At 38.4% G+C, this 144,179-nt stretch overlaps 4 long non-coding RNA genes across 4 annotated transcripts; 1 reads left to right on the plus strand and 3 right to left on the minus strand.

Moving 5' to 3' along the window:
- Positions 1-12,607: 12,607 nt before the first annotated feature.
- On the minus strand, positions 12,608-84,296 carry LOC146442698 (uncharacterized). Its single transcript, XR_014849436.1, has 10 exons — positions 82,000-84,296; positions 80,103-80,246; positions 76,878-76,961; positions 53,702-53,839; positions 53,025-53,184; positions 45,675-45,804; positions 44,798-44,882; positions 37,028-37,242; positions 29,112-29,229; positions 12,608-13,168 (listed from the first exon to the last, which is right to left on the minus strand). It is a non-coding gene; the product is annotated as an uncharacterized LOC146442698 (long non-coding RNA).
- On the plus strand, positions 51,800-54,450 carry LOC146442699 (uncharacterized). The gene is made up of 3 exons (XR_014849437.1): positions 51,800-51,887; positions 52,389-52,484; positions 54,228-54,450. It is a non-coding gene; the product is annotated as an uncharacterized LOC146442699 (long non-coding RNA).
- A 2,116-nt stretch (positions 84,297-86,412) lies between the features above and the next one.
- LOC146442700 (uncharacterized) lies at positions 86,413-93,466 on the minus strand. The gene is made up of 3 exons (XR_014849400.1): positions 93,027-93,466; positions 89,620-89,694; positions 86,413-87,022 (listed from the first exon to the last, which is right to left on the minus strand). It is a non-coding gene; the product is annotated as an uncharacterized LOC146442700 (long non-coding RNA).
- Positions 93,467-94,192: 726 nt separating this feature from the next.
- Positions 94,193-97,661, minus strand: LOC146442701 (uncharacterized). The gene is made up of 3 exons (XR_014849401.1): positions 97,478-97,661; positions 94,429-94,536; positions 94,193-94,308 (listed from the first exon to the last, which is right to left on the minus strand). It is a non-coding gene; the product is annotated as an uncharacterized LOC146442701 (long non-coding RNA).
- Positions 97,662-144,179: the final 46,518 nt, after the last annotated feature.

Raw genomic sequence — 144,179 nt, forward strand, 5'->3', positions numbered from 1 at the left:
TTGTTTGAGCCAAATTTGTTTGTCCCTTGGAGAACAAAAATGACATTTAGAAACAAATACAAAAATGCCTTTGATGATTTAGAAGGATGAATGAGGAGACCTGGTTGGTTTTGGTTGTTTGTGTTTTTTTTAAAAACACTGGTCTTAGGGACATAATGCCTGGAATTCATTCATATTATGGCTCTTTACTGTAAAATTACAGTAAAATTACACATGCTCCTTTTCCAGGTTAAGGGTGGCCATCCACCTAGGTAAAGACTGTCCATGAATGTCTTTTGGCAGGGCAGATGACATATCATGACTCCAATCCCTTTTCTGTAAGTCCCTACATATTCCTAAGAACTTATTTGCTCACTCTCTTGATTTATGAGAAACATTTCTAGTTAAATGTGTAAGTCGGTAAACATTTTGTAAAAGAGTACACTCAATATTCAGAATTCATAAATGCCAGGAGAGGCTAAAAGACAAAATCCTGTATTCTTTAACCATCAAAAGTCCTCAGTATACTTGTAAGCCTCTCTGTAATCTTGAAAGGTCAACAGACTTGGGTTTTTTTCTGCATGAAGGGAATACAAATTCCCAGGGGTAGGTTTGACTGATTCTTGCCCACTGCCAGCAGTTTAAAACCACTGAAAATACAAATATGAATATCAAATTTGGGATATTCCTGTTAAATAAAAGTCTAAGTTCTTCATATCTACAATGTGAGCAGTACTTCTTATGAACTTTAAATGGTTACAGTAAGGACTTAAACCAAAAAACTTTGGCTCAGGATCCAAACTTTAAGTAACTCAAAAGAGAAAGTAATTCCAAATTGTATTTTGAGGATAATAGCTAACAAATTTACTAAGCTGTTTTATAGTCTTCGCACAAGATTTATAAAGATCATTTCAGTTGCAAATATAACACTGAAGATACTTTAGTAAACACAGAAAACTCCCAACAACTTAGAATGCAATAGAAATTGTTATATCTAATTGAGAGTAGAGGGGTGATTAAGAAGAATTGCACAGCATTGCTTTGGAAATGTTAAAATCCTTATTCTGCAAATATTAAGGAAAATTTATAAAACAAAAGCAACAGGAGGGACTTCAGGTTTTTGTTTAACGTACTAAAAGGGAGTACTTTGAGTTATTTTTGTACCAGTTTCAATTTTAAGTAAAAATCTGGTTTGATCAGATTTTATGCATTTGATGTTTCTATAGTTTTGCTGAGCATCCTTGCTTCTCTGTCATTCAGCAAACTTTGAACTTCATTTCTTATTTTAAACCTACTTAAATATATGTGTTTTGTTCTTAAATTCTGGTTCCACTTTGCTCTGTTAGTCTTTTATCTGTTCAGGATTGAATATCCCTATTGTGCAAGCAGTATTTATGTGCATCTGGTTGTTTCAGGTACATTGCAACAACAGATTATCCATGGAATAAAAAAAACCCCTTAATATAGATACTACTTAAAATATCATTGGGTATTGTTGATAGTTACATGCCTGGTTTCTATCGAGTTCTGTTGAAAAGAATGAATAGAAATCATATTTAACACTTGTTCACAACATAAGCCTGAAGACTATATGGTAAAAAATATCTGTTGTTTACAGCAGAGTGTTTGTCCTCAGTCTGAGTGCTGGTCTGATAAGGCAGGCTTAAATAATCACTTCCCCTCTCCTGGTTTTAATTAAAGTGACAGTAAGCAAACACTGACTAGAAATCGATCAGAATCAATGGCCCTATGGCCAACTGGCAGAGAAAAATCCAGTGCGTCAGTCAAGATCAGCCCGAACAGCCAGGCCTGGCACCACAAGGGAAAAATTTAGGTCTTGTAACACTCAAAAAAGGGGAAAAGCCCCTGATTCAGCATGGGAACAACTTGAACTAATAACAGAGAAAAAGAGAATCATAACCCTCCACCCTCCTGTTTTTATCTTAGAAGATTTCAAAAGAAGAATGAGTAACAAAATGTTTTGTTCTCCACTGTCTGATTTGCAGCTGTAGAGCCACTAGTGCAAGGCTGTGGGATTTGAGGTTTTTTCACTATAATCTGCTAAATAGAGCAGACATATAGTAGCACACAGTCAACTGTTTTGCTGCCTGGTCATTTAGCAAATACATTATTTTCCCTATATCTGTGTCCACAGTCTTGTCCTACCTCTGCACTTATGTATTCCTTTTCTCTAGTGAGTGTTTGAAAACCACAAGGCATTTAATAAGAAATAACTTAGAACTGTGTCATGCATCTCTCACATTTCTGTTTGACTGACATAAGCCTGGCCTCAGAAATGTTGAGGTGATTTTATCAGGGAGAGCCAAAGCTCTGCCATTTGGATCTTTCTTTGCTTCAGCCCCACGACTTTCCTCCCCCTACAGAACTACTTAAACATTTCTTCCCATCTCTTTCTCTGGCCAGACAGGAGGCAGCCTATCTATTCCTGAGGCAGAATATCATGTTTGTCTTAAAGATAAATGAAGGTATATTTAAAGTCTAATGATTGGATTTTACTCCTTATCAAGGTACTTTTATTTTTCCTAAAAAAAAGTTGGATTTTAATTTTCTTTTTAATGCTTTTAATGTTAAGGAAATTGCACTTCCAAGTAACTAGTTTATAATTTGTGATCAGGCATGATTCTGATAGTGAAGGAATTTCATTACAGGTACGGTAAAAAGAGGAGAATGCATATACATTTGCATGTCCATGTGCAGGTAAATAAATAGTAAACCACATTGATAACAGAGACCATTATAATTTGAATAAGATTATATTCTCTCTAGGAGAGATAAAGGGTAATGAAAGACAATTCAAAGCTAGTTTGTTATTACTTCATCAAATACCTCAGCCTCAAGCTGATAAAATTCCCTTGTATAGCTCCCATGAGACATTAACTGCAATGATGCTGCCAACCATTTGTAGTGATCTCTAAAAACATTAATATTACTATTTAAATGAGTTTGTGATGTAGTATAACAGAGGGTAAAGCTAGAGGTGAAACTGCTACATAAGCTTTCATAAAATGACTACCAGTGTGTTACTGGGCATGACAAAATGAATTATTTTCACAACAGACAGGTGCTCCAAAGAGACTTGAAAAGACTTATGCAGAAGACAAATTGGAAAGCATACTGTGAAGTAACTTTCAGTGTCCTCATCACCTTCAATGAAAGACAGAACTTTTGTTTTCCTTTCTTTTCAACCAAGTAAGGAGTATCAGACTCCAAACTGCTAGGGAGTATAACTCAAAGCTATTTGTTCTTTTCTTTCCTTAGCATTCTGCTTTTTTCCCCTCATCCTTAATTTTAAGGATGATTTCCTTTTGTGGCCTTACTGTTGCCCAGTTTTGGGCAAGTGATTGCCCTAAGTCTGAGGCTGGTGCAAGATTAAGCACATGTTGGTTGATTGCCATGTGGCTTTCTGTTCAAAGATGGAGAAGGGTCCGGTGTCATTCTGAGAGCACAAATCAGAAGAAGGCCATGCTTTTGCATTAAGGGCTTCAGAGGAAAAAGAGTTTAAACCCATTATATTATAGTGTTAACACACTTTTACTGTGTTAATCCCTCCCTAGAACCAGAAACAACCACTTTTCTGTGGAATTAAGCAGTTGGTAGGACTGTTGTCTTGCAAAACAACTTGTAAATCTGAAAAGCAATTAATTTACATTTTCTGAACTGAGGAAGAGATGGGAAAAATGAGACAAGGCAGTTGTTTGTCTTATTTAAGATCAAAATGCTTGTATACTTAAAAAAAAATCATGCTCCATTGCAGACTTATGTTAAAATCTTCTCATTGTGAGCCTGTTAGCTGAGACTTTCTTAGGGGGAGTATTTCATTAACACTTGGAAAGAAGAGGCACAGAAGCAAAAAGTACTGTTGTCACAGTGTGTCACTTGACAGGCTGTGAGGGAATTAAACAGTCCTCGGTAAAAGTTCAGTCCCTTCCAGAAATGCTCTGGAAAACCAATGTAATTTTGTTAAAATGTAAAATAGGCTGGGCTGAGACATTGCCCAAGGTATGCAAATCTCACACATCATGATTGGGTTTGGTATTTCTCTTAAAAAACAAATCAAATCAAAACAAAACAAATCAAAACAAAACAATAACCAAAAAACCCCACCTGAAACAGGGGTCAGAAGCTTCTTTTAAAATCGAAGCCCATCAGTTACAGCTCATACAGCACAACGACTACTCTCTTCCAGCATTAATAATCAGTTAATAATATAATAACCTCTTATCTACAAAGACTAATGTTGTGGCTGCTAATCGGTATTTAGCCATGAACTGGCCATGAACTTTGGCTAGGAAGCCCCTGGATATCTAAGTAAAAATGAGAATATTTTGACTTGAAATTTTATATAGTAGATCAGATTTGCTTTAAAATAATAACAGTTAATAATAAAAAAAAAAAACAAAAAAGAAATTATTCAGGCTTTTGCTAATTTAAAAAGAAATGAAGAAATTATTGACAAAGCTTATTGTTGTATTTGAGGATAAAGTTTTAAAGAACCTGTACTGTCTGGCTCACTAGCAAGTGTCTTTATTTCACTGTCTGAAATAAATTGCACATAATGCATGAGTGCTAGAAAACATTATTGAGTTTCATTCATACCTAGATGCAAGGCAATTTTTTCTCCCTTCTTCTGCTATCTGTGATACTTATGATTTGATAATATAAAATAATTCATTGTGCTTAAATTGCCTTTCAAACAATTTTTTTAATGTAATCAAGAGGCTTTTGCCAGAATAAGGTCAATGAGAATGTGAATTAATATGACTTGATTATTAATTGGTGGTATTCACACAATAGGTTATTTTCCCCACGAGAAGGGACATTAGAAATGTTCAAGATTATTTTGTGGATATGATTTTCAGTGTCCATTTTAGAGATTCTCTTTTGGAATAACACATAATGTTGAGTTTTTTTGTTTGTTTTTTCTTTTATTTTCTTTTTTTTTTGGAGATTTTTATTTTCTTAGAGGACAGAAAATGATTCTTATTTTTTAGCTATATAATATCTTTCTCATATCCAGAATTAATACAGTCCCTACGAGTACCTGGTAGTAGTGAAGTATTGGATTTTCTACTTCCAATTCCAATCTGTTCTTTGTCCTCTGATAATTAGCAAGTGATGAAGAATATTTCAAAATATCTAGCAAGTGTGTTATGATTTTACATTCAAAGCTGCCCCTTGTTCTGAGCTAAAAAATAATGAGGATAAGAGTGAAGCGCAGGCAACAACTTTCAGAAATATTTTTTTTCCAAAGTAGAGGTTACTTTAAGATACATAACCTTCATGGTGTTTTGTGTTTGTTTTCTGGTCGGTTTTATTTGTTTTTGAGGGGTTTTTTTGTTGTTATTGTTGTTTACACCCTCTCCTCAGCTAAAAGCAATTCCAACAAGCACCAATAAGCACTGGGCCAGTGAAACACATGCCCATCTCTTCAAGAACTGATATTTCAATCCCTGTCATACACACAGGCAAACTTAAGAACTTGCTTGTCAAGATTGTTGCTGTCAGCAGCTGAATGTTACCCTTCTGTTGGAGACATCTTGCATCAGGACTCAGGGCTGTTCTTTTGCAGCAGAGAGGTGACACTCTGCTCACTCTGCTACTGCTTTGCTTCCAGGCTGTTCAGATGAGGAATGACTGCTAAGTGACAGTGCTTTGCCATGCAATATGGTTAAAGATATGGGCCTGACCCACCCAAGGAACCTCCTGCTGCAGGAACCAAGAGGAGAAATAGACAGAAGAGCCCTGTGGGACACACCCCAAACTGCTGTGGAACCAGGCAGAATTTCAACCTGCCTGACTGCCTTCACATGTGCTTCTTACATAGACAAGAAGAATCTCTTCTGTGTAGTTCATCATTTCACTAATATTCACACTCAAGAGAATTATGTCCAACAGGACATAAGAGGAAGTCATATCCCCCCCAGGTCTGTCCTCACAGAAATGACAGGACTTTTGCTGATGAAATCATCAGCAAAATATTTCCTTCCGCCTTAGTGAACGCAGGATTGGGAACATGGTAATTATCACAATCCAGGAGACAAAAATTGACAGAAATATTTACCACAGAGTTGCCTTTGTAAAGATTAGACTAGAAACGAAAGATTAAAATACTGTAATTTCAGTCACAGAGACACAACTGGAAATCTATCAGATTTCTAGGCACGGTTTCTAATCGTCTGTGACTTACTAAAACCATTTTAAATGCATCTTTTTCAGACTATGCAGAAATACTTTGGCATCAGAGAAGATGTGCAGAGCAAATCACCTACTTTTGTGATGACAAAAGTCTCACAAAGCTAGAGTGAAACATGCAAAGCCACACTTAAGTCATCAAGAGTTTGTCTCGGTTTTCCTCTTCAGAAAATTATGATGCATATGGAGAAATGAAGCTTTTTCATTTTCTAGCAGAGGACCACCTCCTAGCACCTTTGGGACGGGCAAAAAGCAAAGTACTTGGGTGGCTCAGCAACAGGACGGAGGAGCAAGACTGAGATCAGCCTCAAATCCTGCCCGAACTGTAAAGCTTCTGAGTGTCTGAGGACAGTCCTTATGAGTCCCTCATCCCTTGAACCTCCCTCCAGAAGAGAAGTCAAGGATCTTGCCTACCTTTACTTTGGTCTCCTTCCCAATGGCACAGCTCCAGAGAGAGGAGCAGAGGTGACCAAGGCACTTTAATCAGGGCATTTATGGGACAAGGGCAGTGGCCCCTGTGTCAGTGATGGGCACCTATGCCAGCTAGGCTTTAAAAGAGGGGAAAAAAAAGAATGTGATACATACATGTGCCAGAGATTGTTTGGACATCTAAGTGCAGAACTGGCTTTGTGAATCCCAGCCCCACAGCAATTAACTCTGGGTTCTGCAGAGGCATCCAAGTTTTAGGAGACTAAATTTGGATTTCAGTGTTTCCTTTCACCAGCCTTTCTCCTGGTGCATCTGGGCAGTCATGGAGATACTAGTGCTACCAGAAGACTTCCACTACAAGAGGAAGGTAAGAGAGGTCTGTGCATCCCACTCCTAAAGATGGGACCCAGCAAGTAGGTTCTGTTACACATCTTGATCTTGACTGATGCTGCACCACAAATCTGTCACAGATGGTTTTAACAGAACTATAAATGGAAACTTCAAAAAATGCTTATGAATCTTATCCCCAGCTGGTGATGGGGCTTCCACAGTAAGAAACTGGTCTGCCAAATCAGCACAGATCCACATTTTCATTAAACAATTCAGATGTTCTCAATGTTCAGCTTTTTCTTTCACATGAATCTACAAAGCTCGATTGCAGACCCAACTCCCCAGACTTGGTGCAGATAAGGATCTAGCATCTCTTCTCTCCCTTGGAATCTTCACAGGGGTAATATAATGTGTTTTCCACAAGGTGGAAAAAAAGGTTAATGTATGTTTTAATGCCCTGAATAAGTAGCATTGCATTATTCTTTTGAAGAGTTTGTTCCCTGGGGAATAGCTTGGGTGAAGATTTTCCAGGCATATCCCAGACCTTAAAATCACAGCAGATATAATCAGTTTTTGAAATGCCCTTTATACCTGTCAAGCTAAATAAGATTACAGATTTGTCTGCTCACAAAAGTGTGATGTCATATAGTCCCATTTGCTGCAGTTCAAGTCATTATCTATCTTGTCTGAAACTGCAGCGTGCATGATCTGCAAGATCAATGTTGGGTTTGTTAGACAGGGAAAAACCAAAGACGACGGCTGCTGAATTCTCAAATGGAAAAGCAGAAGTCAGGATAAAACAGGATAAACAGGACTCTCCCTGGATATGTCAAAGTGAGACAGGTAATTTTCAAATCAGCAAGAGGCAACTACTCTAAGGCAAATACCAGGAAACACAACAGGAGAGGAGAGCACGGGAGGAGCTTAGTGTGCTTCGTTTGCAGGCTGATAAGCAAGATTAAAGCTGCAAGTGTGAGAGAAAAGTGCACACCACTTTTGCACAGACAACCACAGCTGCTTTTAACTCATCTCTCTCAACATCCCTGGGGGTACCAGGCTTCAGAGAACCACTTTCCTCCGTGCTACTCCCAACCAGCAGGAGACAGCTGACTGCTCTATAGCATCCTCACCAACCATCAGCAGAAAGCCCATAGCTTGGCCTGTGAAAGACAATTGGAAGGTCAAGCTTCAGGGTTAAGTGTGTGTAAGAACAAAACTGATTTCACCGCTCTAGTCCTGTTTAGATTAAGACACCACTTTTCCCTAGATCTGGTATTTACTGCCTTCTAATGATTACTCCTCCCAACAGAGTCAGAAGCACAAACACCGCAATTGCTCCTCTTCAATACAAAGTGATTTGGTTTAGCTATGATTCATCCTTCCCAGGTGTTCCTATATGTTCTTCTTCTCACCTTCCTCGATGTATCAGAGGTGAGATGACCAACTCAATGGCACACCAGTAAAAAACAGGACAAGGAAACAAGGAGAGGGAGGAGGTATAATGTTTTTAAGAGGGATCATGGTGTTATGGAAGAAATATTCTGCTTCTACAGATGTTTTTCTCTTTCTGCCACTAAGCACTTTACTATTTCTAACTTTGAAAGAAAAAAATCCAAGGATTTAGCCTGCAAGTTAAAAGCATAAAAAAACCCAAAACTATACTAAATATTTTAAAAAGAACGAATCCTTCACAGGAATGACTCTAGAATGTGTTGGGGATAGTGGCAAGGTGTTCATTAAGAATTTTGTCAGGTGCACATATTTTAGAATAGATGTTCTACTGATGTAAACACTTAAGTCAATGAAATTTCATGTTCATGAAATAAAGCTATAATTAATGAAAGCTCAAATCCAAATGTGCAATTGCAAGAGATAGCTTAAAAAAAAAAAAGCCTGGCAAAATGCAAGCCACCCCTGACTGTATGAGCAACAGGATTGCATTAAGTCACTCAGTCATGCTAATTCATCCAGTTTTAATACTAGCTCTTCATTAACACTCACACTTCATGTAATTATGCAAATACCTTTGAAGAAAAAAATGTTCTTTTCAAATCTGTTCTTTAGTTCTGGGGGAGGTGTAACAACATATGCTTTTCAGATACTGCGAGGTGATTCCACCACTAACAATGTGTTATTAACTAAAACTGAACAGCTTCCTCACATCAGTGTGGCCCAAACTTTTTGTATATCTGATTATGACTTTGGCCTAATGCAGGAGTTCACTCTCTCTTAAGGTGGGGGTTGCATCTGGTGAAATTCCTTCAATCCATGGTTATTCTATGATATCTCATGGCTTAGGAATACTCTGGTGTGTTTGAATCTTCCATTTAGGGAGCTGTATCGGTTTCCTGCTTGTAAATGTTCCTCTTTCTGCAGGCATGTTAGGGATGTGAAGTCAAATAACAAAAAAGAGCAGTGGTGTCATCTTCCTTTGGAGAAAGAGGAAAGTCTGATGTGCCACACTCCTCCCCCTCTGTGCACAGATGTGTTGTGTGCAAGAGAAGAAAGCTTTTGAGGGTTCTGAGCATGGCACACCAGGGATGAAGCAGTATTGTGTAATTTAAAGAAGAATATTGTTTCTCCATACATTTGGTTTAAGAGATTGTCAAATCAGAGACGTTTCAGTTCCAACTCTGAAAACCTCGGATCTGCAAAGATTTGCTGTCATTGTCTAGTGATGCTCAGGTCAGTGGTCAATGCACAACACAAGACATGCAAATGAGAGGGACAACATCAAGAGCCTTTGTGAGCCCAGGCTGCATCCATCCAAATTCTGGAGCTCCGAGTCTGCTCAAAGGTCAGGGTTCATGTCATCAGTGAGGAGAAGCAAAAGGAGACCTTAAGATCCTTTACTTCCAACTGGTTTTTGCTAAAACAGTCATAGTAACTTGCCCTATGGGAACCCCCTTTTGCAGCCCTCTTAGATCCAAATTTAGATCACAAATCATTAAGGGCCAGTGAACAAATCATGCACCTGTGGTTCCATTTCAACACAAAGTGTTGAAACTTTGGCAACCAAAGGTGTTCCCAGAGGTATGTTAAAGCATTGATTCTAAAAAGAAAGTATCTCTTCTGTTTGTAACTTGAGACTGGATTTGTCCATTGCTCAGAACATTCAAAATTGAACCTCAGGAGCAGCTCAACTAATTCTGATTAGCACAATAGGATCAGGTTCAAGTTTGACTTAATTTTTAAGGGTGGCTTGGTTGTGGGGAATTTTTTTTTCAGTAATAAGCAAGACAAGGACTGAAGCCTTGCCCACAGTGAAAGGGGAATAAATAATAATAATAATAATAATAATAATAATAATAATAATAATAAATTCTGCAGTGTTGTGAGGCTATCAAGTGGAGTGGAACTTCAAGATGGGATGCCTGAATAAAAGGTGCAGAAGTGTTAACCAGGCCATACAACTGAATATAAGATAGGACCAAACTCAGATAAAACAAAAACTGCATGAATCTGAGGAATCTTCTCCCAATGCTGCATCCAGCTCTGCATATATACATCTGACTGCCCAACTGCCAAATATGACAGAAATTTAAAATTATTTGCCCCTTGAGTTTGACTGATTACATTATTTAGCAAACATATTTTTCACCTTATAAGTCATTAAGGTGAACAACTGGTTCCACTTCGGTCACGTTATTTCAGCTTCTTTGACACCTTCATGCATAAAATACACACTGGCTCCTCCCCTCCCCCAGAAGGGCCAGTGTATAGCAGTAAATTCCAAAATAAATGAACAGATTATAATAAAGACAAGATTAACATGAAATTCTATATCTCTGGGCACGTGTACACATATACTTCATTGCTCCATGATCTCACGCCTCACAAAAAACAAACTGTTTAATTCTGATTTTTAAAGAGCAAAATCATTTGCTATATTGAAACAGCCCATTCATCACATAAAGCATTTGATTCTGTCACCTCAAGTACTTGTTAAATCACTTCCAGCTGCTACAATCAAGGGCTAGGTACTTCCAAGGTCTGACACTTTCTGAGCTCTATTACACCTTTAAGTATGATTCGTCAATCCAATTCTAGCCTTCATAATAATCAAGTGCCCACTCCACTTAACTTCAAGGCAACTGGGGAACCTGGAATTCTCCATATATGCCTGTGTCTGATTTTCAATCAGATCTCTTCAACGCAAGACTAAAAGCTCCTGAATACCAGCTAAGTACTAAAATGACATCATTTGCAACTTGCAGCAGTGTCATCAGTAGCACTTCCATTGTTAAGCTCCTGTTTTTCCCAGGTCCAAAGCAGTGTGTTTAGACTGAGGCTGAAATTAAATATACCGGGCAGAATGTAGCTGCAAGCATGCAGTGCTTGCCATTTAAACTCTCTGCTTGCACAGTTTTGTTATGTGAGTCTTAACTAAGCTGCTTCTTGTTGCTAAATTATGCTTTGTGGGCTACAAACGGGGCTATCACATGCAGTAAACACCGGAATGCAGAGGTTGGTAATAAAGTGTGACTCTGGCTGGTAGTAGATTGTAATATCAACCTCACAGCCGAAACATTAATCTGAGTAATTCCAAAGGAAGCATCATTATACTTAGGGATTTTTCCCACTTCTATTTCCTTCTTTTTTGGAAGATCACCTGGTTTTTCCTCTTCCTTCTCTGAAAGCATCAGGTGCTGTCCATCTCATGCGAGTCACACAGAGGCATTCTTGCACAACGATTCCTGAGACCCTGAAACTGTTGTTATGACAGGAGATACACACAGATTATCTGAATATCCCTGCACGCCTGATCAGCATCACCTGTATTTGCCTGCTTGTGCAAGCCTTCAATTCAATCTCTCTAACTGTGTCTTCTTTTACTTCCGGAGAAAAAAAGGAGATTTCTGTTACAATACCTTGTAGAAAACACCAAGAAAAGTGGGACAGGAACACAGTTTTCTACAGACACAGACTAAAGAATCCCACAGAACTTCAACTTCTTCTGACAGAAAAGAGAAAAATCCCACTCTAGGGAACACATGACATTTGGCCTTGCTTTCTCTAGTGCCAGCTAGCAAACTGCTGATATATTTATAATTTTCATAATGAAAAAAAATTCCCCAAATCCTCAAATACCCCTCCCAAGAGCAGCAGCACAGGGCAGACCTTGCATAGCTCCATTTTGTGTGGTTTTGTGTGCTGTGTTTGGGTTCTTTCCTCCAGTGAGGCACAAAGGGAAGTCTTGCCTTTTTCTTGTGGTTGACCCATTCCTCCAACACTTTCACGCATTAATTCTCTAGGGACTAATAAACCTCAAGTCCCCACTGCAGTCTTTTCATGGGAGGGACACTTGTGGGACTCTAACCGCTTTCTTGAAACTTCTAGGACAAAAGTGCTCACAAAACTGTTCCTCTGCCACATGGTTACAATTAGACAATGTACTCAATTGTTAGCAGGGTCAGGCAGACAAATGTGAATTTAAAAGCTTACATTTTTCAAAAGGTCAGCTTAAACAGGGTCAAGACATACCAGTTTGCAGAAGCACTTCTATTTGGCATAAAGGAGATTTTTTGTTTAGTGTGCCTTTTACACTGCTTAGAACACCCCTGAAAGTTTTCCCTGAAAGCAGTTTTTAACTCCACTTTTCAAAATATTTATATTTATCTCCTTGTGGTAAAATCTTCCCATTTTCACAATGCAATTATCTTAGGAATTTAATGGCTTTAATACTATTGGACAAACTTAATTAAACATCAGAACAGATTACCTGAAACATTTTCAAGAAAGACAACCTTTTCCTTTATTTAAAAAGAAGCATTCCTGTACTCCTAATGAATTAATACATTCCACATGCAAAGCTGAATATACAAAGTGAGTGCAGACCAGCTAAAACGCAAGGTGTCAAAGAACACTACCAATATTTTTTGAACTAAAAGCTTTCTGTGTTATGTGAGAAAAGCATCCAAAATACTCTTAAAAGGAAGGCACTTAAAATTAGTCGGGTGTTTTTTCCTGACAAATATCAATTAATACTCAGACCAATTCTGCTGCTGCTGGAAGAAGCTGCCACTGACTTCGGGAGGGGCAGAAGTGTCGCTTTAATCCTTTCAGACTGGAGCCAGAAATTCCAGATACAGTACTCCTCACGGTTAATGGGCACTCAAAAGCTGTTCACTGACAATAGAGAGAAGGAGAAGCCAGGGATATGGACACCATGAAGCATCAATGAGAAGAGCTAGACACAGATGCGTTGACTTCTGCCCTGAAAAAAAGAGGAAAACCAAAGCAATATAGCTTTTTCTACTCCAGTGAATGAATAAAGAGAAGATGACAGAAAGTCTTTTGGATGCTTATGAATGTCAAATACTTTTAAGCGGCTGCCTTTCCTTGTTGCTTAACATTAAAGAGTCATCTAAAAACACACTTAGGCTCAGTCTTTGGTTAGGGACATAAGGCTTAGGTGACTTATAACTTCAACATCGATTAGGTAAGAATGTTAAGGTTGGCTTTTCTTTTGAAACAGCCCCCCTTGCTAGTTTATGCATTATTTAGTACAGTTTTCCCACCATCTGTGTGTATTACTTAAACAGATTAAGAAATAGAATTGTAAATTAGTCCCACAAGAAATGCTTTCAAACTCAAGATCTGTTGTTTGCCTTTATTATTATTATTTTTCCTTCCTTAAAAGAAGTGTCTGTACTGAATATAATATATTTAGAAATACACTTCTCCATAAGCTTTTGCAAAGCAAGCATTACAGCATTTTGCTAGTGTATGAAAACAAAACAAACTAACAAGGAATGAAAGAACTAATCCTTCCTAACTTCAGATGTGCATTTTGCTTTCTAAGCGCCAGTAGTAAATGATCAGAAAAAGAAAATCATTATTGTTTCCCATTCTCCTCTTAAGAAATTTCCATCCTTTCATCCGTGCTAAAATGTAAATTAACTCTTTGAAGACTATTTGCAGACTGAGTGAGCAGGAATAGGTGCTTCCAATGAAAACAGGAGTGACCAAAGGCCACAAAGTCTGTAATTGTATCAAACAGCTGGACCAGCTGCTGGTGAAAGCTGGTTGGGTGGTTGAAATTCTAACACAGTGAGTGGGAAAACTCAGAAGGAAACCAAACAGCAGAGTTTGTAGCTTTAAGGAGTTAAAGCTTTCCTCTCTGTAACAGTGAACTGTGCTATTGCTAATCAGGGAAAGGAATTATTTTCAACTCCTTCCCCTGTGCCAAGAAGGCGTAATTCAGGTGCACCATTCAAATCTTTCTGTCACTGCCTTTTTTATTTATTTTTCCCCCTTACAAATTGCTCATCTGCATGACCAGATTATTTTTCTTTATCCACTCAGGCTCATCTCTGCACTGTATCAATAGCCTTATACTAAAATTAAATCCCAAATACTCATGTGCCATTCCTGGTGTCACATGTGAATTGTAAGACAACAGGGCACTGTTAGCAAGACTGTGTCCAACTGCCCAACACTATGAAGTCAAACTGCTTGTGGTGGGGAGGAAGAGGGAGTGAGAAAGCATTCTAGAGCGACCCTTCTTGAATGAGGAAAAATTCAACATTAAGAAAATAAAACCACAAGTTTGACTTTTTGATTGCTGGACAATGGGCATTGTTCATTCATTACAATAATTCTTTCCTGTGGTCAATATATACTTTAGACTCTGATATAAATCATATGAACTATATAACCTGTTGAAGAGAACAAACCCGCTAAGAGACAGTGGCAATATTCTGCCCTTCTGGGTAGAAAAAGAGGGATGCAGACCTACCTGTGCCATTACAGAGCTGTGGGACCTTGCACTAGCAACCCCCCTGGGACATTGCTTTCTGCCTTGGATCCTGTTCTGCAAAATCCAGTCAATTATACAGTTCTCTCCTCTGTTTTCACAGAGCCCTTTGAACTGTACTGCTGAAAAGCCACTGATGAGCAAGGTATTAGAGATCAAAACCAGACTAGAACTGCAAACACAGATCCAACATCCATGAAAGTTTTGATTGGGACCTCAATTTCAAGTTTTGCTTCTTTCTATTTGTTGCACTGGCTGAGGGTATAAACATCCTCACAAGAAGGCTCAGACATAAACGTGAACTTTCTGGATTCTGTCCTTATTTTGACTTTAAAGTGCATCTCAATGTCAGCCTCTTGCATATGGTACATCCTCATTGAAGTGCTTATTTTTTCATGTAATACCAAGCACTTCAAAGCACACCCCCCCGTTTCTTTACTGCTCATTGGCTTCAGCAGTGAACAGCAGCTAGGTTGGGAGTATTATATCTGACTTCTAATTCAATACAACATCAAAGGAACATATGTATATTTTAAAGAATTACAGCTAGAGCTGTGCAAAACTTGCCTTACAAGCCCCAAACCTTAGTAGTGTGTTTGTATCTTCACCTTTCTTTATATTATCTTTTTCATGCTCAGTGTTAGGATCACAGAAAAATTGTTGCTAGAACAAAACTCCAAGTATCCCAAATAAAACCAAGATACTTTAAAGGTTCAGATACTAAATGATGTCCTCACTGTTCACAGGCACAGGAGAGACTATCTTCTTTCAGCTAAGAAGGGATGCCAAATAATTGCACAAATAATACATTCTTGAAGTTTGTCATATGCTTGGTCTCCTTCCTTTTTACTCTGTCTGATCTGTATTCCCCCAAGTTTTCTAATTCTCTCCAAATCATTTGCATGACTACTCCGCCTCCCTGAAATAATGACACAAAAGAACTCTCCCCACCCTGAAAAAACATCACAAAAATCACTTGGGAAGGTTTTAAACATGCACTTGACATTCTGGAGTTTAGGGATGCAAGTGGATGTTTCTGCTGAAGTTGTTTACCCAAAGGCACTTTAGGTGCCCCCATTACTGGGTCACCATATTGTAGCTACAGCTCTCTCAATCTTTCATGTACTCATCTTCCTAATATCCCACGGGAAGAAAAGAAGTGCTATTATCTCTGGTTTATAATTAGGAAAATGAAGACAAGGGAAGCAAAATCATGGTTTCCAAAAGTCCTTCAGATCCTAAGTCACTTAACCCGCATTACAAGCAATATTGCGCTGTGCTCCAGGAAGAGTGTGGCTAAGCCAGCAGCCTTTTCTGTGCTGCTGCCTGGAGCACAGCAGTGTTCCTCTGGGAGCAGCCTACATGCTGCTTTTGGAGAAAGAATCATTACACATGTTTACTTGTCACTACGCTAAACCAGAGAGACCTTTATGAGAACTGCAGACTGTTTTCAGGCCTCGATTTGAGATGTTTGCAGAGTGTCACAGTGTCACTGTTTTCCTCGTAGCTCATGATCCTTGCACCTCTTTGGCTTCTTGCTTCAGATAAGCCCTGTTAAGTGATGCTCTTAGTTTGTAAATGTCATTTAGGTTCCCGCAACAGCAGCATTCCTGAAAATTTCACCTTTGCACAAGTTTTTTTGCAATGAGGGGTACCTGAAACTCCAGTAAACTGAAACCCTGTCCTAACTGAAGGACCATCCTCCGACAGACTACGTTCATGCCTAAGTGTACACATGTGTGCCCTGGCAGAGGTGTTTAATGTAACTGGATTCTTCTGCCCCTGCTTACAGCTCAAAAATTCAGAACGAAGTTAGAGACAAACAGAAATGGCTTGTTTGGTGTATTTTGAAGTACTGACCATAATTGGATATCAAAATTAAAATAATAAGCCTCCAGTGAGTTTTAGAATCATAGCATAGTTTGGTTTGGAAGGGACCTTAAAGCTCACCCAGTTCCAATCCACCTTCCACTACACCAGATTGCTGAGAGCCCTCTCCAGCCTGGCTTGGAACATTTCCAGGGATGCGACATCCACAGCTTCTCTGGGCAACCTGCGCCTTACCACCCTACCAGTAGAGTTTCATCCACTTATTTACACCAAGAAATCCATCAGGTTATTTAAACCAGTGAGAAACTTGAAGCTTTATTTTTTTCCCTTCTTTGCAATAAACAGGAAGGTACTATGATAAAAAAAAAATCTCAAGAAAAGCAATGTAACATAAAACATTTCCCTCCTGATAGTATTTTATAAATGACAAGGCATGAAATGATTGATCATACACTTTAATGACGGATAAGGACAATTGGCTGAAAGGTCAAAACTATTACGTAAATAGTAAAAAAAAAAAAAAAGACAAGACAGGATATTTTTCTCCAAGACACAGTAAGTTTGAAACGGCAAGAAACCTTCATGTCATAGCCGACATTTTCCATTTAAGCTTAAAGTTTCCATTTAAGCCAACAGTTTCCATTTAAGCTTAAAGAGCATTGTTCTGATATATCAGCAATTAGTTAAGCATTTTTGCATGTTCTTTGGCAAGCAAAATTTGAATAGGGTTAAGGTTGTTTGGATTACCTCCAATGCATATTTACATGGACAGATAACGATTAAGCAAGGTGGAACATTGTTAAACTAAAAGAGGAGAGATTTAGATTGGATGTTTCAATGAAATTCTTTACTGAGGGTGGTGAGCCCTGGCACAGGGTGCCCAGAGAAGCTGTCGATGCCCCTGGATCCCTGGAAGCGTCCAAGGCCAGGTTGGAAGGGGCCCTGAGCAGCCTGGGCTAGAGGAAGGTGTCTCTGCCCAAGGCAGGGGACTGGAATGGGATGACTTTTAAGGTGTCTCTCAAGCCAAGCCTCTCTGTGATAATATTCATTATCATAGTATGATATCCTTACTAATTTCTTCCCCTTAATTTATGTTTGCATCTACACAGACAAGAACAATTTAAAAAAAATCAAAAACATGAGTACAAGCCGAATGTATTCATATTTTAGGACTTGTGGAGCTCCCCAGATTTTAATATAGTTTTTCAAAGTCTGGATTTAACTCAGCCCAGAGGAGATTCCTGTGTAGGTATTGGCTACACTCAGTGACCATGACCCAATTCTCCTGGGAGTGATGCTATAGAGGAAGAGGATCTGTAGGAATTCTCAGTACCCTCTAATACAGCAAGACTGTTTTGTGAAGGCAGTTTCTCACCCTACCAACTATCATATTGATTTATTTCAATTTTCTAAAAGCAAAAGCATTTTTCATTTTTTTTATACATAGTATTTTGGTTGGTTTTTTTTCTTTTCTTTCTACTCTTCCTAAAGAAACCTCTGCAAACATCTCTCTCTTACACCAACAAATCACTGAATCTACTTAGCATATCCTGAAGAGGTGCAATTTTAATTTTTTTTCATATGTGACTTTTAGTGCTACTGCATTTGTCAACATTAGAGTAATTAGCTCAAGTTTCATCAACTAGCTGGTGCAATCTGTTCAGAAAGCAACTTGGAATGTTAAAAATCCTAATAAGCTTCTCCATCTTCACAGCTAAAGCCTGAGGGATTTGATTTCAGTTCTGTCTAAAATCAGAGGAGGTCTTTTAGGAGATAAATCAATGGCACTAAAAACCACAAACAAATAAATGGACTAATTAAGAATGATGCCATTAGGAAGAATTAATTTTTATGATATGTTACTTTTCAGCACACTTTAAAAAAAAAAAGTAGTATTCTACACAGGAAAAACTGAATTAAACTACATCTAGAGTGCCAAACCCACAAAAGCTTCTACCCTTCAGTAACCTCACACTTGTGAGTAAAAACAATTGAATACAAATATTTGAACCACAAATAAAAGGTGATGCAATATCTACTCCCAGTGAGACAGATACATCGAGTAGTTTGTATACTGCTCTTGGTTCTTGCTTTTCTTGGGGTTGTTTGTGTCCCAACATGTGTGCATTTGTATGTTTTAAGTACAGATAGAATCACTCAAGGCAGAAACAAGGCAAAACATGCTTTTCAAAGCAGAAAAAGCACTTATTGATAGGTGTTTGTCTCCACCAAAAGGCAGCATAAAAATGGAGCCTCTGGAAAACATCTTTAACAGCTCTCTAATCAAAACCATAATTTTTAAAACACCAAAGCAATCTGTCTCCCTTAGCAGGCTTTTACTAACACAGTTCAGAAGAAAAGAGGCTTGAAAAATGTTCCAGTAGAGAAGCTACTCAGTGAAACCACACTAACAGCACTGGATTATACAGCACAAATGGTGTTGGGATATAAATTAGGATTCACAAATGTATGCCTTGTGTGGATGGTGACTTCCCTGTGGCAGCTGTAAGGGAATATGAGTATGGGAAGAAGACAAGTACAAACACCAACTTGGTCATCTTCATTCAGCAAAGTCCTACAAAACATGTCAGAAAATTCATGGCTGGTACTGTGCAATAGAACTGCAAATATGCACTTACACTGTGGCTCAAATTTCCTTCTCTCCCTAGTCCACTGCACTCTCTGATAGATAGCAAACGCTACTTTCACACTGATAGAACCAGCAGACGAAAAGCAGAGCACTTTTCCTGAAACAGTGAAGAAATTGGAAAGAGCTATGGAAAAGGGCAGTAACAGATGCCATGAATATGAGTATTGTTCTTCAGCAGCAAAAGGAAGAAAAAAACCCCAACCTGATAATGGCATCCTCCCTATTTGATTACTTCATAAAAATACCTTCTTCCTAGAAGGTGCCTTCTCTGAGAGCTCAAATTATGCCGTAATACATTTATTAATTAGTAGTAATATACTAGAAATTACAACTTGCAGGGTTTTAGCTAGTACCAATTATTTCTCTAGCAGATAAAATTAAACATGCTTTTACAATCTGTTCCCTGACAATTTTCCTGGCTTTCCTTTTGTTTTGCCTCACACCAACAAAAATATAGGGCCATGTTTTGATCTTTAGGCAATACACCTGTGCACCCATTTCCTGCACACTGCTGGGCTCCAGAGCTGGGAAAGCAGGGAGCAGATGCTTCATTGCTTTAACACTGAGTGAATTCAGGAATAAATTCTGTGGCACATTTTGGTCCATGCCGTGTTTGCATGGAGCAGAGATACCATAAATCCAGTCCGCAGTGGTTATCTCATAAAGCCAAATCTGCGGCAGGCACTTCCCAAGCCCGGCGTAGGAATGCCAGGACCACGCTGCTCTGCAGGCTGCACAGTGGTAGCATCTCACAGGCAGGCAAACTACTCTGGAGCAGCTTTAAGGTTGCTCTGGGTTAGACTGGAACTTGGGTAATTGCCAGGGACTCTCAAACTCAGAGCAGGAGAAACAGCTTAAACTCTGTGTCTACCTGTGCTGTAGGTAAAGGAGTTGGTCCAGTGTTTCCAACATTGTTCCCTTCAAGCTGTACACAAGTGATGTAGTTTTGTCACTCCTTTGCTGCTGTCACACCAACTAGCAGACCCCATACATGGATGGGGACATAGCTGAAGTTCTGTTAAGGCAGCAGGAAGGATGGCAGGGGGCACTGATGTCTGTCAAGAGAGTTCTCAGGCACTTGGCTTATACTATTCCTATATCACATTACACTAACTGAAGCTTGGGGAGGGAAATTTTCCTTCTCAGATGATAATGTAGGTGCTGTAGGAAGGTAGTTTTGGTGGTTTTTGTGGTTTTATTATCATTAGGTTTTGTTTGTATTTTTAGCATGGTACAGAGCCTACTGTTATCCACTGAAATATTAATAATGACCTTTATCTTTCCTGCTTCAGTAACAAAATGGTGGCCTTTACCACATTTTTTTTCCAGCTGTTTTTCTGGCTAGTGCCCACATCTTGCTCATTCCTTTGGAAAGCATAAACCATAATCTGTGTCTCTCTGCCCTCCCTCCTTTCCACATAGTTTATGGTGATTCAACAATTTCTTCCCACTTTTTTGGTGATCAATTGAGCTTTGACCTCCAGTCCCAGGACTGGCACTTGTTACCCAGCCTGCTGTGACACCAAGAAAAATAATGGCAGCAAGCACATAGAAGTTGAGAGGGAGCAACCCTCATTAAGATCTGTTTGGGTTTTGCTGCTGCTTGGTTTTGCAGATCTACCTAAGTGTCTATAACTAGTTAAACATACACTCCTTATTACACACAGAGCATCAATAAATACATGGCAATTTTCTAAACTATATTTGTTGCCTAAGCTTCTTTAGCATGCATTTTTCAGTCTATTGCTGTGTTTTAATAAAAACTGCACTGTATATATTGTCGTCCTGCTCTGGCTATCTGGGTTTCCTTGCATATATGGCAGTTACACAAGTAACCTCTTTTTCCTCCAAGCTGGTAGGCACAAATGCTATTACAACCACTTCAGCGTAGAGCTCTGCAAGGCTGAATGCATTAAATACTCTCAATGCTCAAATTGAAATTTCCTTTTTTATTTCGGCCCTTTGTTATTGAATTCTGCCTATAATGGAGTACCTAGAGAGAAGATTTATAGGGTCCATAGTGCACAGCAGTTTAAGGATGGCCACAATCTGAGAAAAGAGCAATATCTAACAAAAAAAAAAAAAAAATTAAGATTAGTGTTCGACAGGGCAATCCAATCTCAGGAGTATGGTTATACCACCCTTTCTTGCCAGGATGTGGCAAACAGGCAATACTCAGTTGGTTCCAACTCAGGTCAGAATGTTGGCCAGATTTCAAAGTTGCTTCTAGGCCTATTTTCTCTATTAGCAAAAGGCTGTCTTAGATGGACACTTAGAGAATCTCCTCATGCAGTGAAAGTCTAATGTGATAAAAGGATGTGATACACCAGCTCTGATGTATCATCTTGGTGGTGGTACAGGACATGCAGAAATGCCAAATTGTATATGGAAGGAAGACTTTTCTGGTCAGCAACCCTTGATTTACAGGGACAGTGTGGAGACAGCAGTCATCATAGGAAAAATTGCTCTTATTTTTGCTTTTTTCAACAGCCAAACTAACTCCCTTGAAAAGAGGGCAGAGACTGAGGGGGCTTAAATTCCTTGCACACAGTTCAGCATGTCTGAGGATCTTAGGAGCAGAGCAGCACATAAACATACTCTACAGCAAAAAAAAAAGGTTGAATGCCAGGCTTAATATTCCTCTCTAATAGGGTATATTGTGACAATAACAATCTATTTGTAGACTTTTAAAGTAATACAGTGTGCTGTATTTCAAACAAGATTAAGTTGTTGACAAAACAAATCTTCCAACAGTTAAAGTGCTATGGTTTTTTAGATACCATATCATGTTGGGGAATTTTTCCCTTGAAAGCAAAAGCTTTTGCTTTTTGAATACCTCATCATCTATCAGAAGACAGCCAAGAACACTGGATATCCATCTGCTGTTAATTTCTTATTTCCACTGTAATAAGCTCATCATTCTAATAATAAAACTACTAGACAATAATTTAGCAGCAGTTACAAAGACCAATGGGTTTTCAGCTGTTAGTACAGGCAGAGGCTAAATCTGATATACAAGTAAGCAGCACAAGCAAACCGTACACATTTCTAAGCTGCTGATTAAAAAAAAAAAAAAGTCAGAAACCCTAAACAGACTCCTTTAAATTTGATTTTGCCAGGTAAGGCTACCCTTGATATACAAATGGATCTCACTGGGGTGAAAAGAACTAATTCAACAAAGTAGAATGTAGTGTGTTATCGGAAATATCTAGTAATTTTCTAGTTGAAGTGACTTGTAAAACAGAGAACAGCTGGCTTTTACATGTTGGGGTTTTTTTTGGTTTTTTTTTTTTTTTTTTTTTGCTTGCCTGCCTGGAAACAAAAACAAACAGAGGCTTTTCCTTGAAGTACTGTTTGACATCCTCACTCCAAAAGCAGAACTCTCCAAATTCCCAGAATGTTACCCCTTATTTATATTACTGCCCTGCATGCTATCTGTGGGCCTCCCAGATTCTAAGTGCTGCCAGAGTCTACCTTGCTCCCAGTATAAATCAGAGCAGCCTCAGAGAGCAGTTGCTTTCCAGGCTGCAATAAGAGGGGAAAGAAATCAATTCTTAGCTGTGCCATTGGCTCTGTGCCAGTGGAGGACACCCCATAGATATTTTCAATCAAAAACTTGCATCCTCATGGCAGCACAAAATGTCTACGGTAAAAAACAAATTGGGCCCTCTGCTTCCTCCCCTTTAGAGATACAGAAATGAATCCAAGCCTGTTTATCAGCTCCAAATATACTGCAACTTTGAAGAAAGTTTGGATCTATGGCTGTATTTTATAACATGAGCCCATTCTTACTCCTGACAGATCTCGCTGTGCCTGTGATTAGGAAAGGTTATGGCTGTGAATCATGGCTTGAGGAAATGTGTAGTACACCTGTGTACAAGAGTAAACTAAATTCAGTTTGCTATTTATCTACTGTATTTATCTCAGTTAAGTAAACTTCAAGTTTGTCAAGATTTCCTGCTGGAAATTCTCATGATAATACGGGTATAATTGCCTTTTTATTGCCACAGACATCTGCTACAGTTTTCAAACAAAGAAAATACTATGGGTTTTTTTTTCCCCTCCCCAGGCTTCCTCTGTAATAAGATCCTCTCTTATTTTTTGTGTGATAGATTACAAAGCCAACTGAGGGGCAGTAGAAGCCAACCAGCCAACCCTTTTACCTCCAGACCCTCTTACTCTCCATCAGGAGGACAATAAATAAGTTGAACAATGAAGACTGTAGTCCATTAAATGAGAAGTCTCAGGACTTAACTTTCGTAAGTTAAGCTTTTCCCCCAACTTTTCATTAAAAAGAATGTTTAAATAAACACATTGGAACATCTAGTGACTCAAAATGGTGTAATGTTCAGATGAATAATAATTAAAAATCTGGAAGCACACCACTTCTATTAACACTGCACAGAGAAAGAAAACTGAAGTCAAGTTTTCAAATATTCTGGGTTTTAATCAAATATATCCCGAATGATAAGAATCATTCTTATAGTCAGTTACCAGGGACAGCAAGATAAGTTAGACAGCTAGCTGGTAGCATAATTATGTTCCAATATAAAGATATAACCATTCTCTTTGCTTTGTTAATAGCTCTGGAAATTTGAACCAACTCAGTAATATCCAAAAAAGGTATTTGGCTGTCTGAAATTCAGCACACAGACCCCTGTGTAACGCTTACTTTGAATAAAGAGTTGACACCGTGTTTTGACATGACAAACCAGTTATAATTTTTCAAGGGACAGAAGTGGTTTTAAAATCAGAAGTGAATGTGTGTTTAAGTCACTTTTCAATGCTGTCCTTATGAGTGGCATGACTGTTCTAAAGTCACTGCAGCCTCATCAGAGATGCAACCTTTGGGCCATTTCACCAAATTATGAACTGAAATCCAGGGGGTGGCCACAGGTCTCTGATAGAGCTGCAAAAATTTCCACTTAAACAAATTTTAAAAATTAAAAATGCTTTAAAAAATTATGAATCACAACAGCTCTGAGTGGACCCTGCTATGCATTTCCACTTTGCTTTTTCCATTTGCTTGAAGAAGAGAACAGGTATCCGCACAACCATGAACTCATCAGAAACAGGGACCTTAGCTTTGCAGAGGTTGTGAGGATATGGTGCTAGGAAAGAAGCAAAATCCATCAGCATGGAGAGCCTGGTTCTTGTATATTGTCCTGTACTCCCATGGGCCTCTTCCCCTCAAAGTGAAGGATTATTGCTACCCTTCATATTTAGGAAATTCTTAGTAAAATGGGAGAAAATAAGCTGCAAAACTTAAAAAAACCAGAACAAAACAATACAGAAAACCCCCCAAAAAACCAACAAACCACACTAAGGTAATTAAAAACCACAGATTTGGACACATGCCTGACAGCTTGGCTATCCCTTTTGACAGCACTCATCTTAATCAATTCCTTATAAACAACCTTATCAATCATTGTTTCCCTCTGCTGTTCCCTTCTTCCCCCAATAGCAAAATTTAACATAATTTTCTTTATACGGACTCAAGCTCTTTTTAGTAACATGAAATATTACAGGACTGGATTGAGGGTGGTTGCATAATTTCTAGCCCAGTGAAGTCCTGAACTAGGGGTGGAATTACTAATATCACTGAAATTCTCCTATTCCTAATAATAATGAATTGAAAATGACTGCTTGCCTTATCTCTGTAAGTAATGGGATCACATTAAGACAAGTGCACTGAAGATAAATATTGGATATAAACTCCTGACAGGAAGACATCTTAGAATGAAAGATGGGAAGAAGTTCTTTTCCTTGAATTATATTGATTAGAAAAGGGGAAAAAAGAGCAGGAGTTGTAACACTAGAGAAAGCACTGCACTGGCCAAAAGCACAAGGGGAATGGTGAACAGGGAAAGAACACGATAACCTATATAACATACACTATAAGCCTGGTGCAACTGAAAATATGCATGGGCCTAAAATCTTGTGTGATCCTCAATAGTGCAGTTTTATTGAAATTTGTGGCAGGGAAAAAAAAATCAGGAAACAAAAAACATCAGGCCAAATATTTGTTAACAATTGATCCAGACTGTCTTAATTAATGGTTGAATTTGAACTGTCATGAACAGGCTCACTGATATGAACTTTAAATATTCTTGTAGAGTTCATCTATAGTTTCTGATAGTGGAATTCTCTGAATTAAAGGAAAAAGGGCATAGATGGGTTTATTTATTTCTACACAGAGCCCAACAATTGCAAAAGAAAGTCCATTGCTTGTACGAACATGGCAGTTAAATTTTTTTAACTTCCACCTTAGAAATGGAGGGTGGAGCATCCCTGCCATCTTTTGTGGTGGTGACCTTGATCAGGATCTGCTTCTACAAACAAACAAACATTTTCCAACACAATCAAAAAATGCTAATCTCTGCTTTCAATAAGATACCATGTAGCCACGTAGCAAGGCCAGTATGGATATCCAGGAATTAATTTGTGGCTATCTCCTTATGTCTGCCAGGGCTCTGCTGCAGGGGTGGCTTCCTGAACCAGGAGAGCACCAAGCCAAATTTATGGAAGTTGCATGGCTGCATCAGCATGAGGGAATTTCACTGTTGGGCTGCATTTCTGTGTTAATGACTAATGACAGCTCCCAGTGACTGCGGCCAGCCTCTCTTGCTCATCTTTTTGAAAAAACAATAAATTGTCTTAGTGTCTCACAGTGTTTTGCATAGCTACCTGCTCTCAATAAATAAAACTCCAGAGGGTCTTTGTGATTTTTCTAGTGCTTGAGCAGCCATCTGACAACTGGGGAAGTGGGAGCTGGCTGCTGCTGAGGCCAGGATTCTCACAGCAGCACCAGGGGTTCGGAAAATTACAAGGCAGTAATGACCAAAGCTTCCAGCTCTCCCAGGCTGAGCAAGGCTAAGCCTAGCTTTCCAAGTATGTTTACATTGAAAATAGGCACCTCACTGTGCTGACCCTGCAGGGCACAGCAATTTTCAGAACATCTCAGAGCAAAGGAGCTCTCAAATCTGGTTTTAACAAAGTCAACAGTCAAGCAAGTTCGTGCCTCAAACCTGGTAACGTCTGGGCTTCAACTTCAGGGTAAACTTGCCCTACCGTGGTCAGAAAGGAGAACCCAGCTGCCTAACCTTTGGGTGGGTGAGGCAAGCAACCCTTAAACTATGCCTGTTATTTATCCTTGAACTTCTGAAGTGCTGAGCTCATTTTGGCTTCCCCTTAAGTCAGCAAGACCCCCTAAGGATGCCATGCCTTCCTGGAGAGCACAGTGGCTGTCCAGGTGTGAAAGTAAAGATACTGGGGGAATGTTTGTAGGTATCCATATTTCATACCCTTCAAATCACCTGGTCCCACACCCCAAGGACCTGTCCTGCTGTGAAACCTCTGGTGGACCTCACCTCTGCCAGTGAAAACTTTCAATGCTTGACACCTCTTATCAGACACCAGTTGATAAGAGCCTGTAATAATGATCTTTTTATTCCTTTTTCCTAGGAACTAATTCAGGATTACTGAATATAGGTTTATTCCAGACTCACAAATAAATGCCTGCCAGTCTTTAGCTACTACAATATTGCTATCACCAATCAGTGGTGTCACAGGTAAATAGATAGCGTAAATGTGTGTATATATTCCATTTCTATCTTCCTGCATTATCAATAAGAACATTGCCAATATTATCTGTGAGAGCAAACCTGTATCAAGGGTTATTCACACAGTAATCACTGTAAAACAATGCAACAAATCTAGATTTCTAAATAGACCCTGGTCAGAATAATGCCAGTGAAAGAACATCCAGATGACACAGCTCTGCCCATTACCTACAGATAAAATATCCTCTTTGGCAGGGGAGATGTTTACAACTGCCCTAATCAGAAGCTTCTCACACATTTTTATCCCACCCTGCACCTTCTGTTGTAAATCAGGCTTTAAAAAGCAGATAGCAGCACTATGATCTTATGTCAAAGTGAGATATGTTCATTTAATGGGCCTTTAAATTGTTTGTTTTAGAAAATACACATACCACAGCCAAAACAATAACTCCCCACCATGTTTTTTAACTTGCTCTGTGTTTATGCAATTAAAAAATAAAAAAGAAAGAAAAGGACAAGAATCAACTTTAAAAAAAATAACCTTTAAAAAAAATAACCTTTGTCTGCATTTTTCCAAACCACTCCTTTCTGGTTTCTTTGTAGACAGCTTGTGGCTGCAATCAGGTTTTGAAATACACCCTCTTCAACAATTCAAGAAAAATAAAAAACTGCTGATTGTATGACTCTGAGCTGAATGGTCACTCTGTTTCACTGAGGAGGATTAGTGCAGCTTTGAGGTGCAAAAGAAAATTAGATGCCATAGAGCACACATATCTGTTAATGCTGTGATTCTAGAACACACCTGGGAGACTTAGGCACTTGAGGTTTGCATTTCACTTCTTTCTGGGCTTCTTTGAGAAACTCGGCTGTTTTGTTTTTAATAATTACTTGACACGTTGTTTAAAACACAACAAATTATCTTGCTCAACAAGTGTATGTCTTGAACCCTTTACAGATCTCATTAAATATAGTTTATTATGTACATGTATAATTTCTCAGAGGTCTTTTTCCGTCTTATCGTGTAGACTGCTGCAAATATCAAAGAGTCCAACTAGCTTTTGTTTTCCTTATCAAGTGACAACTGAATGGAAAATAGGTTTTCAGCTTTTCAACAGGTTTGCATATTTTTCTTCTGTTAGGTCCACTTTGCAGGTCTCTAACATGTGAAAGCTTTAAATACTTTTTTTCCTAATGGCAGAACAACTTGTTTTGGGTTTTAATTCAATGCATAGATGTGGATGCATCTAAGCAAATTTGATCCAGCAACAAGTTATTTCAGGTCACAGAAACACTGAGCATGGGGCTAGAAATAACAGCTGGTTCTGACGGTCTACTGTACCTCCTAGCTTTCCTTAAATGATACAAAATTGTACTCTGATTAATTTAATAAACTGGGCCAATTATAGAAAGTTCCAGAAGACCTTGGAGAGCCAGAAATTCCCTAAAACTAACAGCAGGTGATGCTATTTATACTTTGTTTTTATAAATTACAAAATTATTTAAAAAATAACCGGGTCTTGAGTGATAATAAACTGTTCAAACATCTACTGAATGGAAGAAGTAAATACCTCGCCCTCCCTGATCCATAATTAAGGTTTCTGCTTTCAAAAGCTTGGGAAGGTTGAAGTAGTAAACCAAACCCAGACTGGAAAGGTAAGAAATTACAGAGAGCCTAAGCTTTCTTTACTTGTAGCCCCAAAAGCACACAAATTGGATAGAATTTTTATTTGGCACAAGGGAAGAACTACAGAGAAGGACTCTGAGCACAACAGGATTAGTAGCAGTCTTTTAAAGAGTACCAGAAGGAAACAGAAAGCTTTCAAGGAGAGGAAGAAGATATTTACTGGAAAGAAAGGTATGTTCATAGCTGTCAATAGGGATTAAGTGAGAACAACCAGAGTCCTACAGACTGCAAAGTAATGAAAATAACTAGTAAATAATTCTTTACTCATATGAAACCAAAAGGAAAAGCTACTGCTATGTAAAGGAGAAGAAGCAGAAACTGAAAAAAAAAAAAAGTAGGGACTTTTCATGAGATAAACTTTGTTTTTCAATAAGAGTAATTGTCAAACCTGGTGTCAAAGGTGGTATATATAAAAACTGGTGACAACACCAGTTGTCAAACCTGGTGTCAAAGGTGGTATATATAAAAAACAAACAAAAAAATGGTAAGCTTATATAGAGCCAAAGCAAGAAAAAACCAAATGAGCTAGATGGACTCATGTTAAAACACCAGCTAATGCCTGACCTAAGTATTATGTGAAAAACAAGGACAGAACTAACAAATTATTTCTTGACACTTTAAAAAATATCTAAGCTCAGGCAGCATGATAGACCATTAGCAACTCTAGCATCACACCTGCATTTAAAGACTGGGGAAGAAGTGAGCAACTCTTTTCCCTCTGTGCATCACCTGACCTGACTAGCACAGAAAGCTTCAGGAAAGAAATCTGCAGTAGAAAACGTTGACAAGAGAACTGCAAAATAAGAAAATAGTGACATAAGTAGAGAGCAAGATAAAATGCAACACAGATTTGCTAAAGGTAGGAGTTGACAAACTTGACATACTCCTTTGATACAATTTGCTAGACAAGGGCAACACAGCAAATCTAATCTATTTGGTATTGAGAAAAGCACTGGATTTTGTGTTACACATGGCAGTTCTAGCTAAAAGGGAGGGGATGTGGATTAGAATTGCATAGTTAGTAGCTATAAAGATAGTCCTACACAGGTACAAGAGTCAGAAGGCTGGCAGGGCTAAGTGCCAAACCAGAGGGATGTCTGAAAACACTTTCTCAAGGGCTGTTCCTGCAACAACATATAATGTGTCAATACCCTGACACACAATAAAGAGGCCTGCTTAAAATCACCAAGAATCATGTATTTCAGAAAATATTGTCAATGTACAGGAGAATCCAAATCCTGCATCTGCATTAGAGTTTTCATTTGGAGCAGTCACTCTCCCTGTAAGCAAGCATTTGAACAGTCAGTCCCATTGTTAGTGGGGTCTTTGCCACTCAGACCAGGCTAAGGCTAGAAGGAGTTTCTCTCTGCTTTCACTGTCCAACAGCTTGGAACACAGGGGCCCTCAGCACAATGAGACAGACACAGATTTGATGGGTGAAACAGCCTGTGCTATTTGCTGATGCAGATGTAACACTGGTATCCTGGAGGACTTCAGTCACAGAAGAGATATGTAATGTACACAGTTCCAGTCACACATCTAAGATTAAGAAAAGACCCTTCATATTTGAAAATGCCAGAGGGGAAAAGAGGTTACTGCTTCATCAGAAGATGATTTTGAAACAGAAATATAATACATTAGGTGTGCCTGTGAGGAGAGGGAACACCAGAGCAGACTAGCCCAGAGTAACCCACACTTGCACCTCAGCTTGCCAGAATTTATCTCCCATGTTTGGTCTACCACATCCTCTGTTTCAGAGTTTCTCTGTCCCACTGCAACTCTCAGCCCCCTGTTCTAAGCAGGACTGAATGAACAAGTGAATCGCAGTTCAGTTCCTGGCAGGATGCAGCCAGCAGCCCCAATCTGACAGGGACCTCTTGGCAGAGGGAGGAGAGGGGCACTGACACGGCTCGGGCACAGTGCTGGCTGCTCCAACCCCCGGGGCAGATGCCAGAGGTGCAGAATGCTCTCCTCCTCCCACTGACCACCCGTGTGCAGAGTTTGGCAGCTCTACTTCACACCCAGGGGAAATGACCCAAGGCTGCTAAGGAGCATGGCACAGATGTGGGCTGCTCCTTGCTTTGAAAAAGTCACTTTGAAAAAGGGAATTCATACAGAGCCAATATTACAAACTATTCAAATTTATCTGGTACATTTTTGCTTTTTTACGAATACTTGAAAGATATTTAAGAAGGAATAATTTTGATTCGTCAGTCTCAGTGAAAAATTTGTCAGTGTGGAAACTTCTGAAATCCTCTCTGAATCATGGAATATTAACCTACTTAAGCTACATGATGCTCAAAAGCTATGGTGACATGGAAAATCCAGAGGGAGCTAGATCAATCGGAAATTAAGACTTCCAGATGCCATTTTATAAATTAATGATTTGGTTTCCCATTTGTACAAGTGCTGATGTAAACAACAATTCTCAGAAACCTCCTAGCATAGAAAAAAAACAAAAGGCCTGGCAGCATATTTTAGTGTTACAGTAGTTCAATAAGTGCGTTTATTGCAGCTCCTTAGGGGTTTGGGAAATATGTATCATAGACAAAAATATGTTTTATGGGCCAAATCCTGCTCTCAAACTTCATTAGAGGCTTTAAACTGGCATAATGGAAAACGAATATGCTTCCTCTGAGATCTCTGAATCTCTTTTGAAACAATGACAAAAATAGGAACCAAAAATATTTACCATCTGGAAGGCACATATAGTCTACAAAAGAGAAGTGATACAAAGTAGCCATATACTCATTAGAATTGTTTACCTCTTCTAGATATAAAAAGCCATCCACCCAAGTTTTCTTCTTTTGATACACTCTCCCAGAAGTTAAAACTGTGTTTGACAATGATCAAATGAGTGGTGACCCTTATTTTTTTTCTGAAATCTCACCTAACTGATTTGAGCGATCTTTATTCAAAAGGAAAGACCTGTTTGTTCAACTTGTACTTGAAATAAATAATTTGGTTGTTTGGGAGTTCATTCGAAGGAAAGGCATAGACACCACCCACCTGAACTTTGGTTGTCCTGTGCTGTCACTCACTCCTTACGTGCTGAAGTGTGTACATCCAGGTATTTGATCTGCCCTGCTGTATTGCTGCAAAGGAACTGAGCTGGCTGGAAAAGCCCTTTAAAATAAGATAAAAAGAAATAGTTTAAAAAAAAAATCAGAGGAATTAAGGCATTCCCAACTCTTGTGTGAGCACTGCAGGATCAGCCAGTTGAAGTGTCAAAGAAAGTTCACTGATAAAACATTTTTTTAATGTCCATGTGCCATCTAAATAAAAGATTTGGATTGAAGTTCTACAAACAATCTCTTCCTCTTGAAAGTCTTCCTCCTTTAGTGCTACCTGAGAACTAAGGGCCTACGTAGCAAACTCCAGCTTCCAAAGGGGGAGTGAGGTATACCAAAGAATATTTTTTTTTGCTTTTCTGATAAAATGCCAGTATAACAATATTGTGGGAGCATTCTGTTACTCCCTGTGATTACAGTCAAACCAAGCAGTCTAGAAAACACAGTGCTCTTTGAAAGACATACTGTTGTTTCAATTACTTATCACAATCATTCAAACAGCTTTAAAAGTACATGCTTCATTTTGCTTAATATGGTTAAGACCACAGTGAAGGGGGAAAAAAAGTATCCTGGTTTCCCAGGAAAAATAATTGCCAAAGCTGAAGGGTCAGTGTCTTTCCCTCCAGGCTTGCAACAAATCAAAAGCATTGCTTGAGACATGACTATGAATAACGAGAGAAATAATTAGGAAATGACTAAGAAACAATTTTGTCTACCAGATTCGAGTTATAAACCAATTACCAAAAGAAGTAATCTGTTCCTGCACCCTAAAATTGAGCTGTCTGTTCACTATTTTGAATAAATTAGGGCAATTTCAGAGAGAAGGAACGTGTTGCCATTTGCACAACAGAAGCTCAAACATGGCCATAGTGAATTCTGGTAAATGTGAGCCAACCCTCCTTCTTGTCCCAGGGTAGAGACATAGTGGAATGAAAACTCTGCTTTTTTTCTACACCGTTTGAGACAAAGTATCTGGTGGGAAGGAACTTTTATGCTCTCTCTGAGGAAGGAGAGGAAATGGGAGACTGTGTCTAGGAAGGTAAGAAACAGCCCAATTCTACTGAATGGCCATCTTATGTTTAGGATAACTATTTCCATTGCAGATTAAACTACTGCTGCTTGCAGGTCCTCTGAAGACAAATGGTTTCTCCACTAAGCTCAATTTCACAGACACTGCTTAACAGAGCATTACACAGAGACTGATACAAAATCAAGCAATCTGGAGAAAAGAAATTCAGTAAAACAGACACCATACTGACTAGAAGATCCACAGCGCTGCACACACTTTTACTTGGGGGCACCAGTTGGAATCAAGCAAGAATCAACCGCATGACATTTACTCAGTGCCTAGGAAAAAATAAATGCAATAATCTCAGTACATCAGAAAGTGCATCCACACAAACACACGAGCACATCAATCCTGTATTGGCAAGCACTGGAACACCTGGCAGGGAGAGATTTCTGCAGAAACAGAGATGAACAGAGACAGAGCAGTAAATACTGTTGTCAGATCATGTCTGGGATACTTTAGAGCACAGTATGGAAACAGCTTTGAAGAAACAAGCTATCAGCTAAGGATAGACGCTAACTCCAAGTAATGTTCAATTAATGGTATTCAGGTTCCAGTGGATACAGTTTAGTATTTTGCATTTTTCATTTCACAGATGAACATGAAAAAGCCAGCAGGGCTGGGTCAGTAATGAGTTTCTTACTGTCTCTTTCTCAAATATGATAATGCAGCATGCCTACTTCCCATAGAGATGGGAACAACTAATCAAGAAGTTCAGAGATACCATCCGTTTTGTGTCCTACTGGGTTGAAGGCAGTCCTTGGTTGATGGTCTGGATACAGCCCAGAGTCTATCCCTAAAATTGCCACAAGTGTAGGTAACTGGTTTTGCTTCAGTGGAACTGTGCTAGATTAGAAGATGATTTTGGTTTATTCTGTAGACAGTCTTCAATTTATACCATCTTCTGAAATCTAGTTTAACACTCTATAAACTGTTATCATATCATCCTTTGTATTAAAGAACTAAGAACATAATCCAAAGATGAAAAAAACTCCTCTCCTAACCCACCCATCTTCAAGATTTGATTATTTTAGTTTCATGGAAGCTTTGCTATGATAATTCCCAAAGTCAGACCTTCAGGACTACATGAGATTAAGACTGGAACATCGTTTTCCTCCCCACATCCAAATTCACATGCTCACAAAACAGCCAAAGCACTTCGGCTAGAACTTTTCAGCTCCACATGAAGGCACCAAATGAATTACAGTGCACACTGTATTCAATAACAGTGAATACTTCAAAGCTTCCTAATAACTAGGGCATGAATGTAAAATGTGTTCTCTCCACATCTAAGAGTTTTCCCCTTTCTCATCATGTTCTTTGAAAAGGTGGCTTTATTCATATTTTTGTGACTGTTCTTGTTCTACAAAAGCACTTTTAGGATTTTATTGAGGTTTACATACACCAGTGTTCAAGACGAAAGGCTTTCACGTCAATTATTAATAACAAAATCTTTCATCTGTCTATTAAAAAAAATAAAAACATGATCCTTTTTTCCCTCATTTTGATGTTTAATTTAGAATGGAAATCAAACTCTTTAAAAAAGTTTTCCTCACTATCACAAGGGAAACTATGATGCTTTTAAGAATTCTCTCTATGAAGATAATGCCTACTAAAAATAAAATGGAAAATAATAAAATAAAAGGCTTAATCCTTTTTTAAAAAACATTGAGCGTATTTAATGACTTCAACAGGAGTGGAAAGGCAATTAGGATCTCATGGAATCAGAACACAAAATGCTGTTCCTACTAATATATTTGGGGATAATCAGTTCATTGGCTTAGAAAGCGACTCAACAGGGACTTTACGAGCTGTAAAAAAATGGAAATATTCCTGATTTAAAGAAAACATTCTTTGGTTTTACATCTGTTCCTTCAAAAGATCTCAGCAAGAGCATGGACTGTCCCCATATTATCACAGCGCATGAGGGATTCTCCTGTGATGACCTGAAGTCCTGGAGCACTTGCCATGCTGCAGTGTAATTGCTCACAGACACCTCAGCCTGTAGTACAAGCAATTAAAGTCGTTAGTGCTCTGCAAGAGTAATTTCAGACCTCGGTGGAGCATTGCTGCCAAGGCCTCTTTTCAGGATCTCTGTCTGTCAGATTTCATGGCATTTTAAAATTAAAACTGCAAGTGTGGATTCTATTTATTTTTATTTCCATAAAACTACCACAGAAAAATCCTCCTTCCCTGAAACAGTCATCAGGTGTCACTTCATACTGACTTTCCTTCAAACTTTCTACTGTATTTCATAGTTAGGGTTTGAAATGAAATTATTTTGTTTGAGACAGCAAAGATCACAGTTCTTGGATGTAATTTTAAAAAGTTCCTGCCCCTCTAATTACCTTTTTATTTCAATTAAGATTTTATATTTCTAGCCTAATTTCATGTTTCTAACATGTTTCATCACTGAATTTTGAGCTACCAATGGATGTACCTTGACTGATGGGTACCTTGGGAAAAAAATGAAGTGTTTGGGCAAGACTGCCTTTTGTTACCTTTTCTGCCTTTAGTTATTACTTTTCATCTTAAGATTAAGGTAGTGATGATCTGGAAATCTTAACCTGACTCTTAAGTGAAATAAACCACTCACCTTTTTATTTGACAGCATTGAAGTTCTTTCATTGTACACAGAGGTATGTTAATTATCTCTTCTTACTTCCCTTCCTTCTCCCCTGCCACACAAATGAAGAGGCTAATCCTTTTTTACTTGTCATGAATGATAGCACAGGTGTGATGCATTTGCTCTGTTTTAGTCACCATCTGCCCAGGGTCTGAGGCAGGTACCCTCAGTTCCCTTCTTTATTAGCAGAGAGAAACAGGTACCTCCAGAGAGCAATTTATCTTATCCTGAGATGGAGGTGTCTAAATTAGGTCAGAAAAATCACTCTGGAGATACCTATTGTATTTCTGGGAGCATTAAGGGAGCCTGAGGTGACTGACTCAAACTTGGATGCAGAACTTTTAGACATCCCAGGCAGAATATCCACAAGAGCCACTAAAATAATCCAACCCTGGTATAATAATTCTCACTGCAGGCTGATACAATCTAAATGGGACCAATATCTCACAGCACAGATAAAGTCTGGCATGGACAGTCAAAGTTAGCAACTGTGAATTTGATGCCTGACATTAATACAGAGATAATAGTGAGATTGTAGCTTTGAGAGCCATCAGATGAACTTGACTCAGTTGTCATTAATCAAACACGCCTTGCTTTCACATCCCATACTTTAGGGCCTCCATGCATGAGGCAGCGATGCTAAAATGTGCAACTGAGCATCTCTTTTTCTGGAACAGCAAGTTCCTTATTGCTAGTAATAGTAAATTAGTTACTATTGATTCTCAAACACCCTGGTTATCCCTGTCTAATCATTAACATTCCTGCAAGGTAGGAAGGTTCCCTATTAAAGGGAATCAACTTTAAATTTGGGGCCTCGCTAAAAAAAAAAAATAGGATACATAAGGTTTGTTGTGATTGCTCAAAAGATTGAAAGATTTTGGCAAAGTAGTAAAGATGTAGGAAGATTTATATTGTTGCATAAATCTAAACACAAGACCCCAATCTCCCCAGTATGTGCATAATCATCACTGCAAATCTCATTAAAATGCACTTGTCTCTCAGGGGTCTGTGGTACATATAGGGCACATTGCAACAGCAGTAACAGCTTAGAACAAGAATTAGCTAAACATATCGAGCTGCTGACACTACTGCCCAAGAAACTTTGGTTTCTGTGCTATTATTATAATTGTGATAACTGGGAAATGCTAATCTCTTGCCTGAGTCTTAGTGAACCAAACTGAACTGAGTACAGAAGCACAAAGGCTACAGCCTGCATCAAAGGTATAATCATCCTGACTAGTGGAATAAAAATGATTTAGGTCACACCACAGAAGTACTCATAAATCAACAGTGCCCTGAATGCAAAATGAGACTGAAACCAATAGTTAGCCTGAACTTTGTTCACAAATTCAAATTGCCAACAGCAGCAATGCCAGCTCTCACTGTTTTCTTTGGGACTGTTGTGATATTTGTTGTTCTTCTTAAAGTCCGGGCACCTGTGGTCAAGGGATTAGGTGTTGATCTCTGCTTTTTTAATCTAAAATAAAAGTAACTTTTTCAAGTGTGAGGAAATGCTTCTAAATGTTGCCTGTGCATGGCAAGCTACAGACTCATTCTTTCTGTGCTCCAGAGCAGTCAGACCCAAAGAAACTCTGAAGCAGAAAGAAAACAGTGAGAGTGCAACTTGTAACTCCTGCAGAGCTCTATGGTCTTGAGCTGTCTATTATGATTTTTGGAAAGCTGTTTCCTTGTGCTCTGCTGGTACAAAGAATAGGCAGAGCAAATCCACGTTTACCTCTTCAGACAAAAAGACAGAGAAAGTGAACGAAAATACCTCAACCCCATGTTCTCCCCAGGATTTGCTCCAACATGATGATTTTCTCACCAGGTGAGATGAATGTAGGATATAGGATGTCTCTGTAGCCTTAGAGGTTGTGAAAACACACTCGCATATGAGAAAGCTTTCCAGTGCTGTCCTTTCCATGTCCTGCTCCAAGAGGACTATACAGAGAGTGTACAGGATATGGTTCCATTTTTCATCTTGCAATTTCAATCCATTCCCACCTCTCGTGGGACTACAACATGGTCAGTTTTCTAAAGCTAAGCAGTTGTTGGGAAGAGAAAAAAGAAGATTTTAGCTATGGTTTGATAATCACTCTGAACAGGCAATGTTTATAAGCAATATCATTTATAGACAAGAAAATAATATTATTTGTGAGCAGTCACAAGGCAAAATTTGCTATTATTGTTAATTTTGCAAGGACTGGCTAGTAAAAAAAGAATACAGAAATCAAAGATTGGAGATAGCCTTTGGGAAGAAGAGCAAACAACATCTTCATTTATTTTTTGTTTTTCATGGAGTTTTCCTGCAAGGGCCCATCTGAATCAGAACAGTTTTGATTGTTATTCTTCTAGAGTGAAGACCTGTGAATTGTCCTGTTAAGTGTGTATGAACAGGGCTTCCCTTACCCAGTAAACACTTCTTGTTTCTGCTGTTTGAATCCCTATTTAAAACAAAAGGTTTAAAATATGATAAACAGAAGTCAAGGATACAAATTCTAAATATTTGTCTGGTTTTGCTGTCTGTGACTTTCACTTACTCTCACAAAAAAACACGTGACACCAGTGAAATTGTGCTGGGTTTCTACCTTTGTAAGGAGTTCAGTATCAATTCCTGCATGAATGAATCACTTCTGTTAAATGTGACCCACTCTGCAGAGCCCTCCTCCTAGATATGCATGTTCAAGGGACTATTACCAGTGCAGTCCTAGCTCCTACAGTTCAAATTCCAATCTTCCCGGAATGGTTATGGAAGAACCATAATATTTACCAATACCTTTAAGCTACTAATTTTCCTATACATCTAAATCCTGGCACATATAGAAATATTCCAAACACTCTATGCCTTTTAAAGCTGTTTATTCCAAATGAAATAAATCAGGCAGTGTTCAGAGTAGATTACAGAGATTTTTACCTGCTGCTCTGAGGCCAGATGTGAATGTAACCAACACTGGGAAAGCACATTTCTAATTTTGCTGAACCACAAGACTAGAAATTAAATGAGAATTTCCATTAGGAGAGAGCAGGCTTCCTTTTAGGACATGAAAGGAAGATATATGAGGTAAGAAAAGTATATTTAGGTATTGTCTGCCTTGATTATACAATCTCTTCTAGTTTTTCAAAAGAGTAGGAAACTATCTGGCTTGAATTCTCTGCAAGTAGGGCTTACAAATGTTACTGAAGTGTAATAGCTCCCCCTGCCAGGTTTAGATTATAAGCTACATTCCATACATGGTACAACCCTCACACACACTCCAGAAATAAATTAACACCTAAGTTAGCATTTGCTGTCACTGCTTTCATCTTCAATGCTTATTAGATCAAAAGAAAAAAAATATACGGACTTAATACCTAATGTGTATTAAGGTAATTTTGTAAAACTTTCAAAGAAGTAGATATTAATTTGCATTCAGTGTGTGTAGGAGAAAGGTAAAATTATTCCAACTGGTTAGGGAGAAATAAACTAAGTTACAAAATTTAATTTTGATTTAATTTACTGTTAACTTTTCAGTCTTTTATCAAATTAACTTATTTTTCTATCTCAAACAATTTCATGAAAGACAATTGTGGTCTAAAACTGTTGCCTGCTGACAAGGTAGGACCAAGCTCTATTGGGCTGCACCATGTTTGGTCCATTTATGGCTTCAGAAATGCTGATGACAAAAGTTCAGAGCTAACACCCTTAACCTGCACTTGTGTCTGATGCCAAGAAAGCCTATAGGATGACTCTGAAAGTAGAGCTATGCAAATAAAATTGTATCTAAACAGGGAGAATTCAAATCTGTCATGAAGCCCTAGCCTTAAAAACACTCGACTACTCTGTGGAAATGTGAATATGTCTACATACATGTCTGTATCTACACAGAGATATAATGGCAATGACTAGGCTGAAGTCTTGAAAATCTGAGTGTGAAAGTATGTTGTCATCATCATCATCATCACCATCATATGTACTTTTTCAAGAAAAAAAGAAAATTGCCATCCTCTGCTTCCTCTTCCATCTCATCCCCAACCTGGTTTATGCATTAATTTAGACACAGCAATTTTTTTTATAATCTTGCAGTTAATTTACAATGAGTCAAGTCAGGCATCACCTTTAATACAAATTACCAGTGTATGCAACTAATGAATTTTTTATTGCTGTCTGTTTAGTAGAGTCAGTCCAAAATATTGAGGAACTTTAAGTTAGGTCCCATGGAAATCATGGAATTGTTTAGGAAAACATAGTAAAAATTCTTCCTTGGCTTTTTCAGCTGCTGCTGCTATTTGAGATCACCTATTTTCAAAACTGGGACAGAAGATTTTCCAGTGAGTTCACCAAATCATTAAATTAAATTTAATTTTCTGGAAGGACTTGGGCTGTGCAGCAAGCACGAAAGAGGAGGTGTGACACGGCAGCTGTAGGAATCAAAAAAGTTCTTGCTGAAGAAAAATTCCTCCAGGAACCACCAGTTATGACTTTAAGAGGGAAGGCACTGGGCAGAGCCAAGTAAGGCTGGTGGTGGAGTCTCTTTTTTCTCTCTATAAAATATGTTAGAACGGTAAGTGTTTATATGGAACTAAAAGACCGCTTTGATCTCACCGTAGTGATGGAGTTGACAACAGCAGTAAAGAGTTGCAGAGTCTATCTGTCATGATTTGATATGCTGAGCTTCAGGGATACACAAGAGGAGATAAAATTGAGATGAAGATAAATGTGTTTATTTCCTTATGGCTACTCCATTTCACTGTCATTAGCATGGTAATCTCAGGCACAAAATGCACCATATTCAGAAGTTGTTCAACAGACACCTATTTTTCAAGACTGTCCATTGCTAAGTGAGTAAGACAAGGGTATACTTTCAATTATTTTTGCCCACTGTTTCACCATTATTCCTCTCATCACTTTTAAGGAGAAAAGGAAGGAAAAAATTCCTATAATTTAATGCTTTGATATTAAAGCGTTGGACACTTCTGAGGCTGTGATCAACTCCACGCTCATATTCCGCATTGCTAACATCTGTAATAGTATCAGTATGGATCCCAGAAAAAGCAGTAAATGGAAGCAAAGGAATTTTTGCAGCTTGCAATCTTGTGTCCTTTGTAATTGAAATGTTTTTTTTGTTGCCTGTTCGTATGAAATCAAAGGCAAGACTCCTGTTCAACAAAGATCTACAAATAGGGATATAGGGATATATTTCGCCCATTTGACCAGAAACGTGAGAAGTGAACACTTGGTTTGAAAGATACCAAATAAATACAGGAACTTGGCAAAATAAAGTTTCACAGGCAATATCCCAGACTCTCTAGATCATTAGTCACTTTAGAACATCTAACGTTTCCCTTCTAGGGGCTGATTTCAGGCGTCCATCTGGTAGGAGGCAAACTCCATAAAAAGAAAATGAAATGACACAATTAACCACACATCAGAGAACCTTGTCTATTAGGTGTTTTGTCTTTCATAAAAGCATTATAAAGATGGAAAATAAAACAATACATGTTGATTTTTGGGAGAGTACAAGAAGTCAAGAATAGAGAAAACCATCTAAGCCTTGATTGGGAGGTGGACAAAACCATAAGCATAATAATTTTAATTATTGCTATGGTCTGCTTATAGCATGAGAGGACTTTAAGTCTCTTTTGTATGATTAAGGTACACAGGTGTCAAAACAGAGAAAAGTGAAATGGTCAAGAGGTGACCAGGAAGAGTAAGTACACAGGTAAAGGACAAAGCATCGCTGTCCGTATCCTGAAGAGATTGCAGTATGGTTTGATTTGAGTTTATATCTGTTACTAAGCACAGAAAATTTTGTAAATGCATAATTAGCATGTCCATTTGACAGCCTACATGATCTGCCAGTATATCTGAGGAAAAAGATCAAAGCAAAGAATTCACAGACTTGTGCATGCAACTATAAAGTTATTGTATGACATTTTCCAGTTTAACTACAAATTCTACTTGTATGTAAAAATGTCATTTATATTTTTGCAGAAGTTCTTCTAAATTAACTTTCATTATTTATTAATTTAACCTGATGATGTCTTATAATTAGAACTGCTGAGAGATTGACTACAGTGTGGCACTTCCCTATAATTAGAACTGCATTGTTCGTGACTGCAACAGTTTTTAATATACTCACTCCCACCTCTGGTTGCTTGAGGAATAAGGAGAGTGAAAAGAGCTATAGACACTGAAAATATGGGCACATGTAAATACACATAACTATAGTGTTACAAATCTAGGCTAAGAATAGTTTATTTTAAGTGCTTTAGATGGCAAAAAGTTATCTTGACATGAAAAGAAACAGTAAGAAAGTCATCATTCCATTCTCTTTTAAAAGGAAGAGAAATCATGGAGTAAGGACATCATCCAACTATAGCTTTAATTGATTCACTTTATTTAGTATCAGAATTATTGCACTGTGCATCTGTGTCTTTAATGAGCCCGGCAAAGACAAAAGAAAGGTGCTTTGTTCTCACTGACCTCCCTGGCTACGGCAAATCCCTGAGGCGCGAGGCAGGGAGGCAAGGACAGCAACTGAAGTTTTTCAAAAAAGTTAAAATACTGGGATGGCAAAGCAGCAAAACCTTCCACTTTCCAGATGGAGTATTGTTAATATTCTGGATTTGTGGCACTGCGCTATTTTGAAACAAATAAAACAAAGTAATAAAAAACAAAGTTCATTTGCCATATGGCTGTTTGTTTCTCTGTGCTCCAGCTCAGAGATAAGTAATGTATGGCGTCTCAATATGGCACATCCACACACTCCTCCCAGGTGCACGGGATATAGCACACCTAGATTAACACAAGCCAAACTCCTTTTCATTGCATTGAACATGTGGCATCGTGGCTTAAGGGATTTTCTCCTTCAGCTGAAGTATAAGATACGTTTGACAGCCAGCAAAGGAAAAGATACATTTAGGACTGAAAGGAGGAGTAAAGGGGGAAGAAGCAGCTGGATGGAAAGGCACAAAAGATAATGTGGTTGGTTGTTCAACATTTACTATGTGAAATCAGTGCTCAGGAATGATAGGATTCTGACAGCCTAAACAAACAAAGATTTGTCTAAAGGGAGAGTGAAACATGAGCAGCAGCATCCCTGGCTCACCACCATCAGGAGACTTGAGCAGATGCCAATTTGAATGGATACAAATTCCTGGTACTCAGCAGGGAATGACCAGAGAATGGCAGGACTTCCAGTACACCTCAGACACTCACAGGTGTGTTCAGGGAGGGAGTGTTGCCTGCCTTACAGACACTTCATGGCATTTGACAGTAAATATAAATAGCACATATAAATAAATAAATATATTAAAAAATTATAAAAGGCAGTATCTAGCTAATGTTAACTCAATCTCCATAACTTTCCTTTGCAGCATAGGGCAGCCACAGGATGTTGGCCTTTCTGCCCTCTGTCTTGTCTCAGCAGGTGCACCAAGAACTTTTTTAAAAAAGTGAAAATGAAAGAAATTTGCTAAGGATCTTATTATCATGCGTTATAAAGTTTTCCTGAATTTGTCAAAGCAACCATATCAAAGGAATGCCAGCCCTGCCACAGCCACAAGCCCTTCACAAGTTTGGAGCATCTGGGTCTGTGTCTGTTGTAGGTTAGTGTAAGTGTGCATTCTTTACACTGCTGCAAGAGGGTAAAAGCATGGCTGAGGATGGCAGTGTTACATTATAGGTAATTTTATACTCCCAGTAGGACAGTTCAAATCTGGAAAGGGTAACTTAAGGGAAGCTACTCCATTCTTTAGTCTCGATGTCAGGTTTTACCTTCTTCAGTCCTGATTTGAGGTTTTCTGTCTAATTTCTAGGACATGACTGAAATTTGGAGTTGAAACACTACACCACTGCACGTAGACATAGAAGCTTAGTGGGGGACAGCACCACTCCCAGTCTCTCAGCTCAGTGATGACCATATAAAGCTCATGGGAAGAAAAACCCAGAAGTCCTGAGAAGCTCACTCTCAAAGCTTCCCCCGAGTGTTCATTTAGGACAGTCATTTAAGAAAATCAATGGCAACATACAGTATCTTTTAAATGACTTTCCAACCAATGATATTCCAACCAAAGGCCTAAAACAAGGAAATAAGAATGTGGTACCCACAGAAAACCAAAAACACCTTTTTGTTTGTTTTGCTTTGTTTTAATTGAGACGAGACCTCAGAATTCCTGCAGGTTTTGCTGTGCAGAAAGTTCTGAGCAGGCATCAAGAACAACTTGAGGGGAAAAAGTATTGTCGCTCATCCATTTTAATTCTGGATAACAAGGCAAAACTTATCTCCTGATAGCTCTCTAGCTATTCTGATGATAGGAACCTCAGTACAAAGCACTTACGCATGCACTTAATTTTAAACCCAGCAGTAATCCTGATTGAATCAAGACGTCTACCTTTGTGCTTAAAGTAAAGCATGTGCTTAAGTACCTTTTTGTATAGGGGCCTTAATTACATTATGTGTGTGAGAGGATATGATAATTTTAGTTGGCTTTCCCAAGAGAGCCTTTAGTTAATAAAATAACTAGGTTTAATACTCCACAGGGTCGTATGGGAACAGAATTGTCCTCCTCCTCCTGAAGCCTAGCACAGGGTAGACTGTAATTTAATTGTTGGAAGCACAGAAAGTGCTGAAACGCTGTATGTCTTAATATTGTACTGCAAGAGCATGTTTGTTTCTATTATGTAATACCTTGGGAAACCACTGTGCAATGCTACCACCAGTTATTCATAACTACATTTGAATTTACTGATGTTCAGTTCCAGACTTCATCTGTTTTACCAGATGAGATAAGGGGGAAAAAAATCCAATTAACAGGATTTTTTTTAAAGAGATGGAATGAAAACAAAAGCAAAAATAGAACTCATATTCTTTCCCAACCGGATCACCTGCTCCAGCGAAGAAAATTCAGGACAATAAGGAGTAGACAAAAATAAAACTAGGGCAGATCTGTTTGCAAATAGTTTCTTCAAAAACTCTTATTATGATTATTCTATGATATTATTCTGTGTGAAAAGGAATATGTAAGCTGAGTCTGTGAAGTGCATGGCTATGAGACACTGATGAGCAAAGGAGGGAGTGGCAAACTCACTGCAGATCCTCGGACATCACCATTTCAACCTTTGATTCTCCACGTCACCAAAACGATTCCTGCAAAACCAGCTGCTCACAAAGGTGGTTATAAATAACACTTGAAGGGAGTATTTTGGGCTGGGCAACTGCAGGCAGGTGGAACCCAAGAGCCAAGTTTTCACCTGAGCCTTACACTGCACAGTTTACTCTGACAGCTACGGAGTATGGGAGAGAATTTTTCCTTCATGTTGGGTGTATTTCAAGTGATCATGCGTGTATGATGTGAGTCTTTGTATAACATTACATTGCGAAGTGCAGACCAGAACTTCTTAAGAGTACTTTCCCATAGCAGGTACTGAAAATATGCTACTGACTTCAGGAGGTGCAAACTGCAGTAACTCTTTTGAAATAACTGAAGAAAAGCTGATTCACACCATATCAGGATCTGACCATTTTTGTTCATCACTGTATTTGTTTGCAGCAGAACAGCTGATTTTGCTTAAATGGCTAAGAGCAACAATTTCTACTACTTGATTAATACATACTGTGTTTTTATGCCATGGACAGGTTTCATGTTATAATTATTTGGCAGCATCACAGTGTGCTTTTGCTTAAAAAAAGAGTCCTGACCTGGAAAAAGAGCAAAAATACTTTGAATTAACATTAGAAAAACACTTACATAAAAATAAAATAAAAACAAGTAAGTAAGAAGACAATATTATATTATTTTTATACTATTTTTAAAATTAAAAAATTATCTTTTATCACAAAGTACAGAATGAGATTTTAGCCCCCTGCTGTAATTTAGGGTATGTAGTAATTTAGCATTAAATTTTACAAAGCTAAAGATTAAAAAATTATCCATTAGAAGTGTTAACTATAAGTGGCTTCCAAGAAATTTCCACTCAGTTCTCTTTGGGATTGATTAGTAAAAGGGATTTATGGAGCTAACTACAAATTGATGCACCGCACTCACTCAATTTAACTCCTTATGCTCTATGGTCAGATGCCACCTTTTGGCCATCAAACTGCCTGTAGTCCTGTGTTGCTTGGAATGCAGCAATCCTTTTATACCACCTTCTCATTGATGGAGGAATGAATTAACAGCAGTGACATGTCTGTGGGCTTTTTCACAGAAAACCCAGTAGCTGTGACAACCCTCAGGTATGCAGTGTAAATGAAGGTCTGCAGTCCCTTCCTGGACTGCAGAGTAACAGAGAGATTGCTATTTTAATAGCTACATGTTCAGGAGTGTCCTCCCCCAATGTGGGCAAATAAAGCTGGCTGCTTTTCCAAGCCCGTGGTAATAGTTGGGAGGATGTACAAGAACTAACGCAGGGTTTTAGGGGAGAGGTTGCATAAAATGAGCCTTGGTGTTAGTCAGGAAATTGCAGTTAAAAAAGTGATTTTCAATAATGTTACTATTTACAGGCTTAACCTTGCTTCCATCTGAGTCAGCAGCAGACATCCAATGATTTCAATACTGGAGGCTAAAGAATTCAATACCTTTCAAACTATGAGGTCAGAACACAAATTCTTGATGTATAGACCCCTAGCCAGCAAGGGAAAGAAGGGAAGAAATGGAGATCTGTAATGTACATATTCGGGAATTTGAGACCTCAGTTTATCAGCATCAATTTTCTACTTGAAAATGTATAACTTTCAAAGTAATAGAGGAACTAAGTTGGCAAAGTACATATATTAATCTAAACTCAGATTAATTTCAAATACATGTAATAAACAGCATCCAACTTCAATCACTTGCACAGTTGAAGTATTTGAATGGCTTAAACTTAGCCATATGCTTAAATCTCTAATGAACAGAGACCAGACTGCCTTCTTAAAAAAATGTCTTACATTTAACATTTGCCTAAATACAGATTTAGGCTTCAGGACTTAAATCTACAGAAAAATATTAATTTAGAAAGACAGAGGTAAAAAAAGGGGGAGGAAATTATTTCCTTCTTCTGAGATGGAAAATCAGATAGAAAGACTCTGATATTCCATATAACACCCCATACCATCCTCCCCCTCCTACTTTCACTGTAAATAGAAGTTCACTTACTGCCGTTCACTTCACAGGAATCAACTAATTTGAAAATTGTTATTACATTTCCCCTCAGTTTTCTGATTTCAGACTAAACAAGCCCAGTCCTCTCAAATTTGCTTGTAACACATTTTTCTATAGGTTTTTGATCATATCTGTCATTTTCCTGTGGACTGCTCCTGCTTTCTTCACATCTCTCTTAAAAAGCAGTAACTCGAACAGTAGGTCAGAGTTGAGGGCTTTACCAGAAAACTGAAAATATTACTTGCTGTGATTTATACGTGACACTTCTTTTTGTACACGGTAGTACCAGTGGTTAACATGATTAATTTATGTACAGATTATTTTCCCTCATAACGCCAAAATAATTTCTGGCAAATCTGCTGTGCCATCCCTCATCTTATATTTGTGCAGAAGTCATGAGTTTGGTCAGGAAGAATAAAATTAAGCATATCTGATTGGCCTGTGCATTATTTAATCACCTCTTATATTTCCAGACTGACTCTAATTTGCTAAGACTGTTTTGAATTCATATCTTCAGGGTGCTTGAGACTTGCCTTGATTTGGTATAATCCACAAAAATTAATAAAGATGCTCAATTCCACCCTTCATTACTAAAAATGGGGAATACCAAACCCAGGAGAGGTCAAAGAATGACTCCTCCTTTCCTGCATTGCTCCAGTGTAACAGAAACCCATTTAGAACTGGGTTTTTTTTTTTTTTCTTTTAATTCAGTTTTCTAACTTGATGTGCTTACAATACTTAACCATTTTGCATTTTCTTGGTTTATTTATGGTAACATCTTTCAAATCATGTCAGAATCAGATGGTGATTCACAACTGCTTCATTCCATGAATTCTGCTACCCTGCCATTAAAGGAAAAGTGATTGGTTTGACAGCTTAGTCTGATGTATCTGTCAGTTGTTACTTATCACTTCTACATCCTTTGCTTACAGGTGAGTTGAGTATTGCTTCTTATCTATTTGGCCTAGAATTTCTTTATCTGCAATTGTCCCCTGTTTAAAAATCAGATACTACATTCCCCTATTTCCTGTATTCTAGATTTCCAATCATTCTCTCATTTTCCTATTCACCCATTCTAGATTATTTCAGCATATCCAGACATAGTAAGAAAAGTTCATATTTTTCAAAGTAATCTCTAATTTATTCTTTGCTTATATGAAACTCATTTCTTCGTGGTGGTGAATAAAACCTTTTAAAATTTTTTAATGTGAAGAATAGAGAAAAAAACCCCTTGGGAATTCAACATCATCTTTATGATCTTTTAGGTAATCCAGGAGATAATAAGAGAACTGATGGGGGATTCTACTGGGCAGAAGCAAAATCAGCAGAATCTATTCCATACTTATCCCAATAACTAAACCCAAGACACGGGGTTTAGTGTAATATTTTTCCTATTAAAATCAATTCTATCCTTCAAAATATACTGCCAGCTGATGTGAAAAACAAGAAATATTTGTGCATTTTATCCTCATGTTTTGCTGGTGTGTAAGACAAAGAAGGTATTTTGCATTTTGAAGGAGATAGCTCATTGCTGAGCACAGCAGTGGAACACCAGCTCAGTACCTTCACAGTGCACCAATTCACAACTGCACTGCAAATGTGAGCTTATTCAGCTGAGCCCATTTGCTGTCATAACTGAGATCATATGATCACTGTGCTGGCACCTATATAACTATGTAAATATATATATTTAAATATATATATACATATATAAAAATATAGATATTTAAATATATATTTAACAAATTGCATACTGAGCACTCAAAAAATAAAATTAGCAGGAAGATGAAACAGCTTGAAAGTTATTTCAAAAACCACCTTTCAACATCTGTAAAATTTTTTAAATCCTGGGAAAAAACTACCTTATACTTTTTTCTTATAACTGAAAATACAATAATTATAGTTTTGTGCCATGTTGTTCCCCATCTATTATTAATAAATATTTTACATTTCTTCTTTCACTTTCTCATTTATTGATCCCTATGCAGAAGTGAATTTAACATGATGCAGAAAGATCAGATAGGCAAGGTTCCCCTTTGCATTTGGTGGGAGCAATTTATACGCACTTTCCTCATGGTTTCTCTACATTCATGTGTATATTGCAATTTTTTAGTATATTTTATGAACAAAGGAAGAAGGCATGTAAAAGTGTTGGGCTAAACTTGGTGCATGGTAGGGCTTTTACTTTTTCAGCCTGATGAGCAGAGAAAAGAGGTTAAGGAATAGGAGGAAAGGGATCCATAAGAGACAGTCAACACCTGGAAAGTTTTAAAATTGCCAAAAGTAAAATCCAAATAAAAAACCATGACTGTAACTTTGTATTATCACCCTAAGTTTCCTGGCCCACTTAAGACTGCACCCTGGAAACAAGGAGTTCATAAATGTTAAATTAGACAGACTTGCTCTGTGATGCAAGCCATGGCTGTGACCTAAAGCAAGAATATAGAATGCCTTTCAGTTATAGAGTCTGTCACTCTCATTCCCTTTGATGCTCTTCCTTCACTTCAAGGAAGAGAGCACAGGGAGTTAAGGTTTGTGGCCTGCTCCCCTGTTGTCCCTCATTTTACAGGCACTGAAATTCAGATGAAACCTCGAGCCACACAAGAAGCACACACACAAAACCCCCTTCACTTTCATCAGTAACTTTTTCCTTTATAAAAGTTTCTATCAGAGAGCTGGTGAGCCTTATTATACAGTCATCCAACTCTGGTTACCACACAGTCATTCAAAATGAAGCATTATAGAAACTCCCATAAAAGGTTCCTTCATCTGAACACACTCTCGCCGAGGTCCTTTCTTCCTGCCACTTTGAGGTGCAGTAGAAGTGAAAGAGTCTCTGTGGGTGCTCTGGCTGCTGCACATCACAGGGGCTCTGTGGCCCCTTGTCACCTGCCTGGTTATCTTTACTCCGGCAGTGGCATCCCTGCACAGGCAGGGAAGGCTGAGTCAGCAACCCAGGCCTATAATCCCTTTGTTAGAAACTTATCCATAAACATTAGCAGTTTGCCTACGTTCTGGCAAACTTCTCTCTCTGCCAAAATTACTATAACATGGCTGGGCCATAGTTAACACACCAAAGACATATCAAGGCTGATTTCTTCAGAAATCAGCATAAGATTGTAGACTTTTCTGTTTTGTGCTTGCATCCTGATTAGACAGCAGTGCTCCCTGTCCTTGGGGAAGGGTACCAAAAGCAACAGCATTGCTTTTTTAGGACTGATGGGAATCTACACAGTAGGGTAAGAGCACATGGCAAGATGTCTGGAGCTCAGTCTATGCTAATGTCCCTACTGATCCTTCTGCTTCAAGGAAGCAACTGGAGACAAATTACTGGTCTTAAACTTCCTAATTAAGGAAGAGCTGGAGGGAATACATCATGGGCAGTAGGAAAAAAAATGAAGAAAAGGAATTTTTTTCTGGTTTATACTTCAAATGATTCATGACTTGCAATACATCATAAGCAGTCCTGGTTCAACAAGAGTCTCAGGCAAGTGTATTGCTTTAACTTTTAACCTTTTCTGAAAACTATGGGAAAATTGAGTAGTGTTTCATTTCAAAAATGGAAGACTAGGACAGAAGGTTGTTCTACTGTTTTCAACACTTGCTAGAGATACTTTTATCACACTAGTCATTTGTAGCTGATCTCCTTTAGTGGGACTAAAGATTGATATGTCTATCAGTTGAGAAACATGTCTTGTTTTACTATGACAAGTCTGTGAGATCTAATAAAGTTTTTAGGTATGCAAACCTCACGAACAAAACTGAAGTAACCTTACTTGCATTCAACTTCACATCCACCTGAATAAATGACATAACCTAAGGGCCCATCATACATAAGTAACATTTATATAGCATGTCGATAGAACAGACCTATAGCTGAAACAGATTAATGGTTTTCTTCTCTTCTGTTGACATAACTTCTACAAAACTGATACTTTCCTGAAAAAGGCTTCCATTCAACACTCCTAACATTCTTCTTCCTCCCTAAAAAAGTATCAAGAAATATTTATGGCATACAAAAAGGCTTCCATTTCTAAGGATATGAAATATGTTCAAGTTCTTGTAAGAAAAAACACATTACACTTGGGTTTTCATTTAAATATGATTTCTGAAAACTAATAAAAAATTAGAAATGTTGGTGCACAGAAAAATGACAAGTGAGAAAAAAAGCATATAAAAATATCCACAGGATAGCATGGGGAACTAAGTGGGGAAAAATTACTTTGGCTTTGGAGAGAGCATTATGTAGGCACGGCAATTTTATTAACACAGTTGGATAAAATATAAAGGGTTTTCCTAATCTCAGGGACTTCAAAGGAGACTTTTTTTGAGACAATATTAATATCAAAGCCAGTTGTCACTATTATTAAAATGTTCTTTGCTCTTCATTAGTCACAAATGATCCCCTCGACTCACAAAAAGGTACTCGGAAAATTAAAAGCTTTTATGTAACACTCCAACAAAAGTTGAATGACTCCAGAGTTAAAAGGCAACTCTTGTGTCTGTCAATATTCAAAGTGGTACCCAATTTTTTCCTTTTTTAAAGTAGCAATTTCCTTAGGGTATTTATTCAGTTATAGATCTATTAAGAGACTGATGAGGAATGGACAATTAATGAAAAGCTTTGTCATCCTGAGTTCTCACAAGCAATCATTAAAGACCTGATTTTGCATTGTGGGCAGCCTGCTAGTGCCATGTAAAATCCCTCTGGAGGATAAACAGGTCTATCCATCTCCAAGGCTGAGCGAAGCCTGGATTTATGTCTGTGTGAGGGCAGAGTGGTAATTCCTCTTGCTGGGTACTTTTCCTAACATGCTATGTCTAAGCACTTCAAAAGAGTTTGTTTGCTGATCGCGTTAGCCAGAACACAGCTCATCCCTCCAGTGGGCTGCATTGTGCGACTCTTAATCGCTGTTTAATTGCAGTCTCACACTGCTGAACTTAATGGGAGCTCCTCACCCACTTGCATGGTGAAAGACTGGAGGATAGGATTATGGGATTTTCTTAATGTAGTCCCAGAAATACCACACATGATGCGCGGAAGTCACCGGAATTTGCCCACCACTGGATTTGTGCAGTTGCTTGGATTTTTCTTTCCACTGAGCCATTTATGTCTCTCTGAGGCTGAGATGTGGCAACTGAGGATCCACTGTTGATTTCATTTTCACATAACCCTGTTGGTGGTACCATCTGTCTACTGTGTCTTTGCTTTGTGGGAAGGTTTGTGCTGGAATGGCGGAAGCAGCACTGAGAACCAGATTTCCGGGATTTTATGCCTGCCCTGATACTGATTTGCCTTGTGCCTTTAGTTATATCAGTTTTCCCATTTGTGCCTCAATTTTTCTATTTATAAAATGGGAAAAGAAATGGTAGGCTAAGGCTGAATTAATACCTTTAGACTGCAATAGAAAGGTAATATAGTAGTACAAAGTATTAATTATTATATTATCTCTCTTTTTAATGGATTTATATTTAATTCAGTTACAGAGAGACGCTTTGTTCGCGTAATAACATTTTCTACTGCCTTTGAGGCTCATAGGAGCAAGCTTGTGGGAAGGAAGCTGGTAAGTGTTTGAATTTAGAAATGCTGCTGGTTTCAGTGTATTTAAAATGCTGTTGAAGTCGGGACAATTTAAATGTGTGAGATTTCAAATGTCTCATTGACACACGTCGCAAATTCCTTCATTGCCTAAGGGAGCTATGGCAAAAGGAAAAGTTGGAGTCTTTCAGTTTCACAGTTAAGGCAGCTTTTTTTAAAGTGAGTTAATGATGGAGCATTTGCCTGTGCAGTTGTAACAGAGCAATCTGTCACTGTGAGAAGACTCCTGGGGTGACTACCAAGACATGTTAACTAGCAATGGTACCTCCACTGGACATGACCTGCTGCTCACTCCAGAGTTGCAATATATTCCAGGCAGATTCCTGAGTGAGAAATGGGAATGGATCTGTGTTTTGGACAGAGGCACAAGCCCAACTCAGCTTGTAAAAACTGAGGGTAAGGGAACTCTGCTGAGGGAAGCAAGCTGAGGGTCTGACCAATATTGTTTTTCTCTCCTTACCCTCAGCATTCAGAGGTGCATCTGTTGTGTTTGTCACAGAGCTGGCTCCTCTCATGGTCCCCTCATTGCCCACCCTGCCATGCACTGTGCTCGGAACACATTGTATGTACACACTCATTGATCTTTACTCCAGCTGATGACAGATACAAATCTGCTGCCACTGCACCTTATGCTAATGTTCAAACGAAAATGAATAGTATGCGCTGAGGCATACCAGGTTGCACTTTACCTGCCTGCATACATTTATTTAGGAATATGATGGTGAAACCATCCTTCTGGGCCCATCTCCATATTTCATCTCCAGAACAGCATGAGATTTTCAGGTGTGTGAGCTCCCTTATGTTAGAACTTGTTTTCTTGGCAAAGGAACCAAGCCCTCTGGGCTGGAAAAGCAACTGAGTGGTCTGACAAAATTCTTGCCCTGGGCATGGGACAATCAGGACCATAGTTTATTGCTGCAGCTTGTTTTGAGGTCACATTTTGTGTTAAACGAGACTGGAATAGTCTTCCAGTTATGCTGGATAGAAAACAATTAACTCTGCCATTTGTGTCATCCATGATGACTGAATATTAAACTGGATGCACTGGACATTTGTAAGAGGAAAAAAAAGTCAAAGCGAAACAAGAAAATTGGTTTCTTACCTTTCCACCTTCATTCTGTGTATGATGCAATTGTCAGTGGAATATGGCTGGAAGAAACATGTCTCAAAAATATGCAGTGATATTCCATGGGAAAAATTTTAGTGCAGTCAACAACCAAATCCTCCATTTCATTCTCCAAGGCCAGAATTTCAGCTGATGTCTACATCCAAATAAAGAAGGCAAAATATGAGTTGCAGCATGTCTTAGTCAAAGAAAAGAAAATCTAAGACCTTTATCATTTTGCCTAATTTTTTTTACACCATTCTTAATCTGATGTATCTAATTATACTCTATGTATTCTGATACAGAGATGGTAGAGGGTATTTCTTTTTGTAAGACTGGGTATTAATGGGCCCTGAACCTGCTGGGACTTCCAGATGTCACTGTCGTAAAACTAAGTAAAGGCAACCTCCTCTGATCTGCAGCACATTCCTGTACTTGCAGAGAATAAAGATACTAAGGTGCATTAACAGAACTACCCAGATTGTACAATCATAGAATCTCCTGAGTTGGAAGAAACTCACAAGGATCATCAGCCCAACCCCTGGCCTTGCACAGAAACTGCAAGAATCATATTCTTGCACTCTGTCAGGCTTGGAGCTGTGACCACTTCCCTGGGGAGCCTGTTCCAGTGCCTGACCACCCTCTGGTTGAAAACCCCTTTCCTGATATCCAACCTAAAGCTCCCCTGGCTCAGTTTCAGGCTGTTTCCTCAAGTCCAGTCACTGGTCATGAGCAAAGAGCTCAGTGTCTGCCCCTCCTCTTCCCCTCATGAGGAAGCTGTAGACAGCAATGATGTCTCGCCTCAGTCTCCTCTGGAAGGAAAGAAGAATCTTGAATGGAAAGAAAAGCAACATTGCAGGGAAACCCGTGCAGTCTCGCTCTTCAGTTTTCGCAGTGCAAGTTCTCTTACCACTCTGGATCAGCACATTATCTAGGTGCTAGGCTTTGCTTAGCTACAGAAATCATCCCTGCTTTTGCAAAAGCAGAGACACTTGGTGCCTGTTCACACACCGCTTGGTTCAGGCTACCTTGTGTTCTAATAAACATATCACAGCAATAGCTCAGAGCTCCCTGTATTTCCAAAAAGCATATGTTAAACAATGTAAGCAAAGAGAAACCGTAACAGGCTTCACTTGTCCTAACAGTCCATCTGTTTCCTACTCCCCACTGAGCACATCTCTTTTCCTGGTTCCCTTTCAGGTGCACTCTTACCTTATGTAACGTGCTTTTTATTGGAGATTCATGCTGTGACCCTGTCAGAATTGCTACAGCAGGGGTGACCTCAGTAATGACTGTCCACAGCCTGCCAAGCTAAGTTGGTCAGTGTTAGCTGATTAAACTTTTAACAACATCCCCTGTGCGATAAAGGGCAAAATGACAACTTTGCCCATCGTCAAGGTGTCTGTATAATAAACTAATTAGTAAACCACACAGTCTGTGGAGCTTTTAATGAGTGCTATCGTCTGGCCTCTGTAATAAAAACCCAGTCTGCCCCCTTTTGGGATTCAATTAAGGCACAGACTGTCATATGCTTGGCCTGGCTGATCAATGAATCCATTCCAACCTTTGTCGGAGCTGTTTGCAAGGTCACTGGCGGCAGTGAGGGAAGCCAGCCTGGTGCTGGGGAGACAAACCCAACAGCACCCGACAGGCACCAGTATCAGCTGCTAATGTCCTCCAGGTCCTTTGGCATCAGCAGAAGTTTCTCTTACACAAAGGTTAGCTGAAAGAGAATGTGGCAATATGCAAATATATAAATTTAAATATATGGATGCCAGTTCTTCTGAACAGAAAGGTTTCCCTTTTATTTATAAAGTTCATTAATTCCTTAACATCTGCATATACCTAGACACCTGTGGGAATTTTATGCATCAAAATATGCTATCTAATGTTTGCTCTCTAAACTGTGTTTATTGCTATGATCCAGATACACAAACAAAACAAACACAATGGAGTAGCCCTAGATTGTACAAAACAGCCCCCTTTTCAGGCCCCTGCATACAAATAATACTTATCACAATACCATTCCATAAGGGGTTTATAACTGCTGAAATAATTTTTATGGTGCTCCATTGCAATAAGTAACAACATTTTAATTTTACACACAGGAAAACTTTCTGTTAAAAAAAACCAAACTGTCAGACAGGCAATGACCAAATCACATGCCCAGGCATCTTCAACTGAAAAGTTTCATTTCTTTCACCTCTGACTTCCATCCTCAGGAGGATAAACAGGAATCAGAGAACTAGTAGAGTGAAGACAAGACTTTTAGTGTCATTATCATCTGTCCTGACCAAATACCCAAGCTCCAGGGGAGCTCTGTCTGCAGCCACACTACCACCTCAGCAGAGCCAATGATGCACTCGGGTTTAATTACTGCTGTAGCAGCAGTTTAGAACCTCCAGACCTGCCAAACATTGCTTCCTTCAACCAACAAGAAAGCACTGCATTAGATGACATGGCAGGGCATTAGCGAGAGTCCTACTGAGAAATGTGGATGCAATCAGAAGAGCAAAAACTGGATGGAGTTTACTAATTCATTCTGCCCAGGTGAGAACATTAACCTCCTAATAGTGGGCTCTCTTCTGTCCTCTTCTTCTTTCATTCAAATTGAATAATCTCTCCTCTGCCACCTCATAGTATTTCATAGCCCGAGGAATAAGAAAGTGTCTGAAAGGCGATTTTTAACTGCTGTGATGCAAAGAAAGTAAAAAAAAATCTGGTCGCCATTGTCCCACTGATTCAGAAACTGAGCAATCTCTGTAGCCACAACCCACATGAATTCATAGCAAGAGACCAAGTTCTGTTGGTCCTTGAATACCAAAAAAGCAGAAACAGAAGGCGATTACAGTGACACAATAGTGATGCCTAGTATTTTCATTCCTGGTATTTGCATTCCATTAGAAACCAACGGAAATTGAAAACAGACTTTGAGCAGTTTGACTTTCTGGCTGATGGAATTACCATGAACACTCATCTGCAGCATGGCTGCACCCACTGCTACAGATGCGAAGAAGATGCTGTGAATTCAGGTTTTCACTGTATTCAAATATTCTTCACTGCAGATCTTTCCTCCCCAGTCCCATATAAACCAGCTCTTCTTCCCAGCTGCATTAAGTGGCAGATGACCGAATAATGTAAGATTTCTAACCACCCTTCTCACTTGCATTGCAGAATAATGGAAAATACTGTAGGAAAACTCTCTGAAGATGCATTCTAAAGATCAAGACAGTAAAAATAAATATCCTATAAGTTAAATCTTTCTTTTTTTATGCATTGCAGAGGCATTTTGCAGCAGGCCTTATGCAGATATGGCCGTGCAAGATGTGGTTTATTCACAAGAGTCCTCTCTGCACACAATACAGCTGGGACAGGCTAAGCAGGTCCAATTACATTTGATCACTAGCATGGGAGAAGTGATGTAGGAAAGAGGCATGGCAGAGCATCCTGACTCGAGAGAAGGCAAAATATCTTAGCTAAATATAGATTAGATGAAGTCTTGAAGCTGCTCCAACTTTTGAGAAGGGCTGGAGAGGCCTGGCTGGTGCCAAGATGGCTCAGAGGCTGCCTGGTGTGCCCAGGGGACAAGCAGCATCTGGTTGGCATTCCAAGCTCATCTGGTGGTGCACAATGTACATATCCTCCCTTTCAGTACTGTTCTCTGTTCTTGGACAGATACTCACTGTAAAGAGCTAACATTTGATCATAGTCTCTTTAGGTAGAAACTGATCTAAACATTCCTGTGAATATTCATAACTATTACTAATTTCACCTGAGTTTGTTGATTTGGCTTGTGAATGGCTCCCTAGTTCAGAAGCAGCCATGAGAACTGTCCATGAATTTCACTTGCCAAAAGGTTGGTGAATTGGTAAAATTGTGTTTGAGTGTGTCAACACAAAGATTTTGCTGCATTTATTTTGCTTTAAAAGAATACTCTGTAGTATTTGGTACGAAAGGCTCATTGGGGAAGCTGCTGCTTACTGCTAAAGGTGAAAAAAAAGGAGGCAGAAAAGTATAAAAGAATTAGAACTTTAACAAACTCTCTTCACTCTAGTATTAAAAAAAGCTCTGAAAGAAGGCTGCTCACAGGGATTTACTGATAAAATCAGGAAGTTAAACTTTTCCTCAAGTCAGCTACTGCTTCTTTACAAGAAAGCTTCAGATTTTGCTACTTGGGTTTCAGTATGAAGGGAATGCTTGTAAGAGATTAATTTCTTAATCAAGGTTTTATATACAATTCTGATTTAGCATTCTTGAAATTTCACCAATCACAGTTAAATTATATTCATCAGTCTGCTTTTTAGCTCCTTCAAAATAACTCTAAGTACAGGAGGCTGTGAATTTCTAAATCTTCAAGAATAAAGGACTGCTGAAAAAGATTTGAGCTCTGATTTTCAGTGGTTTTATCAACTAGAGTACTAGCAGTTGTCTTTCTGTTGAAAAGAGAAATGCCTTATAAAAGTTGACCATTTTAACTTCATACCACCTCAACAGATCGTATCATTGTCATCCTTTTAAAATGGAAATACTAAGACCAGATTTTTCGTGGGTTTGACAACATTTTTTCTACTTCCATGCCATGGCACTGGAGGCTTTAAAAAGTAAAGAACATCAGCTCCAGCACAAATCTGCAGTTCAAGAAGCTGCTCAATGGCCATGGAAAAATCATGATCTGCAGATGCCCTTCAAACATGTCCTTAGTGACTTGACCAAAGCCTGCTAGTGAGATATTATTACTGCTGAAACAAGAGTTTGTGACACTAAAGGGCTTTTTTAATGCTATTATGTATTTTTATTGTGATAAAATTGAAAAACACTGTAAGAGTAGGTCATCTCCCAAAGACATTTTCTTACTGTTGTCCTAGTTTTCCCTTACATTTTTCCTTCTGCATTTAGAGCATTATGGCACTCGTTTTGGTGTGAGATCCACAGCTCACAGGAAGATGTTTGCCCAGAAATCTAGATTTTGCAGGAGGATCCATATCTCTCTTGACACTTTGTAGGATCCAAGCTGATCCAGCAAAGCACTGTGATCTAAGACAGCATTTTGAGACAAGTTTAATTTAAAAGGAGCTTAAAATTGTATTTAGAATCAAATGCCTTGTACTTATACATGTTTTTAAGGGCTTACTCCAGAATTCAGGTCCTAGTATGTAAATATTGTTATTGCATTACCTACAAATATCACAAATATATATCTATGTGCCCTGCTAGATAAGGGAAGAAAGGCACTGCACAATATCCACATTACAGAAAACAAATGTTTTTCTAAGACAAAATCAAACTGGTTTTTTTTTTGGCATGAGCAGAAGGGAAACAACATTTTCTTCAGCAAGCCTTAGCAATCTCACCTGCATCGCAGGACAAAAGGTGTAGATCCAAGCTGCATGCTAGGAAAGCATGCAGAATGTGCTGCATTCCATGAAACTCCTTCCTGAAGGTTTTCCTGAATCAGAGCCTCAAGGAGGAAGTTTCCTTTTTCCGCCTCTGAAATGACCAGCAGACTTTTCTAGGATTCTCTCCCATCTAGTGTTTAACCACTCTCACTTTCTTCTGAGCTTGCTCACAAAGCCTTTATCTTATTTGTCAATGTTTGATATTAAAATAAGAAAAGGTATTAATCTCTGCAGTGACCTTTCTGCTTTATTTCTCCTGGAAGGGGATGCTGCATCTTTTGTAAGTAACTTCAAGGCAAGGTATTATGCACCATTCAAACATATGGCTTTTATCCAGTTAATCATTGTGCATTACCTACTTTCATCAATGTTCAGAAACTTAATTCCAGGATTACTCATTCCCCCAAAAACCCAAATAAGAAAATCAGAAGAATAGACCCAAACAATAGAACTTTTATACCAGGATAATTAGAAAAGGAACCTATTACCCAGGATTATAATTACTGACTAACATATTAAATGACCTTTAACATTTACCTTAAGCCCCAGATTTCTAGAAAACCAGAAAGGTTATGAATGCCATATTAGTAATCTTTAATCTTTATTACTGCTGTGGACAGAATTTTAATGATTTTTAAATAGGCAGCGGTCACTAACATATCCCTATTAAAATAAAAAAAATCTCATAAAAAATTAAATGGATTAAGACTTCAAATGTACCATCATCAAAAGTATTATCTAATTATGGAGTTCAGTGAACAGGCCAAGTGAAATGGTTGGTAATATTAGTTACTTACCACATGGGAATGCCCAGGATTTATGCACAAATAGATTCTGCTTCTGTTGCAACATAGTAATTAAGAATTTGTCAGGGAAATTTGACCCTCTAGGGTAGATATTACTTTGTAAAATAAGAATGGCAGAGCACTAGTCTCCTTGCTGCACATAATTTAACTTGATTATTTATACATCAAAGGGAGTCTGCAGTGACTGCAGTATAATATTTAAGTAGAAGGATATTAGAGAAAGAAGCATCTAGTGAAATCTTTTTCCCAAATCTCCGTGAGAAAATAGAGGAAATTTTCATAAAGCATTTCATTTTGCATATAAATTGGTGCCCAGATTGTGCCTGTGAATTTACTGCTGTCAAATTTAATTTTTCTTTAATTCTTCAGGCCCAGATGTGAAAAGCTCTGTGTGCAGGCTGCAATTTTCAATGCTTACAGGTAGCACCCAAATCGATAATGTGTCTTTATGAGAAATTACCGTTAATGTTATTGAGTATGCATTTTGCTTTATAGGATAATAAGGTAATATGAAATGCCAATTCATTCATTAGGAGAAAGCTAAGTGCTTAAATGAAATGGGTGACAGGTCTGAAAAAAGATGTAGTTGTGGGCAGGATGTCAAGAACAGATTTTTAATGACCTAATACCAAAAGGTTTTTGCCACTTATTTGCATTTGCTTCCTAGAAACAATATTAACTTTAAAATAAAAGTGCTTGAATATTTAAATTGCAGTAAGTGATTCCACTTGAAGAGGCTGTTTGGAAATGCTGGGTTTCTGGGAAACTCTCTGCCTGGCCTTTTTGAAGACCACAACATGAACTCATCTGGTATAAAAATTTAAAAAACCCCTCATTTAAATTGACAGGCATAAAGTGAGCATATTTTGAGCATGACCAAAAATCCAGAGGTTAGTATGTGAATGAAAAACAAACAAACAAGAAAGTGCTTTAGTTCCTTGTTCAAAGCACAGTGTTCTCCCAGCTCAGCACAGTAAAAAGAGCAGGTTCTGAAAGTAAGACAAAAAGAGTTTGTCAAGAGAAAAAAATCCAAACTAAACCCAGATCCCACTGTTACTGTTCAGAAGAAGACTGCAGCCTCCTCAAAGTACAATACTAAAAAAAAACACCCCCAAAAAGTGTTGTTTAAAAGTCTGTTCATAAAGTAAGAAATTAATTGATTTCTAGATACATTCAATGTCTGAAACCATGACCACAAGAAAGAAAGTTAATAGATGTTTTGCAAAACCTCACTAGGTTCTTTTTTGCCAAAGTCCTAAGTTACTTTTCTGAGTTTTACCATTTTCAGTGAGTTGTTTCCCCTCTTTGTCTCTGCACTGCAGCCCGCAGAACTGAACCCTGGGGCACAAAGCCATGCTGGGTCACCCTGCCATCCTGACCCTGCTGGGGTTGGAGCCAGGGCAGGTTTGTCCCTCTCCACAGCAGAGCCTTCAGCAGATACTGCTAGCGATTTGCATGCCTGGAAGCAAAGCTGCCTTTTCTCGGAGCAGTGCTCTCTGTTCAGACTCAACCCCATTCTCTGCTCCAGTCCCATTCCCTGCTCCTGCCCCATTCCCTGACCCATTCCATGCTCCTGCCCCATTCCCTGCTCCTGCCCACCACAGAAAGCCTCCAGTAGCCAAAGCCTCCACCAAACTTCTGACAGAGAAATGCCAAGTTTTGCTTTACTAAAGTAATGTATTAGGATGTAACACAAGACATGAGAAGGAAGCAATTCACAAGCCTATCCAGGGAAAGCACATCGAGATTCTCCGGTTTTTCCCACTCCCACTGCGAAGTGTTATTCTAGTAATAACAAAGGAAAGGTGTAGCTTAGCGTTAAAGATTCCAAAGCTGGTCTTTTTTCTAGAGAGATATGGGGACCTGACTTCCATTTAAAATGATGGCATTCTCTTCAATTATATCAGAATTCAGAATTCCTTAACAACGATTTTCCTAAAGTCTTCATTTGGTCTTTTATGAACTTGACATTTTTGCTCTTCAGCAGTAAATAAGACACTTTATTTACTAACAACACCTTAATACAGCAGTTTGAAAGCAGACAGCCTAATCTTTTTTCTTTTGAATAGCTAACATTGTAAAAACAAAGGACAGATACCAGAAAAATCTTTAAAGTTTTATTTTTAACTTGGCAATGGCTGCTTTGCCTAAACTTTTTTTTTTTTTTTAACTTTTATGTAGGGCTCTTTTTTTTCCCCTTGACCTTCAACATCTCAAACTACAAAGAGAAGACTTTCTCTAATGCTGTTTGAATATACTGTATTTTTCTTTTAAGGAGCCTTCCACTGATTTTTATCCTTGAGGGATCAATGGTTCCCTCAGTTCCACAATCTGACAAGCTACAGTAAAAGCAAAAGGCCCCCACTTCTAGAGCCCAAAGTGTTAACGTGAGATGGCAACGGATGTATTTTCACACTGAACTCACAATAGCCTAAGGAGAGCTTTAAAGTATCTTAGCCTAAGTATCTCTCTTTGGGAGGACTGAGATACGGGAGGAACTTTAGTATTATTGTTAATCTGTATTACAAAAGCACCTAACAGCCGCTGCTGAGTTCAGGGGCCCCTTAAAAGCACAGATGGATAAAACTGGTTCAAATGTGTGTTCACTTCAGCGTAACCTATGAATGCCTTTGCTTTCTGGTAGTGTCTGACTCGTTTCCGCAAAACTCTTGTTAAGTTTGGAAAAGGCGGAAAGACAATGGAAATGCTGATTCACTACTAAATCAAGCATTGCTCATTTTGCTTCTACAGTTACTCAGAAGAAAAAAAAATTGCTGTAATGCAGCATAGTAAGTTGATTTCTAAGGGACTTTTAGATCAAATTAATCTACATATCACCCCATCGTTCTTGGAATGACTCTTTCCCCAATGCCTCCCTGTGGTTCTTTGCAAAGAGCACCAATACTCATTTCTGCTCACACTATACAGAGAGTCAACTTTTAAATTTTCTTCAGTACTTCAGCACTGTTTACCTTGTCTCACTGGCATCCAAACAACATGGCATGCTGCCAAACGTTCCTACAGACTGAGAAACCAAGCAGGGGTGAACCTGGAGCAGCATCCCACACAGGGACCATGCAAAGGGAGGATGGATCGGTGAGCTCAGGTGTGGTGGAGGAGGAAGCTGCCCTCCAGCACTGCTCTTCCTACAAAAGAGGTTCAGAAACCTGGCTGGTAATTCCCTGGGTGCTGTTCTCTGAGGGAGAGCAGGCATCAGCTGCCAGAATTCACTTTAAGATTCCAAGTGCGACAGTGTGGGAAGTGGAGATGACCTCCTTCTCACATCTTGCCTCTGTCACTATTGAACCGCCCCTAGAGTGTGCTGACTTCAAAAATCAGAATGGCATCAGAGGGACACCATAATTTAACAGTGCTTTGATATATGCCAGTGTTCACACTGCGATGGTACAACTGAAGCAGTGCTGTCACCATTTCTGATTTGTTATAGTTGATGCTGGAGTAGAACAAGTACTACCCAGGGTTTAATGTAAAACAGTTAAATGGGATTCAGAGGGAAGATAATGAAATAAATTCACAATGAGTCATATATTTATGTCCATATTATGTAGAATGTAACAACATATGGCAACCAGATTGTGACAGGTTTAACTTACATACAAGTTTCTAGCAAATCGCATGAGAACTCCAGGCACTCAAATTTCTACTTCAAGAATCAAAGTATGTGCAAGCCCTTGGCTCAGAGTGGATATCAAGCAGTCCTGGCAAAAATGAAAATCGATATGACTAGCAGACTGTATTTTCTGATTTTAAGAAAGAACTTCACTACCTCCTCACGTATCTCCTGTGGAAATACAGGCATTGCTCTTGACTTCTTTGACCTTGCTTACTCTGTTATCACTGTTTCAAGAGCATCAGCTTCTGCAACACTCCAGCTCACTGCAGGCTGTTGAGACCTCATGCATTCTCCTTCCCACTGAAATTTTGAATCAAACCATTCCTGAGCTGTGGTTTATATGACACATCCAAACAGCACTGCTCTGAAAAACGAAGTTATCTTCTAGCAATCAAGTAGTCCCACTGAAATAAAGGAAGCTGAGAGACTGAGTCAAAGCCTATTAAACTCCCTGGATATTTATTCCAAAGAGTTCTGGATCAGGCTTTTGACATACTTCATCTTCTATACATTGTCTATAGCTCAAACATATTTACAGCCAATTACCAACAGCAACAATTGTAGAGGTTACTGATGATCTATAGCGTGCAGGAGGATAATCACTGAGATAAGACATTTTTCTTATCACAGACATCTGGGTAGTATTGCTACATTGCTACTGTTAAAGTGGTTGTGCAAGTGATTTCTCTTTATAATCAAGTAAGTGCTTTGGGATCTTTTTGAATAAATGGATTTCTAAAGCATATGCATTCCTCTTATTGTTACTTATCTGTTTGAGTACTGTCACCCAGAAATAGGGATTCTCTGTGCTTATTTGGTTTTGAAATAATGTATAATCAGTACAGCTATAGATCTCAATCCTGTCATGGGAAGCAAAGCATTATCTGTTAAAATGTATTAGCCAAATGTATGCAGACAAATGGATCCAACAGCACCTCACCAGAGACAACAAATTCCTCCAGCCCCTTAAGAATGTAGAGGTATGTGTGGTTTCTTGATGTTGCTGTTGGTTGTTTTTATTAAAACCAGCTAATCTCATATGCTATATGTCAGGAGAATTCCTCTCTCTCATTTGCATAGGCAATTACTCAGTCTCTATGTATTCACCTGTTTGGACATTGGATGCAGTTTCACACATTCCTTCCCTAAAATGAGGTCCACATTAAACATATTTTCCCTAAACTATTATTATCTCCTATGTGTAGTTAACTGAAAACAGTGCAGCTAGTTTGAGTATAATTATCCATAATTTGCTGAGCACTTATGGCATCCATCATTCTTCTGGCAGTAGCAAACTTGATTCCCACACCAAAAAGCTTATCAACAAAATCAAGAAAATTTATAACTGATAATAAAAATATGAGCACTACATAACTCCCCAATAATATCTGCAGTGAATTTTGACTGATATTTGGCCTAATTTCCTAATTTAATAATTTAAGCCAAACAAGCCTCATAGGCTGGAGAAATTCAGATTTAGATCCTGACTTTAGTTTATAACAGCATTTAAAATACGTGAAGCCTGGGAATTTCAGTGAGGGGGAAGAAGTCTGTCAAGATAACTACATGTTCAGTGTATGCTGAAAATTTTGAGACAGCAGTACTTATTTTTTCCTTGTTTTTAAAACCAGAGGTAAGGATTATACAAATATGTAGTCTTACTCTTTTTTCTGCACTTGTATGTCTATATCTATAGAGCGACTTAACATTTTATATTCATGTTGCAAGACACATAGTGATTTCTTTTGGTGAGAAATTGCCCCAGTTCTGGACATAGAAAAGGCTTAACCAATGATTTGAACTTCCAAGCACTGTCCCACTACAAATAAATACACAGAGTGAAGAGAAAATTGCAAGTGTAAAAGGCAACATAAAAAGAAATTAATTAAAGGAAAAGGAGACTCTTCAAATTTAATTATAATTTTCAGTAAATTCCAAGATTTCTCCTTTCTGGTTTGGTACTTTAGTAGCTTCAGGAATCCCAAAGGGTGCAAAAAGTCTATTTATTTATTCCTTGTACATAACAAGGAATATGCTACATTATAAAAGACCCATAGATGGGGCACTTAGGATCACGGTTTGGTGGTGATCTTGGCAGTGATGCTCTTACAGGTCTTTTCCAGCCTCGGTGATTCTATGCACACGCAGGTTTGCTGTGTGGAAATTTACTAGGTCAATGCTTTTCTAATGATCAATGAATGGCAAAATGGATCTGTTTGCATGAGACCATACCGAAAAAGATTATCAGCATCAAACCTAACACAGAAGAAAAAAGATCATGTTGATCTACAGAATTAATCTAAAAACCCAGGAAAGTCTCCATCACTTCAGGGAGGAAATAAGCAGAAAGTTCTCATCAAATTTTTACCCTCTGAAGGACATCAAAATCTCTTTCACAAAAGCATAGCTCACTTTTGGTGTCTAAATATTTTTACTTTTATTCTTGCACTTGACATAAAAACCTGAGGTTTTGTCCATGGAATGAGACAATGGAAATTCACAGACAGGAAAGAGGTGAAGGAAGGACAATACTTCCACTAAGAAAAAAAGTTATTATTTTCTTGGCTCATCTATTTTTTTAAATGGTTTCTCATCTGCATGAAATAATTTTTTAGTGTCAGTAAACAGTAGTTGTTGCCTTAAAAACTGGTGAACCAGCAACTCTGTAAGGCATCTAAGTCCTCTCCCAATCTCCATCTTAACAAAATCTTAGTTAGATTAATAATAATGCCCAGGGATTCTGAACTAAGCTTCATTCAGTCTTACAAAATTTAAATTCAACATGCAATTCAGTGGGAAATAAGTTTGCAAGATGTCACACAGTTTTCAGTTCACATTTCAAGAAACAAGCAGCTAAACGTAGAGGGTGAAAAATCCATAATGTCATCACTCTCTTTTTGCACAACAAAAATATAAGAATTTGAGACAGATGTTAGTAGTCACAAACAATTTTGTGAGCAGGCCTTGTGGGGTCTGACTCTTCAACAACCAAGAAAACACATGGATCATTTTTAGTGTTATTTGCTCAGTTACTTTGGCTAGAAGGAATGGTTTCTTGATGCTGAGAGGTTTTGTATGTATTATTCTGGAGTATCTACTTTTGAAACTGGACAATGCCCAGAAATATCAATGAAACATGAAATAGATGTTTTTTCCCACTTCCTTAATTCTACACTCCCCAAAGCATCATTCAGGTTTTAGGTGAAGGGTACAGTCATGTCCCCTCCATCATTTCTGTAGATTTGTTTTCATGCTTCTGCAAACCTCTTCTCTTTCCATCATACCAGAAATCAATCACAGGGTTGGGAGAGTTGAAAATATGCTGCTCCTCAAAAGAATGAACTGTATGGCTGGAAAGTAATTATACTGAGAAAACTGCTCTGGGTGGACAAAGCCTACTGGATTGCTTAAGAGTGTGACAAAAAGTTAAATTGATCTGAGCTGTCTAGAGACAGTTTAAAATTTCTTGGGATGTTCTGTTTCAAGACCTTATTACTGTAGCTTCTCAGTGACTGTATGCCATGATCATGGTTACTCCATTTCAATGTCTATTTATTTTCTGTTAATGTTATAACTTAGGAAATTCAAAAGGATGGAAAGGGTACTTGGTTCTATCCCTAAATGTCAACCATGTAAGTGCTTTGACTTTTATTTTCTATTTGCTTTGGTCAGTGTAAATTTCTATGGGTTTTGCTGGTTGGGGGAAGGGGATTTGGAGATGTGCAGTTCTTGGTTATTAATATTTGACTTTGTTAGTGCTATCTGTTTACCGTATGGCTTCTGGAAAAAGATAGGAAATATTAGCTGGTGAGTCCTTAAAATGCATGATGTGTGCAAGGCACTCCCTGCGCCTGCACATTCTTTGCACTGTTGCTGCATTTACCCTGTGAACTACCATGCAGGGGTTTTCATATTGGTTTTTTTTTTATACTACTTTTCTTTTACTTCATTATTTCACTCCTTTTACTTTTAATACATTTGAATGGTCCAGTTTGAGTGAATCCCATCTGCTTTATGCTGTTTTTTTCCTTATTTCTGGAATAGAAAAGATGAAGGCTGTTTTTAGCCGCTGTTTACATTCACAAAGCTGGATCCTGCACATAAATGAGTTTTTATACAAATGCCTGGGATTTTATACAAATCCCGTTCCTCTTTTGCTTAGAACGAGTTACAAGACAGCTGTCTCCAAAAGCAGAAAACGCTGTTGTTAAGAAAGCAATAATAGGCCAGGCTTAAGATCCTTAGCAGAGCTTTTTTATTTTGGGACTTTTACCAGATGCTGAGAGGGACCCAAAGAAAATATCAAATATCCACTAATATTGAGGGCCTAGTACTCATACTTGGCAGAGTATGAAATTTGTTTCTATAAGAAATCACCTTATTTTACAGAAAACTGAAGCTGTGTGAAGGGGTTTTTTTCTTTTCTTTTACCCAATCTGTACATAAAAACTTTGGGGGGCTTGGAGGTGATGGCATATTGTACTGTGAAAAATTGGTTTATGCTCAAATGCCTTTTGCGGTCACAACGTGATTCCTCACCTCTTCTTGCATGAAAAGGCAAGAGTCAGAGGGCACTTCTCCACTGGTTTTTTTCCTGAGATCATTTATGCTTCCCAGAGCCAGATCCAGGTCCCAGCTGACAGAGCAGGACTGTCACTGCCCAGGCATTGTCCGGCAGCATGTTTTCAAACAAGCCATTTCCCTTGTTTTCCTTATCTTTCCCTCTAAAAAGTGATTAAAAAGGAAGAGGATGTCGATGTCAGTGAGACTCACTGAAATTCCTGGAAATGCTGCTGACTTCCATCATTCTGTCGCTAGTGAGCAGGTTGTATAGCTCTGTGCAATTTTGCTGGGAAGCCACTGGATGTCAGCAGGAATGTGAAAGCAAGGCAGGAACACCAGCATTCCCTCTCCCTAACACGCAGCACTTCACACCACATTCCCAAGAATTCCGGAAGGGAAATGCCTGCAGAACTTTTGCAGCCTGGAAAATGAGTGGGCAAGCAGTCCCTGTGTAAGTCAGCTCAGCCTGAAGGATAAGGTACTCTTAGAGTTTCTCCTTCATCTGCTGAGAGTTGATTGTTAAAGAGAATTTTTGAGGGCCAGTTTTTGAAACCAGGCGATGAGCTCAACCCAGTGCCTCAGCTAGCTAGCAGGATCACTCAGGATCAGAGCAAAATCATCATTGACAAAACACAAAATCCTTTTAGCACATCTGCTTTTCAGAGAGTAACACAGTGCCTGTTCATATACCATTAAACCAAAGCTTTGCACAGATTTCACTGGATTATTTTATGTGTGTTTCAACAGCACCCCCAGATCATGGTCTGCTCTATATAAAATCTGCTCTGTTCAACTAGGTGTTATACCACTACAGAGTAATCCTCTGTTAATCTGGACCTCAACCTTCCTAAAACTTGAGGATTTTGGGATCCCAAAGAAAAGCAAAATAATTTAGGTCTAAAAGTGTTCTTGCCTATTTGCTGTTATTGATCCAATAGTCTATCTGGTTGTGAGAGACAAAAACTTAGGCAACACATTCCAAATAGTAAACTCAAAATAAACTCAGCTCGTTTTGAAACATGAAGATTAACAGCATTTTGTAGACACGTTGTTATGGGTCCAGTATATGTTTTCTTTAAATCAGTAGTGGAAGCAGTAGGATGAAATAAAGAAGCAGCAGCCACAGACACTTCTGGTTCTTTTGAAGGAGATGTATACATCAGGAAGATTTTGAATATTTTTCCCTAGAGAGTTCTAGACTCACTACTTTAAGTAACACCTGAGGATAAGAACCCAGTGAATTGCAAAGTGTCTTGAAACTGTGCAATCTTCAGTGAGAATGGAGATCAACTCTCTACTTGCACAATTAGACATTTACTCTCATAGATGTTCTCCACGTATTTCTCTGTAAATAGCACAGGGATGCTGCCACAGAGGATGGCTGCTGAAAAAAGGCTCTTCCCCTTGAGAAATAGGGCTTTTAAATGAGTGGCAATGAAGTATTACCTCATGTGACACTCTGTGGAGCAGCCTGATTTAAATAACTGTACTTTATTCATAATGAACGGAATGTACCAATTTACTCTTTTTTTCCCCTCTCCTCCCCTTTCATTGCCCTTTTAAGGTGCAGAAGGTCGTTTTAATTCCACTCAGAATTACTTCTCTAAAAATGTTGATAATTCTGACAAAAGCATCACACTTTACTGTAAAGGCACCCAGTGAGCAACACTATGAAGGTTACAGGAGAGCACCAGCTACAGCTCTGTTGTTTTCATTTGCATACAAATGGTCAGCCAGAAGCAAACATTTCTGAACACTGAGTTATATAAAACCCGCTTTTTTGGCCAGTATTTTAACTTCATTTTTAGCCAAAAGAATTTCTAAAGAATTAACTGTTTTGTTTTAAGGTCTTTTAAGGCAGAGATCTACGGAGCTCAGCTGTTGCAGGTAAGTGTCTCAAATGAAGGTGTCTGTATGCACGTAAAATACAGGATCTAATTCACAGCAACTCATAACCTGAATGTACTCAGTGGCTGACCATGTCAACATTTGGTATTTGGGAGAAACTAATCATTAAGATGGACTTGTTATACATTGCTCTGAAAGCTTCTTTAACCCAAACACTGTCAGCTCCGAGCTGAGCCCCAACAGAAACCTTGTTGTTAGGATCACATAACCGACCGATCAAGTTTTTTAAAATCAAAGGGTCCCATGTAGATTTCCCTTTGGGGAAGATGTTTCCCTGTAGCTTTGACCAGTCCTAAATGTATCAGTTGCTGCCATCTAGATCTGATACAGCCACTTAGACTCCTTTCATATTCACTGAAGTGATTTTTGGATGCAAACATTGGAAATGTCTAAAATAGGTCAGATGAGTTATGAGCTAAATTTGCCTGTTCTTCTTTATAGAGTAGAAAGGGCACTGAGGATGGCTGGCTGAGGTGTAAAAATGTGTGCTGTGGCCATCTAAGTCTATATGAGGTGAATATCACACTCACTGTCTTAAGTAAACTCATCAAAATAACATTGAATGAGTGTCCTTAACACTAAGCGTGAGCAAATGTGCAGCTCTGAACAGCATCTGTGTTTGCTCAACTTTTCATTTCAATTTGAGCACTCCAGTATACCATCAGTTGAACAAAATAAAAGATTGGCTCTGCAAGGAAGTATATTTCATGGAAACATGCTAGAATTCTTGAAAAACAGAGAAATCGCAACTGATTAAGTTAAAAAATTCAATACATTTAGATTACTATTCTAAAGGAATCTTATGAAAGGAAGAGGCCTTCTTTCTTTGGTAGTTATTAGAGGGACTGGAAGGAAACACATCCACATGATGTGACAATTAACTGTATGGACCTCCCTTTTCAATCTCATTTGAAAAGCCCAGGAGAGAGGTCCTGTGGTGCTAGAAAAATTCTCATGAGTGAAGTGCCAAATTCCAAGGAAAAAGTGTCTCTGAGGGGCACAGACCCCATTCTCTGCCCTGGCCACTTTTACATACATGAACTGGAAGCTGATACAAAATCAGAAAGGCCACAGTCCCACCAGCTTTGTTCAAGAAATGACTGAAATTCAAACACTGGATTGGGACACAACTTTCCAAGAGCACTCTCAGCATGCAAACACCAGCACGAGAAAAGCATGACACAAATGCCTGTCTCACAAAAGTAAAAAGGCATGTTATCTGACTCTGAAGTGAATTCTTAGCTATGAAGATGTGAAGAAAGAGGGGAGAAGAAGGTCACTATGTAGTAAAAGACAAACATATCTGATGCATGCAATCAAGCAGGATCCGTAAATTAATTTTCAGCTCTAAAAATTGACTATCTCCTGGGGAAATTCTATTATCGAAAAACAAGATATATTCCAATTAGGAGAGAGGTCATATAGAGGGCAGGATAGAAAAGAGAAAAAGAAGAAGACAAAAAACCTTTACATATTAGAGCTCTAAAGGTACGACCGTCACTAAATGGGACAAAGGGGAGGAGGCTGTTAGGAACCTTAATTTGAAATGCCCTTGATTTCTGTCATTTTTAACTTAAAGCCTGCATATTTTAACTCAGTGGTGCCTTACAGTACTCTGGCACATTGTGTGTACTGCTACCTGCTGTGGATCTGGACCTTGGATCACTGCTCTGTCTCTCAGCATGACATGAAACACTAAGGGGTACATTTTCAAAGCAGTAAGTGGGGATTTCACTGCATGATTCCCACTGAAGTCAATGTAAGATATGTAGCTGAAGCCCTGTGCAATGATTTGAATACTTCCCATATCACTTCTTAGAATTGCCAAAAAACATTCCTGTTTTTTGGCAATTCCTGGTACTAGAATTTTCCAGGGACTTCTATTTGACTTCAAACCTTTTACTTTGTAAATTTTGGCCTTTGGTAGGTTTTTGGAAGTAACCAAGTATTGTTCTATAGCTGTTGTCACCTGATCTGCTCATTATGAAATATGCTAATTGTTCAAGGAGAGAACAGATATCCATGGAATGCTTCACTCTTTTGCTTAACAAAATCTATACATACAATGCACATTTTGGAACCAGGTTGACTGTCAAGTTGTTTTCCAAGATTTTATAATATTTTTGGACACAGAATAGTAGTAAAATTCTGTGCTAATCTGAGGCTTGCTAAACATCCACAAAGAGCAATTATTATTTATCATGCAGCCTTTACTTCCACCCCAGAATGCGTATTTTTAGTTTTTCAGAACTGATTTTTTCCCCATAGAAAAACACATATTCTGAAATAAATAAATTTTGTATTTCAGCAAAAATAAATTAAAATACCATCTATCAACTAAGTGAGAAGCTGTCATCAGCTCTGAGTAATGGTAAAAATATTGAGCAGGTAAGGGCAAAACAGGAAGCTGAGAGTTTGCACAGGCAGGAAAAATAATTTTTATGTATCTCACTGGTTCAAAATTAATGTTAATATGTTCAGATAAAGAGAACTACAAGATCACTGGAGCAGACTCCACAGAGAGCTGGTACATGGAGGTAGCAAGAAGGTAAACCTTAATTTTTATACAGAAAATAATAAAATTACTATCTGTATTGGATACAGGTAACATGCTGACTGAGCTGAGAAACTTCCCTTTAGATTGGAACACAAGAGCAATGTGGCTTTTAGACAGAAGTGGGAAGACTTTCATACATTACAGTGCTGTAGACAAAGTCGTGGCTGAAGGCAGGACTGCTGTGGCTTGTTCTGGGAGGAAAAGCTTTAGGCTGGTTTGATTTCCTGCTTTCACTGTTGAACCCAGCTTAATAGAAAGAGCAAAACACCAGGGAATTTTGACAACAATTTTGGGAGACGTGAGCAGTACGGAACACGATTAGAACCACATCTAGAGCAAAAAAACCCCAAAACCCAATTGTTCTGTATGCTCTGCAGTGAACATGACAAAGAGAAGGAAGAGTGACTGTGAACCACAAATGTGAAGCAGCAAGAGAGGGAAATACAGGCATTGGAGCTGGAAAGGTGATTAATGATACCCTGCCAGTGTACAACACCTGGTGCAACCTGAAATGGTGTGTATAATTTGGGTCATCCTGGTACAAAAAAATATGAATGCAAATTGGAACTGATATAACAAAGTACCAGTAGGTGGGTCAGAAGGGAGACCCTACTTCATAAGAGAAAATTAAAAATGCTCTAAGAAGCTGTGCATCTGTGTGCCAAGCCACTCTGCAGCACAGCAACCACAACTTAGGACAGAGCTGGAAGAAAGTTAACATGTCCTAAGGCCACCAGGGTGGGTGTAACAGCCTGAACCTATCAGAGTAGTTGGATACTTTTCAATTAGCTTGACATATGAGAACAGAAGTTCCCCAAAATCTTGAACCTGGCTTGTCGAACACTGGGTAAAGGACTTGAATATTTTTATAGATATAGTGAAAGGATGAATGTCAAAAAGCCAGGGGAGCAAAAGTCCTTAAGTTTCCGAGTATTCTAGTGAAAACTAGAAAAAGCTGACCCTGGAAAACTTCAGCTGAAAAATTACAAGAATTTTCCTAAACATTGGTTGGAGTTGTTGAAACAGGTTCCAGTAAAAGCAGTGGAGTGCAACCAACATGACAAGCTTAAGAAATCGAGCATCTAATCCCAAATGACTTTGTGATGCATCTGAAAATGATGCTATAAACACATACCTGGAGAACAAGGCAATCATACACACTCCTATAGAGGTGTGAAAAGCCAAAAACAAATTTCTCCAATCTAAATACATTTTACTTTATATAAACATTATCTTTTGTTAAAACCAATCAAGCAAACAAGCAACCCATAAAATCTGAAAGTCCTTTTTAGTTTTATCTCTTAGATGAGAGTGACTGAGGGGCAATTTGTTTTCAGCAAATCAGCTTTTGAACAATGGAAGGAATTCCACCAGAGAGTGTTGACAAACTGGTTTCCTGGCAGTAGATGTAATGCTAATTCCTACAGCTATTTTGAAACAAATATGCTGAAGGGAGTAGTGGGAAAAAGAGGCAGTGTGAAGCAGATGCTAACTCTACCCTGGCAGTCTGCAGCAAAGAAAAATCTTGTCAGGTGGGTCAATTCTTACACGTTGCAATTGCAAAACAGTCTGTTACCCTTATTCAGGGAAGGAAGGAACGATCCCTGATCAGAGCATGGAATAAGGCTCAGATTCAGGAGCAGCAGAAGGCAGACACTCAGTCACTCTTCTATGTATCTGGCTGGCAGGACCTGTCCCATCACTCATTTCTGAGCACTCCTGCTAGATTGGCTCCATTCTTCTGTTAAATGGGTTCACTGATTAGAGCATTCATATGGGAAATGTGGGTTCAATTCTTTTCTCTCTCTGAGCATAAACAAGCCTGCATCTTCCAGGGGAAAACTCCAACCATTATGCTAACAGGTATTCAGGAATTATGATCTTGCTCAGTCCTTCTTGTGGAAGATTTGTATGGAATAATAAACATACATTAGACCAAGGAGCAAAACTATCTGTAAGACTTTGTAGCCAATGGGGAGCAGACGTGCACCAGTCTATGTGAAATTACACACGTCTGTACATCTGTATTAACACTGTGATAAGTATTGCCTGGAACACTGAGTAGCCCTTGGGCTTCTCTACTTCCCAACAGGTCCTACTGGCAGTAGAGAACAGAGTGGTGCCAATCCTGGTGTTTTCCATCCCCTCCTTTCTGTTACCTTTGGTTCTTATTCATGACAGGCAGAGTGGGGTGGATGGGCCAGTGAGAGATTCACTCAGCAACATGTCTGGCTGGCAAATTCATGGAGAGTCAAAGGTTCACACTCTTCTTTTTATAAAACAGGAATGAAAACCCAGATCCTTCACTGCCTAGGTTAAGCCCTCTGAGCATTTATCAATGTGATGGAAAGAAAGAGGGAAAAGTGGCTTTTCCCTTCACCATGTGTTGTGAGGTGGGATGGATGTGGGTATCAAACTCAACAAGACCCAGGGTTGGTCCAGGCATGGCAGACAATGAGGGTTTGACATTTCTATATCCACTGCTGTTTCAAGAGGCTGCTTGGGATGACCCAATTTCTTTGCACCTATATATACTTTATGGACCCAAGTTTTAGGACCCAACTGCCCTCATCTTCAGCAGCCTGCTGTCCAATTGGGGTTGTACACTCCTCTGGCAGCAGGCATTTGAGGCTGAAGGTGCTGGAAACAACCAGCACTTTGATCTGTTGTGAATTTAGCCCTTAATGAGGGCTGTAGGTCTAGTCCTAGGCACATATCCCATTTTGAAAATGTTCTAAGAGATTGAATAATAAGTCAGTAGTTATCAGTTAATTACCGAATTGTGAAAAATGTCAGAGCAGATGAAGAAATACTCACATAAAACCTATGTATTCATCTCAACAGCTACATTTGCCTGATAATGCAGTTCAAAATTATTTATTTACGCTCATATTTGCACTGCAGAGCAATAATAAATGTTGCGAGGTATTTTTTTAGAAAGAATCAATCTCATTACACTTTGCAAAAAGTCAAGAAGTTGCAATAATGTGATATTCCAAAATATTATATCTGCTATTAAATATTTGCTGAGAAGTGGTAAAGAAACCATTGTTTTTTATGTCAGTTTTATGGGATATGTGGATAGGTAAAATGCAACTTAGTGAGCTTTTACTGTATTGCTTACTGATTCCAGGCATATAATTCACAGGATCCAAGGATGGATTTGCATATGTTTGTCTTATTACATAAACTGAACAGAGATTTCTTGTAGGTATCAAGCAAAACCTGCTTGAAATATATTCCTGTGGCTGCCAAAAGGGGGTTTGTAATGTGCTGCTAGACTAAACTTGTCAGTGGTAAACAAAACTCAAGAAAACCCCAATGAATATGCAGAGAAGAGATTTGAAGGTGCACTTTTGGTTACAATTACATTTTACTGTTTTGTGCACTTGCTGATGGATATTTTCTTAGCAGCTGCTTCCGGGAGACCTGCCCTGCCGATCCTTCTGACTTGCAGTGTGACCAAACACTTTATCAAATCAGGACAGATGGCCTGAGATGTGAACTTGTCAACAGGAAGAAAATGCAGGAGGACAGTGTATCTCTGCTGTGGCAGTACTGCAGCAAGAATATGTGACAATATGCAGAGAATCTTTTCCCACCTCAGCTTTGTTAGGCAGAGCTGTAAGCCATCTCTACATGACATATTATGTTCTGGCACAGAGACAATAACAGGTAAGGCTTCAAAGAGGTGTCATGATTTCATTCACTGAATTTAAAGAAGCCAGGAAGAGAAAGCCTGCAGATTGGAAAGAGGAAAAATGAGCAGGAGTTAACTCTGATGTTAGAATTTTTTCATGCAGTGAGGTAAGAGGCTGGAGTTACCCACAAATCACACCACTTTAAGAAACATGGGATTTGTCATCACTGATCAGACAAGTACTCAAACTTCTGCCTCCAGCTGTGACCAATACCTGATGCTGGGATAAAAAAGCCCCACAATACATTTAACTCAACTGAGCAGAGGGAAACAATCAAACCTGGCTATTACAGCCCAGAGTGTGAGGCCAGAATTCCCTTATTTATCTACACTGACAGAGCTGGATTGGCTGAGTGCAATATGACATTTTTTACTATCAAATCCTTCCTGTTGAAGTCAGTGGGAATGTTGAGTGCACATGAACTGCAATGATCATAAAATTAGTCAGACTTATTAAAAATCCACTCACAACACTTAAAACTCCATGACCATCTGTTGAAATACATTCTACATGCCAACTAGGGAAAATGGAATTAAAAAACCCAAACTAAAACCAAAACTCCAGTCCTGAGTAATTCCAGTTGGACAACTGAAATTTTTTCATCTCAGCCACAGCTGCAGGAGGTACAGACGGCAAGTGGGATGAAAGAGCAGAGAGCAGGAGACACAAGAAAACCTAATGCCTAAGTATCATTTCAAAGAACATTTCTTTCAGCAACAGCTCAGCATAAATAGCCTCTGAACCATCCACCAATACGAAACACTGTCCCTCCTAAATGCTCATGCACCAGTTTGGGTTTGGTTTCGAGTTATTTATAAGCTGAAGAATCCTCTGACTCAGTTCCCAAGTAGCCTCAGAAACACCAAGTAGAAAGGAAGGCATGGGGGAGAGAGCAAATGGCCAGAGGCTTTTCTGACTTTGATCTCTCTGAGTTGTCCAAGAATTCAGCCCCTCATGCTTAGGAATGGTCAAAATGTAGTTGAGAGTTTGCATTTATTTTTGGCTGTTCAGCAAACAGCTGTGTGACAAACAGGACGCTGTTTTCAGTCACTACAAACCTGTGTGGTGATTCCTCTGCAGGGACTGATCAGCTCCAGTTTGGGATGTCAGATGATGTTGCACCTCTTTCCTCAGTGCAAGTGCCAATCAGCTTTTCTGTTAGTTGTTTATATCACTATATTAATTGTTTATGTTACTGTACTCATTTTTTTGTTTGTGATGTGTAATTATTTGATAAATCCCTTTTGCAAATACTTTTATAAAATATGGAACAAAAAGAGCTTACCTATGTGGCTGTGAGAGGCCAGCTCGGTGAATGTGTTACCAGGTGTGTTAACATCTGGGATACTTTTGTTTCCTGAGGAGATTCCTGCAAAAAGAAATGTGCTTATCACCTGAAGGCTGCTAAATAAACCAATACAAGGAATCACATGCACCAGCAAGGTGAATTGATTATCTTCATAAATAAGAAAATTTTTTTTGCTCTCCTTACCATAACCTCTAAGCTCCACAGACACAAGAGTACAGAAATTTCCTTCAGAACAATTGACAAGTGTTGTTACACATTAAAACATGGTAGATTGAATCTGAGATACTTGTATGCCCCAAAGCTCTGCTTCCTGAGGTATGTCAAAATCTCTAATTAAAATATTTATTCTTGTAACACCTTCAGAAGCCAGGAAGGCACATGGCTCTGTAGAGATGTGAAACTGAGATAGGTAAGGTTGGTTTGCTTTATTTTTAACTAATGAAAATAAAACATAACTGACTAAAGTCAGAATATTTTTATTTAGAAATGCCACTGAAGTTCCTCACAGTAGAATTCCTTTCCAAAAATTGTAATCGAGAGTCCAGCTTTCTTTTCAGACATTTGCTGTAATGTCCAAGCTCCCACCTTAGGTAATGCATCTTAACAAGAATTCCATCTTGTGACATGTGATGGGAAAAGACAGTGACCATGAGTCTTTGGAGTGACAGAAAATTTGACATGGCTGAAAGTTCCCCTGAAGATCTGTGATAGTAAAGATCAGTATTTTTACCTGGTAAGAAAAATTCAATTTTTGATACTGAGAAAAAATGCTCAAAGATTCATCTTGTTGAAAACAATTTCCCACAGGGAAAAGTTTAGGCAAGTGTCAACAATCTGTATGCATGTATTTATTTTCACTGAAATTTTCTATGAAGTTATTATTTGACCAGCTCTCTGCATACTTGAAACCCAGTAGAAAAATCAGTGTTTGGGCTCCTTCTAGATACATACATATTAATAGATTCAATTCAAAGTTCCTCTGGCTGAAACAGCTGATAAGAAATTGGTGAGTGAATATACTAAAGTAAAGGAAATAGATATTTCATCTGAAGTAAAATTTAAGCATTGTGTGGGATTGTTATGTAACAAGATAGAAAGGACTGAGGCTCTTTTGCAACTGAAGAAAATGAGCTTTGCAGGTTTTCCAAGGTCAAATTAGCTACTGGATGAAAGATTCTCTATTGAAGTGGGAAGAAGCAGATTAACACAACATTGATGTTTTGGCAAATAAGGCAATTTGATGCCACCATTGTGATGGAATGTTGTGATGTCATCTAAGTCCTTACTTAACCCGAGCAGCAGGTGCACACTGTGCTGCAGCCGAAATGCTGAAACAGCTCAAGGAGGCCTCACTAATTACACCTGAAGAGTTAAACATTATGTAACTTCTAAGGGATAGGCCTACGGAACTTCAGCACACAACTTAAAAACTGCAGAAAATAAGGCAACAGCTCCCAGGAGGGCAAGGCAAACACACGTTCAAGAACTCTTCCACAGTTGTCATTGACATATTTTGCTTTTGTGGGTTGACAACGTGAGATGCCCTGCACTCAACAGTGCTTTCTGGAATCCTCAAGAAGATACTCCTGTGTTCTCATGCAATTCTTGACATTCACAGAGGGCATGAGGAGAAGTTTTATCAAAATGCAGCAGAGTTGTAGCCCAGGGACTCTTTAAGGAGACAGTAAGGCTACGAAAGCAATTAAGAAGGTTTTCAGGAGGGCTTGACAGATTGCAGTCTGGTACCACTACGTTACTTTCTCAGTTACAAGCTGGCTTGATGTGATTAGCAAAAAGGACTGGAACAGCATAAAACCAACACTGAAGTATGTCTCAGAAACCATGGAGCTTTATGAAGTTTCTGCGTTTCCCAGGGGCAAAAAAAAAAAGAGAAAAAACCCAGTTTTACAGACTTAAGTGAAGCACAAAGTCATATTTCATCTCTCTCTGTAGGGAGAGGTAGCTGAGATCAACAGCCTGGACTCTTCTCCATGGTAAGCAATATGACCAGAATGGTTTCCATAAAAACAAGGTCTATCTACACAAAATGCTGCAGGAAGTCATGGCATCAATGGTATATCCCATAAAAGGAATCTTGAAGTACCACTGTCACAGAAAGCAGCCTAATGTGGCACATAAAACCTTTCTGGGATAGGTTGTGCAATGGTAAGAGAAATTTTTGAATTTATAAGATTAGCAATTAAAACTTTAAAAAAAACTTTATTTATAGACTGAAATTTTTTTACAGGGAATAACAAAAAAAAATATTAAGCCTGGTTCTGTTTTAATGGAATCTGATTTTAAGGTAGAACACTTTATCTAAATTGGATACATTATGAAAGAAATCAAATAAAAATACACGGTACTCCCAGGTATGTAAAGCAAGAAAAATTACATGACAATTTGCATATGCATCTTTGTCATCTGCAGACTCAAGTCTGAACCTGCTCCCAGCACAAGAAACTGAAGTTCTTTTATTAAATTCAATGAGCATGGATGTAACCTCCTTAGATCTTACAGTCAACATGTATAATTTAAGAGATATAAATTCACACCATCCACTGGTTAGAAATCACCTTTTCTCTGTATAGATTTACTGTCTGATGCTGATCAACTTTATATAGATGAAAACCAATGACCTAGAAGCAGAGAAGCTTTACCAGTTTAATATTTCCTCAGGCTACTTGCAATAACTACTAAAGTAGAAAACAAATAGATAACAAGAAATACAAGATCATAAAACTGATTAAATAGGGCAATATGTTTGTGTTTAAGCAGGCTCAGAAACCTCCTAGGAATAACTAAACAGGTTCTCCCATTGGGAAAAGTGGAGAACACCACAGCCAATTCATGACAAGAGCCACAGGAGAGGAAGAGATTTGGAATATCAAACATGAGAGCATTAATAAAGTTTTAAAGTGCCATAGAAACATCAAGATTAAACATTAAGGTGCTAACAGCATTATTAATAATCCCCAGGTTAAAATTTAGTGATTAAGATAATCATCAAAACGAAGTTCTGTGAAATGTACAGAAGGTGACTTTAAAGCAAAGCCTTCAGATATGTGAATGGAACATCTCTAAATAGAAACAAGATTTGGGCGCAGCGCTCATATTAGCTAAAAAAAAAACCCTTCACAAGTCTTTAGTGGAAGGCCTTAAACTTGCAGCACAGAGCCACTGCCTTATATACATATTTACCTTTGAAAAAATACTGCATTTATCCACTGAGAGAAGGTTGTTGCCTCTGATCTGCATACAGCAGAGCGTGAGGTAAGTCAGAAATGAACAAGATGCACAGATAGTCATAGAGCAAATCCAGTTGGTGCTGCTGGACATGGATTTCTAAAAAAAAAAGGGAAAAACAGGTCAGTGGAATAAAACATTAAAATCCTAATCAGTTTCCCGATCTTCCAATGAAATTCAGAAAAGAGAATGTCTTACACAAAGAGATGGTAACAGTTAAAACAATAAAATAACTAAACAAGCCCTGAAATAATGGGAAGATTTTCTGCAGCTCTTTTCTTGCAACCCTGACCAGTTAAATACAGAGGGAAGTCAGACAGAAAAACACAGAGAAAACAATGGAAACTTCATTCTGAAATTGATCTCAAAAAGGAAAAAGCAATTCTGAAGAAGATGTTTGCATAAAGCTTAAGGTGATTTTCAGGGGCTTTTAACTTGAATTTTAGATAAAATTATTGCTTTTTTTCATGTAATTGAAGCTTTATTTTCAGTAAAAACCTTGACAGCTATTTCAATAAAAATGTTGACAAAAAATATCATGACAGATTCCAAAACAAGAATTTTGGAAAAGATGGGAATTCTGTATGCAAATATATTCAGTTTTGAAAAAGGTTCAGACTGATTGTTTTGCAATAAGCACATGCAGTTTTTACTGCTTTTATTTTATTGGAAGAACTTCAGACTATTTCAAAATTTGGAACTATATTTGCATTTCTGAAATTCAAGACAGCTGTCAGGTTTCATATAAAAAGCCCACCCTCCTCTACCAAGAATTTAACAGTATTTTAAAGTGAAATAATAAAAATGTGAGAAATGTTTGCTTAGCCACTCCATACTTTCTCCTTGTATCTGCCACGATGTTATATAATAAATTTTACCAAATTTCGATGGTTTTGTGATTTCTGGGTTTGGTTAAAACCTCAACATAATTGAAACAGACAAAAATTCTGGTGAAGTCAATGAAAACTTTGCTTCCACGACCTGAAGCTTCAAATTTTTACATTGTTACTGAATGTTTACCATGTTTACCAAACCAGTTTACCATGAAGATAAAAAGAAAACTTAATTTTTGATTCTTAGATCTCTGCAATACTTAGGAAAATGCAAATCAAAGAAAAAATTAGAAAGTTTAAAATTCCAGTGCAATTAAAAAGCAATAGCATTCTGCACTGGCATACAGTTTGACATACAAGAAAGGCGTTGTGTCTAACATGTATTCAAGCCTATATCAGTGGTTACTTGAGAAAATACTTTGTTGTAGTGATGATTCTCTTTTTAATCTGTCCCACTGTGTAACCATTTCCAAGACCGCCAAATTAATACAATATACCCCAGTGCAAGTTTGCTAATGCTGTACACCCATCATGCACTCACAGAGCAAACAAAAATATCAATGCAAAGCAATATAGGAATAAACCCCATTTTTGTCCCACACAGATTTATTACTTACCAACTGAATTTCTAGTACATGGTGAGGAACACCAAGCTGGGCTTTCATCTCTTTTAAAAAATATTTATTCTTTCTAATTTCCAAAAGGCTGTACATAGTTCTGTGTTCCTTGCAAGAATTTCACCTTCTTTGAATGTGGTAGAAAAACCCTTTTCCAAAATTTTCCAAATCCCCAACATGTTATGCAAGTGAGAGGATCTGATCTCTCTGGCTGACTTCACCTCTACCTGGATGTGACAGATGTGCACAGACAGCTCTCTGGTGCCCAGGCCAACCACCGAGAGAAATCATGGGGACTTCCCTTCCTTCTCTCTTCCAAGCACTGACCCCTGTCACCTGCTTTTGCCTGCTAGTGTATGATTGGTATCACAGGGAAAGGACAATACATACTCAAAATCTTACCTAGTAGGGACACATCCTCCCTTCACAGCCACTTTTGCCATCTTCCAGTATTGTGTGCTATGGACTTGGAAAAAAACTTCTGAAGGGCTTTCTTGATGATGATCTGCAGGGCAGTCAGGGCTCTCTGATGAAGATCAAAGCATCTGAACAGTGGAGACACTTTGTGTGCAGGTCATTTGCCAAAGGGAAAATGGGAGAGGGAAAGACAGGCAAGAGGTAGATAAACCATCCCAACTGATTCATGAGCATGTAGCACCTTACTTTACACATAAATGTGATATTTAAGTTAACCTCCCAAAATCAAGTCCCTGATCTGGTAGAGATTTAAGCACATATGTAACTTGACACATGAGTAGTCCTTTAGGACACAAGCCTGTTAACATTCACCAAATGAGGCTCCTGCAGAGCAATTCACCCACAATATACTGCAGCCAAATTGAGAAATCTGAAAAAGAAAACAGCTGAGATATGAATATTTAAAACTTTGCTGCAGCAGTGGACATGTGTAATAACTTTTCAAAGAGATTTTCAGAGCATATTTTTTTTCTTAATACTGTACACACAGCACTTGTCCTGAATACATATTTACATTATGGACTGGAAAAGCTCTTTTAGAAACTGTTCTGGTCTTCTGGGTAAATAATACTCCTTTTAAAAAATTATGAATACATATTTAACCGATAAACTAGAATGGCTCTATTAGGCACATCATAAACAGTTTTTTTAACTGTCTAGTGAATGTATTTACTGCAGCACAGAAATGAATCCAGATTATTTAAGATTTGAAATTTTTTTTCAGATGCAGCTCTCTTGCAATCTTACGCTCCCACCCCAAACAAACAAACAAACAAAAAAAAATTCACCTCCATCCCTTCTTCTCAGTACTGTCCAGTGTGAAGCTTTGTAGAGGTATCTGTGAAGGAATATATGAATTTTTCTGTGAACAGTATAATTGAAGCACTGTGTTCCACACCATACACTAATCACTTTTGGCTCCTAGACGTAAGATTTAAAAAAACTTGTGGTCCAAACTATTTGTCAATGATATGGGTGCTCTGCAGATTTAGAAAAAGGGATTGGAATAATTTTTCTTTCTGCTTGCAAACAGAAAATAAAAAATCCTAACTGATCCCAAAGAACCTAGTTAAGAACTGAACTCATTTGTAGGAACTTCTAAAACTTACTGCCAGACCAGGTAGGTTAATCCATGAATATTCAACAGAATAGAGACAGTTTTGCCTTTTCCTACTGAGAAGATATCTAAATACACAGATTTATAAAAATTGAGACTGTTCATAAGACAAAAACCCAACAGCCTTGAACTGACTATTCAGCCTGATTAATTTACTCAGTTTTGCTCAATGTCTGCATTGTTTCTGCAGTGTAGTAACTCTGGCAAGCTGGTCCAGAGAGCCACCTTACCCATAAGCATCTTCGGCCACCATTCTTCCATGACTACCAATTACTCTTAATTTAATTTGCAATGCTTTACTAATTATCTGTTCAGATAGAGTATAAAACTTCACTTTTCTTACTTAAATTTATATGGAGGTGTATAGCCTAACAGGTACCACTGATCTTCTAACTTGAAATAGGAATAGAAGGTACTGGGAAGGACAATCCCCAGAAATTTCTCATCTGTAGGGAGGATTTCTTAAAGGTATTGGAGGCAGATACTCATTTGCTCAAGGTTTTTAACAGCACCACATTTTTAACAGAGTTCCAACTCCATTTAGACACCTACATGAAAGAAAAGGCTTTCAAATGCTCTTTAACCAAAAGCTCCCATAATGATATTGTATAGTCATAGTTTAAAAAGCTCTCAACATTCAAAGGGCTTTTGGAAATGTGGCCCCAGCTGTGAGCAGTGACCTCTCCTGAAAATCTATGGGGATCTGGCAGGAAGGCATATGGAACATTGCATTTAGTTGCAGGAATATTAATTACCAAAAACATATTGACAAATTAGAGAGAGTTCAGAGAAGAGAAACAAAAATGGCCAGGGGACCACAGGAATTTACAAATGAGGGAAGATAAAAAGAGCTATCTATGCATGGCTTAACTATGATACAATTAAGAGCATATATATGTTAAGACTCCATAAGAGTTCCTAATCTTATGTGGAGAATGGGGAGAACAAATTAAATGGGATATGAGGTTATAACTACAGCTGCAAGTAAAGAAGGAAAAAATAAGCTTCTGGGTCTTCAAAAGAGCCCCCTGCCAGTGAGGTTAGGCTCTGAAATGTGGTCTGAAAGGAGCAAGTTCCATTGCTAGGGTTGTATGAAAGTTTACCTGTGGGAACCTGTGGGTTGTATGAAAGTTTACCTGCTCCAGAGAAGCCTTCAGATTCCACTTGCAAACTAGATGATAGTTTGGGGTGGTTGAGTCAAAGTGTTCTTTGGAATAGACAAAACAAACCCATTCAAGAAAAATGATCAGAAAAATCTGGGGCAATTTGATAGTGAATTTTTATTCAGCCCTTCCTCTCCTAGCTTGGCTAATTTTATCATCAATACAAATAAATTTTCCTCACCTAAGTGTAGTCCAAACCCACAGAACCAACTGCTGCAGGAGGTCATCGAGTCAGATACTGCAGTTAGATTTAGAAAAGGACTGAATACATTTTATGGCCAAACAACATCTGTACAGTCATCCAAGCTAAGGTAATGGTGATGAAATTTCATGCTTGAGTGTGTAAAATGATTGCTACATCACTCAGAAAGGATTTTTTTTTTCTTCCCAGGTAGAGGATTACACAATTCAGAAGATGCATTATAAAGAGCTTTCTGAGCTTAGGTTTTTTTAACCTTTCCCAAAAGAGTGAAAGATCATTTCATGAACCTTACCAAATAATAACTTAGCCTTCAACTTCTTCTCTTTTTAAACATAATGAAGCTCTTAAATGAGATGTTTCATTTCAGGACCTCCAAGCTTCTTTCATTTTTCCCACACCAACTGATCTCCTTTGCAGGTAAAATAACTGAAGCAAATCTCAGCAGCTGCCAAGGTTATTAATTCACCCTCCTGACCCCAACAGGTGAGAGATGGTGAGTTTGCACATGGGCACAGAGAGGCCTGAGCCTGATATTCGACACAACAGCTGACTGCATTTCTCATGCAACTTGCACTTACTATACGTCTGGCTTCCTTTCATGTAGAGCAAAACAAAAAATATTGATCTTCCTTCAGTAGTCAGCAACTTAATGATAATTTTGACTATTTTTTCTTGTTTTCATCAGCTCAACTCTATTGCCAGGACTTAATCATAGAATGAATTGAGCAGGGACAGAATATATAGCTGAGGATTTTTGTGTTAACTTGCAGCAGATTTAATTCACTGGGAGTATATAGGGGAAGAAACTGTGGGGTGGAACGACTGCTGAAACACTTAAAACCTCATTACCACATATCCCCACTTCACCGTGAGAGCTCCCAGCCTGTCCATTATTGTCCTGTCTCCACTTTCTGTGGGACTTTGAAAAGAAAAGGTTCAAAGAGCAAGACTTTCATGCTCCCCTTTCCATGTCAAACACTTTCAACTCCTGATTTCAAAGTGCCACTAGCTTGCTGTTCAAAGGCCTGTGGACACATAGGGGGTGAGATAGGAGGAAAAGGTTGCACTACAAAGCCTGCTGCATTCAGAGGAATACCCAGCTTGGAGATACAAATGATAATATAAACCCAAGTACCTACTAATAAAACTGCCAATATATGAAAGGAAGGTTGGAAAAATTCCAAACGGCCTTTTTCTGCCCCCTCTCCCACACTGGCATTGTGTCATTACTAGTTTGGATAAAAGCCTAATTTATATTTTTAAGTGCAGCTTTTCCCTCTGTTGCAGCTATGGCCAGGGGACTGCAGAATCAGGAGAGAAGCCCAAACCCCAAATAAGTTAGCTAAGAATACCTAAAGAAGTTCCTACCAACATCTGAAAAACCTGCCTTGCTCTCTTTGAGTATTCATCTGCCTCCCCTTCTCTATCTGTATCCTTTTCATCTGCCTGCCCACAAGATTTGGAACACCATTAATTGGTCCTCAGGGAGGCTGACAGGCCTGCGCTTTTATGACTCGATTCTTTGTATTGTACACATGTGGGCATCTCTCAGGAGATAAACAAAGGGAAAACGTGCTGGAAAGGGGGGCAGAATTTGTATAAGACTAAATGCAGAACAAACTACCTTCCCAATTTTCTGCTAACATCCTAAATTGCATGAATAAATCCACCCCCTCCCCATCTTCCCTCTTCCCCACATCTGCTTCTCTTAATCTGTTTTTCCTGATCACTACAGGCTCATCTTCTGAGGAATTTCACCTCCCATTTGAAATCAAACAGTCTAACTCTTCTTCTGCCCCCCCGCCCCGTTCTCCCTCCCCCTTGCCAACAAAAGAGTGAGGTGGTCTTATGGGAAGATAAAAAGAATAGTTGATCATAAGAACTAACCTGGAGCCAACACCTTGGTCTTTCGTCCCTTCAGCAGTTTCTAAACCCTAAGCACCTGCAGCTAATTCTCATAGCTTCCAGCCTTGGTCTTGGATTTGCTGAGAGTGAGAGACTTTCTGGCACAGCTTTCACTGCTCAGGAAAAATAAGCTTAAAACCTCAGAGAGTCACCAACACACAAACACAAGGTTTAAAGCCCATGGTGCTCGTGCATGAACATGCCTGGGGAGAGAGCAGTCTGTGTAACACAAAGGCATCAGTAATTCTAAAAATGGCCACTAGCAACCTTAGCTACTGACCAAAAACATGCCAGAATTCCTACTGAGATCTCCTCCTTACCAACATAACAGGAATGTGATATATTTTTCCCTGAGCTGGACATTTGCAAAGGAGTTCTGGATCAAGTCCTCCTGGCTTTACTTACAGGACTTTTGATATAGAAGGACAAGGATTTCTCCTGCTTTCAGACCTGAAAACCAATGTGAATTTGTGAACCAGATTCTTAGCTGGAAGGCAGGTGTGTGAGTACTTTTGGGTCCACTTCAGCACGTCCTTGAAATCTGGTCATTAGTGTCCATGCCTAGAAGCCAAAACAACACAGGCAGTTCAGGACTTAAAAATCAAACCCTCCATTTTCATTCTATCTTCTTCCTCTCCTTTCTCTCTTAGCCTTCCTATATTCCAGTGGTTAAGTCAGTCTACCAGAAATGGGTGCACATTTGAAACCTCCAGCAGAGGAGGAGGAAACTGAAACAACACATTTCATGGCTGGAATGGATGTTCTGACCTAAAAATCTGTTTAAACTGTGGCACCTTCTTATGCACCGTATTTTTCAAAGATAGAGGTGGTTGGTCTGAAGGAAAGGGCCAAAGTAACCACAGTACTGAGTACTGCCAAGAAAGGCACCTAAGAGAAAAGTGGAATTTATCACGATCTTGTACAGAAATTTTTAATTTGTTGCAATAAGGAGCTCCTTGCTTAACATGTCAGTTTTTTGTGAATAATGATTCTAAGCAACTAACTTTTCCTTTCATGCAGGGACAATATATATATGGTGAATGTATTTTGGAGGTTAAACCTCTAATTTGAAGTTGATGGAGGCAGGGTCTGTTGTAATGCTATAAATCAGGTTTTTTATGCTAAGACTTAGAGCCCAGACCCTGTAGGACTATTTGAAGACTTTAGCTATATGAAGAGCTGAGCTATAACTTTGACTCAGTTTACACATCTGAAGAAAAATTCCATTTGCAGTTTGATTTCTTTTTTCAGTCCACAAAGAATGTTTTCATTCTTCACCTTTGAATATATACTCAGCATTGGTGTATTGTTTACATTTTTTCACGAACAATCACATATACATGGCACAGGCTAATTTTTAAAAATTTATTTCCCTTTTTCCCAGAGGTTAACCTGTGAAGGCAAATTTCTTCAGGGAAACTAAAGGAAAGGCCACACACTTTATATGTGTCAGTTCTTGTTCTTCCAAACTTTTACTGAAGCATGGCAATTTCTACCTTCTTTTTGTACCATACTCAACAGCAGGAATTTCAGTGTGGGTTGTAAAACCTGCTTAAGAGCCTGTGTAATTTACCTCATGTTGATTACTCTGTGTGGAACAGCTAATGGTACATGAGTTAATTAATCTATAGCTGCCTTGCCTGTCTGTGCTAAATAGTTGCAGCAGTTATATCTTTGAAAATCTTGAGATACCATTTTTTAAATTGTTACCAGTGTCTTTGCGCACCTGGCAGAAAGAGGCATTTAAATGATAGTCTAGGTCTCATTTGAGCCCAGGGTCTAAAGACATCTGTAATGTGAAAATGTCCCTGGAGAGAAATACCTTCCTGCAAGACAATGCTGTCAGCTCTTGGCTTGGGAAGAGACAGCAGCCAGGCAGGGCAGCTTTGGGTAAAGCTGAAGGGAGCTAAGAAAAGCACCAAGCTGCAAGCTTTGGGTCTTGTGTTGCTCCTCTATGCTGACCTGAAAGCTAAAAGGCACTGTGAAAGGCCCTGTGTGTTGACAGTCATATGAAACACTGTCACTATTAATTTCCTCTAGTGTCCCTGAAAATGAGCTAAGCAACCACTACTAAGCAAGGCTTCTGTAAAACATAAAAAATCCCATTTTAAATCTGCTTATCCCTGACGACATCCCTGCTATGCATAACAGGACACACACGGTCTGGCAGTGAACCACTGCTGAGGGGCAAAAGCACTGCCATTCCTGCAAACTGCTGGGATTATTTGCCTGTCCAGACTTCCAGGAATTAGCCATCAGAGCTGTGCACTGAAGTGGCAGTGGGAAGGATAGGCCAGAGCAGCTCAGCCCATCTCTCTGTGATACATGAGACTTCCCTCATTTTCCTCCTAAGAGCAACTGATGCTAGGATGGGACTGGCAATGCAGATGCATTTTTCAGGACACAGTAGGAGTGGTGGCTCTTAATTTGTTTGCAGCTCGAGATTCCTTTTTTTCTGGTTTGAAGACTGTAGTTCAAAGCACAGAAAAAGTGGCAGCATTTAGGTTTGCACACTCACTGTGCTGCTCAGCTGTGTGTCTCTGGGCACCAGAAAGCCACAGTAATGCACCTTTAACGTGACAAAGACATCATTTAAATATAGTGGTTTGTCACTGGATTATAGCCTATCTGGCATCCAGTCCCAAAATCAGTGTCTGGAGCATGACTTTCAGAGATTTTGTGCCACTTTACTTGAATAAAGGACTTTTCCTTTTAATGCTTAGGAATACATCGTTGCACTAAAACAGTCACTTTTCAACCCCAGCTAAAAATGCCCCTTTGGGGATTCTCAGCATATGGATAGTTACATTGAAAATCAATTCTTCTGACATTCAGAGCTTTCTTTTGGAGAGGTTTATTTGCTCTACTAACCATTTTAAGCCTCTGTGGCACCTTCTTACTCACCGTAACTGCTGTGCTTAGTACCTGGCTCATAAGCATTATTTGATTTCAGTACCCTGTACATTGTGTCACTTTTTAAATTAATATAAAAATTGCATCAGCAGTCTCCTTGTTTATGTTGGTGTTAAACCTCTCTTGTAGAAACGTGAGTGGTGCTGGGGAGTGTAAGGCATTAGGGATTTGGGGTGCACAATCCCCATCTCTGAAGTTCTCCCTCCCACAGCGCAGCTTTTCTCCCCAAGCCATCAGGTACATACCAAAGGCACTTTCTTCAGCACTGGTGATGCTCACCTCACAGGTTCAATTCACCTGCAGTGTGCAGGAAAACTTACCTGAGGAGAAAATAAAGAAGTTGAGTGCTAATATTGAGAAAGATGAATAAGAGCAGTTGTGGAGTGTCACACGCAAGACAAATTACAGACCGTGGGTTTGCTTGAAACATGCAAAGTTTTATATTGATCAGCCATAGAAAATTGAATGGATTACTTCCATGGTATGTCTAGTAGCCATGGCATCTTTTGGCTGCAAGTTTCTCCACTGCTCCAATTCTTTTAGGGGCCAAAGAAGTCTGTTCTTTTAGTTTTCAGTTAAATATTTTCTATCAAACTTACTTTTCTATTGATTTTTTTATTGGTGGTGGTTTTCTTTTAAGGAGAAGCCTTCATCTTATGATACAGAAGTTCATTTGAAAAACAATGAAGTTTGGTTGAGGGGCTTTTAATATATGCTTAGTCTTGAAAATTCTCTAGTGTCACCACCAAGAGAAAAATTCAAGCACCTGTTTTGGAACCTATGTTTTATACAATCAACTGTTATAACGTTTTTATTTTTGGCAAACTGGTCTAATAATTACAAAGAACAGTATCCATAGAACAACAAACTATTTTCCTAGTTAATTTTTAAATGTATTACTGTGACTTTCTTCCCCACTGCCATCACTACCCTACTTGTTGGCTCAAGTCTCTTTAAGATGGGGAAGTTACATCAGCAATTTCACCTACTCTGAAATAAGCTCGTGCTGCCCTGATTTATACCCCACGAAATCCTATTGCCCTCAGGGGGTTCTGCGGAGTGTAAGGCTGGGCAGAGTTTGATCCAGAATGTTAAATACTGGAACATCAAAGTTATAGGTTTATTTCAATTATTATTGGTCCCCATTGGTTATTTACTTATGCTGTATCTCAGCTACAGTTAAATTCTATGCTACAAGGTATGTGGGGAGAAATAAAAGCACAAATAGCAAGTGAGTGCATTGATTTGGAATGGGTTGAACCTGTTTTTATGCCCCAGGACACTGCAGAAGTGGAAGGATTTTCAAGGCTCCCCACAAAGTGACCTGAGAGTTGGGATTCTGAGTTGTCTGAAAAAACTGTTCTGTAAAGTGAGGCAGCTCTGGCACTGATACACCAGAAGCTCAACCATGAATACCACTACCCCTGAAGTCCAGAGGATTTTACATCTCAAGCTTCATAGAGTTTTCCCTCAGTAGCGTTTGGGCTGACTGAGATGCTCTGACCCTGGTATGAGCACCACCACTTTTACTGGTCAACAAAACATTTTTCCTTTCTTTTTTCATTGCACTCACTAATCAGGATCTAGTCTGCCTCACAACAGTCAGCTGCCATTGTAACAAGTTACAGGAAAATTATAATGCTTCCTAAGCATTTCCACAGAAACAAATTTCATGTGTGTGTGGGTGGACAGTAGGAGGAGAATAACCTTGGGAAAAGCACAATTATAAACAGCTGCAGCATGCATTAAAGGTAATTATGATTGATTCCTATAAATAATTCTTTGTGTAAATTTCCACTTAAGCTGGATTTGCTGTTTGGGTGCAGTGGACATTTCTGCATTAAGTGATTATGTGTTTTGATTGTTATTAAAAATACAGATTTTTTTTCCCCCACTATGGAGAGAAGATGGAGAAAGAAGACTTATTGTACCAGCATGAACTGCTAAAAATCTGGACTATCACAATTAATGGTTTAACAGCCTGGACATGACGAAATTGTTTGTGCCTGAACTACAGTGAAGGATTAAAATGAAAAAGAGTGCATCATCCAAAGTTATTGTCAGCAAAACCTCGTAACACTATTTCAACAAGATAATAAATGTATAATGATAGATAGCATCTGATCAAGCACTATGGAATAGCTGACTATATTAATAGGACGTGACATTTGTCCTGTTTAATGGAGAAGGTGCTGAGCACCTAGGCTTCTGCTATGCTAATTGCTTGGTCATTTGAAAAAGAAATCAATACAATACAGCCCTCACAGGAGAAAATCTTGACTGATTCTTTAGAGTTTCTACAGCAAAAATACACTAAATCATTTGCCTAATTCAACACTTAAAATTTCATTCATTCTCACATAAGATTTTACAACTGCCTATTACATGAACATTCAGTGGTGGTAATGGCAGGAAAGATGACATAAAATGACTGGGAGAAGGCAGGATGAGTCCTTTGAAAGCTTTCTGTAGCACAGTCCTGTTACAGCTAGCCATTTAGTGCAGCCAGAGAAGACAGGGGCTGTGATGGACCTAGAACATCTGTGTGCTCTGCTCTCATCTCCTGTATGGGAACCACCAAGAGCTGCTCAGCGCTTTGGAACAAACCAACAAAACCATCTTAAAGCAACTGTATTGCTACAGCTGCAAACTGACAACAACAGAAAATAAAACTAGGACATGTTTAAGGCCCTTAGACTAATTTTTAAGGCATACCTCTAAAACTGCATCAAAATATTTTGTGAATACAGTTTTTCACACTTGACCTCCATTTGTGTATAGAAATCAGATGCAGTACAACAGATAGAGACTCAGAAGCTGTATTTATCCTTTTGATCATAAAGACATTCCTCTATCTTTATTTTTCCTTAGAACTGGATTTAAAGAGCTTTTTTCTAAAGACTACATTACATTTTTTAAAATAAGCCAGCAAAAGGAAGAAAAAACAACAAAACAAAAAACCCAAACAAAAGAACCCACCCAAACCAACAAGAACAAAACTCCAAAAAAACCCCAAAAAACCAAATATCCCCCAGGCACCAAAAACCCCCCAAACCCAACCAGCAAGAGCTGTACACACTTTGTAAAAAACATTTTACATCAATCATGCAAATACACATTAGCAAAAAGGAAACGCATTAAGACTCATTTTCCTTTTTCCTCTGCCAGGTTGTTTCTTTTGTACTATATATCAGAATGAAAGTAATTCACCTCTCAAAACAAAATATTAAAGAACAAAATATGACTGTGAGGCACTTCTGCAGAATACAGTCAAATTTCCATAAAATGTCTGCAGGGTTTTGCACATTAAAATTTCTCTTACTCAAAATGTTTATGGAAATAGGTCATTATGCACATTACTAATAGAGAGCAATTTGTTGCTTTTAAAGGAGCTTTTATACTAATAGTTGTGAATAAACACATTTATCAGACATCCTAAATATAAACAATGTATACACTGGCAAGCATGGTACTCCTCACACACACAGTAGACATGGATTAAAGGAATTGCTCATTTGGGGCCCAGTTCTGCTGCCATGGAGCTCAGGAGAATTTTTGACTATTTTTTTTGGTTGACAGGAGATGAATAGTGTCTCAGGCACAGAAATGGGCTTCTGGAAAGCACCACAGGACCCAATAACTCAAGTCCTACCTGCTTCCACATAGCTTGGCCAGACCCACCAAGGCTCTTCCTGTGTTTAGTGAAGGTCAGAGCAAGGGTTGGGATGTCCAGGCAAAACCTATCGTTTGCAGTCACAGCTGCACAGTTCAGGCCAACAAGCCCAGACCCACAAAAACATCTTCCATCTGTGGAAAACAAAGCAGATTTTCTCATCAATAGTAGCAACTGTGCTCATATGACATCAGAATTCAATTTGAAATGATACATAACCCATTATCAGCACTTGGAAACAAAAAGAGAATGATAACAGCTATTGAAATTTTACTTGACTTCTGAGGAACAAAGAGGATACAGCTAGGCAATTAAACTTGTAGGTTATCATAGCATGGGAAACAACAGGGTAGCAGTTTGAAACTGCAGGACTCACTGAGGAACATCTCACAATGTATTTACACAGTAGCCAGTGTCCATTCTCTTAAAAATCCCACTTAAACCGCAGATTAGATCACGTAGAAAGTGCAAATGAAATGAGCTGTTTTAGGAAGATATGTTGATTCCCATGGTCCCTTGCTTGGTTGTCAGTAAAAGTGAAGAAAATGTAAAACATCTATCCAATTATTTCAGTTAATATACAAGCATTAGGCATTCAAATTCCTAATTAAGAGACAACATGCCCTGTCAGGCATCTGCATGGGCTATTGAACATTGCCTAGATTGTTCCATAATTATCCTGGCTTAATAGCTCTAAAAATGTAAGCAATGTGCATCCATTGAGGAAATGCACTGCTTATCACATGAGGAGGAACAGCACACAGAACATGCTCTGCCACAGTGTATTTGTGCTGCGGGTTTTTAGTGGAACATGCTTTAATTAACAGCAGGCAGCCTCAGCTTCGGAGCTGGCTGCTGTTGGCAAGGAGGAAACATAACTCACACATCGAAATTTATTTCCATGACCAGATTTCAACATGTAAAACTCAACTGTTGGAAGTGCTCCATTTCAGATTCCAGAGTCAGACACCAAAAAGAAGAGAGATCACGTGCAAAAATATGTATTTGTAGTGATTTCAGCACGATACTTTCCAAGCCTCATTTGTTAAAATCTTCCATCTCCCAGCCCCTACTCCAAAAAAAAAAAAAAATCAGCATCCTCTGGGGCAGTCATGTTGTCAAGGAAACAAGATTTTTACCATCTTCCATAATTTGCGCTGTCAGTAAATTTGCTACAATTTCCTTCTTTTTAAGCCTGATGCCTATGTTCAATATTTCACCAAAGTTGCCTTGAATGATGCAGCCATAGCATCAAGATGTCCTGTTCCAAAACCAAGAAAAAGGGAACAGGAAAATAGCCATTAACAGTCAAGAGAACTCATTATATTTTGTACTCAAGAAATTTGTTAACTAGGTGCCTTTAAAAGAGAGTTTATCATACCTGATCTTTGGAAGTGCAGAGTCTGCCTTGTTAAGCATTCACATTTACTGACTTACTGTTTATAAAGTCAAGTGCTCCAAAGATGAGGTATTTCTTACAAAAGCAATTCTGTAATGAAACAGAGAAACACAAATCAATTTATTAGATATCATCTGCATATGGCGCTATGAAAAAGACCTCAGGAAAAAAAGCACAAGACTGGTGTAATGTGTACTTTGGGGAAGCATATATAAATACCTTCAGGCACCACAAATTTAGATTGTTTACCTTTATTAAAAAACATTAATAACTTTGCCAGTACAAAAGGTGAAACACCTTTGTACCCAGTTTCCACACTGCATTCTTCCCAAAATACCTCTACTTCCGGCAAGCATAAATTCTATGTTTAAATTTCTTCAAAATAATGAAAAAGAGTATGAAGCAGTCTAGTTTTTTAACGGATGCAGGTGGAAGCCTTTAAAACAGGATTCCAGGGGCACCTTCATATCTTCTTCATATCTTCATACTTTCTACCCTTCCTTACACTAAAAAATAACAAATTGCTTAAATGTTTTGCTAAGCCCTACTCACCTCTTGGGTATTTCAATGAATTTAGTTGATATAGCTCCTTCACAATCAAACGTATTTTCATACGCCTAAAGCTTGTTGATTACAACCCATTTCTCACACTCAACTCCCGTGAAAAAAAGAGCTCTGTGTCAGTGTGCCTCTCGCAAATCAGGTAACAGCACAATTGAGCTGCTTTCCTGATGAGCCCTATCAAGCCCATTTTTGGAAATGATGCAAAATAATGTATTTCTCCCTTTTTCAGGCAAAGATATTTTATATCCTGCCTTGTATTATGTTGCATGTACTCTCTTCAGAGTGTACCATTCTCTTTTTCCAAAGTACACTGGAGAAGATGAGTACATCCATGCAGACTCTGAATCTCATTTGGGGAAGAATCAGCAGTTTACTAGTGGTCATCTTTGAATTCATGAGGGTATCATAGGAGTGATGCACCAAAATTGTATTATTGTGTTTTTGTTTTCTTGGTCATGGTGTTTCTGGCTACTTGGAAATAACCCAGTATTTCTAGACACAGGGACTAGTGCATGAGGAAATCCAGGGTGCTGTGGGTTTTAGGAAAACATCTGTGTCTCAGTGAGCATCCTGGTCTGGTGCAAGGTGTCCATTGGCAGGGTGTTTGAAACTAGATGATCTTTAGAGTTCCCTTCCAACCCAAACCATTCTACGATTCTATGGTATGTGAGACTTCTGAAACCATAATATTAGTGTGCAGCCTGCAAGTTGCCCTGGTGCTGGCAAACCCAGGATCCAGAGGATGTTCACTGCCTTTCCCCCACCCTGCTGTTGACCCCAGCGTTTCTACAGGGATCTGCCAGCCGTGTTCACCAGAGCTAGAGGAAAGCTCACACCCAGCTCTGCACGGCTGCTGTGCCCCAGCACTGCCCAGACGGGCACTGGGCCAGCCCCAAATTTTTATTTTTATTCTATTATTATGAACCTCGGGTGGGTGAAAAGTGCTCTTAATTCCAAATCTGAGATGCTCTGGGGGGGTTTGAAATGAAGCAAAACACATCTGCCTATTCCTCATTATTTTGTTGTTATAACCTTTTCTTACACTAATCCACATTTCTGTTCCACATTGTGAGTATGTGAGAGGCTGGAAATAGTCATTAAAATGTGATAATGCTGAAAATTCTAGCACATTAACACTGACATTTTGCCTTCTAAACAATCTCAGGTAATGAAGGTCAATACAAGCAAACAGTCTGTCTATGGCCCTTCGTTAGAGGCTTTCTGTGCTTGGACTTCACAGCAGGGGATGTCAGGCAGCGTTTTCCTCTGTGAGGCTTCTCTCCAAGTGCTTGCTGCAGCTGGCTTCAGCATATGGTAGAATATGAAGATATTTTCTGGGGTCCACTGCCTCAATCACTGTTTAATGATTAATTACTGCAGGCTGGTGTCAGGGTGAGACATTCAAGGCTTCAGGCAAAAGTCTTAACTACAGAATATGACAGCAGGCGAGATTTTGCCAAAATGAGGAACTTTGCACTGCTAGTTCTAATGATTTGCATTGCTTTTTGATCCATTTGTAAACAGCAAGATGGTAAAAGACTGAAATTATCAGGCAATAAATGCCAATAACAAGAAATTGTTCCCAGAGAGAGTCTTAGGATGTTTGGACTTGTTGAGAAAATGCTATAAACTAGATCTCTTGAAACAAAGTGGGGAATTCTGGGCTACCTTCCCTCAGACCATCTCCAAGCAGGAATGGACTCAGCCAGCAACCACCAGGACAAAGGAGGTAAGCAAGAGGCAGTGAACTGAGGCCCTCAGTAGCTGGGAGAGAAGGAACTGGGCTTGGCAGTCGCAGCTCCATCACAGCGGGTGGTGTGGAAGCCACACTGCTTTCTGTGCCACATCTGGAGCTAGGAGAGAGTCAGGGCAGCTCTGGATAGCACTCAGCAGAGTGCAGCATCCCATCAGCACTGCCTTCTGGGCACTGCTGAGGGAACTGAGATGTATTCCTGTTCCCCACAGGGATACGAAGGGCGATGGAAAGCTGCCTTCACCTTACCCTGTGGCTTACACTGTGCACAGCCCCACTGAAGGACAGACCCCTCGAGCCTTAACCCCGTAATCAGCAACCTCCCCCTCTACTTACAACAGCGTCAAATTGATGTAATGAGGACATAAGGGATCAAAGCTGTTTAAAGGGTTTTGTTCAGTTCATTTACAAATGCATCTTAAACCCCATTAATTTGCTTGCATGGCTCTGTGTGTATCAAAAATACCCATGAAGATACAATTATCTCCCACCTACAAAGACAAGAATTGTATGTGTGCTTTAATAAAGCCCAGGTTAATTTTCTTTAGATTGCCCTTCATCAAAAATGCAAAATGAGTGAAAATTATACAATTCACATTTAGTATCATATTGCAACTGCTTTGTGCTTGTGCCAGTGAGTCTACGGAGCAACAAAGAATTAGATCTTTCATCTCAAGTGCCTTTGTCTGTGATGAAAATATGAAAAACCCTTACTTTGAAGAAGGAGTGTTTCACAGTGGATAGCTTGTGATTCCATCTTCCTTGTGCGGCGCCATTACAGAAGCCAAATCTCACCATCTTCTTCCTAGCGAAGGCAGAACTGATTCGAGCTGGAAATGCTTTTGGTGATTCGATGAAAGTATTTTTCATTCCCAGGGAAAAACATTATCCAATACTTTTGGCTGTTGAAAGACAAAAATGTTTATGCTTTAGGAAAAGAGAAACAAAAGAAATCACTTTCTTTTCTTCTTTTATATCAAATAATTTCTACTGAAGTAAAAAAGAAAATCCTGTAGAGTGTATTTGTTTCAGGAAAGGTTAATTTCTGAGGAACCAAAATTACTCACTTTAGATCAACTTACTGTCTTATAAAGATATTTTATTTTCATGAATTAAATAAATTTTTCATAGTGCATAATCAAAATGGTTTTCTATTCCTCCAGGTTACAAAGTATGAAGAAGACTCAGCTGTCTACTAATAAAAAACTAATTTTAGCTGCACCCAATCTTTAGTCCTTTTATTATTATTGGAAGAGAATGATGCTAAGTGAGAAGCAGCAGATAATTAATGGGCAGGTTACCTAGCTCATACAAGTCACAATGAAATGTTACATTATTTGTCAGTTTTTAATGTGATATTAACTGGTGATGGGTGAACCATAAAAGGTTGAGAGACTGTTTGAATGATCACCAGAAGTATAGATGCTTATTTAAAATTTATCTGAATGTCTAAATACTGCTGAGTTGGGAGTAACTTAGTGCAGATCTCTAGGTAAAAAAGGATGATGACATAAAAGGCCACACTTTGGAAATGAGACTTTTGTACTCCCATGAGGACTGGAAATACCGTGAAAACGGCATGGCTTCTCTCTTGTTTCTTCTAACAGAAAGCACGAGAGAAGAATAAAGTTACTCAGCACATTAAAATCTCCAGAAAAGCCATGAACTTTTAGCTGCTATTAAAACATTAATCTGAATTAGTCTGCATATGTCTAATTTTAAAAGTAATATGAATTCATGATAAATAATGAAGCTATTATAAAACCAGATGGTTTTTATTCGAAGCTGCATTAAAAGAAAATTTGCTGCGCAGATCAAAAATTTTAATCCTAAAATTTTGTTGTGATCTTAAATACTTAAAAACAATTTTAGAGAACAAAACCTAGGTGGAACTACAAGGCCCATCAGACACAAAGGCACAACCTGTATATACATAGATAACTTTCAAGATGAGTCTCTCGTTGATGCCAACAGTTCTAAAGGCAAAAGCAAACAGTATTTGGCAACAGGAACTTTTAATGAGAATGTCATTAAGGAATTCAGTCCGTAGACCACAAAGTGATGTACAGCACACCCAGCTGACTTCCCTGCATCTCCAACCTTTGGCATCCATTAAACATAAAGAAGATATTTTGGGTGAACTAAGTGTGTGTCTCCAAGTGAGGTGCTCTTGCATAAAATCACAGATTGCCAGAAGGTTACTATCAGCTTCTGGCAAATTGTCACCATGGGCAAATGATTTCTTGGATACCAACCCTACTCATATTCCGTGAAACTGCAAAAATACACAGGGAAGACCCATATGGAGTCAATATCCACCATAAAGGGGATGGGAGGAGTTTGACTGGAAAGTACAGCCCAGATGGAGTTTTTGTACAGGACTGAAAGGCCAGTGCATTCAGGCTTAGAGAACTTGTTTTTGCATTGCAAACAATATAGGTTATCAGCCTAGCCTGGAGCAAAAGCTGTGTCCTTGCTAGCTAACATTTGTAGCTCCGCCTGCTACCACCTGGAAGTTCCTAATATATCAGAACAAGGACACAAACCAAAACACAGATGAACAATGAGCATTCAAAAGAATCCTAAACTCAAGTTGCTGTTATTTGGAGTTGGCAGAGCTCATGATTAGCATCATCAGACACTATTCAGGTTTATGTCAGGTCAGCCTTAAATCTTCAAGTAAAAATTAAAGGGAATCTCAAACATTAATCATCTTCCTTTAAAAAGAAAAGAAAAGTGATTAATGTGCTGTTGCAACTGTATTATTGTCATTACCTTGTGCTTTAGCTCCTCCACTCTAGAAATCATCTAACATCGTTTTAGATTACCTAGGAATGCTCCCTGTTACTTATCTGCCATTTCGTAAGAGCACAGGTCTCTCAGAGGTCATGTCCCATCTACTGGCACTGACATGAAGTCCAAAATCTGCTAGGTTGTCTGGTAAGTAACTGGATCTGTTTAGAAACAAAAGGGTAAGAGTTGGATTTTTCTGAGATTAAGACTCCCAAACAGCCTAAAAATGGTAGAAATTCTTAAAAGATTTAGGTGAACACTAGATTTTTGGATGCCACACTAAGAAAGAATATACGCAAGATCTCTGATCTCGTTTAGTTGAGCTGGCATATTTATATCCCAAATTTTATGAGGCTTGAGCTTTCAGAGCAAGGGTGTTATGATGAGTTAACACCAATGCTTAGATTGTTCACCAGCCAAATAGCAAAATTTCTTAATGTCATTTTATGGGACTTATAAGACATTAAACTAAATATGATTGCTGCTCCATAAAACAGAACAGTTCTCCATATACTGTATGTATGCAAATACAACATCCTATCTCAGCCTCCAGTGCCCATAGTAAGTTATCCTTAGAGTGCAGACTGAATAGCTATTATTGGTTTACATGCTCCTATATCTTTGCATTTCATATAACTAATAAAGGGAGAAGCTTTTGAGAAAATAAGGGTGATGCCTTATGTGCCTGACCATGCAGCTGAGAAGCTTTTGTCTTTCAGCAAGAGAGGTACATTTGTCCAGCTGACACACTTTCAAAATTCTGGAGAGGCAGAATTTCAAACCCAGACAGGTGGGATATTTAATAAATGGCAAAAGTTTCTTTTAAGATCCATTGTCAATGAGGCCAAACATCTGCATGGATCCAAGGTAAGCAAGGTATCCAGAATCAACAGATCATCCTAATAAAAACAGTATCAGGTCAAAGTTTAAACGTGGTCTAAAAAATCTCTCTAACAGGAATGAGAAGAATGGCTTTTATCATAATTACCTACTCTACAAATTTAACACCAAGCATATTGTCCACACTTGCAAAGAAAACTTTTATCTATGTGGATCCCAGTTCTGTTTCTGAAAATAATTTCATCCTGTTTGCTACAATGGGAAGAGCAACCTTAACAGAGGGCCCTTACTATGGTCATATATTTAATGTTAGATATTGAACATAAAATAATTGTTATTGTTTTCCAATAAATTCTGATTTGGGATGCATTGAATCCGGAATATTCACCAAATAGCACCTGAGCCGAATGTTATGATTCTGAGGGCAGAAAATGCATGAGGTTTATAAAAGCTGGGATTTTGAATGAAAGAGGAAATGAATCAGAAATTTATGAAATCACCAGCATATAAAAATCACCAATTAACAACAGCGTAAGTTAGATAAAATCTGAAAAAAGTCCTATGTGCTAGTCAAAGTAATAATTCATAGAGCTACTGATCTTGGCAACATTACAGAGGTAACATTTTTACAAGGTTAAGCTGTCTTTGAACTTTTCTATAATATATAAGATGGAAACAGACATTTCTTCTGTATCAAGCATATGTCTCTTTTTGTTCCTTTACTTTAAAATTATCTCAAATTTTGACAACTGTAAGGGAGAAAAGTCCTCTTCATTGCATTTTTCTACTCCACATCACATTAAAAAAAAAATCTAAGATACTAAGCCAACTAAGTATTTTTCCACATACCCAGCCTTTGAAATGACTGGCAAGGCAACTTCAGGGAAAACCCCTTGAGAAAGAAGACTGTATCTGTGCCACCTCCTTTATATTCCTTTACTGCAATTATTTAGCTGTTCTTTCAGAGACACTCTAATTCTGGGCCTTTTTTTTCATTAGCCTGAGAACAGAATCACACATGCTGGAGAACTGTACATGGAAAACTGTAGAGATGCATAAGTAAAACTGCCATTAAACTTGGAGAAAGACTGTCCCTATATATAAAATTTGGGCAAATCTGAGCATGGGGGTCATAAAATTCATTCCGTATCTTCTTTATGCATTATTATAAAAGTTCAAGTCTCTGATTCAGTTCTTTTCAGCATTAGTGGCAGCTACTGCTGCAAGGAAATTAATAGGGCTATCTCACCGACTTCAGTAGGAATGTGCTCAGTCCCTAAACTCAGTCCCTAAAGCTCTTCTGAAACATAAATGTCACTGTTTTGAGGGAATACTCAATATATTTTGTTCTCTGAGGTACATCAGTCTCTGAAGTTGCTTCAATGAAAGTTGATGGAAACTCAGAAGTTAGTTGATACTTCCTGAATATCTTCAATGAGAAAAAAACCAAACTACCAACCAAGCAACCAAAAAACAGACAGAAAACAAAAAAACCAAACCAACAAACAAAAAAACCCCAAAACACAAAAACCAATCAACAAAAAAACACACCCCCCCAAAAAAATCAAAAACCCCCAAACCCAACCAAAAGGCATTTTACCTTCCCCCACATTGTCTTTCTGTTATTTTCTGGGAAATAACCTGTCTGAAATCAGCGGTTTAAATGAGTGTAAGAGATGTGGATCGGGAGCTTCTCAAGTAACTTTCCCTAGCTTGGAGGTTTCAGTGTGCAGGATTATGCTAATTTTGGGTGCATGCAGCTCCTTTTAGCAAGAATCCCAAAGGACTGCAGCATTGAAGCTCAAATTTTAGCAGATAACAAGAACATAGATTTCCATTATTTCTTAATCTTACCAGTAGTAATTAAGATTCCTTACTTCAGAGGTCCTAAAAACCAGGTATATATAAGGATTTTTCAGTGTTAAACACATAAAGATGCTGAGCCCTCAAAGTAATGTCCTACTGTACCTTTTCCCTGGTATTTGATACATGACCAAATGATAAAAAATCTATGCTAAAGACAATATATGTGAGTATTAATTTTTGGCTTTAATGATGTGGTTTCACATAAACAGGATTCAAGATTCTTGCGTTTTGAGAGTCTGACTGATCTGCTTTACAAAACCTTTTTCATTTTTCTCCCTTTTAATAAATTATTTGTCACACCTCTTTGTTCTAAAATGAGTAAATGTTTTGCTTTATAATCTCACTTTTTTAACTAAATAAAAGTTGCTGCATAAAGTTTTAATATAATTCTAAAATATGTCCTTGTAGAAGTTGCCATAAATGTCGACATTTTCAGCAGCATGAATTTATGATGACACTGAATTTTTACAGCACTATAAAAGTCCATAGTCATGATGACATCTACAGCTGCCTTTTCACTAAAATATAAGAAACTATATTAAGACACATAGTTCAACATTTCCACACACTTTAAGGAAGAAATTGTATATACCAAGGAGTGTTCACAGCAGTCAATATGGAATAGATGTAACACCCCTTGATTATTTAGCTGCTAAATATTTTTATATTTAAATGGAAATCAGCAGAGGGTTCTTTTGGTCCTCTTAGGTTTTATTTTCTTCCATGGATCAGGGCAAAGCTGTACTTATAGACCTTGAAATATGGTTGAATTGAAGCGTTATTCTGCCAGGTAAAGGTTACCTGATCAGCTGAAATGCCTCAATGCAAAAGCACACAGGATGGGGAATAAGCCAGAGGAGTGGGACAGCAGTGCCCATGCCTGCAGGACTGGGATGTCACTGGCGTCCCAGAGATGTGCTGGCATGGCTCCTGGGACTGAAGTGCTGGATACAGAGTTCTGTGGAAAGAAAAGTCAGGGAAGATGAAGAGAGGTTGTCACCCTCTAAGCCAGTGACCGACCCTCTGGAGTGCAAGGCATTCCACCTGGGGATGGCTGAGGGGCCAACGGAGGCCTTCTGGCTGAGGATTAGAAGCAGCACATGCTCTGAGGAGATCCCATCTGGAGCACTGCATTCTGCTCTAGGGCTCCCAACATGCTGGAAGGAGTCCAGAGGATGAGCAGAGGGCAGGAACATCTCTCCTATGAAGACAGACTTCTACTAGGGAGTTGAGGTTCCAACTGGAGAAGAGAAGGCTCTGGAGAGATCTCAGAGCACTTTCCAGTCCCCAAAGGGGACATACAAGAGAGCTAGAGAGGAACTTTTTACAAGGGCCGGAGGGAATGGCTTTAAAATTAAAGAGGCTGGATTTATAGATTAAGAAAAGGCTCTTTACCATGAGGGTGGTGAGGTACTGGCACAGGGTGCCCAGGATGGGGCTCTGAGCAACCTGGGATAGTGGAAGGTTATCCATGACAGTGGGGTTGGAACAAGATGGTCTTAAAGTTCTCTTCCAACTCAAACCATTCCATGATTATTTGATTACTATGTTGTGAGTCTGACCTTAAATCTAGAGATAACCAGAGCACCTGGTCTTCATTCTGAAAACCCATAAGAAGAACCTCAGAGACACCAGAAATCTTCATATTTTCTGTAACTAAAAGGAAAAGAATGCATTTCTACATGGCATTCCAGTAAATACGTGCTTAAATAGGAAATAAAATCCATTAAATATTACGAATCATAAATTCCTATACTCTGGGCAGATGAATAGGAATTATATTGCATGCCAGCAATAAAAACTGCAACAAAAGTATTACTGTACTCTTATATATGTTCAAGTCCCAAACTATAGAAAGTTTTGAGTAAGGGAAGTCTTTAAGATTTCTCTCATTGATATGAATATTTAATTTAAATATTTCAGATAATTGAGTATTTTCATATTTAGGCTATAGGTAAATTAAATATACCACTGGATAAGACATTTCCTGATTATCACAGTATCACAATAGGACAATATAGACCTAATTCTTTCACCAATGCACACTCAACATTTCCATTGAATTAAATATGAGTTACATGTACATAGGGACTGAGTCAGCCTGGTTTAATTAGTGTGAAAATGTCAAGTCCCTGTGTACAGTGCAAACCTAAATGCACCCAGACAATTAACCCTTTCATTGCTATTGAATAATGTACACAAGTCAAGTTAGAAAACCTCAGAGGACTCAAAGGAGTGTAAAATGACTCAGAATTTCCATGGGACAATTACTAGGAAAATGGGTGTCAAAAAAATCCTAATAAATGCTCCAGGAAACAAAGCAATGCCTTTTAAAACTTTTCTGAATTTAGCCCATCAAGTCCATTGTTAAGCAAGTGGTCAGATACTCAATACCAGTGAGAACTTGTTAGTTTTCATTGATCTGGAAAAAACAAACCACTTAGGGCTGTCCATTTCTATGGGAGATTAAAAAAAAAACCCCAGCAAAACAACTATTAGGTTTGTCCAAGAATCCCTTTGGCTTCAATGTCCTAATATTTAAATGAAAACTGAAGCTATGTATCTTAAATAAATGTTTCGTGGAATCTAAGAGAATTATTTTAAAATCAGGTACTTAAAAAACAAAATTTAAGGTCTTAATTTTTGAAAAATGAAGCTGTATGGAAAATTTTCTCAATTTTAGAGTGTAACTACTCTACAGTGATGCTAGATGCCTAGTCTAGAAAGACTTGTCAAATTTTTTTGTTAGAGGAGCAAACTCCTACTTTCTCAGCACTGTGGCTACAGCAATAGGAACCCCTATGGAAGTTGTCTGCTGGGTGAAATCTCCTTTTTCTGGAGTCACTCTCCATCCTAAAGCTGCACCTTTTTCACAGCTGTCGGCAGTAGCAGCACAAGTTCCTCTTGACTGAAACTTCACAGCTTAATACACATTTGAAAGTGCCAAAAAAACCTCAGAGTATGACTCCAGCTAAGCTACAAAAGGAACCTATCCTTACTCTTGAAATAATTCTCCCATTTTAAGGCAGAATTACATACTACTAATGCCAACATGCAGTCTGATAAAGTGCAGAGGGAAAATCATTTAATATCCCATGGCTTAATTTGTGGTTTTCAGAATTATTTCCAAAGAATGTGAGCACAGACAGGTATTTTCAAAAAACTTCTCTAGGTTGCAGGAACACTCTCCCCTAGTAATTAAAGCCAAAGTAGCAATGACAGGACATGAGCTGCAAGAATGGTACAGAAAATAGACAGAATACAGCAATACCTGCAAAACAATCACAGCACCAACAGCCAGCCTTTCCCCTTTCATGTTAATCCTTATGTGTATCCCCTGCCTGCATGCAGACAAATTCTAGAACAGCTCCAATGTATTTAGGGCCTTGTGCCACTCAGCAAACAGAAGAGATGATAATTAGTAAAAGAATAATTGGGGCACTGCATGGTCTCTGAGGAATTACGTATTTTACATAGTGCGAGCAGTAAATGTATACTTCTGTAGCTGGCGTTCATGTACAAAGAATTTTAAATGAAGACACTCCACTGGTAAAAACAGAGAAAATAAGAGTGCATGATGCAGCATTCCTCCATACTGTTGCTTTTGGCTTGAATCAAACAATTGGAGTCAGATAGCATAATTAATATTACAAACCTTTTAATCACAGCACAAGTTAGTAAGATTTGGACAGACATAATTACATAGCAAAAATTGTCTAGGCTCTGCTAACTCCAATATTAAGATATTTCCTGGGAAATGGCAAAAAAACAATGTCACATTATTTCTCCAATTCATTAATAAGCATGTTTTTTGCACACTGTTCTTCATGGTGTATTAACTTATGACAGGGGTCAGGGCTACATTAAATTATAGGATAAATTATTATAGTTAACAGAGCTATTTGACAGCTTCTTAGGTATCTGCTGCTCTTAAACTTGTTCTGCAGAGAATTAATTTTTAACAGCACAATAAGGAAAACCTTGAATAATAATGCATTTTGCCTTGATTCCCAACTTTTTGTTACACTTAGCTACACAGAGCAAGCAGTGACCAGAGAGACCTCTAAGAAAAGAATAAGTGTTAATGGACCAGATCAAATTTAACACTTATAGACTCTGAAGGTTTGTAATACAAAGCATAGGTTTCTCCTTACTTCCTCTGCTTTCAGGTAGCATCTGTCCTCAGGTTCTCCAAATTCAGGATGGTTTGAATAGAGTAAAAATCTGGTGCAGTCTTGAACTTCAGTCTGATACGAACACTTAAAAAGTAGACCAGATGTTTTCTTGCAAGAGAGTTTGCCGCAATATTCAAGGAAAGACAAGATCCACAAAGAGGTACCAGGTATGTTTGTGTGTTCTTTGCTGTTCTATATTTATGTTTCCATCATTATCTACAGCTTTACACTCATTATAATGACCCCTTTTTCACCCCTGCCCGTGACCTGCACTCCCTCTCCTCCTGTACCTCACTGCATTTTGCTTACTGCAATCTCAGAGATGTCTGCAGAGCTGGATGGAGAGACAGCCCTTTGCCACACAATGCACATGGAACCAACTCTGAAATCCTTTCCTTCCTTTCTCACCTGTGCACTTTGATTGAGTCCTAACGTCCCTCATTCCCACAGTATCTCTTGCGGCAGCGCGGTATCACGATTCACAAACGGCCACCCCACGCCGCAATGCGGAGGAGGCCGCCCGTGGCCAGAACACGCCAGGCGGACACGAGGCTGCAGCAGGCAGTGGAGCTGCGGGGGACGCGAGACTCCGTGAAGGTGTGGCGATGGAAGAAATGCAGGATCACCATCTGAACTTTCCAGGGATTTATTAAGGTCCACAGACGAGGGTCAGAGGAGGGTGGAGAGGGACAGAGAGGCGCGGAACGGCTCGGGGCGCTGGGAAGCCAAGATGGTGAACGCCGAGGAGGGTTCCTCAGCAGGTTATCGGGAGAGGGAACAGAGGCGTGGTTACTCGGAAGAACCAACTAGGGGAAGCCAGAGGGGAGGAGCCAGGGAGGAGAAAGGGGTAAACCAATAGATTACAGCATGGGATCGTACAGGTTTCTGCTAGGGAGAAGTCTCCAGAACAGCATAAGCACACTACAACAATCTCTTTCTCTAGGATTCCATTTGACTGCTGAAAGAGATTTCTGTGACATCTTTCATGCCTCTGTGCATAGGACATGTTCTCTAAATAAACTACTAACTCATATCCCTCAAAAACTAGCAGAAACTCAGTGTTATTAAGGGCCCATCTATGATTTTTTTAAATTGTGTTTTATTTGTTGCTGATTGCCACAACTCAAGGTTTTATTTTTTTACTCTTTTTTTCTTGATGGTAGCTAAATTTGCTTGTCTTCAAAGTGCACAGGTAACCATCAGTCTCAAGTGGTACCTTAGGTAGATAAAGCTGTTCAAAATTTAAGAATTATTATTCATAATTTAAGGATTATTAAGAATCGTAGCAAAGACAAGTATAACTGTGGAATCTACGGTTCCTGTGACATAGTCAGGGAAGAATCACATCATTCTGTGTGAAAGTAAGCTTTGGAAAAATGGCTTTTAAAGAAGAGATGAACCTATTCCAAAAGACCCTGAAGTCAAGAATGAGAAAATTAAAATCCTCAGACTTACCATGAGACACACTTAGGTGCAATATAGCAGCCACAGAAGACAAGAATATCTGTAAACAACAACAAAAAATAAACAGAAGTGTCAACAAGACAGTAAGCTAATGAAGCTCAAGAGGTCACTGCAGCCATGTAGGCACTCTTCAGGCAGTGTAAACTGAGCCCATGACTCCTCCAGGAAACGTACCTTTCTTAAGTCCTTTTCCTACACTTCAGTAATCTTAAGACTTCAGCAGAGTTTTTTTCACTGTTAAAATACAGTCCAGTGTTAGAAATACATTTGAAAAAAATACAGGTGTGACAGGAATAAATATTTTGCAAATATTCTATTCCACTGCACAAATGTGCCTCAAACTAAATTCAATAATGAAGCAGTTTAACCTCCATGACCCATCCCACTTGACCTTTCTGTGGATCTCTCTAAAATTCACATGACCAAGGTGAAATTAAAAATAGAGAAGTACAAACTTTAGCTCTTAGGAAAAAAAAGAAAATACAGAACTACAAATGAGGGTTCACTCCTAGAGCATTGAGCTAGAAATACATTACAAATAGACCATGTCAACTACTTGCAGCAACAAAAGGGTAAATCTCATTCTAAAAGGTGTTGGTAGGAATGCTTTACCTAGGAGGCAGGAATTTACTGTCCCACTCTTTCCAAACTACTGCTGCCAGCTGGCTGCCAGACTTTAACAAAGATGTAGGTTAGTTCAAGATAGTGCCAAGTAGAATAATATTAACAAAAAGTGAGAAGGTTTAAGAAACTCCTTTTTGTGTATGTGTAGAGAAGCAAAGGCTAAGATATGACATTACAATGACTATGCAGATGAAGATTATTGACTCTTTTCCTACTTGTGGCAGAAGGAGATGGGCACTGGCCAAACTCAGCTACTTATTTAGATGACAGCAGATAGATGACAACCCTTCCATGGAAAATACAGCTGGTTGATTCAGCAGTGCCAGAGTTTCTTCGCCAAATCTACAATTAGAAAAGGTCTCCTGGTTTATAAGTGAACTGATCTTCAGGAATCCAGGACATCATTTTCCCTGCAGAGCAATCAAAGGGAAGAAGTGGGAAAACCACAGAAACAAACCAACTGTAAAGGGCAATATCTGAACGTGAAGTAAAGCAGCTCTCCAGCACGGCTGCCCCTTCCAACCAGCTAGGATTACTGTCCCATGAATAGCTTTGTCTCTGAAAACATGTAATTTTGTTATTTTCTGCTCCTGGGAGACCAGGGAGTTTGGTATGGGAGTGATTTCTACATGCCAATCTGTAATGCAGATTCCCTCAAACTGTACTTTGCATCAAGCAAGAGTTCAGCAAACAAGGCACATTCTGAGATAGAGGTTTCTGCACGATCTTGGATTTTGATTGCCAATTCCAGACAGCATCATGAAGGTTACAGCCTGTTTTCCAAATCATTATTCAGGGTTATTTTGCAAGGGCACTGGTGTCTAGACCCTCTTTGCTGGACAAATAGATTTGAGGAAAAATTGGTAATTGTGTATTGAAGTGCACACGAAAATTCAACAATTAGCAGTACAATGAAAACTGACTGCTTTGCATTAGCAAGACAGCATTAGTCATGAAGCAAATGTCCTATTGTGCCTCAACAAGAAATTAGTCCCCAATATGCAAGTGGTGCTTGCCTGTTTCAAAATCAATGTCTGTGTGATGTGAAGGTAGCTGTCCTGGAGATGGTTTTGTTTATAGGCAGCGGAGAGCTGAAAAGCTAGAATCTGTGTACACATTTTAAAAAGCCCTTAAGTTCAGCTATCAGATTTTGTTTCGCACTATTCTTTAATCCTAATAATGGAAACAATACTGATGATTGGAAAAAACAGAAAATTGGGAGAGCCAGAAGAGGTATATTCGCTCTGAATGGGGAGATCTATACACTTGCAAAGTTACTCCAAACTATTTCAAGTATCAATGCAGAAACCTTGTAATACCTTGAACTAGGTCTAAAGCCCTTTCAAGACATGACAGAGGTCATAATTTCTGCATACCAAAGATTTCTCTCTGTGGTGTTGGGCCAGGCCTACACAAAGTAACATCACTTTAATTAAAAGTGCATTTTAAAATCAATTTAGCAAGCCCATGCAAACCCTATGCGGGCACTTTTTATTTCAGACTTGCATTAATTTATCTTAAGTGAATTCCTTCCTGACTTAAACTAAATCAATGTAAGCCAGGACAAAATCAATTTAGGAGTGTCCAAACAAGTGTTCGCATTGGTTTAGCAAAATCGATTTATAAAGCGATTCAAATTACTTTGGTGTGACTTTTGTGTGAAGACAAGCTTGGCTTAGCTAATTTCCTCAGAAATTACAAGATTTTACATTAATCAGCTAGATACAAATTTAAAAAATGTAGTTTAGGAGAAATTCACCATTTTATTTCACTTTCTGCACATTTCCCTGGGTTAGTTGTGAATTCTACTAGCTACCTCCTAAAGATTTCAATGTTCAAAGACCTACAATTAACTCCTAAAAACTGAGTTAATATCTAACACATTCAAAACTTTACAACCAACCTTTCAGTATTTCTTTTTGAAAAGCTGAGTCTGATTTGAAGCTTTTACAAGAGAAAATGGAAAGCTATGAAGAAATGGAAACAGTTTTTCAAGATCTCAGTACTCCAAACTGTGGGGCCAATGAGCTGTCTTCACAATACTCCCACTTGATTAAAGAACAAGCAGAAGTATTTTCAGAAAGATAAAAGATTATTAATAAAATCAATGGCAAAAGGGTCAAGTTGTAGCATCTAATTGTAAGTGTAAGAAATGTTAATTGTGGGCTCAGTACTACAGTTCCACACAAAACCATCAGTTTTTGTTCAGTGTCAGTAAGACAAAGATGAGAGCTTTCTGATGCATACCACAGTCATCCTTGCAAAAGCTCAAGACAGAAGGATAATCTCACCAAATAATCCATTCAAAATAAAATAATCTGTCTTTAGACCCATAATATTAGGAGTATTTTTAATAGTGTGAGTTTTATTTTCACAATACCACTTTATTTCAATGTGGGGTCAGTAAAATAAAATTGAATGCAGGGTATTGCACACTGCAGATCCATAAATCTCTTCTGGCATGGAAGTGGTATGAATTGTCATCAAATACAGCCCACAGCCATATTTCCACTCATTCACACACTAATCCTATGCCCTATGGGAAATGGCCTCGTCTAAGATACAAATACTTCCCTCAAGTTTTGGGTTGCGCTTTGCTCTCTGCTGAAGTAATTGCAGGTTGTCAGTACAAATTCAATTGGTGGTGTTACTTCAAATACAGAGCAAGCAGTGGGAAATACATTGCTCTGTGCTTTTAACCAGCTGTATAAATGGGAGTGAGAGAACCTCTGCTGTTTCCCAGTTGAAGGTTGCTCAGGCCAGGCACCATTCTAGAGCAAGGCTGTGCTCTGGCTGTGTCTTCTCCTCCCTCTCCTCGGGTTTCCTAAGGTACTTCTGTCTCCACTGACAATGTGTGTTGTCATGTCAGAAATCAAGGCTCTCCTGTTAGAGATACTGAATCCTGGTATGTCTCATGTACTGGATGTGCATTTGTTCTTTGTATTGTTATCTTTCTCACACTGCTAAGCACCCTTTCTGCTTTTAAAGGTAGCAGTAATTTTATCTTCAGTGTTGTCTGCCCGCTACCAGAGAATACAGGCAAACTGTGCTTTTTTTAAAGAAGCTATTTTTTGTTCACTCTGCTTTTATGTAAATTAAGTCAATTTGAGTAAAGGTACACAAGGCACAAATTGCTTTTTTTTTTTTTGTACTTCTTCACTGAGTTCCTTTCTTGCTATTTTAACCAAGTTATTTACCTATTATTCTTGACTCTACTTTTGTCTCATTAATATTGCTCAGTTTTAGCACTGAAAGTTCTTGAACCTTGCTTGCTAATTAGGTATATAAAGCTCTAGTATAATGCCTATTCATGGCATCTGCCAAAGTGATACCGAGAGACATATTTTTCTACCCCAAAAGATTTTCAGACATTATACAGTCTTGACAAAATATATGAGAACAAAAAAACCCAACAAAACCCAGAAAAATCCAGATGAGTTAACAGCACAGCAGAGGTGGTTGGTCATAAAAAAATGAAAACACTGGAGATTAAAACTAACCTCTGCCAACTTTTCATCTTGCGCAGCAAATTAGAGTCAATTTGGTGCAATACATGAGAACCTTATGCAAACCCCTGGTGTCTGGTGGGATCTTTAGGTCTTGGCCAAACAAAAACCAGCAAGGAAAAGCTGTGGGAAAGCTGCCTTTGCAGCCTTGTGCTGTGCAGGGCAGGTTTCCTGCCTTTCCTTTAACCTGTCTCTGGAAAGGGCTGCCCCTTGAGAACCCCTTTGCCGAGTTTTGCAGCTTACATGGATCAAAAATTTGTAACAAAACCCGAGCTGTATAGGACCCTCAGACCTACCTGTGTCAATGCAGTCATTTGGATGATTATTTACATTTTCCTTTCTCTCTGTGACAGCACTGTTGTGGCACACAGGAATCAACAATAATCTTCCTTCCATAATTCTGTAAGCTATTTTGCTCAGTCTGCTTGCCAAAATACTCACTCATGAATATGCGATGAGGTGGAGGAAATATTTCTTTAAGTTTTAAGCCCCTTGGGCCTTTAATCTTGAAGCCTTTTAAATCCAGGATATGATTTTTTGTGCGTATGCATGTATATGTGCTGAAGTGTGTGTATTGGTGTCACTTCTCTTAACTTGTGTGCATACTTGATTGCTGGAGGGCTTTCATTCTCATTTAGATATATCATGTACTCATGCACACGTACTGCAAGGACAGTTTTTGCCTGTTTTTGATAGTACGGAAGAGACTGATTATCCAAAGTGTTTCCTACTGCAGATATGGGGAATAAATATTGATGCATTTTGCAGCATGGAAAAAAAGGTAAACGAAACTTTTCAAGGGCACCTCTCACACAATGACCACAACATTATCTAAGTGTCCAGCAGGACAGCAAATTTTGGTAGAGGACTGTGTGACACAGCCTAGGCAGCCATTAACTGTGAAACACATCTCAACAAAAACATTTGCAGGACAAGCAGGACACATTTCTGTCTGTCTGTCTGTATGCTTTGGAAGGCCACTTGACTTTTTAGGCTTTGGGGTGTTGAAGAGGAGATCTTTATCCAAAACTGGCAAGAGTGAGTCACTCAACCCACATGGATCTCCTGCATCAAACTATAATATTCATCGAACCATAAGGTTTCAACTATATCTGTTTCTTCCAGTTATACGTAGCATCAAAATGGTAAACTCAAGGCAGTTTTGGGAATGTCAAGATTCCCAGGTTTTTGCTTACTGAAAATAGACATTAGAACTTTGAAAAAGAAGGGAAGCTAGTGGTTTAGCTCTTTGACTCAAGAGTTCCAAGTAAGTTATAGTGCTACAAAATCAGAGTTTTTGAGCAAATAAACAACCCTACAAAACTAAGTTATTACTTCTTACCAAGAATTACTCACCAGTCATATAAACACTTTGCCAAGAGACAGTTCTTGCCCAAAAGACTTAACAACCTAATGCCCCACAGAGTTCTGCTCTGTCTGGAGAATGTACCATAAAAAATAATTATGAACTGTTAGCACAAGTTCTATAAACTGAAATTGATCCACATATTTATTGCAGCAATTAAAACTTCAGCTTTTGTGCTGCTTTCTTCCACTTCTTTCCTTAAATTTCTGGCTCTCCAGATTCTGCTTACTGACTTGGCACAAAAAATAAGACATGCACTAAAGCCTTATGAATTCCTCACAGAAAGGATTTCAGAAATGTGGAATCAAACCTACACCGGTTTTAGGGGAACACAGAGATGAGTTGGATGGTTAATTCAAAAAAAGACATGGTATTTGTCCACACTTGGGGAAAATGCAGTTTTTCCACCAGAAGTATGGCTGATTAAGTTGCTGGGTAGATGAAGAATGTGTCCAGTATGCACCATAGGAATATGAACTGGTGAAAGAAGACAAATTGTCCCTAATCATGAATTAGCTCTGTGGGTTCTTGCTCAAAATCATACATTTAACAAATTGGGTAGAGCAAAGAAAGCTCTTTTTCCCATTTGGTTTTTTTTTCATTTCTGGGTGTATGAGTGCTCCTAAGAACTGAAAAAAAGGTGTAGGGGAGAAAAATGTAGAAACAAAGAAACTAAAAGAAAGAGATGTATCTGTCTGATGCTGTCAGATTAAATTAGACTATAATGATTACTGTGTGCCTTCACAAAAGACATTTTGTAACATTTAAGATTTCTGCTAATTGAACGAGGTACATTACCATGCAAAAGAATGTTAGTGAAGGTTGAAAAGGACAAACCAACTATTCTCGTACATCACCATAATTATGCAGCCCCATGTTCGAACAATTACATTTATGTAGACCCACTGTTAAAATCAATGTTACTTGTACAGCTAGTCCTTAATCAATGGAATCAGTCAATTTACCATGGTCACATCCTTCTTCTTAATTAAGACAGTGATATCTCTGGAGCGCAGGGTCTCAAAGAGATAAATAAGTACAGAGGTTGGGAAATGTCAAAGAGGTGACTCCCCGATTTTACTCTCAACGAACTTGGGAGGAAATAAGACAGTTCCCTCAGTTCAGAGAAGCTGCACAATCTTCTAAAGAGATGGCTTAGCATTCATTAAGAAAAGAGCAGGTAGCAGTGTCTGACAGAAATAGCACTAATGAGCAAAGAGCGCTTTCAACATGCATATCCTTCATAGCCATAGTCTGAATTATGAAGGTTGTGCCACCTAAGCCAATTTTAATTAGAGTGAGCATGGACCTCTTTGGACAGTTAGCCTTTCTTTCCAAAATCCATTTCAATATGGTGTCATTTTGTTGTCATAATCAAAATGGCAAAGTGATGGAATAACCTACTTAAAATGTCTGCAGTGTTAAAGCAGATATGGCAAACGTCCTCTAATGACACATGTAATAAGGGTATTACCTAGAGGACTTTGACAGTGTGTTCCGTGTTGTCAGCCTAGCTGGAAAAATGATAGAGGTCTCCTCTGGAATAGGACACAGGTCTTTAAAGACCAGGTCTAAACTTCCTGTTCTACAGGTAAGCTATTAAACTCCCATGCGCTGAAAGAAAATAGAAAAATACAGACCTACTGAGCTGCCAAGTGCTGACGTGACCATAACTCTGGAGATTTTTTCACTTCTGCAAAATATACTTGTACTGTCAAACTAAGATTATTCAGTCCTGCTATAGAAAAACATATAAAAGACAACTACATAAAGGGAAACAAAGCTTGAAGTAATTTGCACTTCTCTATTTATAAAAGAATGACCTTTACAATTATTTCTGATAGAGCATTAATATGATATTTACAGTACAGTAATAATAACAATAATAAAAGAGTATAATTCTGTTCACAGGGACCTGCAATGATCATCTAATCCAACTGCCTGATCACTTCTGGGCTGACCAAAAGCTAAAGATTGCTAATAAAGGCATTGTCCAAATGCCCCTTAAACACTGAGAAGCATTAAACACTGAAGGGACCTCTCCTCCTGAAGTAGCTTAGGTGTTCTAAGTCCAAAAGTGAAGGTATTAAAGGTATTTAGGGGCAAAAAGGCCACTTAATTGGAACTTCTTTCTCTTTCACATCAGTTACAATCCATGACAGGTTTCTTTAAACATACATGAAATCAGTTGGATTCTCAGTGGGTCCCTACCTGTTTCACCAAGTACTTTTGGGAAAGATTTGAAAAGTATGGTCACAAACATTTAAACAACTATTAAAAAAATAGGATCCAGGAGTCTCCATCCATGTCCAAGTGGCACAGTGTTGACAAAGCACTTGTAGTAAACTCAGGTCAATGACTCCATAAAGAAGCAGCAGAAGGTCCAGAGAAACATCAATGATGCAACTGTATTGCTCCCCATACCCAAACCAGCACCTGGGCTGGACTCCAGAGCACTTCTGGCACAACAGAGCTGAGTTTTGGGCAACATTTTTAGTTTGGCTTCTTTTCAAAAGGCAGTAAAACAAAATAATATTAAAACCCAACTCAGTCAAGAACATCACCATCTAAATTTGAAAATAAAAGCATTTCTCTAATCAGTTTGGTTGAAGGACTCAAAAAACCCCAAATATAGAAAAAAATCCTGAAAAACTTATTGTTCTTTAAAATGTCATCTGAAAGAAATTTATTTATTGAAAACCTGAAATGAAAATCAATGTCTGTAAGATGACCTTTTTCTCAGAAAAAAGTTAGAATTTTTGACTTATACTTCCCACAGCTAATAAGAATCAAAAGAAAAGTGAGTATATTTGAAGAAAAAGAAGGCTCTTTTGTAGAGATAGATAATTTAGTTGTAAATATTTCCTATAAAACTGAACTATACTAAAGTTTTAAATGGATTAAGACTATCATGGATAGGAGCCACTCCCCTAGATTCAATCTCTATTCTCTCCTACACTCCCTCTATCCTATTGTATGCGCACTGTAGCAATCAATGTATTTCATGGCTGAAAACTGGAGTATTTTCTCTCCCTTAAGGTGTATTCTTAAACTTAGTAAGTTAATCTCTTAAACGTGCTTTAAGAATTTCAAGGCAAAGTAGAGAAAGTTAGTGTTATTAAAAAGTATTATGCTAAGACTGAGGGAGGAAAAATTCCCTTATTTAAACCATGTATAAAATCATGCATATGTTTCAAGTTTGCTGCAGCAAAATCAGTAAGAAAAAAAAATCATACCACCATACAAAAATAAATAATTTGACTTACTACAGAACAATTCTTCTTCTCCTTCACTCTCTCTCCATTTTATGACTTAAAACTCTGTTTAACTCCTCTAGAATTATTTACTTCTGCATTTGGGTTATTCTGGTGAAAGCCAAAACTATAAACTTGAAATGGAAATGATTTAATATTTTGGGAAAATTACAATAAAAACCAGAATGATTTTCACAGTGTTTTCTGTAAAGAACAGTATTAGGAGGAAAAAGCCAAGAAAGCTGCAGGGATTAAAGAAGATATTTTTTAAATTTGAAAGCAGCTGTTCAGCCATATGTGCTTACCTTTTCATTTTTTGTCAGCTAGCACTCTTTACCCTGGATCTCTACCAACCTGGCTTGTTTTTAATCCAACGCTATCACTGCCTGAGTAACCAACGCCCTCCTGATCTTCACAGTAGAATCAGCAGTAAGGAGGCTTTGCTCTGCTAGGATAAAACCCACAAATTCTTCTTTTCCTTTAATTTATTTTAAATCCTGCAGATTCCTGTAGGTTGCAATATCTCAAGATCATGAATTCCTTGAGCAACTTGGCCATGAACCTCACAGCCTTTGGCCATAAAACAATGCAGCCATACCTCTGTGGGAGAACCCAGATTGCTGTGTCCCCATCCAGCAAAGACTATAAACATGCGATTAACTTTTATCATATGTTTATAACTTTGCTGAAGAGAGGCAATATAAAGTAAATGTTTACCCATTTTTTTCATCTGAGACTGGCAACAGTACCTGCTTAGGTTTAAATATGATGTCCCTATAAATATAGGCACATGCCTCATCACAGACAGAACTATGAATAAAATAACCTGAAATGAGAGCCAAATATTCCCAAATGCTCATGAAATTCCCATTCAGCTCTCAATATCACCTTCTGGAAAAGCTTTCAATGTGCTATCATTTTGCAGCTACCACTTCAGAAGCTGCTAATTTACGTGGTGTGCTGTCAGGTCTATGTTCTCTTATGTCAAGAGGGTATTTCTCATATATTAATTTATTTCATACTGAACTTCAGAAAGCCTGCTCATGCTTTTGTCCTTCTGGGTACTTATTAATAGAAAAATGTGACAAATGGTAAAACTACAGCCAAGATAGCATATTTAGAAAAGGAAAATGAATCATTGCACATTCGACAATGGATCATATCAAAACTGTTCTTAGCCTCGCATACTTTACATTCAATGGTCAATCTTTGAACAAACTACTGCCTGAGCTATAGGCTCCCCAACTCATTCATCACAACATAACTCTATCTTCTGCTTTTCAAGAAAATTACAGAAAATGGAAGTGCAATAAACCCAAAAAACTGGAAACAGAGATGACACCCATGACAACATTAAAAACAGAATACTGAAGGTGTGCAGCCATCCATTCAACTTAAAATTAATGCACCTCAAGATAGATGTCTGCTTTATTCTAATGCCAAATCCATCAGATAATCCATAAGAAGACCACAAGGCTTGCAAGGGTCACAGGACACAAACAGTAGAGAGCAGGGATGGAAGAACTAGACAGAAAAAGTAAGAAATACATTAAACATTTTTATATGAAGCCAAATGTGGAGCCACATTATAGCATAACTTGATTCAATAGTCACAGAACGTAACACAAAGTCCAAAATCATGTGAGTGGCTCTTCCTCCCACACGGAAGTAATTAAAACTTGTGATTCAGACACTGAAGTGACTGAAACCAGATCATGTTCTGACTTTGCACCTTAATGTCACCTGCAATCAACTCTACTTCACACAAATTATCTTACTTGAAAAAGTTACTTTTCTTCTAATTTTTTTCACTTTCCTTCATTCTACACATCCTGATTCTGGCCTTGCCAGAAACACTATTGCCAAAATACTATGCCAGCTCATGAGAGATTTCCAGCCAAGTTGCATCCTCAGGACAATTATGTTATTTACTGAAGTTCACTTGATTATCCATATTTTGAAATGCTAAGGCAGTCCTATAGTTGAATTTAGTCCCTCTTAATTTTGTTTTATTAAAATAAGAAACTGCTCAGAAATCAAATTACATGCGAAAATTTTATCTTCTTTATGGTCATATATTCTTTTATGGAGTATAAGACATCTCTTGCTCTTCTAGCCCATACATGCAAGACAGGGATGTTAATCAGAAAGGCTTGCAGAACATCTGTCCCATGTCTACAATCCAACACCCACAGAACACCTTTAAAGAGCCTGTAACAGGCTTAAGACTCATAGAAAATGAACATAACTACAGTTTAATGTGCCCCAAAAGGTGACTGGAGAAATCAAGAGGACAGAGAGAATAGTGTGACTGTTTCCAGACATTAGCAGTATTCTGGAAGAGTAAAAGGAGCTGCTCAGTATCACCTTTGAAAAGTTCTGATTGAACAGTAAATATGACATGCATGAAATCAAAATATAAAATAGGGATTTTAGCTTTAGCTCTAGAAGCAAGAAACTGTTGTTTTGATAGCAGTCCTTTAAGGCTTGTTACTTATAAGGAGTTCTTTGCCATGTTTCATTACATAGTTATAACTCTGCTGAAACAATTTCAAGACTGAATGTCAAATATCTGAAAACAGTTTTGTAGTGAAGAAAGAAAGGCCAGTGTAATACAGTTAGGAATGGGTTTTTTCCTCTTCCCCCTCCCATTTTCTTCCCATCACCCAGAACACTGAATATGCATTGGCACAGCTTGGGCACCCTACAGAATAAAACAGAATTTACAGAGATATATGGCCTTTCATATTCAAGGTATCTCAAAGCACTTTATGGAGCAATGACTTAGATAATGGAGTGACTGTGTTGGCAAACTTGACTCTCATTATACACTCAGCAATAGATCATACATAGTTCGAGGTATCAGAATGGTGAGAAATAGTAGAAATATTGGCCAAAATATGGGGCATACATTAAAAAAACCAGAACCACACAGGAGTGAAAAAAGATACTGCCTCCTACCCAGAGGAGGGCAACATACATCATTATTTGATAGCTCACAGTTTGTGATCTAATTGCTTCTACAATAGAGATTCCTGTACTGTTTAACGTCATATACCATTGTTCTTCAAAAAAGGTTGCATGCCTTAGAAATCTGTTTGCGTGATCACAACTAATCAGATAAGGCAATTGTTTTTCAAACTTCACATAAAATGCAACTGCACCATTGGAGACCTTTTAATCAGCAAAGCAGCAGTGGAAGAGGTGCATAAAACAATGCTGATAGGGCAGCATTATGGCAACTTTTCTGTGAAGTCAGCAGGACTGGCAGCATCACCAGGGTAACTGTAAATAACATAAGAATCACAGGACACAAGCAGCAGGAATTAGAGATCTGCATGCACATGCAGAGCCATGATCCCACTGGAAGCACAGAAATGTCCAGGATGATAAGCCATTTAGGGCTACAGGATGGTGGAGTTCAGGCTCATGAGAGAAGAGGGACAAGGCCAAACAGGAACACAACCCTACAATTCAGGAGGGCAAATTGCCCTGCTCAGGGACCTGATTGGAAGAATCTCTTGTGATACAGTGATTTGGTCATGGAGCAAACAGAGGTCCAAAGGAATTGTTAATTATGGAGGATTAACTTCTGCACGCTCAGGAACAGTGCATCCTAGTGCACAGGATAACAAACAGATGCACATAAATACATGGATGGAGGCACAGCCCTTTTTGTAGTACCTAGTGCCTGGCCAAGAGTCAATGGGCACAAGCTAAACTAGAGAAAATTCTGAACATAAAAGAAAAAATGTGGAGGTGATTGGGAAAAGGTTGTCAAGAGAGGCTGGAGATCCTTCATCTCTGGAGATGTTCAAAACTCAACTGAGCACAGTCCAAGCAAACTACTCCAGCTGACTGTGCTTTGATCAGGGCAGCTGAACAAGATCTGCAGAAGTGCCTTCTAATACCTGCCATTCTGTGAGATTGTAGCTCATTAAAAGCTAAAAAGGATCTCGTTTATGACATGATACCTATGAATTATACTTCAGTGGCACTGAGACACATAGAGTGGTTAACAGGTATGTTCACATATACATTACGTCTAGAATAAAAACAAAGCCAAAGGTATGAATTAACCTCCTCCAACACCAAACGTGCCAAGGGTTGCATTAGTCTGTTACATTTAAACCCATGGAAGGTGACTACGAAGATAATGTCTCAGTTCCTCTCTCTGCAACGAGCAGATAATTGTTTCATGTCTTCCTGTAAATGTAGGATCGACATTACAATTTCACTAATTTCATCAATTTTCAAGCTATGTTTACTTCCTGTCTAATCCTGCATTCCTGGGGAATGACAGAGCAATGCTGATTCACAGAAGAGGACCCCAGCTCAAGTCCGAGATCACTTTGAAAAGCTTTTCCCTGGGGTCTGTGATGAATTTCTACAGGATGAGAAGGGGCTTAATGTATATCTGCCATATTCCTCCCTTTGCTCCCCTAAGCTTTTAAGCTCCCATGCCAATGGGGTTGTGTCAAACAAAGTGCACACTCCAAAGTCTCCTGTACAGAAGCACCTAATTCCTGTTTCTGCTTTCCACAGAGAAAACATTGAAAACCTATATGGACCCTCCACACACAGATCTGTGGGGCACTGCTGCCCTGCCCACAAATGAGAAAAGATCAAATGAAGAGTAATTCATATTTATAAGGAATCAATTCTAGCAAGAAATTGAACCAAGAAGCTTTGGGCTCAAAGTAGTGTGGCTTCCTGCTGAGATAAGAAGAAATGACTTTGTCTCTAACCAACTAACTAGGTGTCACGGGTGATGTTCTTGCTTTAATGCCTGCCTTACATATGGCGCCTGATAACTGCAGGGATAAGGGGATAGAAAGACATGTCACAAAACACTATCAGCATGTGAGTGGGATATGCATAAATGAATGGATGTGAATGGCTCTTTTCTAGGCCAACAGGCTTTCTGTCGTTTCTTCTTTATGTCTGAGAGTAATCTTCAAACATGCAAGTCTTCCCTTGAAGAATACATTAGCAAAAGAAGGGTGTAAAAGGTTCTGTGTCATTAAGAGGACTTGACTTTAAGAGAAGCTTATGCTGCTCGTGAAAGAGTAAATAAATAAAAGTGATGATTTTAAAATTAGTGTTCCACTATACAGACCAGAGGTGAATAGTGCAAAATGCAAGGATTTGTGCATTGGTAAAAATACCTCATCAGTTTGTCTATAGGACAGTAAAATGCAGAAATGTTATTAACCTTTTGTCCATTTTGTATATAACTCCTTCAGCAGCAGTCTAAACAGCAGAGAATGCTTATTTTTGGAAAAGCTGGGACATCTTTGATCACAGAGCCTCAAGTTGGATCTAGTTTGATCTGGTTTGGATCGGTTGGATCCACTTTGAGCTGGTTGGATCCAATTTGACATCTAAAACAAGCAGGCTGACAAAGCCTTTGGGTTTCCCCCATCACTCCTATGGACAAATGACCAGTTCAGGGTCAGTGCTGAAATGTGCTGAGCATCTGCTAAATTCACTTGAACTGAGGCAACTGAGACCCAACTGAGACAGTATCAGATATTCCTCACCCTGATTCTTTTCTTCTTAAGAACTTCCATCCGTTTTCAGTACAAAATCAGTACCTGGTGTCCAAAGAATGCTGTAATTTGGACTTTTCTTTCTTTCCATAATTCTGTACGTTCAGTTCCATATATTTGTAGACAACTGTGGATTGCTAAAGCCTTCATATCCAGGAGAGGAAAAACCTACCTCTCCTATCAGAATATTTATAGCTGCTTTATTACTTACAGTTGTGACTGCTATGCCAGTTATTACAATATTACCATATTTATATGCCATTTAGTACTCAAATAAAACAAAAACAGAAAATTAAAGAATGGTAAAATATCCCATTTTAATTTTTTTAATCTTTGATATTGATTTTTTTTTTTGTAAATACAGAAAATGCTTCTAATTATATTTTAACAAGCAGTTACGAAGAGGTATGCCTCCTATTGGATCCTAAGTGACTAAAAATGACCTACTTTAATTTTATTCATTATCTCTAACTGTTATTAGAACCTGTACTTGACATATGTGAATATTATTTGATCTTTTCAAACCACATTCATTCTCATTAAGAAAGCCCCAAGACATTTTCTTTCAGAATATTTTTCAAATATTCTGAGATTTTGCTTGTTATGTGAAATGTGACAGCACTTTCAAGTTCTTTATTATAGTTTTTCTTCTATGGCAAGAACCAATTATCCCTTCCCAGTACTAGTGTCTAGTTTTGAACTCAATATTTAAGCAATTAGTATCTATATCTGTAAATTAATACATCTATATTGCTAATGTAGTTTTAATCATACAAAATCAGTAAGAACAGCCTTTTCCACTATTGCTAAATGTAAAGAAATGTTTATTTAAGTTAAGATGAAATTAAACTAGGAGAGGGCAAGCAATGGATATAATATTTTATGGCACTTCAACTTTTCCTTTTCTGAAGAAGACTACTTAAAGGAACACTACCTTTTTCCAAGAAAGTTGCTTGTTTTGCACAAATCGAACTTATTTTCATACTTATACACACAGTAATTGCTGACTGTATAGACATCTTCATGAGAGATTCAAATCCATTAAAGTATTTGAACTTTTAATATAAAAAACCTGCATTTTAAGTTAGGAATATGCTGAGTGCTTTGCTGAAAATGTTTCAAGTCAGAAATTATATTTAGCTGTAATTAAGTATCAGGGCTATGAGTTATTATGAATACACAGTGATTGATATAGATTTTACTGTTTGTTATAAAGCTCCCTTTTTGGGAAGTATCTGTGATATTTCACTAGATCAGAGAAATGAATCTTGATATGTACAGATGCATCAGATTTCAAAATACATTTCATCAGTAATCTACACAAAATAGCTCTTCTGGCAAATGAAAACTAATTTCTTCATTTTGTTTTCTTATCTTGCCTGCAGAAAATGAGTAATAACAGAACTGCATGACACAGATTTGAGTTCATTATTACCTTCTTATGTTAATCACCAATTAAAGGTTTCTTTCTCTCATGAATAAAAATTCTATAAATATTTTAGGTCCACTTGCTGATATGCTGATGGATGGGTTTATCTGACCTGCAGATGGCTGTTGTTACATCCTATTCATATTGATAGTCTTGGAATGCCTATCCAGAAATGCTAGAGAGGAAAATAGGAAAGTTGAGAATGAAGAGAAAAACTACTAAAATTGCATTGAGTCTGCTATTCAGTTCAAATTTTGTGTAATAGTCACATCATTATATTCCTTTTCCTGGTGTGCAGAGATTATTCTAATGCTATACTTACAGCCAAGTGAACAAGCTGATGAGAAAAAAATCGAGAGTTGGTTTAATATTTGACTACTGCAGCTAGAATTGCCTTAACTCATCTTTGTTAGATTGGTAGGGAAAGACAAATGCAAAAATTAGTTCAGGCAAAGGTTTTCCTAGGAGTTTCAAATACCTAAACTTGGGAACACTGAGAAAGGACAGTGGGTCTGAATGCTTGACAGCCTGAATTCAGGCTGAATGAAGCAAAGCATAGAGAGAATGGAGTAACATCTGGGTTTTGAATTTCCAACTTTTCTTGTTGATTTAGAGATCTCACTGCCCAGCTCCTGCTGTCATTAAAACACAGACATAAGCAAGGTTTTATCTTAAAACCATTCAAATAATGGTTTTCAACATGAGAAAACAAGGCTTATTTTTCTTAATCTTGTTCTTGGAAACAATTGAACTCTTTTATCCTATTCAGCCTGAGGCAGATATTCAACCCAGAAAATTTCAGCAAACGTTTCTGGAGTCTGAAAAAGTTACAAACAGCAGAACAGGTGTCTCATACTACAAAGCAACTGTAAAGTAGTTAGAGGCTTAGCTGCTCCATCTAAGATGTTGCACTTAGGTCACTCATATATGGACAAAAATAGAAACATTTTGTAGCCTTCATTGCAAAGGAAGTTACATAAAACTGAAACAATGAGGTCAAGGCAAAACTAGTTTTGGATATTAGCATTTAACACAATGAAGAAAGAGAGAAAATATGCTTAGACTCAAATCATCCTACAGCTTTTAGGTGTACATGAAGCAAGGCATGTAAAGACTAACTTCTAATTTAAATTATCCCCAGTGACAACTCAGAGCTCAGTGCAGACCACAGAGGAATGGGATAGGTTTTTTGGTTAGTGTATAACAAGCTCCATTCTATCATGAATTATATATCAGCTATAACTGATACAAGACGTGAAAGTACTGCACCATTTTCACCTACTGAACTCCTTCTAATGCTAAATACTCTTATTTGCTGTTGTTTTTTTCACTCAAAGGATATTTTCATAATCTCTGTTGATGACAAAGTGGGTTTGCTTCCACTGGTAAAATTCTGGATAACTTTAAGAATTTTAGTATTTCTATATTCTGTTACTTTGTATCTCAGAGAGTGTTAGGATGTTTTCCAGGGTGTAGTGCGAAATCTGTTACTTTTACTCATAGGATTAAAATGCAAAACTGTTGAGGGAACAGATGCAAATGTTAAAAAAAAATTTAAAAATTAAACTTTTTGTATGCAAAAGTTACTACTGCTCATCCTGTATGCCATTTACTTGTCTTCAGATCAGAACATGAGGTCTTCAGCCAGAATGTCATACCTTGTTGGTTGCTTTTCCAGAAGAAAAGCTTTGTTTCTGTATATTGCTAAGAAATAGCTGACTATGTGCTGCAACTCAACTCATTATTCAATAGCTTGAGAAAAGCATGACCTACCCTCCCAGAACTGCAGCAAGTGGAAGCAAAGGAGACAGAAAAGCAAAGCAAAAGGTGCTGTGGTTGAGGCTGTGACTGATGCTCCAGGAAGGAAGAGCACAGTGGCCACTGCAGCCACCTCTGGGTGCCACAGACTTGCTCTCTGCTCTGACGCTGGCTCATGGAAGCTCCAGAGTCTCCTTTAGCAGGAAGGCGAGGTGCTGTTTTCTCAATGACTCTCTCTAGGTCCTAATGAGGAACTGCCTGAAATGAGCAGAAGAGGCTGGAGAGCTAATCTGAGTTGAGAGGTTTGGGGCTGATGTGAGTATGAAAATAAAATATGTTTCTTACAGAATGCAGCCACTCTGAGTAACACTTAGAGTTCTTTATGTCCTACTCAAATCGTGATGATCATATTTTTAAGAATTACATCAATTTTTAAGCCTCATTCATCTCTACCTTCTGTTAATTAAAATGTTCTCTGCCTAGTCCATATACATGCAAAACTGCAGTTTGCTGTTTGACAGGATATTATTGAACAGTATGTGAATTGGTTTAAAAGTAACCAGATTTGAAGCATCCATCAGTCAGTAACAGTGCACTCATAGGTCACTGAAGCTGTCAATTTCAATCAACTCTGTAATTAAATACATCACCAATATAGATTTTGTGTAAGAATGTCACTTGTTCTTCAGATGTCTGCTACTAGGACAAATCGCACTTCAGTGTCTTTGAATGTGCCTTCTAAATACAGTTTTTTAAAACAGTGTAACATATCCATCCATCTCAATCCAATTTGCTGCATAGAAATTTGTTTAACTGATACATAGTCTAAATGCTGAATTAAAAAACAATATGGGTGTTTCCCTTTCTGTTTAAATGAATGCTGTAATGCTACAGTAGGTATTTTATCGCTTCTCTTAAAACTCTTCTGCTGGTATTTGTTACGTAGAATAAAAAGAAAGAGCAGTATGTCACGAAAAGAGAAAGAGTTTCCACATCATCTGTAATTAAAATTGCTTTGCTTCATGTGCAAAAATAAAAGAATAGAATCTTCAGACATGAGGAAATAAATAATTAATTCTAATTTTGCTAGGGATAGAAATACCAGGCATTTTCAAATTTATTAAAAAAAAAAAAGCAAAAAAGGAAAAACCAATTCAGTGCAGTTGAGTGTCAGATTCTTCTATTATACTTGCCACTAGATTGGAAAAGTCTGAAAGAAAGCTGAATTACCAAATATATATTGCCTGCCATTTGATTTAATCTTCAAATAAGCTCCTGGAAGCAGGTCCCTGGACAGTTAATCTTTAGTTTTGTAGCCCATGCACATTTTCAATAAGGTTACCAGGGAATTAGGCCTGGTAGGGAGGGGAAAGGCATATTGTCTTATTCTAAAGACAACTGTCGAGTTCCTTCTAGCAAATTGTAACCCCCTTAATATAAAAAACTTTATTAGCTGAGTCCCTGCTACAGTGAAACAGTTGGCACTCAGGAGGGGAATGTTCTCCATGTTTTCTCCCTGGAATGAGAGACTTGTCCAGTTTAAAATATATAAACTGTAAATATTATAGGCGTAACACACTTTAAGGTGCAGCTCTGCAGCCTAGACAATGCTAAGGAGGCTCCAGCTGAGGATTCTAAGGGGAATACTAACGGATTGGAGGTCAGAGATTTACCAGGTGCACTAGGGAGGTCATGGAGGGCTGGTTTATTCCTCTCTTTAAGGAGCAACACTCAGGTTTGGGGGGAAGCGAATCCCTTAAAAACTGCACCTTGAGCCAAGAGGAAGCTCTAGAAAAAGTGAAAACCAGAAATAAACCCAGGGCTCTATATTCTGTGTTGTGCAGTTCCCTGGCTAAGAATGAAAACCTGCAGCAATGGAAATACTTTAGATATCTTCAGAATATTTAGGTCTACATTCTCAACTTAAAAGCGTGTGATACAGGCAAATTTGAAAATAAAGACATGCAACACAAGACATCACACTAAAAATCAAGCTAAAACATCCCAATGTACATGTCCTATAAGGGAAATGTATATGTCCAGCAGAATAGTAGTAAAATAATAATAAAGGAAGAGGAAATGGAATAAATATACGTTGAACAATGGTATAAAATCTAGAGAAAGGCTGGTAAGACAATTCTTTAATAAGGCTTGGAGGAGTATAGAAGGCATTTGACAGGGATTGCATCAGAGTGGAAGTTCAATAGCTAATTTGCAAGAGTAATTTTGGCATTGGTTCTTCAAACAACCGAAAAAGCTTTACTATCAAATTAACTTTCAGGTAAACACGTCTCAGTTAAATGCCACAGTAGCTTAAAGCCTGTTTGCATTTTCTAAATTGGCAAGGTAAACAAACAAACAAACACAAAAAGACACAAACCCACACTAAGAAACAGAAACAAACGGCACTTAGAACTCAGGGAAAATTCAGGGAAATACAATAAATAGAACTTAATGGGTGAAAGAAAACTTCATCTATATGATAAATCAACAGAAACCATTGTGTTTCACTAAATATTCTCACTGTTGCACCACTGGCAATGTTAAGGCTGTGGTTTCTGTCTGCACTCTCCTTTTATCTGTGAACTTGATGATTATACTTTTTACAATCCCATCAAAAATACCATCATGCTTCTTCCAGAGCAATGAAATTATTCGTCACAGTTTCAAATGACTTCTCTCTCACATGAGGACAGCTAGGACATTGTCGCCTCTCTCATCCCCACTGCTCTCTTACCTGCCTTTGAAGCAGTGCACCACACTGTTCTTGAAACTATTCTCTTTTGGCCTCAGTGACCCTCTTGTTTTGCACTTTTCTTCCTAGTTCTCTAATCATTCCTACAGTGTACTCCTTGGTAAACCCTCCCTATCCTCCTCCAGTGTCCTGCTGGGTGCCTTTCCTCTGTCCACTTTCCATCTCTGGGTAATCTCATCTGCAAACAAAAGCCCAGTGAAATGTAACTCTGACCTCTAATCAATACCTGAGGCAAGTCCCCATCTTCTTATGGACAGCAAACTGCACCTCTCCCTCTTTCTTCTCTGCTCAGGCTAGAAAGGGTACACAAGAAAGGAGAAAGATGTGCATTTCAAAACATGGAAAGGATGAAAATGAGCCTCAAAGGAGTACCTTATTACCATCTGTAAAGCCATCTCCTTATTCATCTTCCTGGTCTTAAAATTCGCTTGTGTGATGCCCATGGAACTGGAAAAATGCTTGGTCCCAGCTGTCCTGCAACTGCCAGTGTCTCTCTTTCTTGTCTCCTGTCCCTGAATTCGACCATTATAATTTTTTTTTTAAATTTTATATTATGAAATCCCTAGGGCAGGAACAGAGATAAGCAAAACCAGATTTTGACTCCATAACACAGGGACTGTAGTGTCAGAAAATGTTGATAATGCACACAACTCAGGCATCTGTACCACAAAGATCTTGTGCTTCCAGTGAAAAGACATATGGAACTGGAACAACAGCCTTGACTTGGGAATGCACCAATGCCTCTGAAATGCACTTTTCCTTGAAAAAAGACACTTGTGCCTTCAAGATCTGACACTGGGTTGAAAGGGCCATTGCAAGCATAAAGGCGAAATTAAAATATTAAGAACTGAATTTCTCCTCCAAGGAGTAGATTATCATGGTCCATGTGGACATATTACCCAAGCCCACCTTCACATGGCCCCAAAGACTTAATTTTCTTCTATCCTCAGACATGTTAAAGTGTATTATTCTGCCTCAGTGCCTAGGAGCAAAATGCGCAGGATTCAGACCATAGTAAATTGCTGGAGAGGAATTTAAAAATCCGTGTGACCAAATCATGAGAACCTAATCACTCTACAACCCAACCAGAGAAATCTGAATAGCATTTCAGGCACATTAACCTCAAATAGCTGATCTGAGCAATTTTTTTTTTTTTTTTGGTCATCAGTAACAGGTGATAACTCAATTGCAATTTCTTGTGAATTACATTACACAGTTCAACATATTTGAAGGAATCCTTCCATCAAAATTACAACTCAACATCTAAATATGCATTACAAAAAGGTAGCAGAGAACAAGACATCCGAATTTTTCCTGGCACTTTGTTTAATTTTAGGAACCAGATGGATTTTACAGGGATTGATTAAGGGTCCCTGGCAGATAAGGGACACACAGTACAGCAGGCCTGTAACATGTGAGGCCCTGTTTAACAACCAGTACAGGATCTAAATGGGAAATGATGGGAATCATACATGATGCTGCTATGTAACTATTGTACAGAAAACCTGCCACTGTCAGTGAAAGAAGTCTTGCTGCACCCTTGATTTTACTTCTACACATAATTCTTGTTTCTGTGATGTCACACAAGTAAGGTAACAAGGGTAACACAGGAGCATCTCCACAGACTGGCAATTCTTCATGACAGAGAAACAAATTCTACCACGGCCGTGTACTGAAGAGTGGGATATTCCTTGGATGGGTGGCTGAATATAAGGAAAGAAATTTGGAGAAAAGCAGAATCAGGAGATTCTTTGAAATTTGGTTTAAAGCTTGGAATTTCAATTTTGGAGCACATATCACATTTCTTTAGATGTTTCTATTCTGAATCAGTAACAACATACTGGTGAGCCAGATACTGATGAATCTCATACAACCACTAACTTTTTGCAAGGGTGTCAAAGCACTTTTGTTTCAAGAAGTACCAAGAGTAAGAGATTTCTGAAGGCAAACTTTCAACATCTGCTGGATGAGACCCTGTATGCTCCAACTCTGGTTCACATTACTCTTCATATTGCATCTTCCATGCAGTCAGAACAAGAGGTCTCATTTATTTTATTCCTCTTAAGTAAAAATTTATGACGGAAATTAATTTTGTGTTAGGGTTATGCTCTGCTTCTATAAAACTTAAATCCTTTAGTCTAATCTTGACTTTTTAAATCATAGATGATGGTTAACAGTCCAAAGTGTAATACATCTTGACACAAGACATTGCTTCAAATCCAAAACTTTCAATGGTCCATTCCGAAACTAAAATGCTTTTTTCCCCACAATATGTCTACAAATTTTCTATATTCCCACAGAACATTCCAGTGTTAACAACGTAACATTTTTTATCTGATCTGCTTCATGGTAAAGGATTATTTTATATTCCCCCACGAAGAAATTGCTAGTTTACACCTTGGAGAGTCAATGACTTCCCCTGAACATGTACAATTTCTGGGTATTGCAAAAAGCCTTCTTAATGAAACATTGTAGGTAATTTATCCCTTGTAAGGTAACAAATTTTCCTTAAGCATGTCATCTTGAGCATTATACTGCTTAGCCATTCTCTTCCAATATTACACTGTGATAAATAAAATGGGCAATGAAACTTCCTATGACTCTCAAAGGTGAAATTCAGCCCTAGACTGGCAACCATAATAAATATCCATGATTCTCAGATCTGGTTAACTGACCAGCCAAACCAGAAAGTGCAGGGGAGTCAAACCTCCACAGTAAGGATGACTAGAGCAGATGTAATGCTGAGAGACCATATGACTCATGACATTACCACACTTACTTCTGCCCTGAGCAGGAAGGACGAGTTTGTTCTGTACTTGGCTCAAGCTGACTTGAAGCCATTTACTGCCTGCCTTCAGTGTGATGTATTCTGCCTCTCAGCAAAGCTTACCTGTTTGGCTCCATGCTGTACCCGTGTGTCTCCACACCTCTTGGCTTGTGATCAGCCTCCTCAGAGCACAGGGAACCAGGGCTCACAACTGACTGAAAAATACATATTGTATTAGCTATAACAGAAATATAATAACAGAGGGATAAACAAAATTACACTGAGAACAGCATCTTCTGTTTTTGTCACCCCTTTGGTGCAGGACAAGAAACACACTAAAAAAACCATTAAAGATGATTTTGCTTATAATCTGAAGCATATAGAGTTTACAGATTATTAGATTAATGACAATTTGACCTTGAAAACACCTCTATCTGCTGAAAGAGCAACACTCCATCACCTGTTTTGATTCATTAATGTATCATTTAACTTGGTATGACACATGTTCAGCAGTTATAATTACATTATGGCCTCCCTATTACATCAGCTCTGCTCCAAGTTTCTGTCACCACAAGTCCAATTTTCAACACAGAGCAATCCAGTGCACTCTTTCCTTATTAGTGTCATCTTTAATGTAGCACAGAGTCTGAACCATTACTTGGCACTGAGAGTTTAACAGCAATTAACCCCTGCTCTATCCCCAGGGAGAAGTACATCAGCAACTTGCCAAAACACTGTAAACAAGCTGGCCAAGATCAATGCAAAACCATGCTGGCTGCAGAGCACCTACTGTATTAATTTAGGATTGATATAGAAAAAGAGAAAATAGTCTGCGTGAGACTGACCTAAAAGGATGGCTCACACAGGTTACACGATTTTCTGTAAGCTGAAAAGGGAAAATTCTAAATCCCTAGTTAGGTACCTCACAAACACACATTCTTTTCTACCTTGACTTTTATACTGTGTTGATCACCACAGGACTGGCAATGATGGCAGAGAATAAACATTTATACCAGTTAATACGTTAAAACTGAGAAAACGGAATATTTTCTAGGTGAGGAATTATTGGCAATGAATTAAAACTCTGCCTAGCCCTTTAGTCAACTATCTCCAAGTCAGGAGTCACAGATGTTAAGAGCTGTTACAATGCCAAGGTAATTTCCTGAAAATGAGTGCCTCAGGTTGGATGAAGAAGAATCTTACCAATGTTCAACATGACTGATAAAAACAGAGCTTGGAGGAGATAAAGGTAAAGATGACAATAGCAGAAAGAAGGAAAAATGGTTTGTTCTTTTTTCCTCAGTAATAACTCTGCTGATCATAAACGCCATAATGCAGATACTCCTGAGAAAAGATTCCTTGGCATGTTTGTTCTTTTTTCCTGTGCTCCCTACAGGGATGATGCTTCCATAAAACACCACAGAATCCCCAAACTACACCACAGCTTTGCTTCCAGAGCAGATCTGGTTGTTTTACATACAAATAATTGGAATGGGAATTCCACAAGTTGGAATGGGAATGAATTAGAACAGTGATCCCTAAGGATACCATCACAACAAACCAAATCATATTGAACCAGCTCATTACTAACTGTTTCTGGCCTGTTGAACAAACTGAGATTTTTTTTTCCAGGTCCAACAAGCCTGAAAATAAATAATTTGGGCTTGGATTTCCTGATATAAACTTGAAAATGATCTGCTGAAGTAAGGGGGGTTTTTTCTACACAAAGCTCTTTTTTGAAGAGAGATCTTTTTATGAAAGAACGTTTCTGACCACTTCTATCACTGGTCTTCTTCAAATTTCCTTCAGGTATTTCCAGATGTAAGGAGTACTCCAAAACCTCACATCAAGGCGGGAGACAGGACGAAGTCAGGTTTGTCAAGCAGCCAATACCAAGACCTAAAACCACCAGAGAAGCACCTGGTGTGACCTCTTGTACTAATTAACCCTGACATCCTTTCAGTGGGACTAATTTCTGCTTGGCTGAAGGCTACAATGCACATGCATAGGCCGGCTTGACTCCAAGCTCTGGTCGACTCTTTTCCTTGCTATTCTAATTTCCAAGGTAAAGGGATTGTTTATATATATAATATGAATATCTGTGTATTTACCTTCCTGCCACTAGTGCTGTACAGCTTGTTTCTCCCATTTCAGGCATCACTTATCACAGTATCTCTCCAAGAAGGAGTGTATATACACTGTAATCAAATAATCTTTAATCTGTTTAAAGAGCTAGTATTTCTTTTTTAAAATGCTGCTGCAAGGCAGTATTCCCAGTCCTTGCATAGTTGCAGCAGCTCTTCTCCATGCTCCTTTCAGCTGTTTAATATCCAGAGTAAGACAGAGGACCTGATTCTCTGGGACTTGTTTAGTCATTCACAAGTCTGAACCAGGACTATAAAAGAGAATCAGTAATGTGTTAAGGCAGCCAGATAGCAGTGTGAGTGCCAAGAGCTGAAGAGCTGGGAGATTCACTCCAGAGATCAGCAAAAAAAGTTTCAGTTTGCCTCCTTTCTCCTCCAAAGACAGAGGATGTTCAGGTCACATTTCAGACCCATAGTTTTGCCATCGTGCACCTTGAAATTTGGTACTTTTGCTTTGACTTTCATCAAGTGTAAGAGTCAGCAGGTACATCTTCTCACAAAGTCAAAGTCAAATTACAGTTTTGAAGAAATTCCTGGGAATTGAAACCATGGAGTTCTGCTCAGCTTTATCCTTAACTGTGTCTGTGTAAATCTTCCCTTCTTGCAATTCTTCCTTCCTCATTACATTTGAGTCTTGAGTCACTGAGCAATTCATACTCAGAATCTAAAGTATTTCTCATCTTTTCTTCACTCTGATTGGTGTCATCTGTAATAAAATAAAGTATATTTCCAAGAACTAAAATATGAAATTACACCATGAGCTAAAAACAAAAGTTAAAGAGCGTGTACACTTTTTCTGTTCTTCCTAACAAAGTCATTCTCAGGCTGAACCGAGGAAAAAACAATTGGCACGACTTAAAAAGGACTCTAATAATGGCCAGTAGCAGTATATATCTGGCACCTTTCACCTTCAGAATGGATTTGATCCAGATTGAGAGCAATTTAAAAGAAATATTGACTTCTGGATGCTTAGTGACCTGTGTAAAAATGAATTAATAATCCCAGCTGTTTCCTATAGGACATCACTAAAAGTGTCAGTGCTGTTGCCAGACCAAACAGCCCCTTCACTGAAAGGTGTAAAAGATTTTTCACTTCATTTATCAATACAGCACGCATAAATAGGTCACAGACTAGCCAAAGATATTGAAATCCTTCCAAGTCCCCGGCAGATTTTGCTTTATCCTGCAATCCATCACGTAGTTTACATACGTAGGCACAAGTGGTCCATGTGCTCATGTGTGGGATATTGAGTTGGATGGCAAGAGACCAAATTCCTCAGGCTGCTGACAGTGCAGTGCTACTGGGCAGTCCCAAACTGAGTGCTGGGCCTTTCTGGAATGAATGGACAGGCACAGCAAAAAGAAAAAAGTGAGGAGAATACAAAACATTGACTTTCTTTTCTATAACACAGCTGGACAATGCAGCTAAACTCATAATTTGTTGCTGGCAAAGGCCAGAAACCAATTGCTATTCAGTAGAACACAGGCTGTAAATGGAGAGAAGTGATGTATTTCCTGAAGGTAGCTCTTGGAGGTGTCAGGGATAGGTCAGAGAAAGAAGAAACATCAGCACTTACACAGATCTACGTGAAAATTCAGGTTTTACTGAAAGAGCTGTTCCGTTAAAAAAAGAACGTTTTGGCATGTAGAGTTTTCTTAGCTATTTGCAGATGGTTAAAAATACATTGTGATACAAAATTTTAAAAGTGCAGTGAAAAATGAGTAATTATTCAAATCAACATCTGTATTTTAATTAGCTAATTGATTTTTAAAAGCCTTCACTATTGTCTCTTCTCTTTTTTCATTTTTAACAATTAACTTGAGCTCATGAGGAGTTTGTCCTCTTCAACTGAGGTTAAAATGAGAAGCTGCAATGTGGTGGCAGATGAGCTTAAACACCACTTGCTTTCCTATGCTCTAAACTCCAGAATATCACAAGAAACAGCATTTTTCAGCAAGAGCCATCAAAGCAGGAACAGAAATGAGAATTTCTAGGTCTCAAATCAGCTTTTAGCATGTTTCCAATGTGGCTGTGGGGACATCACCTTTTTCCATGTGCAAAATGAAGAGGGCAGCGACTCAAAAACACTGTGCAAAAGGAAATTAATTTTCATTGGCGAAATTATTTCACACCCTTTTCAAGCCACAAATGAAGGACAAATGTATTTTTTACCAATAGGATATACACTGTACTGCAATCATTATCAATATCTAGTAATCAACAGAGTATTTCAAAGGATCTACAATTTCATGATATTAACCTGCACAAGAAGAGGAAACCCAATATTTTATATTATGGTTCAAAACATATCATAGCTCTGAACCTCCACTGGCACCCTGAAAAAAGAGGATATGCCTCAATCCCTTTTCACTCTGGGTAGGGCCTTAATCAGGAATAAAGACAATATGGGTCAGAACACCTCTTGTAATTTCAGGCATCCTCAGACAATAGAGAAAACCTCTGTCTGACTGCTGCTAAGAGCTCCTCAAACCATTTGGGAAGACTAAAAGATCTTCCAGGCTTCATTCTCCTTAACCCAAAATAAACATCTCAATTAGGCAGATTAGTCATCAAGCCTAGATGAAGGTAACTACACTGAAATTAGCTTAAGTTAGGTGAAATGAATCCTGCAATAAAAAGCTGGGAAACTGGGAAAAAGACTGCCTTCAGGAAGATGATTCTTGTGCTGTTTTGACACTGAGCTGAGTACCTCTAACAGCCTATGAATATCAAACCCCCTCACAATACTAATTCCAGACTGAGACTCTGACATCTAAGGAAGTGAATCAAAATAATGAGGACCCCACTTGCAGCATGCATATGATGAGTAGGGAAATGAAACCATGGTAATTAGAAACCCAAATGCAGGCAAAAAGTTGCACATAGGCTCTGCATCTCTCTTTATTTTTTCCCCTCAGGCACTAACTTATCTTGGCCAAGCCCTCCTTTCTACAAGTTCAGAGATATTTTAATTTTGAACTTCAAATGGAGTGCAAATAAAACACTAAACAAACTTAGGATGTTGCACAATTGTCAGTGGGGCCCATTTTAATATTTAATGACCTGGACACCTGTGACTATTGCTAAAAATAAAAAGAATTAATTTAAAAGGCATTATTGACATAATATAACACATGATAGTCTGTTAATAAAAATGCATACTTCTAATTGAATGCTGGCACCTAGCCACCAACTAAGCAGAACTTCAAAAGCAACAGCTGGGAAAGCATCTTTTAGATTTTAATTACAGTAGCTCGTAAGCCACTTATCTTTTCAACTTTTTTCTTCAGAAAGAACTTCTGTTTCATAGGACTGAGTTCAAAGGTATTTTACAACATGTAGGGTAAGAGAACTAGTTCTGACATAGTCAAACTTCACTTGTAAGTTTGAATTCTGGACTAAGACAACTATTCTCAGCTTTGAAGTGTGAGTCCCATTTGAGCCCAAAAGAACACAGGCTTTGGGCTTGCTGCTCAGGTTTTTTGTTCCTTTTTTATCTCTAGATGCAGGATAAGAATTTTTATCATATCTGTTCTATTATTTGTATTTACATTATATCAGGGCTCCACTGAAACTGAGGCTGCATTATGCAAGTATTCTACTATGCAAATACATAGTGAGCACATATAATCTCAGATTATTCAGCCACAAAAGGGAGAAGAAAGTATTGAAGAGTTTGGGAAATGGGCATGGAGCCAGACCTCAGTCCTGAAAAGTGATAAATTCTGTAGCTGCATCCAGAAAACTGTTTTGCGTGTTTTTAGAAAAAAAAAACCAAAAAAACCCCAAACAAACAAACAAAAAAAAACCCCAACAAAAACCTACAGAAGTACATATATGATTAAAATTCTAAATGAGTTAAAAATATTTGCTAGATTGGCTACATGCTTTGGGATTTTTTGGAAACAGGCTCAGAGGAGGTTATGACTTACTGGATCTGATACCTGAAGTGTTACAGTCTGTGATTTCCTTCACTACTAGAGAGACACAGAGAAAGGGGGACAGAAAGAATCAGCCACTGAATGACTCTTCCCAAACTAGAAGAGATTTCTACAGCCCATCTTTGTTCACTGACTCAAGAAATACAGATAATTTCTTTAGATTAAGCACCAACATTTTAGCCAGCTAAAATTTAAACTAACTCAATCCTGCATCCAATGTCTTTGGGTCTGTGGAAAAACTCTCTGCCAATATCCAGGAAGTTAACTGTCCATCTGTAATTTGGAACACGAAATTCACCCCCAAGACTCTCATCCCTCATTTCCCTAACATGCAAAGACATTTAAGCAAGCTAAAGTGTTCTTGTTGTTAGAAACTATACAAACCAAAATAATTTTCATTTTTTCACTTCTATTAGTTAAAAACTTTCACATCTATTAGTTAAAAGCTATATCTAAGCCAGTTAATCTAAAAGACAGCTTTTCCTACCTTTTCTGCAAAATTAAAATTTCCTTTACCGTTTCTGTGGCTTTTCAAGACATTATTCATACAGAGATAAGAGTACATCTTTGTAGGAAGATAAATAGGATGCAGGAAGACTTGGAGTCCTCCATCCACTCTGCAAGCATAATTCAGGCCAGATTTTGTCATGGGACTAAGGAAAACATTACTTTGTTTTGTGCTAAGGTGTTCTGTCCTTCCAAACTGCATGGGACCTCCCGGAGAAAAGATGACAGATAGGAACTGTGTCTCTCTCTTCTCAGACATGCAAGACTGCCAAAGAAGCTGAGAGCCTTGAGCAACAAGTTTATGAAGGAACACTTTTTCGCATTCATTTCCAATCCCAGAGAAGTGGCAGAACTATGAAACCTGAATGCTGCTCTCCTGCATGCAATTGTGCTTGTTTGAATAAGAGTTACATAGCAGACCAGGGTATTCCATTAAAAAAAAAAAAAAAAAAGAAAAAATACACAGGAGTAATCATTCCCAGTTGTGGGAATACAAAAAAATTCAGTGAGCACACTGATCTAGGCACCTCATGCAAAGTTCATCACAAATTTTGAAACACTATGATTGTGATTGTCAAGCCTTACCTGATTAATTTTTTGCATATGTAGCTACAAATCTTTCACAGCAAAGTCCAATGGATTCTCCACAAACCTAGCACTCAGCATTTATACCAAAGGATACAAAGAAGAAAAGTTAATAAAGCACCTGTGATCCAGTGTAAACAGGATGACTGGAGGTTATTAATCATAAATGAAGGTGATGAGATCAGGAGGCATATAAACGAACAGGCAACCTGGCTGCAAGGTCAGAACCTTTCAGTAGTGAGCTGTCTCTTCTCCTTTCAAAGCACCTTTCTAAGTTTAGGGTCAGAAAGCATCACAAATGCAACTACTAAATCTGAAGGATGCTTTGCAACGTTTCAGTTTTCTCTTGTCCCTCTTGTTTAATAGCTTTGAGTTTAGAAGTGCAAATAACTTGGTAGTTAGGTTTTTAGGGGATTCAACAAAAACATTTTAACACAGGTAACAGCTGCAAAAGCAGTATGATTTCCTTTCCAAGAGTTTGACCTTCTGCTTCATTGTAATTACAGTCAGTAGGCTAATCCTGCAGTAAAGGATTGGGATCATAAAATTTATTCTTTGTGTTATGGATGCCAGTATCCTCCACCTGAGGTTACTCTAGAATAGGGATCCAGTTTTAAAGGCTCCTATTTCAACTCTGAGATAAAATTCTTCTCAATTTAGCAACATCTCCATCTTTGGAAAGTGAGCTCAGTTCTTCTAAAGGCAACCTTTACTGTACTATGCAAATTTTGCTTTTAGAATTAAAATAAACAATTACATTTGTACACATGTCTTCTTTTGTCACAAATATTGAGGGAAGGGGGAAAGATTTCTAATGGCAAACATCCATTTAGATGTCAAAGAGAGTTTTGTATGTCCACTAAATTAAAACATCATTTGCTGTCAAGCCTTGAAGATTTTGGCATTTCTTCTGATTTCTATTTATGATAGCTCTCAGGGGACATGCTGTGGAGTACTTTTGCCTGCTTTAGGCCCAATTGCATGTGACAAATGCATTAGTTTTTAATACCAGAAGTGGACATATAATTTGATGAAGTATGTCTTTAAGCCATCAGTTGTTGTCTGCCACCAGCTTTTTACAAAAGCACATTAAACAAGATCACCCCCAGCTGCCTTGACAATTAAATCTCTTTTCCCCCCTGTAACCAGACCAAAGCCAGCTTGAAATCAGCAGAAAGGCTTCAAATGGGGTTTGGATCAAGACAGTAAAGCTAAAAATTCCTAGAGCTTATTCTATTATCTCCTGTCATAGGAAAGCACAGTTCCCTGGTGCACAAGGGCTGTGCTTGTGGCTCCAGTTCTGCATTCTGCACAGTAAGGACTGAACAGGTAAGGATGGCACAGGTAAAGACTGCACAGCATTTCCAGGCTGATAACAGGCAGCCTGACAGGACCACCTCACTGCCATGGGAACATTTCCCTGCTGGCCTGTCCAGTGCCAAACTCCCTGGCAGTCTCTGCACACCACTGAGCACCCTCCCTAGCCCACCACACCCTGCAGCTGGCCACAAACTCTGATTCCTCTGAGTTCATTTGTGTTTTTCCAAAGGTGCAGCTCACACCCTGTGTTGAGGAAACAGCAGCCATGTACATTCCACAGATTTGTCCACCTCAGTAAAGTCATAGCTACTTCAGATATCTGGCATTTTTTTCCTTACAGCACACGATGACTACGTATATTCTCTGCTTTAGCCCCCCTAAATATATAAACACCTCTTAAAGTATAGGGTAATTATTAAGACATCTGTTTGACTTACTGAACAGCTGAGAACCACCTCATTAAATCTTCCTTTTCCTTTTTGATTTTTCATTTTTCAGTAGCCAGCTGTACACCTTCTGAATTACCACAGTGACATGTTAAACAACAGAATTTCTTTGCTGTTCCAATTAAACAATTAATTAATGCCTACAGTACAAAAACAAATAGGAAACTAAGGAGAAGCAGAACATCAGCAATGAGTAGTGGGTTTGGTTTTTTTTTATTTCCACTCTAGTTTATGAAACCTTCTGGGGAAGCTGCTATAGTCTTATCACTGTATTTTCATAGCTTCCATTTTGCTGGTATGTTTTTATCTAAGCTAGTCAACCACTAAAAGAATCCAATACTGCAGATTACATTATTTGATTAATGTTTCTGTTATTTGCTAAATAATTTATCTAACAAAGCTGCAGAATCTAGTCAAATGCAGCAAAATACTGCTCATCACATAAATTATTTGATAAAAAATGGAAATAATTGTTGAAGGGTATATGTGACAAATTGTATTTGGATTAGGTTGTTGCACACCTGACATATATGACAGTTTAAAGTGTGAAAAGAGCTTTTGGATTATTTGGGTGTAAAAGCAGATTCCAGTTTCAGAGACTTAACAGTGAAGAAGCACTAAGAACTGGAGCTTCAGTTTGGAAAAATCACCCCCTTTTGCAATTGTAGCTGCCTGAATAACTACATTTAAGTTGTGTTGGATGATACTTGAAGTCAATTCCTTCTATTAACATACAAGTCTTTTTTGGTATTCTAGTGGAAACAGCAGCAAGTTTTTCTTCACTGAAAAATTAAAGGACATACCTAACTACAGCAGCAATGTCATCAATACTCCTCATGAGCAGTTTTAAAATTTTAGGAGACTCTAAAATATGATTTTATCTACTGACTTACTGCAACAGCAGAGGAAATCAAATCACCCCTGAATGTCTTATTAGAGCAATCTCTCTTTGACAGTTCTCTACATCTTACTTTTACACCTTCAGTGCACTGTTTTTTAATTAAAAGAGGGATTTACAGGTAAAAAATATTTTAAGAAATAATCACATTCGTGCTTTCTGGAAGAAGGAATTAGATGTACTGAGAATCTCTTGCTAGCTGTGCTCCAACTGTCATATCTACTCCTCTGCCACAGCTCTGGAGCTGGCCAAACAAAAGCTTTGCCACTGCCCAAACTACAGCAACTCAAGAGTATTAGATTATTCCACAGATAAACTGGATTCACACATTCCAGATGGTGATGTAGACCATCTCTAGTGTAAGTGAATATCACCTATTTCTGCTGCTCTTGCCACGGAGGCAAAAATTGTCAGTAACAGAGCTGTAACAAACTGTGGTACTTCAGGGCACTGTGAATGCTTATTCAAAGACAGCAGATCAGAACTCTACATGCAGTTAGCTGCACATTTCTTCTTCTGCTGACTTAACTAAGATAATGTGAATTATAAAACTATTTCCAGCCATGGTCATTAATATGTTAGAGCTATTATTATGAAATAATAATTTAAAAAGCACCGATCCTCAAAGCTTTCTTGTTGACTTCCCCTCAAACCTGATATTTATGGATTTTGCTTAAAATTTCACAAAACCCAGTTGCACGATATAATCCACTTAAGGCTCTTCAAATGCATCCATTTTGTTTTACAAATTGCAGAAGCCTCATTTAGAGGCTAAGGAAAGCTCTTTCCTGATTAATTTCTGGCAAAATTCTCAGTGCTTCTTTCTAACCCTTTGCTATTCTAAGTCCCTAGATTAGAAATGTATTATTCTGATAGCTTCAGTGTAATTCAACTGTTGTGAATAGGTCTGCATTTTTACATCTGAAGCAAAAGCAATCTTTGCTCAACTAACACTTTATGAAAATCAACTAATAGAGAAGAAAAGCTTATTTTTATACCTGGGGAATTTGAGGAACCCCAAGCATTGTCCCCACACCTATTCCCAAACAAGGGTCTTTTAACCTTTTTAACATAAAAAATCGTTTCATGCTTGGCTCATTACAGTGAAACCACTGCAGATTAAACCTCTCTATCAATTACAAGCAGCTGAACATCCTTTAGCATCAAACGGAATGACAAAAAGCTACACTAGAATGAGTAATGGCTAAGGCCAATTGCTATTTAATTATGCAGATGACTTAACATCCCTTCATTGATGTTATCTGTGTGTTTCAGAATGGAAGTTATCACGCATTGCTTTACTACAGCTCTTACAGTAGATGATAGCAGAAGCAAAAAAGGAAGTGTTTCCAGAGAGAAATGGCAAAAGCTAGAAAAATATATTGGCCCAGCAATACAAGTCACACTTCACCATCCACCCACAACAGACAGGAGCTTCAACATATTGTGGAAAAAAGAAATGAATGCATGACAGCTTACAGAGGAAAGGGAACTTGAAAGAGAGTGACAAGTGCAGCAGCAAGAGCCTATGGCATGAGCAGCTCCCATGAAGATGCCTGGTCCCTGCATTTTGTAAGTGGGAGATAAGAGGGACAGTGAAGTTAGTCATAACAGGAGAGATATTTTAGATGGGAAGGACATGGTAGGTCATCTGTCCATCCCCCTGCCTAGGCAGGATTATACTTTGCAGTATCTTCTCAAAAAGATTGAACAGAACAATTTCATGTGAGCAGAGGAATGGAGTAAAGGACATAATAGATCTCTTCCATCTCTAACTTCTACAAGTCAAGAGGTGCAGTCTGTAGCTGGTGTGAGGTGGCTGTGGGGACAAATGCTGCAAGTGCTGTAAAGAAGGAAATTTGGAGGAAAATTCTACTCTTGGATCAAATCATGCAAGTGTATGCAAACCATAGTGTTTGATGTCAGTGAGCACACAAATTATCCCATAAAGGACACTTCCAATTCAATCATGAAGAGTGACCCCAGTTCTGGCAGTCATGCACAGCAAGAAAAGAGACAGTGAACTTTTACACAAGCAGCCCTGAGGGAGGCAGCTTAGGTCAGTGACATGGGATCTATTTTCAGCCACTAAATTCATTTCTGACTTTAGGCAAGATATTTTACACCACTATGTCTATGTGTCTATCTCCTCTTCCCCACCTGATTTGCTTTGTTCTTTCAAATTCTAAGCCCTTCCATGTCAGGACTTTCTCTCACCAGGTATTTGTATTACACTCATACTTTTCACTTGGGCATTCATTAACAGATATTGCTGCACTATCAACAGAATTTACTTTCTTATTTACATTATTGTCATAGAAAGAGAATTGAAATTTTACCAGGACAAGCATTGTGGCTACACAGGAAAAAAAGAAAGTCAGTTCTTGTCAATTTTACTCTTCAAAAAAATGTGATACCAAATAAATTAGTTTTGTAGTACATGTTTTGGGGATTGTTGTTTGTGTGGCATCAAATACTCTTCTCCTTGAAAAAGCCTGTGACTATGAACACAAACATGTTTAATAGCTCAATATAAAAACAGTTTCATCATCACAGTCATGCAAAATTTTCTGTTCTTTAAGATACTCTGTAAACAGCAGTAGCCACAAAATGAGAGATAAGAGATTTTCTTAAGGGTGTGTTTTCATTCACAGAGATTTAACACAGGTAATTTCACAGAGCATTTTACAAAAGCCAGAGTCACTCAAACTTCAGAAGGGTCGAAGGTCTGTAAGGCAGAAGGTAGAAATGCAATAGAGCAGCAATGTTTTTTACATTCTCCTGATGGGGTATTCATAATTTCATCACAAATGTCGTGAGAAAGGCGTGTAAGTTCCGAATAAATACACCGAATACTTTGTATTTCTTACCTTTCTGGAATAACATCTGGATATTCAGACCAAATGCACTGGTGATAAACGAGAGGGCAGCAGAAGGTTGGGAGGCTCCACACCATTTGGCCCAAAGTACTTAATAAAGTTTTTCTGATCCAACAGGCAGAAAAAAGGAGAGTGAGAAGGTGAAGATGCTGAAAAAGGAGTAATTTGTTTGTTTTGAGCTAGATGATGTCACAGCAGAGTCTCACTCAGCAGTACAATAATGCACTGCAGGCTAAGCCAGGTTTGGTTTGTCAGGATTAAGTTAGGTAAGGACTTCCCTGCTCCTCTCTGCTCCTACTCCCTGCAGAGTTAAGTGAAGCCTTGATCCACCAGAGGCAATGCCTTCCTGTGCACACTGCTGTAATAGATCTTTTTCAGTTCGTTCTTTGTAATTACTTTTTTTTTTCTGCAGAAGATTTCCACAACTACAGGCAATCTTAATCCTAATAAAGTGAACATTTAATAAATATTACTCGTGCAATTCTTGGAGGCCCTGTTGAGTTCTAATATATAATCACTTTATTTTAAGCTTTGGGATGTAGATGAT

Source organism: Lichenostomus cassidix, chromosome 1Ab, assembly GCF_008360975.1.
Source record: "Lichenostomus cassidix isolate B80296 chromosome 1Ab, HeHo_3.0, whole genome shotgun sequence".
Lineage (NCBI taxonomy): Eukaryota > Metazoa > Chordata > Aves > Passeriformes > Meliphagidae > Lichenostomus > Lichenostomus cassidix.